The following is a 119,972-nucleotide window of genomic DNA, read 5'->3' on the forward strand; positions in this document are numbered from 1 at the left end:
TCTGTAGCCACCAGACTAAGGACAGGCGAACATCTTGGGGGAGACTCATCATCTGGGATTTGAGCAGATGGGGTAGCCCGTTCCATCTGGAGAGGATCAGGTGTTGTAGGGGCCTGGAGTGAAACTGGGCGAACTCCACCATGTGGACACCATTGATCCCAAGGCCTGCATTGACAAGTGAATCGACACACTGCGATTATGAATTAGTCTGTGCTGTAGTGCTGAAATCTTGTCCACCATTCGGAAAATTCTCTGAACTCTAGAGTCCAGGAGGCTTCCCAAATGTCCCATTCTTTGAGAGGGTGTCAGGGAAGTCTTTTTCCAGTTGATCAGCCAACCGTGCATTTGTAGAAAGGCAATGGTTACCTGCAGCTGGCTGTGAAGAGTCTCTGGGAAGCTTGCCAACAGAGATCGTCTAAGTACGGGAGCAGTCTGATCTTTTGACAACGAAGAGATCTTGGTAAAAGGGGGGGGTGGGGGGGGCGAGGCCCGCCCTGTCAGGCTGCAGGCTTGTCCTCAGACTTGGCAGGTGGACATCTAGTAGCCCAGGCTTGTAAGCCTTGGCTGATGTCTTGCCATGGAAAGGACTGACCCGTGGCTTTGCCTGAGGACGACAGGACTGAAAGGATTACATCTGCAGCTTTGTATTATATGCAGAGGGCAGGAACGCCATCTTAAGTCACCAAAGTAGTCACAATTTTATCCAATTCTGGACCAAATAGGATGTCTCCTGCATAAGGCAGTTTTGATTCAGAATTTGCTTTCCAGGAATGTAGCCAAAGAATACGGCGGGCCACTACTGAAGTGGCAGATATCTTGGAGGCCAGGAGAGCCGTATCCATAGCTGCTTCACCTAAGTAGGAGGCTGCATCTCTAATGTGAGATATGTAGGACAGCTGTTCCCTCAAAGCATTAGGGGGAAAAGTCTCTTCTATGTCCTCTGCCCAACTCTCAATGGCTTTTGCCACCCAGGCTGTAGCCCTCGCAGGACAAGTAATAGCTCCTGTAAGAGTATATAAGATTTAGTACAAGCTTCTATACGTCCATCTGTGGTCGGCTACAAGGAGGTTGCAGTATGAAGGGGCAAGGTGGCATTTTTAATCAGACGTGTAACATGAGAACCCACCATTGAGGGAACTTCCCATTTAGTACAATCAGTAGCTGGAAGCAGGTAAAAGGAACTGAACAGTTTTGGAATTTGAAACCTCTTACCTGGCTTATTCCAAGCTTCACTCATGTGATCAGATAGCTGGTCAGAGAGGGGAAACTCTTCTAAAATCTTTTGTCGCTTAAAAAGTGCATGTTTTTTTCTTAGAAGCAGATGCATCCTCTATTTGTAGAATAGTTTTAACAGCTCTCACAAGAGCAGGTATATTTAGTTTAGAGGGTGGCTCCTCTTCTCTTGAGTCATAGTGAGAGATCTGTATCTTCTGCCTCACCAGATGATCTCAGAATCCGATAACTGTGTGGATTGGGAAGTTATAGTACATTTAGTAGATAAAGGTTTATCTTTTTGCAGCATTTGCTGAAAAACTGTAGAGGTATTAGCCAAACTCTGTACGGTGGTACATAGTACGTCTATCCATGGGGGAGGCAAAGGATTTGCCGGGGGTACCTGCTGTGGCCATCCCATAGGAGGAGCTACCACAGGGACTGCTACTTGGTCCATAAGTTTTGCCAGCATTTGTGAAGGGGCAGCCCAGGGTGGGTCCTGAGCGAGCGACACCAGGGCTGATGGACCTGGGGCTGTGTAACAATACAGAGACCACCCTGAATGAGGTCCTGTGTGGCTAAGCCAACAGAGCAAGACTTACAAGCTATCAGAGTAGGAGCAGCAGCATCAGGCTGCTTGTTCTTTCCTCTGCCAGTCAGAAGACTAGAATACACAGTATGATGCAATGAACACCTTGAAGTATGTGTAATATGGCAGTGTAATGAGCAACCGCGCTATATAGTATGCGATAGTCTTCACACTTAAATAGCAGATGTGCGGTACAATGAACCCCAAATACCTTAGTATGTCAAGGTATAGTAGAAAAAGGGACAGGTATAAACTGACAGTATAGAAAATAGAGAGTAGCGCTAGCACAAGTCACATACAAATGCAGAAAACACTAAAATCAACGTGTTTCCCGGAGATCTGCTTGCCTAAAATGGCTGCCGTGCGTCTGATGGGGCGGAGAGTGAGGGAGGAGCCGCATAGGGAAAACTAAGACCGCAGTGGAAAGGCGCCCTGAGCTGAGGGAGGGGCTGCAGGGAGAGCGCCTTAACCCCTGGCGTGGCCAGTGTCCACATCTGTGCCTCCAATCTAAGACCGTAGGCAAGACTGCACTAAGACGCGGATCCCTGCGAACGGGTTCCACTTTACCTGTTACCCGGATTCTGGGCTGCCGTCTAGGGTCCGGGGAGCCAGCTAGCTAGTCCCCCTCGGAGCCCCGCTGGGAGTACCTAGCACAGGCTGTGTATCATGGAGGGGTGATGTGGCGGCAGCACAGACGTCCGAAGAACAGTCTGGTGTTGCTCGCCAGTTTGGTAAAAAATTAAAAGTAAATGAAATCATAAAATGATAGCTTGGGCTGCTTAATGCAGCCCTCTGTTATAATGATGGTCCAGCTCCTGCCGGATACAACAAAACTGAAGTACCCTCAGGCTGTGGGCGGGGTATAGGGGGGAAGGACCAGAGCATCCTGGGATTGAAAAGCTTTGCTGTTGGTGTCTGGTCCTCCAGGTCCCACCTACACAGAATGTCTCCCTGTGGAGTCCTATGGACACTGAAGAAATTAGCAATATACAGTATAGAAAACTAGAGATGGTAAAAACTTAGCTTTGTTATCTTTCTACAAGGTCCACAGGAAACCTTGGGGTATTAGTGATGGCGAAGACATCCGGACACCACGCAGTTCAATCTTTCTCCCAGGATGCAACAGAGCCTCCCTCTATACCCTGTCCCCGGGCCGAAGGCTCCTCAGTTATGTAGGAAGCCAAAAGGAGGATGAGAGAAGGAGGTCTGGAACACACTAGAATCACATTCTCACACAGGAGACGGAAAACCGGTGATCAGAGTGAAACCCATCTGAAGCACAGGTTTGTCAGGGCGGGAGCCCTGTGGACCTCGTAGAAAGATATCAAAAAGGTAAGTTCTTACCATATCTCTAGTTTTCTACTTCAGGGTCCATAGAAGGTCCACAAGAAACCTTGGGGGATTCACAAAGCTGTACCCTCAAGGGTGGTGGGGACGCTCCTGTGCAGAAAGGAAAATCCGCCGTCCGAAGGCAGCATTCTGAGTGGCAAAGGTATCAAAAGCATAATACCTCAAAAAGGTCTGGACAGAAGACTATGTGGCCGCCTTACAAAGCTGCACAGCCAGGGCACCACTGCTAGCTGCCCATGAAGGACCCACAGACCAAGTAGAATGAGCAGTAACAGAGGGCGGCACAGGCAGGCCCTCCTGAGTGTAAGCCTCGGGTAGTCATGCAAAGCCATCTAGCCAAAGTTTGTTTATTGGCTGTCCATCCCCTCTGGTGGAACCATAAAGAACAGAGTCTAATTTCCGGAGAGAACTGGTACGATCCACATAAATCTTGAGGGCGCGTACCACATCCAATGAGGCCTCCCCTGCCGAGAGGTCTGGGAAATTAAAGGCCGGCACAATAATTTCTTCAATAATATGGAAACTAGAGACCACCTTAGAAAGGAGCCTAGGACGAGTTCGAAGCACTGACCTGTCCCTGTGAAAATTTACAAAATGGGGAACAGGAGAGAGCCCCCAAATCAGAAAGCAGAAGCAATGGCCAGAAGAAAGTCTTGGCAGTAAGCCATTTGAGGCCCACTGAGCCCAGTGGTCCAAAGGGAGGGCTCTGAAGGGACCTAAGGACAACAGCCAAATCCCAAGGCGCTACAGGAGGGACAAAGGGAGGCTGTATACGCAGGACCCCCTGCAAGAAAGTGCAGATGTCAGCAAGAGGAACAATCCTTCACTGAAACCACACTGAAAGGGCCGAGATATGGACCTTCAGTGTAGCAAGGCGGAGACCAAAGGTTTAAACCCGCCTGCAGGAAAGCCAACACTCTGGATATCCTGAACACCTGGGGGGGTCAAACCTTTTGGATGACACCATTCAAAAAAGGTATGCCACACCCTGTGGTAAATCCTAGCAGAGGCAGGTTTTCTTGCTCTGAGCATTGCATTAACCACAGAGCTAGAAAAACCCTTGGACCTTAGGAGGGATGTCTCAAGAGTCACACCATCAAAGACAGACCCAGATCTGGGTAAAGGCAAGAACCCCGAGTCAACACGTCCGGCGTGTCAATGGAAAGACTCCAAAGAGCTGAGTACCATGGATGTCGGGGCCACGCTGGAGCTACCAGCAGGATCGTGACTCCCTCTTGTTTGAATTTTCGAAGATGATGAGGAAGAAGGGAGATTGGAGGAAACGGTACACAAACTGGAAGGTCCACCTTCGGCGTCTCTTGTTCTGGACCTGCTCTGTGGCAGCTTGTGATTTAGCCGAGAGTCCATGAGGTCCACGTCTGGAAGGGCCCACCTGTCCACTAAGAGCTGAAACACTTCTTGGTGGAGACCACTCCCGGGATGCATGTCATGACGGCTGAGGAAGTCAACTTCCCAATTAAACACTCCCGAATGAACACCGCCGATATGGCTGGCAGATGGCCTTCCGCCCATGTCAGAATGCGTGACACCTCTGTCATTGCCGCCTGACAGAGTTCCTCCTTGACGGTTTAGATAAGCCACTGTTGCAGCAGTGTCTGACTGTACTTGCACAGGTTTTCCATGAAGCAACAGCCTGGCTTGCTGTAGTGCCCTGAAAACTGCCCGCAGTTCCAATATATTGATTGGAAGCGCAGATTCTTCTGCAGTCCACCTTCCCTGTAAAGTATGTGGACCCGTCACTGCACCCCAACCCAGAAGACTGGCATCAGAGGACCCAGTCCGAGATCCAAAAGGGACGGTCCTTTAGGTGGACCGTCTGTAGCCACCAAGTCAACAGGCGCACTTCCAAAGAAAGCACCATCAATTGAGTCCGTATATGATGGGGGTAATCCGTCCTACTTGGGGAGGATCGATTTCTGCAGAGGCTGGGAATGAAACTGGGCATACTCTGCCATGTCGAACACTGACACCTCAGATCCCAGCAACTGCATCGCTGAGTGGATTGACACTCAGCGACTGTGAAGGCATCTGCATACTTGCATCTGCATAGTGGAGATCTTTTCGGCTGTCAGAAAAATCCCATGCTGTTGTGAATCCAACAGTGCTCCCAGATGGAGCATCCTTTGAGATGGAATCAGTGAGGACTTCTTCCAGTTGACCAACCACCCGTGTACCTGAAGCACAAGTTTCTTTAGCTGCAGGTGCTGGTGAAGGACCTCTGGAGACCCTGCTAGCAGTAAGAGGTCGTCCAGGTATAGTAACAGGCGGATCCCCTGCAGCCGCAGATAGGCTGCCATTACCATCATGACCTTTGTAAACACCCGAGGTGCATTTGCAAGGCCAAATGGTAGAGCCTGAAACTGTAAATGCTGTTGTGACACAACAAACCTGAGAAAATGTTGGTGAGTTGAAGTAATTGGAATATGCAGGTATGCATGCTGGATATTCAGAGACACCATAAACCCCCCAGGTTCCATAGCCAGTATAACTGAGCGTAGGGTTTCCAACCTGAACCTGGGTAACCTGAGAAATTTGTTCAGATTGAGAATAGGACAGTAAGAATAGTTTGCTTCTGGACTAGAAAAAGGCTGGACTACCCAGTTCCTCTTTGGGACATCAGAATCTGTACAATGACTCCTGCCTGCAGCATGGATTGTACCATCTGTTGAATAGCCAAAGCCTTGTCCGCGTTTTTCGAAAACCCTGTGCAAAAGAATTGATGGGGAGGCTTTCTGCGGAAGGAGAGGGCGTACCTCAGAGAGACCACTTCCCTCACCCAGGAATCTGTGGTAGTCTGACACTAGTGCTGGGCAAAATGAAGAAGTCGGCCTCCCAACATGGGGTCCCCTAGGAGGAAGCCTGTCCCGTCAAGCAGAGGGCTGGAAATCCGGTTTGGCAGCCGGACGTCCGATACTCCAAGACTGGTTTTTAGGCCTGATGATTTCTTGGCAGTGGATGGCCTGGGAAAGGACTGAGTTCTAGCCATACTTGGGGCCTGATAGTTCCCAAAAGAACGGAGTCCGAGCCCCTGATGAAGCTGTAGCTGAAGGTATTCACGATCTTGTCCAAATCAGGGCCAAACAAGACTTTACTGACATAAGGCAAACATTCCAACCCCTTCTTGGATTCCGAATCAGCTCTCCAAGAATGGAGCCACAGACAGCGGCGAGCCGCAATGGCCGGAGAAACCCTGGCATTTAGTATGCCAATATCCAAAGTTGCCTCATTTATATAGGTAGCAGAATCTGAGTTTTCCCCCAGATTCAGCTGGTCCCTGGTAGCATTAGAGGCTAAAGATATTTCAAGGCTGTTAGCCCAACTTTCTATGGCCCGAGCTACCCAGCAAGTGGCCATAAATTATCTGCACGCATCCCCCGAAAGGGAATAAACAGATTTAAGTCATATTCCTATCTGTAACATCCTTCAGAGACGACATGGAAGCTATAGGAAGCGTTGCGCTTCTTACCAAGCGTGACATGGTAATCCACCACCTGTGGAGTCTCCCATTTGGAAAAATAATTCTCAGCAAAAAGGGTAAGCAGAGACTAGACTCTTCTGCGGTTGATACAGCTTTCCAGGCGTTTTCCAAGCGATTCACCAAATGGTCAGACAATGGGAATGTAGCCTCAGTCACCTTTTCTTCCATGAAATATGCATGTCTAGATTTAGGCGCAGGAGGCTCATCCTCCTCAATGATCAGGGCTGCTTTTACACTTGTATTACCCCTGGAATATATACTTTAGACTTGACCACTGCCTCCAGAGGAGGTGGCTCAGAGTCACTCATCCAGAAGCAGTCCATCAGATGACACATTATCCCATACAGTAGATTGCGACGATAGCAAGACCCTCTTAGCTAGTCTGCTGATACGTCAGAATGATGCACCTATCTCAGTCGCACCCTGCAATATAGCAGGAACTGTTAACCCAATGAAGGGGCAACACCGGTGAAGATGCAGATGGTTGCAGCAGGTTTTGCACTGGCAAAAGGTGCTGTTGTTGAAAACTGAACTGTGGACACAGGAGGGCCTGCAAACGCCCCGCAATGGTTGTTAGTGCTTTTGCAAAGCACTCCCATGGCGGCTCCTGCTGAGCGGCAGAAGCCTTAGAAGGACCCTGGGCAGTGTAACACCGGAAACATAACTCCTCAGAGGCTATGTCCCCTGCCCCTAACACTGCTGTACATTTTTTACAGAGCAGTGTAATAGGGTCTAAATTAGTCATATCACTCTCACTGCCAGACATAGTCAAGAGAATCGCTTAATAACTGAGACTGCGGACTTACACCACACCCGCACAACACCAGTGCTATGGCTCAGAATAGGTACAGGAATAGCAAAAAAAAAAAAAAATTGTTTTTTTTTTTAGCAAAGACGACTGACAGCGCTAGCATAAAGTCACAAACAAATGCAGAAAGCGACAATACCTGCTCTTAACGGCACTTCCTTAAGTCAACTACAGAGACTTCGCGTCTAGGAGGACAAAAATGCTACATACACTGACCACCAATCAGAGGTATGTAGGGGGATCTGTACTCCGCAGTGCCTGTCGAGATCAGTGACACAGCCAGAAGAATGACCGAAGAACTCATGGGGAACTGGAAGCTGTAACAGTTCAAGCCAGACCGCAGTGGAAAGGCGCACTGAGCAGCAGGAAGGAGCCGGCTGATAAACAGGGAAGGCTACCTCCCCTGGCCAGCGTTTAACCCCTGGTACGCTGGAGCGTTCAGCTGAACTCGTCCCAAGTGGCTTAGTGTGGACGCAGGACTCAGTGCCTGGCCACACTGTCATCCCCAGGGTGTCCCCCCAACCGTGGTGGAAAAAAAAGACAGCGCTTGGCACGCACTACCGCGGCACGTGTTGCTTACCTGCACCGATTAGTGTCCGTCCGCAGTCTAGGGATTCTCCGGGCTCCCTGCTAGCCAAGACCCCTGAGGCCCGCTGAGAGGCACGGATCAGTACCGGCGTCTCAGCACCAGTGGGGTGATGCGGCAGTGTGAACTTCCACTAGACTGTTCACACTTATAAAAAAAAAAAATTCTAATTTTCAGGGGCTGTTAGCAACAGCCCCACTGCGATACAGGTGACCCGACTCCAGCCGGGCACCAAACGAAACTGAGGAACCTCCGGCCCGGGGGCGGGGTATAGAGGGAAGCCCAGTTACATCCTGGGAGAAAAATTTTACTGCGTGGTGCCAAGATGCCTTCGCCATCACCTATACCCCAAGGTTTCCTGTGGACCTTCTATGAGCCCTGAAGTAGAAATGAGCAATATACAGTATAGTAGTAAAGAGTCTTCCATCTGTAAGAAAGGCTGGTCAGGAGCAGGGGTTGGAGTTAAAAGTTTCTTAACCAGATCTCTACCTCCTTGTCCCAAATGCCCTTCCAGCAATGTGCAGAATATGTAGAGAAATTGACAGCATTCAGGAACATGAACAAATCACAACCTATCACAGCGCATAAAACTCTGAAACATCGACCTATAAGGGTGTGAGCTGTATATTTGTTAAAGTCCGTGATTGCTCTCATAATATAAAATCAAACTTGGTTACGCAGCAGCACTCAGATCATAACTTTAAATAATGTAACAACTGATTTCCAATGTTTGTGTCTTTGTATTATGACTTTCATCAGGGACAAAGTATAAAGGCCCCCACAAACGGAGCGATATAGCGGCCGATCCAATGGTTTTGAACGATATCGCTGCTATATCGTTCCGTGTGGAGGCATATCGTCCGCTGTGCTCTCCAGTGGGGTCCTCCTGATCTTTCTGCATGTTCAATTGATCTGGGGGATAGACGAACGTTCCCATGCAGCGCTATGCGGGTGGGGGTGCTAGCATATCGGGCAGTTGGCCACCGGATCTTTCCATGTTGGGACCACCCGATGTCGGCCTTCGGATCTGCCGTCACATCACAAGGTGCATATTGCACAGTGTATGGGTCCCCTTAAATGTACAGATCACCCTTAAACACACCACATTAACACCATGTGCATAGCCAGACAGTCCCTCTCCAGGGAGGATCACAGCCTGACGACATCACTGAGATACATAGTAAACAAAAAAGCCATGGGTAAGCTATAACTAATTCAGCAATGCTGTCAAGGACATAGTTAGGTCATAAAATTATATGGTTGAGTTAACTTAATTTTTATTGTCCCTGTGTGCCTGGGCAGTACAGCCATTATTTAAATTTTATTGTTTTATGTTCTGCAAAATAATTGGACAGCACGTACAGGAGTAACTGTTAATTCCTTACAATCCCCGCACAATATATTGCGTCACTAGAACGAGAATTGCAGAGTCTGTACGCTCTAAATAGACGTGTCCTCATAAATTGTTGCTGCAGTCACGCCAAACAGCCCCTTTCGGCGTACCAGGTCCCATGCTACTGCTTGCGGCGACCGTCTTTTTTGCCCAAATATGCATCTTAATCGCGATGATGCAATGTGAATAAGACACCAGGAGGCTGCAATGATTCATTTGATACGCGATACTTGCACAGTAATATCTGTGCGACTGGAGTTGGATTTTGTTTACGAATCTGACTCAAATTTCCACACCAAGTCCCATTGTGCTTCATCCATAGACTCATTCACACAGATATAAGGGTCACATATCAAATTAGTTAGTGCAGTCTCTTGGTGCATCTTTGCTGTATCGCATTGCAACCAAGACGCATTGTTGGACAAGCAAAGACGCTTGGCGCAGTCGCATGGGACTCACTCTCGCCGTACAGCGTATTGAGGCTAGATGTATGAGGACACACTTTTAGTGTGTTCTGGGATCTTGGGTTCATCTTGGGTAAACTTGCTCAGCCACGGAAAACATGTCAATTTTGGTCCTGCACAATACTAATACACAAAGATTACCCCCTGTGCACCACAATTTCCTAAATTCAACTCAATGCCTGTCACATGACAAAATTAACTAACCACAGCTACTTACACAGCAAGTATAACGGTGCGCATTGTATGCCTAAATTGATTGCATTGGATATAGTTTAAGCCCAATCAGCTTCGATACACTGCACATATTACAGAGCCATATTATTCTAGACATACACATGCTGTGACTGTGGAGCAGTCAAATTTCTTGTTCTCTGGAAGTGCGAGACAGGAGAATGTGCGACAGAGCCGACATGAGGGTAACGTTCAGCTCTTAAGGTGCCCATAAATCTGCGACTGATTGCCGCGATGCAGGGATGCGATCAGAAATTTCCGATCACCCACCACGATGTTCTGCGATCCGTCGCTGGATCACGGACATTTGACATGTTAAATGTCCCCGATTTGACGATTGCGATAATTTTTTGATCGCAATCGTCAAATCGGTGAAATCCAACTTGATGGATTTCTGCGATCCTGCGATGACGGATTGCGGCAATGCATCGCAGATGTATAGGGCCCATTAGAGCTGGCTCATTACATGGACCAAGAGTGTCTCTAGAACAGAAGTACACAATGCTATTGTTTTTTGCAATAAGAGTACGTTTTATGGAACAGTGGCCTGGTGTTCCATTATTAAGATTACAATGCATGTAAAAGGAAGCAAAACTGCAAAACTGTTTTAAGAAGCAATAACATCCCCTTGTCCAGGCAAAGAACTTTGCCATGTACAATATACAAAACGAAGTAGAATGACTGCTCCTTTAATAAGAAAAAGAAACTTTAATAGTGAGGAACACAAGCAACTTCCTTTTCTGTACATTTACTACAAGTTTAGGTGTCACAGCCCAAAAACGCAACATACATGAGGGTAGTGAAAATTCATCTGCTTGATCTTTACAATTTCTATACGGAGAAAGTCAAGACTATTGAAAACGAAAACATATTTGAGAAATAGTGAAATACCAACCATATGTTTTCTCAGTCCTCATGTTTGAATAAATACATCATTTCACAAAATAAGTTGTCCAGCATCTGCCAATTGCTTATTTATTGCTCACAATAATTTGAATCTTTACAATTGGTATCAGACCTCACATGAAACCAAGTCAGACATTTTATATAAAACCTAGAAAAGACTTTTAAACTTTTATCTAATACTTTTAAAGGTAATTGGCTGTTTGACCTTAATGAGATGGTGCAGCCAATTTATTATATAAAATAACATTATGTTATGAATAAAATAGGAAGCTTATTTACTGCTTTTAAGCAGACATTTGCACAAGACTTGCCGCCACCATCACTTACATTTAAATACAAAAAGGTCAGTATGTTTTCCATATCCTGTCTCAGTAACCAAAGCCAGATAACACCTGTACTTCAGCTGCAACAAAATCACTATCTACAGCAACAGAAGTCAACCTCAAAATGTACAATTTTAGTATTAGTGTATATAATATTTATATATTGAAAAAATGTTGCAGGATCCCATAGGAATTCAATAAATTATCTTCTGCTTTTCAATTTAAGAAAACAGTCATCTGGTTCACAAAAACCATTAACATTTCAAAATGGAAAAAAGAAAAAAAAAAAAAAAAAGGTGTCCTCTATAAACAAGATTGCAATGTAAGCCATTGTATTCCAACATTTGTCTACTGTAAAGCTTGTAATGCCTATTTAGCACAAGCCCAAATGACATGTTCTTTCACCAGAAAATGTGATACTGATAAGGGTCAGGCAGGGGGAGGAAGACAGGTGTAAGTCAGGACTCCCTTCCCCACTGCAATTAAAAGTACTTATTGCAGAAAGGGTTTCTCATGACAACTGAGAATTCGATGTGCCTGTTGGAATATTTAGCTGTGACATAGAGTTCATATGTTTGTTTAATGGCTTCAAAGGAGTGTGGCATGTAAGAGCTTGAGGAAAGCGATGATGGTATCTGTCTAAACGCAAGTATTTCACAGTCACCAGCTTTCCTGGGTAAGAGAATAAAATAAGTGTTAAAAGAAGGCTTTACATAATTATTACCATTGATTGATTTTAAATTATGTGGGAAACTCTTACCATCAAACCAGGAGCCATGTAGAGCCTTAAAAGCTTTGCCTGCATAGTCTGGAGATAAACATTTAACATATACGCAACCCTGCAAAAACAAGTTTTACACTTATTAAATAGGGAAAATGGTTTATCACAGAATGCAAAAATAAATAGAGATGTTACATTTACCTCACGGGAATTTTTATCTACTGCAATGTGAACAATCCCTTCATTATCACTACACTTCTCCAAAATTGCCTCTTGAATTGCCAAATGCCAGTGTTCTCCAATTTCCCTGCAACAAAAACAGTGGATAGTCAAGTGAATCCATTACTATAAAAGTGTATTGCTCTAATACCTGCTTGCAACTTTAAGTTATGCAATGCTCTCTGCCTATACGGCCATCACCAATAGGTTCTCTAAACCTTAACTGCCAAATGGACATTTAGGAATATCCAGACCAGGAACTACATCTACTATTAGTTTACAAATGCTCATTGCAAAGGGCAGCTCTGCATACGAGTAAAGGTGCCCGGCTGCACTGTTTAATGTGTGTCCCCACATTTCAGGTATACCAGTGGTTACCAAAATGGGTGCTGTGGCACCCCAGCGTGCCATAGGGAACTTGTCTTGGTTCCAATAGGTTGGCGGTTCAGGAGCAAAACAACATTTTTATGGTCAATGTAATAAAAACCAGTGCTGGTGGCTACCAAACAAAATAGGCAGACAAGCACAACCCTGTCCACTACCATATAACTAAACCTAAAGTAGTACAATTTCATCATTTTTGCTAAATTTCTCAATAAGAAACTTTTGACCTGGGGGGTGGCCCTGAAAAAAAAACAACACACAAAAACCTGGCTAGGGATTCAATAAAGTTTGGGAACCACTGGTGTAAACAATGTACAGCACAGCCCATGCAGGAATAGTACTCTATGTTAATATATATCCAATATACCACAGGTTCTCAAACTCAGTCCTCAGGACCCAAACAGTACATGTTTTCCAGGTCTCCTCACAGAATCACAAGTGAAATAATTAGCTCCACCTGTGGATCTTTTAAATTGAGTAAGTAATGACTACACCTGTGCACCTGCTGGGTGACCTGGGAAACGTGACCTGTGTGGGGATCTGAGAACAGAGTTTGAGAAACACTGCAATTTACCATCGGTCTTATACGTGCTGGGACAGGAAAGTACTGTAGAGGACTTTGGGACCCTTAAACTTATGCTTTTATATTTAGGCTATACTTTTGTTTCAGTCAGACATAGCTCTTTCTTGCAATAAGGCATAGAAACGTCTGTGGCATTTTTATTACTTTGTTTCCTTTTAGCCATCATCCCAATTATAAAAATTACGCTATACAGATATGTGCTATAATGTGGATGCATGCAGAATTGTGAATATAAGCTAGAGTTAAAAAAATGGCACCCTAGGCTTCTTTTCCTCCTTCAGAGCTCCCATTTTTAAAAAGGCAACATTAGCAATACAGTGGGAGGGGGGCAAGGGAAAGGAGCTCCCCGCCTCACACAACTGAACAAATATTAAGGTGCGTACACAAGGGACGATTTTTTGAACGATTTGTCGTCAACAACAAATCGTTAAGTATTTGCCCCAATACGGTGAACGAAAACTACAAATGTGCGCTCCCGTTTGCAGTTTTCGTTCATCGCCCGAACTAGCCGTACAACCTGACTATTTTGTCAGGTTGTACATGTTCGGGGATGAGGAGGGGGCCTGGCACTGAATGAAATCGCTCTCGATTTCGTTCAGTGGTTGTACTGTGTGTTCGTTCAGGGCGCACCTCGTCCCCTGTGTACGCAGCATTACACTTCGTATAAATATTATAAAAAAAAACAAAAACAAAAAAACAGACTGCTACTTCAGGAGCAGTACATAATGATATAAAACAAGATCAAGCCAGACCATATAGTATCGGCATAGAAACTAAAAATCACAGCACCAATGCTATTGAGGTAACATGAGGATACTATTATCAGTTTTAGAGAGCACAATACTAATTCTCACTATACTAGAAACCTGTTGGGATGTATTTTTCCTTGTTTTATTTTTAGCACATTTTAATAATTTACAATAAAACGTATAGTCAAGCACAACACAGATTTGCCGATCCTGCCTTGCCTTTGCAAGCTCTGAAGTTACACATTTAGCCCAACCTACCCACATGCACTATTGCTTTAAGGATTAATCTTCTCTTCATTATAACTTATTATAATTTTACTGTAACTCAGAGGCTTCTAAACTCTGGGCCCGATTCATTACAGATCGCTATTGTGATCGCAGCTGTGATTATGCACGCAGTTCTGCTGCGAAAATATGCTAATGTCTGCAACTGTTCAGCCAGCATAGAGACGCCCACTACCACTTTCTCACATCCATAAGACCTCCCAATCCTGCATATACTGTACATTGATAACATCACAATTACAGCAGGTCTGACCTGTCTCAGAAATTGCAACTCTCGTTGCACGCAGTGAGTACTCAAGCTGTGTATGCCATCGCAGTGGCTAATGTATGCACCAACATGTAATGGCGTTCAAACGGACAGTCACACTTGCGTTTTTCTTCAAACACTCCACCAGTCACCACCCCCAAACACTGAGGTCCCTGCGATGGCTTTGCATCTGCGTACGTGATTGCAGTGCGATTGCAATACTGGTCTGCGCACGCGCACTGCAATCAGTATGCACCATTGGCCGATCTGCTTACACTGTTGCGATCCATAAGGAATCAGGCCCTCTGTTCAAGGCACCCTTAAGCTGGCCACACACTAGACCAACTTCCATCCAACCAGCCAACTTGTTGATTGGTTGGAATGACAATCTGGTAACATATGGGAGTAACTGATGATCAGCAATTTGCTCCTAAATGCCAGAAAACAGATGAAAATGGAAGTTCAGGCAAGTTTGTTAAATGTTTGATCTAAACAATTTGTTAAAACAGTTTTTGTCCATTTTCCGGCATTTGGGAGCAAATTCAAGATTGTCATTTGCTGTCATACCTTACCAGATTTTCATTCCAACCAATCAACTAGTTGGCAGGTTGGACAGATAATCTATAGATGTGTGGCCAGCTTAAAGCTGGCCACACATCTAAAGATTATCTGTCCAACCAGCCAACTAGTAGATTGGTTGGAATGAAAATCTGGTAAGGAATACAATCAGCAACTTGCTCCCAGACGCTGAAAAATGGACCAAAACTGTTGTATGAACAATAGTTTAGATCAAACATTTAACAAACTTGTCTGACCGACCATTTTCATCTGTTTTCTGGCATTTAGGAGTAAATTGCTGATCATTTACTCCCATTCCTTACCAGATTTTCATTCCAACCAATCAACAAGTTGGCTGGTTGGATGTAAGTTGTTCAAGTGTGTGGCCAGCTTTACAGTCCAGGTTTAAAGAGGATATCCATTCTTAACCACAGGTGACTTAATTAGTATCTCAGTCAATTTGATTTAACAACCTGTGCTCAACCATATGATGTCTAAAACCTGAACTGTTGGGGAGCCTTGAAGACCACATATGGGAACCTCTTCTGTAACTTCTCTCTTTTACTAAAAGTCCCCCATTGTTTCTATCTGCTCTACTCTTCAAGTTACAGGTATACACATTGTGACTCTACTGCAGCATGACACCAGATATTAAAGGAGCAAAAAAAAATTGTAATTCTCTGAAATCCCTGATGTCAAAAACAAATGATTTGCCTCGACAGTCTCAATCCTCAAAGTCAGACATAACAGGCTTGGGAAAGGGGCTGTTTATCGGAGGCTAAAAATTCAGGTGCTATCCCCTCAATAACTAGGGCATCTTTTTCCATTAATATCCTAAACACTGTAACCAGATATACTTTTTGGAGGTTGAGCACTTTTACAGGAGAATATTGGAATATATTACAACTATAAGTAATACATGCATCCCATAGATCATTTCACACAGCAAGTGTAAGACACCGTATATACATGGCTGGTAAAGAGCTACCAAGTATGCGCACTTTAGGCAGCCAGGTTTTAAAACTATACGTAAGTGGCTATTTTATACAGCGCTATGTGTTTTTTTCCCCTGCTAGAATACCACAAGTTTACCCATAGCTCAATCACTATTTCCTGAGGCTCTACTAAAATGAAGCAGGAGGTTAGGTGCAAATGTCACAGGAATACACATTTAACAGATACTGCAGAATAAAATAACTAAAACAAAGTCTTAGAAAATGTTCAACTATGCTCCTAGATGCCTTTTTATGCAGCTTTCTGTACACATTTTTTTACTTCAATAGAATTCTTACATTTAATTAGTTTTGAATTTTTAAATCTTAATTTACTTACATAACTGGATCAAACATATTCCGGATCTTTAAACACGGAGTCAGGCTATTTGGCGGAGAATTTCTCTTATCTAAATGGAAAGCTGCAACACAAAAAAAAGAAAACGGTACGCACTTTAGGAAAACGGTTATAGTAACCAAACAGTTTGCAATGTAAACCTATAAAAGAAAAAAATAAAGTATGTGGATAGATATCAAGTGTAAAACTTAACAAAATCCAAACAGGGTGGAAAACGCATTTTCTTGCAAGTATCGAATCTAGTGTCTCATTTTACAATACATGTACTACCTGAACCAGTGGCGAGAGCACAGTTCTTACATAGGCATTTATAAAAAAAAAAAAAAAAAAAAAAAAAGTAACTAAATTTTACGCAAAATAAACTAAAAGGGAAGTAAATAAACCATATAGGTACATCCCAAGAAAATATAAAGGGAAATAACATATCTATATATCACTGAACAAAATCAAGTTGGGGCGATGCTAGTGTCTCACTTTTTTGGCTGTGTGAATAACAAGACGACTGACAATTGGTGTTACTAAGCCCCATTTTATTTGCAGCATCCTTGATCTGCATCCCACTGACCCGTAATGAATGGCAAGTTAAAAACTTCCTGCTGCTTCACCTATTTGTCATGTTTAAGAACTATGGGCCTGATTCAGTATGGACTGCAATTGTGATCACATCTGCGTAATCGCAAGCAATGCAGCTGCGAAAATATGCTAATGTCTGCCACCGCTCAGCAAGCATAGAGACGCCCACTACTGCTTTCTCACATCCGTAATACCTCGCAGTCCTGCGTATACATCGCTATCAAAACACATTGGCCAGTCACGCACAATTACAGCATGTCTGACCAGCCGCGAAAATTGCAAGCCTCATCGCACGTAGTGAGTACTCAAGCTGCGTAGGCAATCGCAGTGGCTAATTTATGCACACCTATGCAACGGTGTTCAAACGGACAGGCACGCTTGTGTTTCGGCAACCACTCCCGTCACCACACCCAACCGGTCATGGCCTGCCACTCACTCTGCGATGGAATTCTTTCTGCATGCATAATCGCAGCGCTAACTTTAACATACAAATATACAGTTACTTAGAAAAGTATTTGTTAAGTTGGAGTGTGGAAACAGTTATCTTGTGTTCTCTGCCATTTTAAACACAGCTGACTGCAGTGTATATTAATAGGCTTAAATAGGAGTATTTAGTATTTTGTTATTTAATCAAATAGAAAAAAGGTTTAAATATTTACTAAAAAATACACGCCTGTAAATAAATGTAATTGCTGGCAAGAAACACCCAATGTAATGTTAAATGAGAATCTTAATCTGGAATGGTCGGAGCATGGCAATGGAATTACTGACAATGAACAAAAATACTAAGACCATACCTTGTCCTTGCCACACTTTAGAAGGGATGGCTGACAGTTTTTCACATGTGGAAGGCTGAATCCATTTCCACACAATCAAGTCTGCACCATTAATTTTCTGTGATTCAATCCGTACACGAGATTCATTTGCAGCCAAAAACTCAACTGCTCGTTCCCAGACTTTCTTCATTCTTTTTCTTGAGAAGAGGCAGGAAGAAAAAAAAAAAACCCAGTGATGCAGACACAATCTCTGAAGATGTCAGCATTTTTAACTTTTGCAAACATTTTTTTCTATGTATAAAGTTTTTTGTTTTTTTTATTGCAGCTAACCTTGTGCCTTGCAAAATATACAGCCCCACCTGTGGATGCTACTTATGAAATTTGAACGATGTGTCATGAACAGCTATTGAAGTGATGGGCAATGTGATACATTTCAGGGACAATATTGGACTGCCCTCTAAAAACAGTTGGCAGCGCAGATAATGTACTGGTCAGAATTACTGCCTCACAGCACTGAGGCCTTGGGTTAAATTTCCACACCAGCCCTAAACCCATGTGTGCAAGGTTTCCTCTGAGTATACCCGTTCACTCCCAACACTCCAAAAATCTACTTGTAGTTTAATTGACTACTCAAGAAAAATAAAACACCACAATTCCTAGATTGTAAACTACTGTGAATTGCCAAATATGCTCTGTAAAGTGCTGCAGAATAAATGCACTTTATGACATGTAATAACTCATACATTATCCTTCATGTCAAAAAAAAAAAGTCCATAGGGTCCACAGGGAGACATTGGTGGTGTAGGTGGGACCTGGAAGGCCGGACACCAACAGCAAAGCATTTCAATCCTAGGATGCCCCGGTCAACATAGATATGCCTGAATACCCCTAATAATGCTATTTGGGGTACTTTAGTTTCAATAGCTTGTTAGCATCTCTGCAAAAGTGGTGAAGAATGGCATAAAGCAGTATTTTTTTGGTGAATTGATACTCTGCGATTGTGAAGCAGTCTGCATAGTCTGTGCTGTAGTGTTGAAATCTTGTCCACCATTAGGAAGATTTTCTAAACTCGAGTCCAGGAGGCTTCCCAAATGTCCCATTCTTTGACAGGGTATCAGGGAAGACTTTCCAGTTGATCAGCCAACCGTGCATTTGTAGAAAGGCAATGGTTACTTGCAGATGGCTGTGAAGAGTCTCTGGGGAGCTTTCCAACAGCAAGAGATCGTCTAAGTATGGGAGCATTCTGATCCCTTGATGACGAAGAGAGGCCGCCATAACGTTGGTAAAGACCCAAAGGGCCGTTGAGAGGACAAACGGCAGAGCCTGGAATTGGTAATGTTGCTGTAGTGTAGCAAACCAGAGATATTGCTGATGAGAAGGCACTATAGGTACATGTATGCAAGCATCCTGAATGTCTAGGGATACCATAAAAACTCCAGGCTCCATAGCTAGGATAATAGAATGAAGGATTTCCATACGACACCTGGGCACCCTGAAACTTGTTCAGCGACTTGAGTTTGAGGATGGGCTTCAGAACCAAGAAAAGGGTAGAATAATAGCCCTTGCCCCATTATGAGGAGGGGACCCGAATTATTACTCCTGAATGCAGTAAGGACTGAATGGCTTTTTGGAGCAGGAGGGCTTTGGTCGAGTCCGATGGAGGGCCTGTGCAAAAGAACTGTTGATGGTGGGGGCCTGCCCTGTCAGTCTTACCCTCAGACTTGCAGGTGGACGTCTAGTAGCCTAGGCATGTTTGGCCCTAGGCTTTGTCTTCAGGGTGAAAGGACCAAAAGGATGACGTCCGCGGCTTTGAGTTGTATGCAGAGGGCAGGAACGCAGTCTTATTAGCCGCCAAAGTAGTCACAATTTTATCCAATTCTGGACCAATAGGATATCTCCTGCATAATGCAGAGACTCCAGAGCCCGTTTTGATTCCAAATCTGCTTTCCAGGAAAGTAGCCAAAGAACACGGCGGGCCACTACCGAAGTGGCAGATATCCTGGAGACCAGTATCCATAGCTGCTGCTTCACCCAAGTAGGAGGCTGCATCTCTAATGTGAGATATATAGGACAGCTGTTCCCTCAAAGTATCAGGGGGGAAAGTATTCTAGGGCCTCTGCCCAGCTCTCAATGGCTTTTGCCTGCCAGGCCGTAGCAGGATGATTAATAGCTCCTGTAAGGGTATATAAGATTTAGGACAAGCTTATATACATCTATCTATGGTCTCCTTCAAGTAGGTTGCAGTATGAATGGGCAAGGTGGCATTTTTAACCAGACATGTAACTTGAGAATCCACCATTGGGGGAACTTCCCATTTAGTACAAATCAGTAGCTGGAAGCAGGTAAAAGGAACTGAACAGTATTGGAATTTGAAACCTTTTACCGGGCATATTCCAAGCTTCACTCATGTGATCAGATAGCTGGTCAGAGTGAGAAAACTCTGCTAAAACAACCTTTTGTCACTTAAAAAGTGCATGCATTTTCTTAGGAGCGAGTGCATCCTCTTCTATTTGTAGAATAGTTTTAACAGCTCTCACAAGAGCAGGTATATTTAGTTTAGAGGGTGGCTCCTCTTCTCCTGAGACGGAGTCTGAGTGAGAGAGATCTGCGTATTCTATCTCCCCAGGTGATCTCTCAGAATCAGATAACTGTGTGGATTGGGAAGATATCACAGTATGTTTATGTAGGCTTAGTAGGTAACTATCTTTTTGTAGCATTTGCTGAAAAACCGTAGAGGTATTAGCCAAACTCTGTACTGAGGTAGACAGTACGTCTAATCATGGGGGAGACAGGATTTGCAGGGCGTACCTGCTGTGGCCATCCCATAGAAGGGGTTACCAAGGGGACTGCTACTTGGTCCACAAGTTTTGCCAGCATTTGTGAAAAGGCAGCCCAGGGTGGGTCCTGAGGGAGAGACACCGGGGCTGTGTAACAATACAGAGACCATCCTAAATGAGGTCCTCTGTGGCTAACTCAGCAGACCAGGACTTACAAGCTATCAGAGTAGAAGGAGGAGCATCAGGCTGCTTGTTATGCTTTCCTCTGCCAGACAGTCACAAGAATAATAGAATACACAGTATGATCAAGTGCAATGAACACATTGCAGTATGTGTAATATGACACAATGTAGTGTGATAGTCCTCACACTTAAATAGCAGATGTGAGGTATAATGAACCCCCAATACCTTAGTACATCAGGGTGTAGTAAAAAAAAAAAAAAAAAAAGGGACAGGTATAACCTGACAGTATAGAAAATAGAGATTAGCGCTAGCACAAGTCACATACAAACGCAGAAAATAAAACATTACATGTCTGCATGGGCACTAAAATCAACTACACAGACCACAGTGGCTGGTAGGATACAGCGCTGTATAACCTGGCCCATTGGGAGAGGTATACAGGGAGACTGGAACCAGCGTTTCCCAGAGACCTGCTTGCCTAAAATGGCTGCCGCGTGTCTGAGGGGACGGAGGGTGAGGGAGGAGCAGCTCAGGGAACACCAAGAACGCAGTGGAAAGGTGCCTTAAGCTGGGGGCGGGCCTGCAGGGAGAGCGCTAACCAGCAGGTCCCCTGGCCTTTATAATATGCTTTTGCGCCAGTATAGTTATGCCCCAGTGGTCTAGTGGAGTAGTGGGCGAGCCATTGTCCACATCAGCGCCTCCCGGTCTGTCTCCTGAGACCGGAGGCAAGACTGCACTAAGACACGGGTCCCCGCGAACGGTGTTCCACCTAATTTGTCCCCTGGATTCCGGGCTGCAGTCTGGGGTCCGAAGAGCTTGCTAGCTAGTCCTCCTCGGAGTCATGCCGGGGGTACCTAGCACAGGCTTGGTGTCACGGCGCCGCGGAGGGGTGATGAGGCGGCAGCACAGACATCCGGATGACAGTCTGGTGTTGCTCGCCAGTTTGGTAAGAAATAAAAAGTAAATGAAGTGGTGGTCCAGCTCCTGCCAGACACCAATGAAACTGAAGTGCCCTCAAGCTGTGGGCGGGGTAGGACCCTGGGAAGCATCCTGGGATTGAAAAGCTTTGCTGTTGGTGTCCGGTCCTCCAGGTCCCACCTACACCCACAATGTCTCCCTGTGGAGCCCTATGGACTCTGACATATATTTAATTAGAAAAAAACTACTCTTCTGTAACATATCAGTAGCATTAAACAAATGCTATAAGCTACACAAAATTACAAAGTAGGAATGATTGTGGGGTGCAGATGAAGGCTTGGAGGGCCCACATGATCTATTTACTATGCAATATACAGAATTTGTGTGAGGAGCATTTAATGCTTGGTACTGAAAGACATTTAGGAGAGGAAGTTGTGGAATGTACAGAGCAGTACACATGAAAACAATGAGCTACAAGAAATATTTTTGTTCTTATGTAACAGAAAAGTGCAACAACTGAAACATACCGGTCACTAGCAGCTATTAATGAATCTCTCACGTGTGGGATTGGTGTAACTGGTTCTAGCTCTTTGTTTTCTTGACAAGCTTCATTGTGACTTTTTAATATATCTAAAAGTAAAGCAAACAGTCAAATACTAAACACATGCAAACAGTTTCACCAGTCTATAAAAAACCCGCAAACACATACAAGTTCATAATGCGGACATTAACTCTATAAAAGAGCCTAGTGTTCCAGCTAAGCTAATTTAGCAGGGCCATTTTTTAAGTGTAGAAATGCACCTTGCCCTATTTCAATCTCTGGAGTGACACACATACTGGGAGACAGAAACTGGGAAACCACTGCAGACCAGCAGCCACACAGATCGGGACTTGGACAGCTGACCAACCCCAAGTCAGTCCCCCAGGAGATTAACAGTGCACACACTACCCACACAACTGAGGAAGGAGGACCCAAGGGTTTCCTCTCCACGCTGTTTGGCCACCCCACACAAGCCTGGGGACACTCAGACGGTCACACAGGCTCCTTTCTCCACCCTCACCTATACAGCGCATGGGCATGCGAAGTAAGGATGAGCCGAAAGGAGCTCTCAAAAAGGCGGGAGCAGGGCAGCAACCACAGCAAGAGGAATAAAGAAGCCCCCCTAGAGGTAGCTTGGAGTCCTGCGAACACAGGAACAAACCTCAACTCCTGCAGAAACTCCTGTTAGGTACACAAATCTCTTGTCATAGCATTTAGAACAGCGATGGAAGCATGATTTAGTGATAACTGCATGTATGACGTCAGCAATAGCTGCAAAATATGAGGATGGCAATTGTACATGTATCACCAATGTAGCGAGTATTTGACAATTTACACCACCAGTTTAAAGATGTGATGGTTAGGACTGTGTACCTGTACTAGTGCTACACTCATACTGCACCTGCAGTATACAAACATGCAACTTGCTCCCCCTGCTGAAGCTCCACACATTTGGATGCTCTACACTAAGCCCTATGCTGGCCTTTTACTATTACAGCCCTGTTGCCGGACAATCTTGGTTATCTTATTGATGTATCCAGCAGATCATCATATCAATAACATGATACAGAATGTTCTGGTCCATGGGTATAAATATGAGGCATTGTTGGAGGCTAAGGAGAAAGCAATATCTGTACCTAGGGAACAATTGCTTAGGAAGAAAAAAATATGAGATATGGTAAGAACTTACCCTTGTTATCTCTATTTCTACGAAGTCCATAGGGTTCCACAGGATACCTTGGGGTATAGGTGTGACGTCAGTCGCAGGGCACCAAAGAGTTAAGCTTTCAGCCTCCCAGGATGCACTAGGTCCCCCTCCTATACCCCGCCCCCGGGCCAAGGCACCTCAGTTAGTTACCAAGCCATAGGCCGGAGGAGGAGAAGGAAGAGAGAGAACAAAGATCTGGACACATACAAGAATCACATTCTCACCAGAGGGAGACGGAAAACCGGTGACCAGAGCAAAGCCCATCTGCAGCACAGGTGCGACAGGGCGGGAGTCCTGTGGAACCCTATGGACTTCGTAGAAATAGAGATAACAAGGGTAAGTTCTTACCATATCTCATATTTTCTACTTCAGGGTCCATAGGGTATCCACAGGATACCTTGGGGATGTCCCAAAGCAGTATCCTTTAAGGGTGGGGACGCTCCTGTGCAGAAAGGAGAATCCGCCACCCGAAGGAAGCATCCTGAGAGGCGAAGGTGTCAAACCTGTAATACCTCACGAAGGTATGGACAGAAGACCACGTAGCAGCCTTGCAGATCTGAACTGCCGAGGCACCACGTCGAGCTGCCCACGAAGGACCCACAGACCTAGTGGAATGAGCCTTCAGAGAAGGAGGGACCGGTAGGCCTTCATGAAGATAAGCTTCAAAAATAGCCATACGGATCCAGGCTGCCAAAGTTTGCTTTGAAGCAGGCCAACCCTTTTTACGGAAGCCAAAGAGGACAAACAAAGCGTCCGACTTCCTAAACGAAGAAGTGCGGTCAACATAAGTCCTTAAGGCCCGCACAACATCCAAAGAGGCCTCACCCACGGAAAGACCCGGTGAGTTAAAGGCCGGAACAACTATTTCCTCGTTAATATGAAACTGGGAAACAACTTTGGGAAGAAACTCGGGCCGAGTGCGGAGCACTGCCCTGTTCCCATAAAAAACCAAGAAAGGGGGTCTACAAGAAAGAGCCCCTAACTCAGAAACACGTCTGGCCGAAGCAATGGCCAGAAGGAAAACAGTCTTAGCTGTTAGCCATTTAAGATCCACTGAGCCCAGTGGTTCAAACGGCGGTCCTTGGAGAGCCCTCAGGACCACAGCCAAATCCCAAGGCGCCACAGGTGGAACAAAGGGCGGCTGAATGCGGAGAACACCCTGCATAAAGGTGCGCACATCCGGGATTGTAGCAATCCTACGGTGAAACCAGACAGATAGGGCCGAAACCTGTACCTTCAAAGAAGCAAGGCGAAGCCCATGATCTAGTCCCGCTTGCAGGAAGGCGAGAATCCGAGACAGACGAAACTCCCGCGGTGCATAACCTCTCGGTCGACACCACTGGAAGAACGTATGCCACACGCGATGGTATATCCTCGCGGAAGACGGTCTCCGAGCTCGCAACATGGTACGCACCACAGAGCTGGAAAACCCCCGGGACCTCAGCATGGCCGTCTCAACAGCCACGCCGTCAAAGACAGCCGAGTCAGGTCCGGGTGAAGGCAAGGACCCTGAGACAGAAGGTCCGGTCGTAGCGGCAACCGCAGAGGAATGTCCACGGACAGACCCTGAAGGTCTGAGAACCAGTGCCGTCTGGGCCACGCGGGAGCCATCAACAGGAGCGTCCCTCCTTCCTGTTTGAATTTCCGGATTACCCGTGGAAGAAGGGAGACCGGAGGGAACAGGTATGCGAACCGGAACGTCCACCGGACGGACAGAGCATCCACCAGAGACGCCCCTTCGTCTCTTGTGCGAGACCCGTACACCGGCAACTTGTTGTTGTGCCGGGACGCCATGAGGTCGATTTCTGGAAGACCCCACCTGTCCACCAGTAGTTGAAAAACGTCCGGGTGCAGGGACCATTCCCCCGGATGAACGTCCTGGCGACTTAGAAAGTCCGCCTCTCAATTGAGCACTCCCGGGATGAAGACCGCTGATATGGCCGGAAGATTGCGCTCCGCCCAAACCAGGATCCGAGAGACCTCTACGAGAGCCGCCCGACTGCGAGTTCCTCCTTGCCTGTTTATGTAGGCCACGGTGGTAGCGTTGTCCGACTGGACCTGCACCGGGCGACCCTGGAGAAACCGCTGTGCCTGCTGGAGAGCATTGAAGACCGCACGGAGTTCCAAGATATTTATTGGAAGCTCCGCTTCTGTCGGCGTCCACCTGCCCTGGAACAAGTGTGGACCCGAAACTGCTCCCCAGCCCCGAAGACTGGCGTCCGTTGTCAACAGGACCCAATTTGGAACCCAGAACGGACGTCCCTTGTTGAGGTGGGTCGTCTGTAACCACCACGTAAGGGACAGGCGAACCTCCTGGGTGAGCACAATCGTCTGGGACTTCAGAGACTGAGTCAGCCCGTTCCACTTGGACAGGATCAGGTGCTGCAGAGGTCTGGAGTGAAACTGGGCGTATTCCACCATGTCGAACACAGACACCATGGAGCCCAGTAACCTCATCGCCGAGTGTAAGGACACCCGGCGGCTGTGCAGACAACTGCGCACCCTTGACTGTAAAGCAGAGATCTTGTCCTCCGTCACGAAGATCCTTTGCTGTCCCGAGTCCAATAAGGCTCCAAGATGCAGAATCCTCCGAGACGGGATTAGAGTGGACTTCTGCCAGTTGATTAGCCAGCCGTGCCGTTGCAGCAGTGCAATGGTCAGGTCCAAGTGGCGTAACAGGAGCTCTGGAGATCCTGCCACCAATAACAGGTCGTCCAAATACGGCAACATGCGGACTCCCTGCAGCCGCAGAGAAGCCGCCATGACCGTCATCACCTTGGTGAAAACACGTGGTGCTGTTGCCAGGCCAAAAGGTAACGCCCGAAACTGGAAGTGGTCGCTGCTGATTGCGAACCTGAGGAACTGTTGATGGCGCCAAAGAATAGGGACATGCAGGTAAGCGTCCTGTATGTCCAATGACACCAAGTAGTCCCCAGGTTCCAGCGCCAGAATGATGGACCGTAGGGTCTCCATCCGAAACTTCGGGACCCGCAAAGACTTGTTGAGTGCTTTGAGGTTGAGAATCGGACGATATGACCCATTGGGTTTCTGTACCAAAAATAGATTTGAATAGAAACCCTGGCCCCTCTGGGAGAATGGAACCGCCACTATAACTCCAGCCTGGAGCATAGTGTGCAATACCTTCCGCAGCTCCGTAGCCTTGTTCCGGTCTGATGGGAGACCCGTGGTGAAGAAGCGAGCCGGGGGTCTGTGCCGGAAGGAGAGTGCGTATCCGTGAGAAACCACCTCCAGAACCCAAGTGTCTGTCGTAGTGGTCGACCAACACTGGGCGAACTGTAGCAGGCGGCCTCCCACCCTGGGATCCCCCAAAGGGAGGCCCGGACCGTCAGGCCGCAGGCTTGTCATCTGGCTTGGGGGCCGGACGTCTGGTACTCCATGCCTGCTTCCGGGGCTTGACCGATTTCTTAGGGCCAGCCTGTCGAGGAAACGACTGTGGTTTGGGCCTGCCCTGGGCCCTAGATGACCGAAAGGACGATGGTCCCGAACCAGAAGGAGCAGCGGCCGACGGGAGACAGGCAGATTTGGCTGCCGCCAGCGTGGCCACAATCTTATCCAGATCCGGACCGAAGAGAACTTCTCCGGTAAACGGCAACGCTTCCAGACCTTTCTTGGAATCTGCGTCCGCCTTCCAGGATCGCAGCCACAAGGTGCGACGAGCAGCTACCGCTGCTGAAGAAATTCTAGACACCAGAGTACTAATGTCTAGAGCCGCCTCGTTGATGTAGGTGGCCGAATCACGGAGATTGCCAATCAACTCCGCCTGATCGGCCGGACAGTCGGATTCAAAAGAAGCCTCTAATGAATCCGCCCAGCGCTCCATCGCTCTGGCAACCCAGCAAATGGCCATAGCCGGCCGTGCTGCCCCCCCTGCAAGGGAATAAGCGGACTTCAGGCAGATTTCTACCTTGCGGTCCGTAGCATCCTTAAGGGAGGACATGGATGGCATCGGCAATGTGGCACTACGGACAAGACGGGTCACGTGAGAATCCACCTGTGGAGGGGATTCCCACTTCGCAAAATAATTATCCGCGAACGGATAAGCCACCGCCAGGCGTCTCTGCGGCTGGTATCTTTTGCCAGGTTGTTTCCACGCCTCCTCTAAATGGTCCACCAACTGACCCGAAAGAGGAAAGACTGTGGCATCGCCCTTCACATCTTTGAAAAAGGCATACTTAGATTTAGCCGCTGGGGGAACTTCGTCCTCAATCACCAAGGCTGTGCGGACCGCCCGAATAAGTCCAGGAATATATACTTTGGACTTAGCATCAGCGTCCTTAGTATGGAGAGGTTCCTGATCGTAAGGATCTAGAATCTCCCCATCATCAGACGTCCCTTCGTCATCCTCATAAGGAGCGGACAGAGACGCCACCGGCCGTTTATGAGGCCGCATCACAGACTCCCCTTGCAACACATCCGACAAGTGCTGTACAGAACTCGTCAGGGAGTTAACCCACGCTGGCTCCTGAGAACCCGGGAGCGGGGAAATAGGGAGACTGTGGGGTACCACCAATTGTCGTGGGAACCCCTGCATGGGTGACGACACCACAGACTGCTGGGACAAACCCATCGGAGTAAACGCGGGCTGCGGAGCTAACTGGCCCACTAAAGCTGTTAACGCCTGAGCGAAACAAGCCCAGGGCGGCTCCTGTACCGGTGCTGTAACCGTAATAGGCCGCGCCATGGACAAACACTGCCGGCAAAGGCCCTCCGCGCTACCCTCCCCCTCCGCTAACGGTACTTTGCACGTGGTACACTGTAGCCGGAGGGGAAAATCACTTTCAGACATGATGGCACCACGTATGTGACCTCTCTCACCAATTAAGTATTAAATAGGCGAGAGACCACCCTGCAGCACCGCACCGCAAGGGCTTTAGCAGAAAGAACAGGGACAGTAATAAAGCTGACAGTTTAGATGAAAAAAAGATTACAGGCAGCAGCGCTAGCACAGTCACATACAATGCAGAGAAATAACAATTCCTGCACTAACAGCGCTGATCACTCAACTACACAGACACAGGGCCTGGTAGGACACAGCGCTGCATACACAGACCTGACCACAGCGGAGGAGAGGTATGCGGGGGGACCCAGACCACGATGCTTCCGTCCAGCGCTTCCAGCAGCGTTCACCATGCGTTCTGGAGAAGATGGCCGCCGAGGAGCAGAGAGGAGGCTGGCCTGGGGGAGGAGCGCTGCCACAGGACCAGTCGGCAGCATGCAGAGAGGGCTGTGTGCAGCGGGGGAGGCGCCGGCTGTGAGACAGGGAAGGCGCGCTCCCCTGGCATGCATTTAACCCCTGGGACGCCGCAGCGCTACCGCTCTGCTGCGGTCCGCTGTCCCAGGGGGTAGTGGAAGCGCAGGTTGGTCGCCTGGCTCCACGCTGCAGCCAGTCCCCAGGGAGCCCCCTGCCTGGGGACTTAGGACCATGTGATCAGCGGGGACCCACCGCGGGACCCCGCTGCTTACCTCTGTCCCCCTTGAATCCGGCCATGGTCCGGAGCATCTGGGGTCACCGCTAGCTGTGACCCCAGACGCCCACCAGCATCCCCGGATCAGTACCGGCGTTCTGGTACCGGCGGGGTGTAGGGAAGACAGCATGGACGTCAGGACTGACTGTCCATGCTGTACATCCAGTTGTGCAGCCACAGCTGCATGAAGAATAAGCTTCAGGGGCTCTTCTAGCCCCCACTCCAACAGGTGCACCCGACTCCGGCCGGGCACCAAACTAAACTGAGGTGCCTTGGCCCGGGGGCGGGGTATAGGAGGGGGACCTAGTGCATCCTGGGAGGCTGAAAGCTTAACTCTTTGGTGCCCTGCGACTGACGTCACACCTATACCCCAAGGTATCCTGTGGATACCCTATGGACCCTGAAGTAGAAAATATCTGATACTAAACAGAGTATATACCTAGGATGAATAATTTTAATCTGCTGAGTACCACAATAAATAGGATCGCCAAGAATCTTTGGCCTATTGTTCAGTCTGATTCAGCTTTGAATCTTAAAGATATGCGTATCATGCCCTGTTATACCAGGGGGCACAGTATCAGAGATCAAGTAATAAGGACTGACATTACAGAATTGTGCCTGGGACATAACACCGGATCTGGATTTCTTTCTTTGAGACCCGGTTGCTATAGGTGTCTGCATTGCCTGACATGCAGGTATATGCAAACGGGCAATGAGTTCAGGCATCCACATAGTGGTAAGAATTTTTCTATCAGACATAGATTAACTTGCCAAACTAGGTTTATGATCTATCTTATAACTTGTCCGTGTGGACTCAGTTATGTTGGTAAGACTGAGCGCACTATACGTGATAGGATGGCTCTGCATCGGTCAGCCATTAAAGCAGCGCTTACGAGTGGGCATAGTGACCAAACGGTTGCAAGGCACTTTTTAGACACGGGTCATGGTCTGGCCACCCTTAGATTTAGCTTGATTGATCATATTCCTGAGTTGGTCCACAGGGGGGACAGAGCTGGTAAACTTCTGCGCTGCGAAGCGCAATGGATAGACTTAGGACTTTATCCCAACGAGGATTAAATGAAAACATGGGTCTTCATTGTTTTCTTTGAAAGTACATTGAGATGTGTAAATTACTGCATGATATGTCCGCTAATTATGTGTCTTTTAACCATAGAGAAATATTTTTGACATATGTACTAGAATGTACCTCTGTACTTAGCGCTATAATGCCCTGTTTAATTTATTGCATTTTTTTGTTATTTTTCATGTTCGTAAGGTATTTACAGTTTGGTTGCCATGACTGCAGGCACTGGTGAGTGACGTCATGATGATGCAACTTCCTGGTTTCCCGGCGAGCTGGCGTTACACGAGGTGTCGGTGGAGGGTACGAGATAATAGAGTCTCGAAACGTTGACATACTTTATCCCGCTGTGTGACTGAGTTTACTTACAGAGTGCCGCCCATTTGGAGGGAGGGGGGTATGATATATATGGGTATAATATATTATATATATATGGGTATAATATATTACATATATATATATACACATATACATATATACACACATACCGGAGGTGTGTGGTCTGGAATCCGGAGGTGGGCAGGATACATAATTTATTGAAGCACATCTAAGGTATTTAAGGTCTCTGTTAATGTATGTATGTTATCTGTGTGTTCCTGAAGACGGGGTCTCCGTATCCCGGAACGTTGAAATAAACACGTTGTTTCACCTCATTGTGAGGTCTCCTGAGTGCCGCTGTACCATCGTGGATTGTATAGAGGGGAGTGATCTCCACCTTATTGAGGGCACCTGGAGCAAGGTATTTGCCCAGTTTTGGGCCTAAGGAGTGCCGGGACAGTTCTGTGTATACACATTTTTTTTGTACATTTTTTTTTCCTGACATTTGCCCCAACTACACACACAGTACCAGTCAAAAGTTTGGACACACCTTCTCCTTCAATGGTTTTTGTTTATTTAAATTATTTCCAACATAGTAGATTAATACTGAAGACATCAAAACTATGAAAGAACACATATGGAATTATGTTGTGAACAAAAAAGTGTTAAACAAATCAAAAATTTTTTAATATATGCACATTCTTGGCATTCTCTCAATCAGCTTCATGAGGTAGTCTCCTGGAATGGTTTTGAATTAACAGGTGTGCCTTGTCAAGAGTCAATCTGTGGTATTACTTGTACACAGTGGACACCACTATTTGACTACTGTTGTAATCCATATCACGGCACCAACCACTCAACTCAGTAAAGAGAAACGAAAATCCATCATTACTTTAAGACATGAAGGTCAGTCGATATGGAGAATTTCAAGAACTTTGAATGTATTCCTCAAGTGCAATTGCAAAAACCACCAAACGCTATGATGAAACTGGCTCTTATGAGGACCGCCCCAGGAAAGGAAGACCAAGAGTTACTTCTGCTGCAGAGGATAAGTTCATTAGAGTTACCTGCCTCAGAAACCGCTACTTAACAGCACCTCAGATTATAGAACATAAAAGGTCTTCACACAGTTCAAGTAGTAGACAAATCTCAACTTCAACTGTTCAGAGTAGACTGAGTGAATCAGGCCTTCATGGTCATATTGCTACAAAGAAGCCGCTACTGAGGATGAACAAGAAGAGGAAAAGAATTGTTTGGGCCAAGAAACACAAGGAATGGACATTAGACCCGTGGAAATCTGTACTTTGGTCTGATGAGTTCAAATTTGAGATTTTTGGTTCCAACCGCCGTGTCTTTGTGAGACGCAGAGGTGGTGAGCGGATGGTTTCTGCATGTGTGGTTTCCACTGTGAAGCATGGAGGAGGTGTGATGGTGTGGGGGTGCTTTGCTGGTGACACTGATGGTGATTTATTCAAAATTCAAGGCACACTTAACCAGCATGGCTACCACAGCATCCTGCAGTGCAGTGCCATCCCATCTGGTTTGCGCTTACTGGGACCATCATTTGTTTTTCAACAAGACAATGACCCCAAACATCCTCCAGGCTATGTAAAGGCTACTTGACCAAGAAGGAAAGTGATGGAGTGCTGCATCAGATGACCTGGCCTCCACAATCACCCATCCTAAACCCAATTGAGCTGGTTTGGGATGAGTTGGACCGCAGAGTGAAGGAAAAGCAGCCAACAAGTGCTCAGCACCTCTGGGAACTCCTTCAAGACTGTTGGAAAACCATTCCAGGAGACTACCTCATGAAGCTGATTGAGAGAATGCCAAGTGTCTGCAAAGCTGTCAAAGCAAAAGGGGGCTACTTTGAGGAAACTAAAATATAAAACATGTAAAACATATTTTGGTTTAACACTTTTTTGTTTACAACGTAATTCCATATGTGTTCTTTCATAGTTTTGGTGCATTCAGTATTTAATCTACTATGTTGAAAATAATTTAAACAAAAAAAAATTGAATGAGAAGGTGTGTCCAAACTTTTGACTGGTACTGAACATATATTTTTTTAGTGACCTGCTATTAAGACTAAAGTAATTGGTGGGTATCTGTACAGCTTTTTGGAGATATATTATATGTCAGTGACAATACAAAGAACCCCAATGACTGTTCATTTATGTATTATGAACCATAGCTGTGCTAGCATTGCAGTGGACACAATTTAGTATGCTGCTGCCGACTGTATGCTCTAAAGGGAAAACACACCCTCTATAATTAGCCTATACATTTCTTAAAACTTACCTATAATTTTTACCACCAAGTCATACATCTGTTTAGTTTCCTCCTCTTCCTTTTTCCAACGATACCGCATATATCTAAGAACTCCGAAAACCACAGCAATACCTAAATACAGAAAACAAAACAAAGTTTTTCATGCTTGTGTACACCTCCCCATAAATCTCTATGCTGGTTATACTTAAATATATGACAATGCAAATACAATTACCTAGAAGCAAAAGTGACAGTCTGTGGGCTACAGTAATAACCGCACGTCGGATGCGACATAAAAAGGACATTTGTGGCCGTGTGGATTCCAAGTACTTCACACTGGTTATATATAAATCATTATCATCATCCAAGTCTCCAGTACACCTATTTTAAAAACAAATAAAAAGATAGCACTGTGAACAATGTATGCAAGAATGTACACACACATACATCCTATTTAGAGCAGTCTGTAGCTTGATCTAAGAATCAGAATGACACCACATTTAGTAGGGAATCTAATTAGGAGATGGGAGCTAGGTTCTGCGCAAAAAGATCCGTTAAATCAGAAAAAAAAAAAAATTGCCAATAGAGGGATTATGGCACTGTACAATGTGAAAACCACGAGAAAATGGATAAATGTTTTATTGCTGTGTTATTATTGCAACATAAAAGTAATCGTTCATTACTATTTAGTCTTGTAATTTGTCTGCCCATTATAGCTGTGGTGGTGTTTCCACCTACTCTGCCAGCTGAAGCCACCCTGCATGTGACACATACAGGTTTATAGCCTACAAAAACTGCATCTTCAAATAGAAGAATGTAGGCACTAAGTGCATTTTACCTTCTAAAAACAGAGCGCTCACCCTGGCTCCACTGCATGATGTTAGAAGCAATGAATTTATTTTTTTATTTTTTTTTAGGAGGCTAATGATTCCTCTTCCGCCTCACCTTTCTGCACAGGTAAGTCACATGTGACCACTGATCTGTCAGAGACCAGAGCAATTGTCTACGTACCAGTGATGATTTTGGCATAAAAATGCAATAATGCTGGTCAGTTTGACAAAATCCACTGTACAAATCAGTGGAATTTGTATCAACTAAGCACAAGCATTGCATACTCCATATTAACACTGACTCATCAACAAGCACTCTATAAACCAGTTATCACTCACTATTCTGCTTCTTTAATTAAATATCTTTGGCATTAGGTGCTGAGCAGTGACTGATAATATATATAGGACTTTGCTGGATTACCAGTGTGCTGCACAAATAGCATTTAATGCTGCAATACCGCCTAAAGTTTTGAATAGCGCTTTAAATTGACTTCAGAATGGAGAGAGCTTTACAAACTACACCCCTAAATTGCATACTGCAAGTTACCACTTGTTTTCGAACCCTAGCTAGGAGTTGTACCATCAATGATGGTGTCCTGTTGAATAGAACACAAGTTTGCATTACAAAATATCAAAACACCCACATCTAGGAAATGGACAGAAACAGGCTTCTAAAACAAACTAAACAAATTGTTATCCAGAAAGGTTGTTAGATTTTGGTTTTCCAGTTTCCCACTAGAAATGAATACAGGTTGAGTCTCCCATATCCAAATATTCCGAAATACGGAATATTCCGAAATACGGAATATTTTCAGCATGACCGAGATAATGAAACCTTTGATTTTTGATGGTTTAATGTACATAAACTTTGTCTAATGCACAAATTATTAAAAAGATTGTATAAAATAACCTTCAGGCTGTGTGTATAAGGTGTATATGAAACATAAATGAATTTCATGTATGTACACAAACTTTTTTTGATGCACAAAATTATAAAAAATATTGTCTAAAATGACCTGCAGGCTGTGTGTATAAGGTGTATATAACACATAAATGCATTCTGTGTGTATATTTGGGTCCCATTTCCAAGATATTTCATTATAATATGCAATTATTCCAAAATACGGAATATTCCGATATCCAAAATACCCCTGGTCCCAAGCATTTTGGATATGGGAGACTCAACCTGTATCAATAAAACTACCAACGGCATTATGAAATAATCTTTTTGGAGATAAAAGTTATTAGTCAATAGCTCATATGTAAGACTCTAGACTGCTGCCAATAATGGAAGACTCCAAAATATGACTTGTAAAAAAAAACAAAAAAAAAAACAATTTTTCAAATATTCAGATATTTAGCAAAAACAAAACGGCTACTCGATGAGCTGTAATCACAGATCTACAAGAGAGAAGATTACCATTGATACAAGTTTTATTGAAAGTCCAGAATGCCAAACATACTTTAGCGCAGAGGTTCCCAAACGCAGTCCTCAAGGAACGCCAACAGTACAGGTTTAAGAAATATCCATGGTTGAGCACAGGTGGTTAACACAAATTGACTGAGGTACTAATTAAGTCACCAGTGGTCAAGAATGGATGGCCTTCAAACCTGGACTGTTAGGGTGCCTTGAGGACAGAGTTTGGAGTGTGGTACATTAGATAGATAGTGTCACCATGTCAGGCTAAAGGTCACAAAAACTCAGGCTCCATTGTTTGGGTTAACCTTTATTTTGAGAGCTTTGTGCCTCGCACAAATAAAGCAGTTAACTTTGGTTTTAACAAAGCTATGTATTCATAGTATTATCATGCCTCATCCAAGCTGGCAGATTGGGACATATAACACCCCAAAAGATTTAAGTTATTGCTGCTGGAAAACCCAACACTACCACACATTTACAATTCCATTAATTACTCAATTTATCAAGGGCTGTCATCACAACTGCTGCTTCAGAGCAGTCAACCAAAGCAATTTCTTGTCAACTGCCCTCCATGTTGAAAAGTTCCATTTATTTTTCTGCCGTGCGCTCATCTAGATGGATCTGGAGTGGATTGGGAGCTGCTATCGCTGATGAGGTCACCACTTTCCTAGGTTACATATATAGAAATTCAAGACAGCTAGCGCTCTCCTATGAGTTTGTGTATGTTATATTGATAAACCCTAATAATAATAATGACAACAGACATAATGGTATACTAATTATGACTGAAATGGTAAGTGTGTCATAAATACGATATGCAGTCTAGAGTTGAATACAAATTCAGTAAGAATTTATTCAGTTAATTGTTGAGAAGGTTTATTATACCAATTGGCTCATAGATGTCTAGACAAACAGACTAACAAGGAAACATCGGGGGGTGAGGGAGGGGATGAAAGAGAGGAATGAAATTCGTTAAAAACTAAAGCCATCTGAAAATATAAAGTTGAAAGTTAAAACTAAAAATTAAATATATAAAGGTAAAAATGCATTCAATAAAAAAGTCAATTTGAGGATAGTAAATCGGAATATCCAGGTAAGAAAGGATCTTGTATCACAATAAACGATGTGAAAGTTTCCTTATGTCCAGTGAGTATTAGATACGCAGTATTTTCCTCAAAGTACACGTTACAGTATGGATACTTAAGTACTGGCTGTCAGATCTGCAGTAGCTGACAGTCTCACCCAGCGGTGAATGGGTGGTGTGGTAAGCATCAGGATATTGCTCACTCGTCTGCTGCACAGCAGTGTGTGTGTAGCATTCCCTCTGGTTGTGATTTGTGGGGGAATAATGGTGGTGTTTGGGGTAGTCGGGTGGACAGTACACATCTCAGGTGTACCGCTCTCAGTGCGCCGTCCCCCCTGGATCTCCCGGCTTCCACCGTTCCTCCGTAGAGCACAACTTTCTCCTTACCTCCACCTTGCCTGTCACTGATATCCGCCGCTAGGCAGTCCGCTCCACGTTCTCCCTCACTCTCTCTCTGGGGTGACTCCTGTGCTCCTCAATGTCCGATGTTTAAGTTTTGGATCATTAATATTTGTTATCCATCACCTACACCATAGGTTTTCAAACTCGGGCCTCAGGAAGACCAAAGAGTGCATGTTTTCCAAGTTTCCTCACAGAATCAAGAGTCAAATAATTAGCTCCACCTGTGGACCTGTTAAAATGTGTCACTGAGTAACCATGCGTCACCTACTAGGTGACATGAAAAATGTGAACAGTTTGGGTCCCTGAGGACTGAGTTTGAGAACCACTGTCCTACAAAACTGAAAACAGTCAAGCACTTTAACCCCTTACCTGGCAATATCGCATGCGATTCGACTGGAGCTAGCAGTGTTTCAGCTGACAAGGTCGCATCACATGCAACCATGCCGCTCCTCTGTGTCCCCCCCCCAGCTTTAGAAAAGGAGATCCATTCTGCACAAATGCAGAACGAATCTCCTCTTACTCCCCAACCCCCCGAAAGTGATGTGGTGGCCATGCGCTGGGGATCACAGTGCAAGGCAGCACCATTTTGCAGATCTCTGCAAGTACAGATATAAGCTGCAGCAGGAGGAGACTTACTAGTCCCATTGACACGCTCCGCATGTGAGGGAGGGGGGTATATGCCCATTGGGGTGGGTAACCCCCAGTGGGAGAATCTAGTATAAGTGGTTTGGGGGGGGGGAAAAAAAAAAAAAAAGAAAGGGGGGGGGGGGGCAGGGTTCTAGGTTGTGGGGTAAAAATAATGAAAAAAAAATAAACCAGTCAGGGTAGAAGGAGGATTTTTACAGGTGGTTGCTTATAAAACAGGGATTTTTTTTCTTTTTGCTATTAGTTTGGGATGGGGGGGTAGGTCATTTATGACCACTGCGGTGTCTATTGCCAATGGGAGGCGTGGGAGTTTATTTTGCAGTCCTATGGACACGAGGGAATGGGGAGGGGGAGCAAAACAGATAATATACATATATATATATATATATATATATATATATATATATATATATATATTATTTTATTACACACTGCAATTTCTGCATGTTTTGTGGGAAATAGTCAAGAGGTTAAAGAGAGATTCAATAAAGCAGATTTTCTAACAGCTTCATGTCCATAAATTTCCACATCACTGAATGGGATGCTGGCGGTCAGAATCCCGACGCCCAATAGTAAGTACTCCTAACCCAACCCCTCCCACAGCCTAAACCTAACCTACCGCCCAAGTGCCTAAATCTGACATCCTCCTCGCACCCTAAACTCAACCTCCTCCGTCCCCCCCAGCCTAAACATAACCCACCCTCCTAGTGCCTAACCCTCCCCCCAACTCCAGTACTCACCTTCAGAATCCCGGCGGTTGCCAATCATTAACCATATCTTGAAGCTTTCACTAATACAGTCAACACGATCTTCATTTATGGACTAATGTGGGCCACACAACTACGGACAGATTCGTGGATATAGAGGATTGGCAATTTATCAGGGAACTAGTAAAATACAGCATGTTAAAAATTCCAGACTCGCAGAGTGACAATTTTCAGTTCGGAAGCGGGATTGTCCAACATGTTGGATTTCACTAATGTCCTGTCCCAAGCATCGGCAGAACGGAGAATTACCCCGATAGTTGCCTGATGTATGGACCCCATTAGTCAAGCCAAACCAGAAAATGAACTTGCCTTCCCATCCAGAAATTGTGCCCATTGCAGTGTTATGAACACTGCTACAAAGTTTACATTACCAACCACACAGCTCTCTGCTAGTGTTCACGCTAGGAGAAAGGGGCGTGGCCAATGAATAAGGGTCGTGTCTTTATGACACGTCCCCTTTCCATCACTCTTGGAGGCGTGCCTGGCACTTACGATCATGCCAGGTAGCCCCCACTGCTGTCACTGAATGGATGCCGGACACATGCGGTGACTGCTGCGCCGCCGTTTTCTCCACCTGCAGGATACTGCGGCCCGCGGGAGGGGACAGAACCCGCAGGCTGTTTCAGCGGGGCCCCGCTGAAACAGCCTAGCGGGAACGCTATGCTACACAATCCATCCATTTTGCTCTCCATTTACAACTTACCGACAAAACGTGCATCCCTTAAGAAATTTAGGGGGGCGATTCACTTATTTTATCGGGCACCTTAACTATTGGGAAAACAACGGAGCTATTAAATTGTTGCTCCATTCAGGTGCCGTGCCGTGGTTTTAGCTGCACAGTGGTTGAACCTGTTTAAAGTACTTTGGGCATGCAAAGTGCCAACTTCTCTCATTTCTGCGAGCAGAAATTTGTCTATCCGTGCCTATGGGTGCCTGAACGGAGCAACAATTGAATTGCTCAATGGGGCGCCCATTAGTTAAGGTGCCTGATAAAAGAATTTAATCACCCCCTTAGATTGTTAAACGTTCCCAAGCAGAGCCCTCTTCAACAATTACTTTTATGGCCTGTTTTTAAAAATGTTACTTACTGGTCACAGGGAGGAAGGGTGCGAGATAATGTGTTAACATGTCTATTTTATTCTCTATAAAGGTAACACTACTGCAGAAATATTTCACTGGAAACAAAGTATAAGGTTTCATAGGAGACCTACTAAATTTATGTAGTGTAGAAAGTAGTGTGGTACGTGTGTATTAAAACACTTGGAGTCTATGTTTCATCATCAGCTTAGAAGGTTCTCAGTAACTCAGCAATAGGATTCACTTTTTTGTTTCTGACTCATACACTCACTTGATTCCAACATCTTTTCCAGACTGTAAAATCCACATTAACGAGTTGTTCAACTCATGAACATATTCTTGACCTAAACCCTGTTAAAAAAAAAAAAAAAAAGTTAGAGAGCTATATAGTATGAAGACAAGTCATACCAGGGAGAGGGATAAAAATCCATAAAAATGAAATGCTATGTACAGAATGTGATCTTTGAAACAAAAAGTACAGGTACTAAAGTTTCTAAATAAGGAGTGCTTCTGGAGCACAATTCTCAATGTCTACTAACTACAACCATTCTAAAATCACTAACCCTAACACTATCAAGACTATGCAGATCACTTCATTGCTATTCTAACCACTTCCAATTAAAGTAACATTGTATCTGGCACAAATCAGGTTGCAAAGCAATGGGCAGAAATACTTTTATACATTTTTGGCTGCTTTTGCTTTTAGTCCACAAATGCTGCACAGCTTTGTTGTTAACAAAAGAAAGAAAATAGCCTATGGCGCTATGGAAACCAATATGTAGTACTAATGAGGTTTAAATTACAAATACAAAATAGAGGGAGAGATGCACCTAGCTGCACTGGGATTCTGGCACAGGGAATGTAAGCGTCAGCATCCAGACTGCCGCGATGCAGAACGCATACAGGCCCCCGTTGCAGGTAATGAAGGACGGAACTAGGGATCGTTCCGTCGTTCATTACACCATTCTAATGTGCACCCGAGGTACGATATGTCTTACATTTTACTGTAACAGTGTGTACCTGACATTACAGTTACACCACCTGCAGTGCAACACGGTTTTGCCCAGGTATAAAGTTACTTATTTTTTTTTGCTTTGCTCCCAACTCAGTATCAGCCCAAAAGGGGGAAATTCAATTCCTAGTATGGCGATGTAGCTCCCAGGATGAGTGCCTTGCCCACATCGCACCCTACACTTCACTCGGGAGATGCAGTTTACCGTAACTAGTGCCAAGGGCTTAGTCACATTAAATTGTATTTTCCAACTTAAGTGCTGGTTGCAATGCTGTAAACTAGTGCCTCAGGGCAGTAATTGCATGCGGTAGTCAGATTTGTGCTTGCACCTTAGGAGGGTGCGAGCAAAAATCCTCTAGTTGTGGATTTATAGCGCAACCAAGTTAATAGCTCCAGGCACTCATGCTGGGAGCTACATTGCCATCCTGGGATTCGAACTGCCCCCTAAATGTCTTGCCCCTTTTAAGTGAAATTCAAATTAGACTTCTGGAAATGGTTATCACTGAAATGGTCATTTATGGGGCGGGTTGATACAGTCAAAATTAATACCATACCCAAGATACTTCATTTTCTTCAAGCCCTCCCTATATGCATTCTCAACTTTCTTTTCAAAAATATCCAAGTCGCTGTTGGGAGATTTGTCTGGGGTTGGTGAAGGCTCAGACTTGGACACGAGCTCCTCATTTAGAGTACAGCAAATGGGGGTCTTCAACTTCCTTGCTTCATTAGTTTCTATTCATTCCATGTAGTACGAGTAGTCTGGCAAGACATCTCCACAGCGGGTCCTCATCTAGGAACAATGTTCTCCCCTTCTACTCACATACTCCCATGGCTGGTCAAAATCTCTAAGTTCTCATGTACCATTTTTTGAGCCAACATTTAAATGCTGGAGCAGATTTAGATATCTCTATTCGCTCCCAGGACATAGTTAATCCTCTATTATCTTATTTTCCACCGGACCTCTTGTCTAACAATTGACATAAGTAGTTTTCAGATTATGGCCCGTATTCAATTAGAGGCGAAAAGTCGGAAAAGTTTCGCCTGTCCGACTTTCTGCCTCCTTCAGAGGCAAAATATGTAAGCGCGCATCCCAACTTTTCTTCATATTCAATTTCTAAACAGGTGAAAACAGAAAGCGGTGAATGCAGAACAGGCGGAAAGTTCTGTCAGAAGTGGGGAAATCAGTCTGTATCCCCAAATAAGATGCACTAACACAGGAAATCAATGTAGATGTGTACTAATAGCCCTAATAAGAGTGTTTGGGGTACTTAAATAGTTTAAATTGCTTCTTATTAGCGTCTTTGCAAAAGTGGTGAAAAATGGCATAAAATATGAGATATGGTAAGGACTTACCTTTGTTATCTCTATTTCTACGAAGTCCATAGGGTTCCACAGGATACCTCGGGGGTATAGGTGATGACGTCAGGCATCGGGCACCATAGAGTTAAGTTTTCAGTCTCCCAGGATGCACTAGGGTCCCCCTCCTATACCCCACCCCCGAGCCAAGGCACCTCAGTTAGTTACCAAGCCACAGGCCGGAGGAGGAGAAGGAAGAGAGAGAACAAAGATCTGGAGACACACAAGAATCACATTCTCACCAGAGGGAGACGGAAAAACCGGTGACCAGAGTAAAGCCAATCTGCAGCACAGGTGCGACAGGGCGGGAGTCCTGTGGAACCCTATGGACTTCGTAGAAATAGAGATAACAAAGGTAAATTCTTACCATATCTCACATTTTCTACTTCAGGGTCCATAGGGTATCCACAGGATACCTTGGGGATGTCCCAAAGTAGTATCCTTTAAGGGTGGGGACGCTCCTGTGCTGAAAGGAGAATCCGCCGCCCGAAGGAAGCATCCTGAGAGGCGAAGGTGTCAAACCTGTAATATCTCACAAAGGTATGGACAGAGGACCATGTAGCAGCCTTGCAGATCTGGACTGCAAAGGTACCACGTCGAGCTGCCCACGAAGGACCCACAGACCTAGTGGAATGAGCCTTCACAGAAGGAGGAACCGGCAGACCTTCATGAAGATAAGCTTCAGAAAAAGCCATACGGATCCAGGCTGCCAAAGTCTGCTTTGAAGCAGGCCAACCCTTTTTACGGAAGCCATAGAGGACAAACAAGGCGTCCGACTTCCTAAACGAAGAAGTGCGGTCAACATAAGTCCTTAAGGCCCGCACAACATCCAAAGTGGCCTCACCCACTGAAAGGCCAGGTGAGTTAAAGGCCGGAACAACTATTTCCTCGTTAACATGAAACTGGGAAACAACTTTGGGAAGAAATTCAGGACGAGTGCGTAGCACTACCCTGTTCCCATGAAAAATCAAGAAAGGGGATCTACAAGAAAGAGCCCCTAAATCAGAAACACGTCTGGCCGAAGCTATGACCAGAAGGAAAAACAGTCTTAGCTGTTAGCCATTTAAGATCCACTGAGCCCAGTGGTTCAAACGGCGGTCCCTGCAGAGCCCTCAGGACCACAGCCAAATCCCAAGGCTGGCTGTGGCTGAATGCGCAGAACACCTTGCATAAAGGTGCGCACATCCGGGATTGTGGCAATCCTACGATGAAACCAGACAGACAGGGCCGAAACTTGCACCTTCAAAGAAGCAAGGCGAAGCCCATGGTCTAATCCCGCTTGCAGGAAGGCGAGAACCCGAGACAGACGAAACTCCCTCGGTGCATAACCTCTCGGCTGACACCACTGCAAGAACGTATGCCACACGCGATGGTATATTCTCGCGGAAGACTGTTTCCGAGCTCTGAGCATGATACGCACTACAGAGCTGGAAAACCCCCTGGACCTTAACATGGTCGTCTCAACAGCCACGCCGTCAAAGACAGCAGAGTCAGGTCCGGGTGAAGACAAGGACCCTGTAACAGAAGGTCCGGACGTAGCGGCAACCGCAGAGGACTGTCCACGGACAGACCCTGAAGGTCTGAGAACCAGTGCCGTCTGGGCCATGCGGGAGCTATCAACAGGAGCGTCCCTCCTTCCTGTTTGAATTTCCGGATTACCCGTGGAAGTGGGGAAACCGGCGGAAAGAGATAAGCAAACCGGAACGTCCACCGGACTGACAGAGCATCCACCAGAGACGCCTTTTCGTCTCTTGTGCGAGACCCGTACACCGGCAACTTGATGTTGTGCCGGGACGCCATGAGGTCGATCTCTGGAAGACCCCACCTGTCCACCAGCAGTTGAAAAACGTCCGGGTGCAGGGACCATTCTCCCGATGAACGTCCTGACGACTGAGAAAGTCCGCCTCCCAGTTTAGCACTCCCGGGATGAAGACCGCTGATATGGCCGGAAGATTGCGCTCCGCCCATACCAGGATCCGAGACACCTCTACGAGAGCCGCCCGACTTCGGGTTTCTCCTTGCCGGTTTATGTAGGCCATGGTGGTAGCGTTGTCCGACTGGACCTGCACTGGGTGACCTTGGAGAACTCGACGCGCCTGCTGGAGAGCGTTGAACACCGCTCGGAGTTCCAAGATGTTTAGGGGAAGCTCTGCTTCTGCCGGAGTCCACCTGCCTTGGAACAAGTGTGGACCCGAAACTGCTCCCCAGCCCCGAAGACTGGCGTCCATCGTCAACAGGACCCAATTCGCCACCCAGAACGGACGACCCTTGTTGAGATGGGTCGTCTGCAACCACCAGGTCAGGGACAGGCGAACCTCCGGAGTGAGCACTATCGTCTGGGATTTTAGAGACTGAGGCAGTCCATTCCACTTGGACAGGATCAGGTGCTGCAGAGGTCTGGAATGAAACTGGGCATATTCCACCATGTCGAATACCGACACCATGGAGCCCAGTAACCTCATCGCCGAGTGTAGAGACACCCGGCGGCTCTGCAGACAACTGCGCACCCTCGACTGTAAGGCAGAGATCTTTTCCCCCCGTCACAAAGATCCTTTGCTGTCCCGAGTCCAATAAGGCTCCGAGGTGCAGAATCCGCTGAGACGGGACCAGGGTGGACTTCTGCCAGTTTATTAACCAGCCGTGCCGTTGCAGTAGCGCAATGGTCAGGTCCAAGTGGCGCAGAAGGAACTCCGGAGATGCTGCCACTAATAGAAGGTCGTCCAAGTACGGCAACATGCGGACCCCCTGCAGCCGCAGGGAAGCCGCCATGACAGCCATCACCTTGGTGAAAACACGTGGTGCTGTCGCCAGGCCAAAAGGTAACCCCCGGAACTGAAAGTGGTCGCTGCGGATTGCAAACCTGAGGAACCGCTGATGGCGCAAAAGAATAGGGACATGCAGGTAAGCGTCCTGTATGTCCAATGACACCATGTAGTCCCCAGGTTCCAGCGCCAGAATGATGGACCGTAGGGTCTCCATCCGAAACTTCGGCACCCGCAAAGATTTGTTGAGAGCTTTGAGGTTGAGAATCGGAGGAAACGACCCACCAAAAAGAGATTGGAATAGAAACCCTGGCCCTTCTGGGAGAATGGAACAGGCACTATAACTCCAGCCTGGAGCATAGTGTGCAAAACTTTCCGCAGCTCCGTGGCTTTGTTCCGGTCTGATGGTAGACCCGTGGTGAAGAATCGAGCCGGAGGTCTGTGCCGGAAGGAGAGGGCATACCCGTGTGAGACCACCTCGAGAACCCAAGTGTCTGTCGTGGTGACCGACCAACACCGGGCGAACTGCAGCAGGCGGCCTCCCACTTTGGGATCCCCCAAAGGGAGGCCCGGACCGTCAGGCCGCAGGCTTGTCATCTGGCTTAGGGGCCGGACATCTGGTACTCCAGGCCTGCTTCCGGGGCTTGGCCGATTTCTTGGGGCCAGCCTGTCGGGGAAAGGATTATGTCTTAGGCCTACCCTGGGCCCTATAAGACCGAAAGGACGGAGTACCTGAACGAGAAGGAATAGCAGCCGACAGGAGACATGCCGATTTAGCTGCCGCCAGCGTGGCTAGAATTTTGTCCAGGTCTGGACCGAAGAGAACTTCTCCGTTAAAAGGCAACGCCTCCAAACCTTTTTTGGAATCAGCGTCCGCCTTCCAGGATCGCAACCACAAGGTGTGACGAGCAGCCACAGCTGCCGAAGAAATTCGAGACGCCAGGGTACTAACATCCAAGGCCGCTTCGTTGATATAAGTGGCCGAATCCCGGAGATTGCCGATCAACTCCGTCTGCTCAGCCGAACAGTCGGAATCGAAGGACGCCTCCAACGTATCAGCCCAGCGCTCCATAGCTCGGGCAACCCAGCAAATGGCCATAGCCGGCCGCGCAGCCCCCCCCCCCCCGCAAGGGAATAGACGGACTTCAGGCAGATCTCCACCTTGCGGTCCATAGCATCCTTAAGGGAGGACATGGATGGCATGGGTAATGTGGCACTACGGACAAGGCGTGTCACATGAGAATCCACCTGAGGAGGGGATTCCCACTTTGCAAAATAATTGACCGCAAACGGATACGCCACTGTTAAACGCCTTTGAGGCTGATATAGTTTGCCTGGCTGTTTCCACGCTTCCTCTAGGTGGTCAACTAATTGCCCCGAAAGAGGAAACACTGTGGTATCTCCTTTAACATCTTTGAAAAAGGCGTATTTGGACTTTGATACCGGAGGCTCCTCATCCTCAATATCTAAAGCAGTACGGACTGCACGAATAAGGCCAGGTATATACACCTTACAATTAGCGTCCGACTCTTTAGGGCGGGAAGTTTCCTGGTCAGAAAGATCCAGAATCTCCCCACGTCCCGTCCAGTCGTCATCCTCATAAGGAGCAGACAGACGCCACCGGCCGCTTGTGAGGACGCATCACAGACTCCCCTTGTAACACTTCTGACAACTGCTGTACAGAGCTTGTTAACGAATTAACCCACGCAGGCTCATGAGAGACCTGAGGGGGGGGAAATAGGGAGACTGTGGGGGTACCATCAATTGTCTTGGGAAACCCTGCATGGGTGACGACACCACTGACTGCTGGGACAAACCCATCTGAGTGAGGGCAGGCTGCGGAGCTAACTGGCCCACGAGGGTTGTAAGCGCTTTGGCAAAACAAGCCCAGGGCGGCTCCTGTACCAGAGCTGTGACCGTAATCGGTCGCGTCAACGAATAACACTGTCGACATAGTCCTTCCGCACTGCCGTCCCCCTCCGCTATAGGTACCTTGCATGTAGTACATAACAGCTGGAGAGGAAAATCACTTTCAGACATAATGGTAAGTATGTGACACCTCTCACTGATACTCGTTAGTATAGTGGGAGAACCACCCTGCAAGCACCGCAAGGGCTTTAGCAGAAAGAACAGGGACAGTAAAATGCTGACAGAAAATGAAAGTACAGGCAGCAGACGCTAGCATAGGTCACATACAATGCAAAGAAATCAATTCCTGCACTATCAGCGCTGATTCTCAACTACACAGACTCAGAGCCTGGTGGGACACAGCGCTGTATACACAGACCTTATCCAACGGAGGAGAGGTATGCAGGGGGACCCAGACCACGATGCCACCGTTCTTCAGCGTCCAGCAGCGCTCACCATGCTTCTTGCAAAGATGGCCACCGAGGCGCAGAGAGGAGGCCGGCCTGGGGAGGAGCGCTGACACAGGACCAGTCAGCGTGTGCAGAGAGGGCTGTGTGCAGCGGGGGAGGCGCCGGCTGTGAGACAGGGAAGGCGCTCTCCCCTGGCATGCATTTAACCCCTGGGACGCCGCAGCGCTACCGCACTGCCGCGGTCCTGCTGTCCCAGGGGGGTAGTGGAAGCGAAGGTTAGAACCTGGCTCCATGCTGCAGCCAGTCCCCAGGGAGCCCCCTGCCTGGGGACTCTGGACTATGTGTTTCAGCGGGGACCCACCGCGGGACCCCGCTGCTTACCTTTGTCCCCCTTGATTCCGGCCATGGTCCTAAACATCTGGGGTCACCGCTAGCTGTGACCCCAGATGTCTAACAGCATCCCCGGATCAGTACCGGCGTTCTGGTACCGGCGGGGGTGTAGGGAAGACAGCATGGACGTCAGGACTGACTGTCCATGCTGTACTTCCAGATGTGCAGCATCAGCTGCTTGAAGAAAACTTCAGGGGCTCTTCTTAGCCCCCTCTCCTACAGGTGCATCCGACTCCGGCCGGGCACCAAACTAAACTGGGGTGCCTTGGCTCGGGGGCGGGGTATAGGAGGGGGACCCTAGTGCATCCTGGGAGGCTGAAAGCTTAACTCTATGGTGCCCGATGACTGACGTCACACCTATACCCAAGGTATCCTGTGGATACCCTATGGACCCTGAAGTAGAAAGCAGTATTTTGGGGTGAAAATAAGTAGTCCAGTCAAATTTGTGGTACTCGAAAATGGGTGCTAGCATATTTTTAGGTCTGTAAAGTGAACTTTTTAAAAAAGTGAAAAACTACCCTCATACATGCACCTGCAATCCCCAAAACACTTAGCCCCTCCTTACAGGACCGGAAGAAGTCTATTTTGCTAGTTTTCATAGTTGTCCCCCCACTTATTTGCCCTCAAACCAAAGTACTTTTTTGGGGTGTTCTGAGGAAATTTTTTTTTGCAGATTTGTCCTTTGGGGGGCTGTCCCAAGTAGTTTCCCCACGTTGGCACACCAAAATAACAATTTTGCACTTTTTTTCACTTGCTATTCATAGGAGATACTTTCTGCCTATCACAATGCATTGACTTTCCGCTTAGACGAAATCGTCCTGGAATTGAAAATGGAGATGCTTTGAAAACTGGCAGAAAGTCCGAATCCACGGAAATTTTTCGCCTCTAATTGAATCCGGCCCTATGTACAAAGGACTAACTGGTGGATTCAAGAGAGATGAAATATTTCATAGATATTCAAATGTTCTTTTAAGCTTCTGGCTCACTCATGTTGGTTGTATTTCCAATTCGGCCATTACGTTCTCTCAATCCCCAAGCACTGTGTGCCGCATAAGGCTCATCACTTGAATCTTTTTTCTAGCCAAAGAAGCTCCCCAACATCTGATCTCTCATCTTTAATGTACATAGGCATCACCCCCTCTTCCTGCCTTTGCATGAAATAGGTAATTGAACATTGATAAGGGCCAATGGTGTGAAAATTTCAAATTAGCCATGCTAGCTTTTGTTACATACATGCTATAATGACAAAATCCTCTTCAGATGGAATTATTGCCCAAACCACTTCAAAAGAGAGGACTCCCTGTTCTCTCTGCTCTTTGTTGAGTTTATTTACACTACAGCAAGGTGGCAGTCAAGGGTGAGTATATCTTTACTTTTAAATGGATGGGTTGCATTAAAGGCCCCTACACACGGAATGATATTGCTAACGAACCGACGCATCAGAACAATAAATCAGCAATACTGTTCAGGGTGTATGCACTATATCATGCATTGCGAGCTGCCGTGGAGTAGTCAGCCGCATCTCCTGATCTTTTGTACATGCAAAAAGATCAGGCGATGCGGCAGACTATCCCATTCAACGGTCGGGCACCAGATCGCCCCGTGTGTAGGGACCGCCCAATATGTCGGCCATGAGATCGGGGGTCGCATCGTACCGTGTGTACCCACCTTAAGCCATTTTTATTTTATTAGCCAGTTACAAAACAAAAAAATCCCATAAAGATAAACACATTGGGTTCATTTTTGATGGTAATGGCACTTTACATGAGGAGTATTTTATATTCTCTTTCATTAAGGTCTCTTTTCTGCAGTTAGAATGACAACTGACTGACCTGTAAATACTCCACTGCCTCCTGGACAGAAATTCGACCGTAATCGGCATCACCACATATATAGTCTCCTAATAGAATGAACAAAAAAAATTATATGAACAAAAAAAATATATATATTTCTCAAACTTGCTTCATATAATTCATACTAGATATTGATGCAATCGTATTCATTTGTGATTGTATAGGCTATGAAATAGGACTACAATTCCCACTTTAACTTCTTTACTGCAAATGCTTCTGTCACACCTATGCAGAGTTTATTTTCACACTTCTCTGGCTTTTCTGAAAATACTCCTTTTCCTTATAATTGATACGACAAAGGAAAGCTACCCAAAATGAGCTAAAAAAGATGAAAAAAAATTAAATTGCAAGAAAGTGAATGAAAGCAAATGTGTTTTTTTTTCCCCTAAGTCACCCACAAATACATAGGGCTATTCAATTCAGCACGCTGTTTGGTCGTACAGTGGCCAGTTAAGTCTTGAGAACCGGCATTCTCCGACTTAACATGGGTGTTTAGTCACAAGAACCTGCATTCTCCTAATAAAAAAAAGTGTCCGCCGCGTGGCTGTTAGCGCCGTGCTAAGCTGGAAAACTGCTGCACGGCCAGCACTTGTCCTTTTTTTTTTACCCAACCCTGATAATTTATAGAAATATCCTTGTTAGTTCATATGCTGGGCATACACTATACATTATCTGTCAGTTATCTGGCTGGTTGGAATGAAAATCTGATAATGTATGGGAGCAAACAATCAACTATTTGCTCACAAACACTGGAAAAGACAAAAATGGTCGTTCAGACAAACTGATTAAATCAAATGAATTTAACCACTTTGAACAATTTTTTTTTTTTTCCATTTTCCAGTGTTTAAGACCATATGCTCGATTGTCATTTGCTCCCATACATTACCAAGTTTTCATTACAACCAGCCAGATTAGACAGATATCTGACAGATAATTGTATAGTGTATGCCCAGCATAAGTGATACTAATGCCAAACACAGATTTGTATACCTGCACCAAGAAACATTTTATCATCATAATAAGGGGGAGATGTATTAAACTCTGGAAAGTGATATATTGGGGAGTAATAAACTAACAGCCACTCAGCTCCTAACGGTCGTGTTACAGGCTGTATTTGAAAAATGACAGTTAGGAGCTGATTGGTCTGTAGTTTTTCACTCTCCAATTTATCACTTTCCAGATCTTAGTACATCCTGTCCTAAAAGTTCACAAGGAAAAATATGAGATATGGTAAAAACTTACCTTTGTTTTCTCTATTTCTAGTCCATAGGGTTCCACAGGATACCTTGGGGTATAGGTGATGACGTCAGGCATCAGGCACCATAGAGTTAAGTTTTCAGCCTCCCAGGATGCACTAGGGTCCCCCTCCTATACCCCGCCCCCGAGCCAAGGCATCTTAGTTACGTACCAAGCCATAGGAGGAGAAGGAAGAGAGAGAAAAAAAAAAAGATGTGGACACACACAAGAATCACATTCTCACCAGAGGGAGACGGAAAAACCGGTGACCAGAGTAAAGCCCATCTACAGAACAGGTGCGACAGGGCGGGAGTCCTGTGGAACCCAATGGACTTCGTAGAAATAGAGATAACAAAGGTAAGTTCTTACCATATCTCATTTTCTACATCAGGGTCCATAGGGTATCCACAGGATACCTTGGGGATGTCCCAAAGCAGTATCCTTCAAGGGTGGGGACGCTCATGTGCTGAAAGGAGAATCCGCCGCCCGAAGGAAGCATCCTGAGTGGCAAAAGGTGTCAAACGCATAATACCTCACAAAGGTATGGACAGAGGACCACGTGGCAGCCTTGCAGATCAGGACTGCAGAGGCTCCACGTCGAGCTGCCCATGAAGGACCCCACAGACCTAGTGGAATGAGCCCTCACATTGGAAGGAACCGGAAGGCCTTCATGAAAATAAGCTTCTGAAATGGCCATACGAATCCAACCTGCTAGAGTCTGCTTTGAAGCAGGCCAATCCTTTTTACGGTAGCCATAGAGGACAAACAAGGCGTCCGATTTCCTAAACGAAGAAGTGCGGTCAACATAAATCCTTAAGGCCCGCACAACATCCAAAGTGGCCTCACCCACTGAAAGGTCAGGTGAGTTAAAAGCCAGCACAACGATTTCCTCGTTGAAATGAAAACGAGAAACAACTTTGGGAAGAAATTCAGGATGAGTGCGCAGCACTGCCCTGTTACCATGAAAAATCAGGAAAGGGGGTCTACAGGATAGAGCCCCTAAGTCAGAAACGAGTCTGGCCGAAGCGATGACCAGAAGGAAAATTGTTTTAGCTGTCAGCCATTTAAGGTCAACTGAGCCCAGTGGTTCAAACGGCGGTCCCTGGAGAGCCCTCAGGACCACAGCTAAATCCCAAGGCGCCACTGGTGGAACAAATGGCAGCTGAATTCTAAGAACACCTTGCATAAAAGGAGCGCACATCAGGGATGGTAGCAATCCTACGATGGAACCGGGCAGACACCTGCACCTTCAAAGAAGCAAGGCGAAGCACATGGTCTAGTCCAGTCTGTAGGAAGGCCAACACTCTAGACAGACGGAACTCCCGAGGTGCATAACCTCTCGGCTGACACCACTGGAAAAATGTATGCCACACACGATGGTATATTCTTGCAGAAGATGGTTTCCGAGCTCTTAGCATAGTTCGTACTACAGAGCTGGAAAACCCCCTGGACCTTAACATGGCCGTCTCAACAGCCACGCCGTCAAAGACAGGGTCAGGTCCGGGTGAAGACAAGGACCTTGTGACAGTAGGTCCGGTCGTAGCGGCAACCACAGAGGAATGTCCACGGACAAACCTTGAAGGTCTGAGAACCAGTGCCGCCTGGGCCACGCGGGAGCTATCAACAGGAGCGTCCCTCCTTCCTGTTTGAATTTCCGGATTACCCGTGGAAGGGAAAACCGTACACTGGCAACTTGTTGTTGTGCCGTGACGCCATAAGGTCGATCTCTGGAAGACCCCACCTGTCCACCAGAAGTTGAAAGACGTCCTGGTGCAGAGACCACTCCCCCGGATGAACATCCTGGTGACTGAGAAAGTCCGCCTCCCAGTTGAGGACTCCCGGGATGAATACTGCTGATATGGCCGGGAGATTGCGCTCTGCCCAGACCAGGATGCGGGACACCTCTACGAGTGCCGCCCGACTTCAGGATCCTCCTTGCTGATTTATGTAGGCCACGATGGTGGCGTTGTCCGACTGGACCTGCACTGGGTTACCTTGGAGAACCCGATGTGCCTGCTGGAGAGCATTGAAAACAGTGCAGAGATCCAAGATGTTTATTGGAAGCTCCTTTTCTGCCTGAGTCCATCTGCCCTGGAACAAGTGTGGACCAGTGACCGCTCCCCAGCCCCGAAGGCTGGCGTCCGTTGTCAATAGGACCCAGTTCGCCACCCAAAACAGACGACCCTTGTTGAGATGGGTCGTCTGCAACCACCAGGCAAGGGACAGGCGAACCTCCGGAGTGAGCACCATCGTCTGGGATTTTAGACTCTGAGGCAGTCCATTCCATTTGGACAGGATCAATTGCTGCAGAGGTCTGGAGTGAAACTGGGCATACTCCACCATGTCGAATACTGACACCATGGAGCCCAGTAACCTCATCGCCGAGTGTAGAGATACACGGTGACTCTGCAGACAACTGCGCACCCTCAACTGCAAGGCAGAGATCTTTTCCCCCCGTCACAAAGATCCTCTGCTGACTGGAGTCCAATAAGGCTCCGAGGTGCAGAATCCTCTGAGACGGGATCAGAGTGGACTTTTGCCAGTTTATCAACCAGCCGTGCCGTTGCAGTACTGCAATCGTCAGTTCCAAGTGGCGTAGAAGGAGCTCTGGAGACCCTGCTACCAACAAAAGGTCGTCTAGGTACGGCAACATGCGGACACCCTGCAGCCGCAGGAACGCCACCATGACCGCCATAACCTTGGTGAACACACGTGGTGCTGTCGCCAGGCCAAAAGGTAACGCCCGGAACTGAAAGTGATCGTTGTGGATTGCAAACCTGAGGAACTGTTAGTGACGCAAAAGAATAGGGACATGCAGGTAAGCGTCCTGTATGTCCAACGACACCATGTAATCCCCAGGTACCAGGTCCAGAATGATGGACCGTAGGGTCTCCATCCGAAACCGCGGCACCCGCAAGGACTTGTTGAGGGGCCTTGAGGTTGAGAATCGGACGGTACGACCCATTGGGTTTCTGCACCAAAAATAGATTGAAATAGAAACCCTGGCCCCTCTGGGAGAATGGAACAGGCACTATAACTCCAGACTTCCGCAGTTCCATGGCTTTGTTCTGGTCTAAGGGAAGACCCATGGTGAAGAATTGGGATGGGGGCCTGTGCCGAAAGGAGAGGGCATACCCGTGAGAAACAACCTCGTGAACCCAAGTGTGTCGTAGTTGCCGACCAATACTGGGTGAACTGCAGCAGGCGGCCTCCCACTCTGGGATCCCCCAAAGGGAGGCCCGGACCGTTTCCTGGGCTTGGCCGAATTCTTGGGGCCAGCCTGTCGGGGAAAGGACTGTGCTTTAGGCCTACCCTTCGCCCTATAAGGCCGAAAGGACGACGTACCCGAACTGGAAGGGACCGCAGCAGACGGGAGACATGCAGACTTGGCTGCCGCCAGTGTGGCCACAATTTTGTCCACATCTGTACCCAAGAGGACTTCTCCATTAAAGGGCAAAGCTTTCAAACCCTTTTTGGAATCAGCGTCCGCCTTCCAAGATCTCAACCATAAGGTGCGACGAGCAGCACCCGCTGCCGAAGAAATCCGAGATGTAAGGGTACTAACATCCAAGGCCACCTTCATTGATGTAAGTGGCCGAATCCCGGAGATTGCCTATCAACTCGGCCTGTTCAGCCGAACAGTCTGAATCCAAAGACGCCTCCAAACTATCAGCCCAGCGCTCCATAGCTCTGGCTACCCAACATACAGCCATAGCCGGTCTGGAGCTGTGACAGTAATTGGTCGAGCCAATAAAAAACACTGCCGACATAGCCCCTCCACGTTACCCTCCCCCTCCGCTATTGGTACCTTGCACGTAGTACACAGAAGCTGGAAAGGAAAGTCACTCTCAGACTTGATGGTAGGTGTGTGACCCCTCTCACTGATACTCGTTAGTATAGTGGGAGAACCGCCCTGCATTCACCGCACCGTAAGGGCTTTAGCAGAAGAAAAGCAGGGACAGTGAAATGGCTGACAGTAGAAAGTGAAAGTACAGGCAGCAGATGCTAGCAGAAGTCACATACAATGCAAAGAAATCAATCCCTGCACTATCAGCGCTGATCCTCAACTACGCAGACACAGAGCCTGGAAGGACACAGCGCTGCATACACAGACCTGTTCCAACGGAGGAGAGGTATGCCGGGGGACCCAGACCACAATGCCACCGATCAGCAGCGTTCACCATGCTTCTACAAAGATGGCCGCCGAGGAGCAGAGAGGAGGCCGGCCTGGGGAAGGAGCGCTGCCACAGGGCCAATCGGCAGGTGCAGAGAGGGCTGTGTGCAGCGGGGCAGGCGCCGGCTGTGTGCAGCGGGGGAGGCGCCGGCTGTGTACAAGGAAGGCGCGCTCCCCTGGCATGCAATTAAACCCTGGGACGCTGCAACGCTACCGCTCAGCCGCGGTCCGCTGTCCCAGGGGAGTAGTGGAAGCGCAGGTTGGTTACCTGGCTCCACGCTGTAGCCAGTCCCCAGGGAGCTCCCTGCCTGGGGACTCTGGACCATGTGGTCAGCGGGGACCCACCGCGGGACCCCGCTGCCCCCTTGAATCCGGCCATGGTCCAAAACATCTGGGGTCACCGCTAACTGTGACCCCAGATGCTTACCAGCATCCCCGTATCAGTACCAGCGTTCTGGTACCTGCGGGGGTGTAGGGAAGACAGCATGGACGTCAATAGTGACTGTTCATGCTGTACTTCCAGATGGGCAGCCACAGCTACCTTGAAGAAAACTTCAGGGGCTATCCTTATCCCCCTCTAAACAGGTGCTCCGACTCCGAGCCGGGCACCAACAAAACTGTAGTTTGCCTTGGCTCGGGGGCGGGGTATAGGAGGGGGACCCTAGTGCATCCTGGGAGGCTGAAAACTTAACTCTATGGTGCCCGATGCCTGACGTCATCACCTATATCCCAAGGTATCCTGTGGATACCCTATGGACCCTGATGTAGAAAGCTTAATATAGGGCAAGCCTTTCGAAGTTTCAACAATAGCACAATACAAAATGCACAAAGACTGCTGAGCTCCAGATTTAAATGTAGCAGCCATTACAGCTAATGACTACACATCCCCTCTAACAAGGTTTGTCTACCCAATACCCACAACCCCTTGCCCAGACACAATCCCATCCTCCATACTTGAATCTGTCGAAGTCTGTATATTTCTGTGGTTAACCAATGCCTACATCAAATAAGTTCTTTAGCAATATGTTGGAGTGAGTAGGAATTTATAGCTTATGTGGGGCACACGGCACTTCATGAACAGACGAAAATGTTATCCCCACCCCCAAACAATTAGACCCATTTCCCCCTCTACCACCACTTGTTCACATTTGTTGCCACCTTAGTTTTCTGAGCCATACTCGCTCTTCTTGTGTCAACTCTGCCAGTTGACCACTGTACTGGAAAACAGAGCAGAACTAAGATCAGTGTGATACCTACACACACACACACACACACCTTGCACTACAGAAATCATTATGAAAACTAGGGATAGAGAGGGGGCGGGGAGATCTCCACCATGCTGGCTTTAATAAATTCAGAGGATAACTCATTATAAAAAAAAGGAGGTTCCCCATGTTCAAATGAGGTGGCCTCCTTTGTGGAATTGTCTGGTAGTCACTATCACCAACGCAGTACAGAACCACTAGTAAAGTTGGGAGGCACCTACATTTGAAAGACAGGAGACTCCTCTGACTAAAACAATGTGCACAGTTATTTCCTGCTGATATACAGATAACTACATATAGAAACTAGCTTTAGGAGGTTTTGGAAAAGTGTATTTAAAGAACCAAACTATTTCTTGGTGATGGTTTATAAAAGAAAAATATGCTTTTAGTTTAGGTAGATTATTTTTCCTCTCATAGCAAAAACAATCTAATGCTATTTTGTGTAAATTTAAAGTAAAAAATAAAATAAGCAACATACAAAATTGGACTGCCTGCCCTGACCATGTGGTATATTCATATGTATTAACATGACATCTAGCCCAACCAAAACTATACATACGAGATTTTTAACCTAATTTTCTCAATAAGTATGTAGCATCTTCAATGAAAAGATGAAGGTTTCAATGCAGATAAACATCCTCATGAACAAATCTTTTCATCCAAAGACAAATTTGTAATGATCATAGGAACTATATACCAAAAAAGTGACAATTCATTTGAAGGAGCCATTAATAGCAGTTTACAGCGAGCTTCCAGAAGCTGCTAAGAATGTCTCTGGTCATAAGGCCGTAAGTATCACACAGACAAAAAGCGTGCTGCAGAGAAACATCACAAGGTACTGGCAGCTTCTTTTTAAGTTTGATATACTGCATTATGCACTTTTTGTTCTGCTGGTAGAACTTAACCATTTGCTATAATTCTGAATTGGTAACATGTAGCAAATCATATCACTACTATTGGTATAGTTAATTCATGTCTGTATAACATGATATAAATACATACACATTGTCATATCCCAAAGGGTTACATGAGTCATCAGTTTACATATATTTTGCTGTATTGGGCTTAATATGTAGCATCAGGTATTTTGTACGAGGATCAAACAGACATGAAAATTATGTGGGTCCAGCCACCAATCACTTTAAGCTGGGGCCCTTCCTCACTGTCAGGGTCACATCAGAATGCAAGTTTTTTGTGTAAAACAATCGGAGAGAAATAAGTATGCAAGTTGAGTCTCCCATATCCAAATATTCCTAATTACGGAATATTCCGAAATATGGAATTTTTTTTAGCATGACAGATAGTGAAACCTGTGCTTTTTGATGGATCAATGTACACAAACTTTGTTTAAGGCACAAAAATATGAGATATGGTAAGAACTTACCCTTGTTATCTCTATTTCTACGAAGTCCATAGGGTTCCACAGGATACCTTGGGGTATAGGTGTGACGTCAGTCATTGGGCACCAAAGAGTTAAGCTTTCAGCCTCCCAGGATGCACTAGGTCCCCCTCCTATACCCCGCCCCCGAGACAAGGCATCTCAGTTAGTTACCAAGCCATAGGCCGGAGGAGGAGAAGGAAGAGAGAGAACAAAGATCTGGAGACATACAAGAATCACATTCTCACCAGAGGGAGACGGAAAACCGGTGACCAGAGCAAAGCCCATCTGCAGCACAGGTGCGACAGGGCGGGAGTCCTGTGGAACCCTATGGACTTCGTAGAAATAGAGATAACAAGGGTAAGTTCTTACCATATCTCATATTTTCTACTTCAGGGTCCATAGGGTATCCACAGGATACCTTGGGGATGTCCCAAAGCAGTATCCTTTAAGGGTGGGGACGATCCCGTGCTGAAAGGAGAATCCGCTGCCCGAAGGAAGCATCCTGAGAGGCGAAGGTGTCAAACCTGTAATACCTCACGAAGGTATGGACAGAGGACCACGTAGCAGCCTTGCAGATCTGGACTGCAGAGGCACCACGTCGAGCTGCCCACGAAGGACCCACAGACCTAGTGGAATGAGCCTTCACAGAAGGAGGAACCAGCAGGCCTTCATGAAGATAAGCTTCAGACACATCCAAAGAGGCCTCACCCACGGAAAGACCCGGTGAGTTAAAGGCCGGAACAACGATTTCCTCGTTAACATGAAACTGGGAAACAACTTTGGGAAGAAACTCGGGCCGAGTGCGGAGCACTGCCCTGTTCCCATGAAAAACCAAGAAAGGGTTTCTTACAAGAAAGAGCCCCTAACTCAGAAACACGTCTGGCCAAAGCAATAGCCAGAAGGAAAACAGTCTTAGCTGTTAGCCATTTAAGATCCACTGAGCCCAGTGGTTCAAACGGCGGTCCTTGGAGAGCCCTCAGGACCACAGCCAAATCCCAAGGCGCCACAGGTGGAACAAAGGGCGGCTGAATGCGGACAACACCTTGCATAAAGGTGCGCACATCCGGGATTGTAGCAATCCTACGGTGAAACCAAACAGACAGGGCTGAAACCTGTACCTTCAAAGAAGCAAGGCAAAGCCCATGATCTAGTCCCGCTTGTAGGAAGGCGAGAATCCGAGACAGACGAAACTCCCTCGGTGCATAACCTCTCGGTCGACACCACTGGAAGAACGTATGCCACACGCGATGGTATATCCTCGCGGAAGACTGTTTCCGAGCTCGCAACATGGTACGCACCACAGAGCTGGAAAACCCCCGGGACCTCAGCATGGCCGTCTCAACAGCCACGCCGTCAAAGACAGCCGAGTCAGGTCCGGGTGAAGACAAGGATCCTGAGACAGAAGGACCGGTCGTAGCGGCAACCGCAGTGGACTGTCCACGGACAGACCCTGAAGGTCTGAGAACCAGTGCCGTCTGGGCCACGCGGGAGCTATCAACAGGAGCGTCCCTCCTTCCTGTTTGAATTTCCGGATTACCCGTGGAAGAAGGGAGACCGGAGGGAACAGGTATGCGAACTGGAACGTCCACCGGACGGACAGAGCATCCACCAGAGACGCCCCTTCGTCTCTTGTGCGAGACCCGTACACCGGCAACTTGATGTTGTGCCGGGACGCCATGAGGTCGATCTCTGGAAGACCCCACCTGTCCACCAGCAGTTGAAAAACGTCCGGGTGCAGGGACCATTCCCCCGGATGAACGTCCTGGCGACTTAGAAAGTCCGCCTCCCAATTTAGCACTCCCGGGATGAAGACTGCTGATATGGCCGGAAGATTGCGCTCCGCCCAAACCAGGATCCGAGACACCTCTACGAGAGCCGCCCGACTGCGGGTTCCTCCTTGCTTGTTTATGTAGGCCACGGTGGTAGCGTTGTCCGACTGGACCTGTACCGGGTGACCCTGGAGAAACCGATGTGCCTGCTGGAGAGCATTGAAGACCGCACGGATATTTATGGGAAGCTCCGCTTCTGTCGGCATCCACCTGCCCTGGAACAAGTGTGGACCCAAAACCGCTCCCCAGCCCCGAAGACTGGCGTCCGTTGTCAACAGGACCCAATTTGGAACCCAGAACGGACGTCCCTTGTTGAGGTGGGTCGTCTGTAACCACCAAGCAAGGGACAGGCGAACCTCCGGGGTGAGCACAATCATCTGGGACTTCAGAGACTGAGGCAGCCCGTTCCACTTGGACAGGATCAGGTGCTGCAGAGGTCTGAAGTGAAACTGGGCGTATTCCACCATGTCGAACACCGACACCATGGAGCCCAGTAACCTCATTGCCGAGTGTAGGGACACCCGGCGGCTCTGCAGACAACTGCGCAACCTTGACTGTAAAGCAGAGATCTTGTCCTCAGGTCGTCCAAGTACGGCAACATGCGGACACCCTGCAGCCGCAGAGAAGCCGCCATGACAGCCATCACCTTGGTGAAAACACGTGGTGCTGTCGCCAGGCCAAAAGGTAACGCCCGAAACTGGAAGTGGTCGCTGCGGATTGCAAACCTGAGGAACTGTTGATGGCGCAAAAGAATAGGGACATGCATGTAAGCGTCCTGTATGTCCAATGACACCATGTAGTCCCCAGGTTCCAGCGCCAGAATGATGGACTGTAGGGTCTCCATCCGAAACTTCGGTACCCGCAAAGACCTGTTGAGTGCTTTGAGGTTGAGAATCGGACGATACGACCCATTGGGTTTCTGTACCAAAAAAAGATTTGAATAGAAACCCTGGCCCCTCTGGGAGAATGGAACAGGCACTATAACTTCAGCCTGGAGCATAGTGTGCAATACCTTCCGCAGCTCCGTAGCCTTGTTCCGGTCTGATGGTAGACCCGTGGTGAAGAATCGAGCCGGGGGTCTGTGCCGGAAGGAGAGGGCGTACCCGTGGGAGACAACCTCCAGAACCCAAGTGTCTGTCGTAGTGGTTGACCAACACTGGGCGAACTGCAGCAGGCGGCCTCCCACCCTGGGATCCCCCAAAGGGAGGCCCGGACCGTCAGGCCGCAGGCTTGTCATCTGGCTTGGGGGCCGGACGTCTGGTACTCCATGCCTGCTTCCGGGGCTTGACCGATTTCTTAGGGCCAGCCTGTCGAGGAAACGACTGTGGTTTGGGCCTGCCCTGGGCCCTAGATGACCGAAAGGACGATGGTCCAGAACCAGAAGGAGCAGCGGCCGATGGGAGACAAGCCGATTTGGCTGCCGCCAGCGTGGCCACAATCTTATCCAGATACGGACCGAAGAGAACTTCTCCGGTAAACGGCAACGCCTCCAGACCCTTTTTGGAATCTGCGTCCGCCTTCCAGGATCGCAGCCACAAGGTGCGACGAGCAGCTACCGCTGCTGAAGAAATCCTAGACACCAGAGTACTAATGTCTAGGGCTGCCTCGTTGATGTAGGTGGCCGAATCACGGAGATTGCCAATCAACTCCGCCTGTTCGGCCGGACAGTCGGAATCAAAAGAAGCCTCTAATGAATCCGCCCAGTGCTCCATTGCCCTGGCAACCCAGCAAATGGCCATAGCCGGCCGTGCTGCCCCCCCCCCCCCCCCCGCAAGGGAATAAGCGGACTTCAGGCAGATCTCCACCTTGCGGTCCGTAGCATCCTTAAGGGAGGACATGGATGGCATCGGCAATGTGGCACTACGGACAAGACGGGTCACGTGAGAATCGACCTGTGGAGGGGATTCCCACTTTGCAAAATAATTATCCGCGAACGGATAAGCCACCGCCAGGCGTCTCTGCGGCTGGTATCTTTTGCCAGGCTGTTTCCACGCCTCCTCTAAATGGTCCACCAACTGACCCGAAAGAGGAAAGACTGTGGCATCGCCCTTCACATCTTTGAAAAAGGCATACTTAGATTTAGCCGCTGGGGGAACTTCGTCCTCAATCACCAAGGCTGTGCGGACCGCCCGAATAAGTCCAGGAATATATACTTTGGACTTAGCATCAGCGTCCTTAGCATGGAGAGGTTCCTGATCGTAAGGATCCAGAATCTCCCCATCATCAGACGTCCCCTCGTCATCCTCATAAGGAGCCGACAGACGCCACCGGCCGTTTATGCGGCCGCATCACAGACTCCCCTTGCAACACATCCGACAAGTGCTGTACAGAACTCGTCAGGGAGTTAACCCACGCTGGCTCCTGAGAAACCGGGAGCGGGGAAATAGCGAGACTGTGGGGTACCACCAATTGTCGTGGGAAACCCTGCATGGGTGACGACACCACTGACTGCTGGGACAAACCCATCGGTGTAAAGGCGGGCTGCGGAGCTAACTGGCCCACTAAGGCTGTAAGCGCTTGAGCGAAACAAGCCCAGGGCGGCTCCTGTACCGGTGCAGTAACCGTAAGAGGCCGCGCCATAGACAAACACTGCCGGCAGAGGCCCTCCGCGCTACCTTCCCCCTCTGCTAACGGTACTTTACACGGAGTACACTGTAGCCGGAGGGGAAAATCACTTTCAGACATGATGGCACCACGTATGTGACCCCTCTCACCAATTATATATTTAAGAGGCGAGAGACCACCCTGCAGCACCACACCGCAAGGGCTTAGCAGAAAAAACAGGGACAGTATAAAGCTGACAGTTTAGAAAAAAAGTTACAGGCAGCAGCGCTAGCACAGTCACATACAATGCAGAGAAATAATTCCTGCACTAACAGCGCTGATCACTCAACTACACAGACACAGGGCCTGGTAGGACACAGCGCTGCATACACAGAGCTGACCACAGCGGAGGAGAGGTATGCGGGGGGACCCAGACTACGATGCTTCCAATGCAGGCTTCCAGCAGCGTTCACCATGCTTCAGAAAAGATGGCCACCGAGGAGCAGAGAGAAGGCTGGCCTGGGGGAGGAGCGCTGACACAGGGCCAGTCAGCACAGTGCAGAGAGGGCTGTGTGCAGCGGGGGAGGCGCCGGCTGTGAGACAGGGAAGGCGCGCTCCCCTGGCATGCATTTAACCCCTGGAACACCGCAGCGCTACCGCTCTGCTGCGGTCCGCTGTCCCAGGGGGTAGTGGAAGCGCAGGTTGGTCGCCTGGCTCCACGCAGCAGCCAGTCCCCAGGGAGCCCCCTGCCTGGGGACTTAGGACCATGTGATCAGCGGGGACCCACCGCGGGACCCCGCTGCTTACCTCTGTCCCCCTTGAATCCGGCAATGGTCCGGAACATCTGGGGTCACCGCTAGCTGTGACCCCAGATGTCCACCAGCATCCCCGGATCAGTACTGGCGTTCTGGTACCGGCGGGGTGTAGGAAAGACAGCATGGACGTCAGGACTGACTGTCCATGCTGTTCATCCAGATGTGCAGCCACAGCTGCATGAAGAAAAAGCTTCAGGGGCTCTTCTAAGCCCCCCTCTAGCAGGTGCCTCCGACTCCGGCCGGGCACCAAACGAAACTGAGATGCCTTGGCTCGGGGGCGGGGTATAGGAGGGGGACCTAGTGCATCCTGGGAGGCTGAAAGCTTAACTCTTTGGTGCCCGATGACTGACGTCACACCTATACCCCAAGGTATCCTGTGGATACCCTATGGACCCTGAAGTAGAAATTAAAAATAAAGTATAAAATTACCTATAGGCTACCTATAATTTTGTTTACATACAAAATTATTGAAAATATTGTATAAAATTACCTTCATGCTGTTTGTATAAGGTGTATATAACACAAATGCATGCTGTGTTTAGATTTGGGCCCTATTCCTAATGCTGGGCATACACAGCCAGATAAAATGTCTGTCAGACCGACAGACATTTTATCTAGCCGGCTGCCAGCCGCAGATGTCGCCAGCACACACTGAGAGAAATCTCACAGTGTATAGCCCGACATCCGCGCTCCGTCCCCGGGGGAGGAGATATTTCCCTGTTCCTTCCGTAGGAAGGAACACAGGAAATGTCTGTCTGTCGGCCGCGCTGGGCATACACTGCCCGATGCGGCCGACAGTTACCGGGTAAATATCGCATCGGACGGGCATGCTGGACAATCCTGCATGCCCGACCGAGCAATATTTAACCCTCGGTCGCCCGCACACACGCTACAATTATCGGGGCGATCCGCCGATATCAGGCGGATCGCCCCGACAATTGTAGCGTGTATGGCCAGCATAAGACATTTCAATATGGTATACAAATATTCCAAAATACGGAATATTCCGATATCCAAAATACCCCTGGTCCCAAGCATTTTGGATATGGGAGACTCAACCTGTAATACTTCTATATTGTACTAGATTTAAAAAAAAAATAAAAGCAAAAAAAAGCATTTGATTATCCCAGTACTCAATTTGCACTAATCAATCTGTGAAAAACATCTACTGTTCTCCCATTCGCATCCACTAAATGGTCAATAGGGATAATATCAAATCTTCAATAAGAATCTCTTTGTGGGTGTGTTTTCACCTTCTTATAGGGGTGTGGGTTAAGCCACCGCCTGCGCTAGAGTGAAAAAAGAAAAAAAAAAAAAAGTACGGGATCCCGATGGTCAGAATACCAGATTTTTTTTGGTAAGTGTTATAACCATTACCCTAACCCTATCCACTAACCCATCCCTCCCGCAGTCTTATGCTGCATACACACATAAAAAGTACTTTCTGCAAGAAGCAGAGGAATATGTCTTTGTAGGGGCACGCTTATGACAGATAATTGTTTATATATGGATGATGATGGCATGATTAGTGTGAATAAAATTTAACATTTAATATACACCTCTAAAAGGAAGAAAAAGAAGAAAGAAAGCATCCTTTTTGGTGCACTCTGAACCAACTAATTCTAAAACATATACTTTTATTGGTATGTAGTAAAATCATCCTTATTACATATGTACACAAATATGTTGTATTTGTCCATGGTTTAGGTTGATATTCAGTACAAGTATCATTTTTCTGTTATTTTTCTTTATTGCACTGAAGACACTGTCATTATTCAGTACATGTAACACTGTCATTGTGTAATTGCCATTATTGTTTGGATTTTTTTCTTTTTCATACATATTTTCTGTTTTGGGATATCACTGTTTCTCACAGTGCAAACTGCTGATATTATATGGCAATTTAATATATACATAGCGTTCCCGCTAGGCTGTTTTAGTGGGGAGCGGCGCCCTGCCCTCCTTCTGGAGGGCAAAAAGCACCCTGCCCTCCAGGAGGAGGGCAAAAAGCACCCTGCCCTAACAGCCTGCGGGAGCCGTTCTCACCCGCGGGACGCAGTGTCCCGCGGGTGGAGAAACATGCGGCGACCCGGTCACCGCCGGAGAATAGACGCCGGGCGCATGCGCCCGGCGTCTATTCTCCCTTTCTGCAGTGCTTGGGGGCTGCCCGGCATGTCCGTAAGCGCCGGGCACGCCCCCAAGTATGACGAAAAGGGGACGCGTCTTATAGACACGCCCCCTTTTCGTAACCTCGCCCCCTTTTCAGATGCGCGCGCGTGCCTTCACCGCGCGCACAACATTGCCCTCTCTAGCTCCGGCACCCTGCCTGCCGCCGGAGCTAGAGGGAACACTATATACATTTATCACTACTCCAAGGTGTACTATTTTTTACCTAGCATATCTGCTAAAACCAATACGAGTTAACATACTTGGGATAAAAGTCCTCCCAAACACAATCCTCTTAGTTATATGGGGACACAGACTATCACTATCAGCAATGTCTATATATGTGGACTGATATTTAATTACAATATATATCCCTCACTCATCTACAGGGGACACAGATTTCAAAGCTGCTGGATTATCCAAATAAATCATCTTAGTTATCACTTGGTTTCTTACAATATACAATTGTTTCTGACCGACTATCATTTATGTATATGTCGATCACAACAGAGATCTAATTAAAAACTACTATAGTTCGCCAGATATGTACTGTATGAAGTAATCATATGTGCCTCCCTGTAGATTGAATTAGGGTTAATTAGAATATTCATTACCCTTAACAGGAGTGGATTACTCATTGAATTTTTATCAATAATAAATAATACTCATTTACACTTCAAAAGGACGTTTATATTGTTCTTTTTTTGTCCTTAGTAGATTTCTATGTTATATCTACACATCACTCTGTGAGGAGAACTTCCTTTTAAAGGTGTATATTAAACGTTAAATTTTATTCACACTAATCATGCCATCATCATCCATATATAAACAATTATCTGTCATAAGCGTGCCCCTACAAAGGCATATTTGTCCTTTTCCTCTGCTTCTTGCAGAAAGTACTTTTATATATGTTTAGCACAAACCTTTAGGGAGCACCACCAACTTAGAGTCATCCAAAAAAATTTTTATTGTGATGAACCATGATGTTGGTATCAATTATGTAATAGCAATTTTCCATTCATTTCAATTGTATTACTAGTGCGTACTTACAACTTTGTCATATATAGATGCATACACGGTCAGATCTGTCAGACAAACGACGAACAATAAACGACGAACGATTTGACCAACGATTTCATGAACTACGAACGATTTTTGACTATTAAAATGAAAATCGACCAAATCTGACTGCAAACACATCAGATGTCAGATGTCGTTATCCGACAAACGGGAACGCGCATCATTCATCGTTGCAGGGACACGTCAGATTTTCATTCAGATATGAACGATTTTTAAAATAGTTATTGTACAAATCTGAAGGAAAATCTGACCGCGTGTATGCACCTTAAGGCTGCGTACACACCTATAGATACATCTGTCCAATTTGTCTGGTGGGAAGGAAAATCTGGTAATGTATGGGAGCAATTAACAATAGAAATTTGATCCCAAACACTGGTGAAAAAGAAAATCTGGTCCATTTTCCAGAAAGATTGGACAGATATCTATAGGTGTGTACGCAGCCGAACCCTCCTCTTCCGCAGCCTAGTGCCTAACCCTACTTCCATCCCAAACCCTAACTCCCCCCCTCACCCATATACCTCCACAACCTGTGGGGTTTATGACAGTCAGGACGCCACTGTTGGTATTGTGACCGCCAGCATTCTGACTGTCGGAATGCTTACTACATCCCCATTCCTTTACCCTCTATTACAAGAAGCAAGACACATCCAAAAGCAAACCAAACAAACACTTGATATCGGCATTAACAATAATATACTGCAAATCTGTGTGTGCAGCAAATGAAACAAAGGAGTTTGTCATGATTTGACCAGAGCATTGAAACATCCAAAAGTAATTAGACAAGAAAAAAAAAAATGATATACTTATATAGCCATATCTAAATACTACATGTGAATTCTTTCCATTAAACCTTGTTGAGACACAATGGACTATGTGATGGTGTGTGTGCGCCAACCAAACTATACAGCACATATCCGTTACCTCTTAGTTCAGGCCTGTCATTAAGATTCGGCTGTGACCCAGTAATGAAAAATAGAAGCCATTCACCTCCCCAAGCTGCTTTTACTTGCGATTGGACAAGTAGTACATTTAAGGGGCAATTTAATTGAGAAGCGCGTCCCCTGCTGGGCGGCCATGCGAATAGGCCAGAGGTTCCCAACCACGGTCCTCAAGGCACACTAACAGTCCAGGTTTTAAGGATAGCCATAGTTGAGCTCAGGTGTCTTAATTAGTACCTCAGTTATTTGATTTAACCATCTGTGATTAAGCATGGATATTTCTAAAACCAGGACTGTTAGTGTGCCTTGAGGACCGAGGTTGGGAAACACTGGAATAGGCTGACGGAGCAATTCAATGGTTTCTCTGTTCGGGCGCACAGCGGCTAAACCTGTCTAAAGAGGAGGTTAAGGCACCCTAACATGGGACTTTAGACATTTCTTCTGGCACCTCAGCAGGCTGCGAGAAGTCCACCCCGCCGCTTTAGGTGTCCGAACGGAGCAACAATTGAATTGCACATTCGGGCGCCTATTCGCACAGATGCTCAGCAGGAGGTGCGCACCACAATTTAATTGCCCCCTTTGTCTTTTATATACACTTCACGTGCAGGGTTCGCAAAATACGCGCTACAGCACTATAGGCAGTTGGGGACCCAATTTTAAAAACTAAGCGGCTCCTCTAAGATGCACTGGCGCTGTGTGACTGCTAGCGCCACAGCAGCCAATCGCATATGAAATAAGTGTTTCCTCATGCTTTCCATATAACAAACTGTACCAAAGTACAAAAGAATAGGATTACTGGCCATTTTGAGACAACTATAACATGTAAAGAATAGTTACCTGCTCTCTTTGCCAATTTATCATGCAGCTTATGCAGCGTATTCATCAAGAGATTTTTCTCTGTTGTCTAAAATAGATAAAGACATTGAAACAGATTCTATCACAATAAAGTGTTTACTGAAGGAAAAAAAAGGGGATAAAGAATTGTTAGGAGGTTGGTTTTGGCTGTAACACCATAGAAGACCCTTGCCCTAAAATGAGTCAATGCTGATTAGCGTTTTCTACAGTCCACGAGCCCCCAACAGTTCAAGTTGTGATTCCTCACAAGACACACATTTTGTTACTCTACAATGAAGCATCCATTTGTATGATGTACTATCCGTAAAGCCTATAAGTGGCTAAATATTTAATATTTATAAGGCCACACAGAGCACCACAGTATCCAGTTGTTTAGCCCCAATCATGTTTTCAAAGTAGACCGATCCAATTATTAACATTACAATTGGGTACAGTTATAAAACAAGACTAGTTATTAACAGACCGAGCAAGTGGGCTCTGCTTGCAAATTTACAATCTACCGGAAAAGCCTATAAGTGACAAATGGCAACCTGCCTGTACAGGTAGATTAAAATTCAACAAACTTAACTGCTTCAATATTCTAATACCCATTTAGAAACTCCATTAATCAGGGTCATTGTGGTAAGTTTATTTAACAAACTGAATACTTAAAAATTTAACTTTTAAGCCCCTCAATGTAAAAATTTTAAAGTCACCTTGGGCCTTATCTGGGGTAGGTAGCATTTTTGTGTACATTTATAAATTAAGAGCATAAAATTGCAGCCTAATGTGCATTTTGTGAAGCTACTCAGAACCCAATGTAATAATGTAGCCTAAAGCACACAGTGATGCAGAATAGTTCAGATATGCAAGTCATAAGCAAATCAATAAACAAACATCACCGCACCATCACCTAAACCCTGGGCTGGCTACCGCTAATGCTAGAGTAGCCACATGTAAATACAGCAGTCAGCACCAAGCCAAGCCACTCGGGGCTGTGTTCCAGAAAAACAAGTTTTTTTTACATTTTTCAATATAATACTACTGCTATACAAAAAATACTGAGCACACACCATCATATATGGACAATAATTGGATCCTATAAGGAGGACTGCTCAGTATTTTTTCACTTTGGGGAATTCTATCAATTATACAGCTGATCATAGGGTGAACTGGAATGCCGTCAGGATCCAGACGGTCACAATACAAACAGCGGCATCTTGATGGTCACAATCCTGAGATTGACGGTTGTAGGGTTAATTATACTCAAAAAGAATAGTGTTTTGGCACACTCATCTAAAAATATTAAAATATAACAATTATAATTTATTAAAATTACATCAACATGGTGAAATATTAATATAAAATGACAATTCTGTGTCCGGGAACTCTGTATTCACGTCAAAATCTATACTTTCTGGAAGGGATAACCTTTCGTGTTGTATCCTCTTCCTTTCTTTTTATTAGCACTGCTTGATTCTAGGACTAGGCACTAGGGGGAGAGTTAGAGTTATACCCCTTTTACACAGACTCAAATATCCCGGGGTTGATGCACATGAACGCGCATCAACCCGGGATTTGTCGGTGTAAACTGATCAACCAGGGTCCAGTGACTCTGGGACCCGACCCGGCTGGCTTGCAGTGTTGAGCACAGGTAATTCCCGTGTCACGCTGCAGTGTAAACAGCGCAACATCGGTCACGATAACTCGAGTCGCGCCGCATGCCACCCGATTGGCCGGCTTCAGTGGCACTTGGAAATGACTTCTCCAAGCTTCCACTGCCTGGCCAACAGCACACCCCAACCGCCCTCCGGACCACTTCGGAGTAAGGTAACGGGGTCACGGAGGGAGGGTAAGAAGCGATTCTCACCTGTGCCGGAGAGCCGGGTCAGCTCCGGTGTGAGTGGTGCCGACCCGGGCATAGCTGCTGCAGTGTAAAATGGGGTCTGTCCCGTGTCTGAAACGGGTTCCTAATCCCGGGTCAGACCTGGGACTTTGGTATAAAAGGAGTATTAGACTTCTGTAGGGGAGATCGGGGTTAGAATAATTACAAAAATCTTTTGGGATTTTGACTATCAGGATGCCGTTGTCAGTATTTTGACAGTCAGCACTGTGACCGGCGAGATCCCACTCCCAACCCAGTGAACCCACTGACTATACCATAAGGACTATTATAAACTTATGCAGTTAATGGTGTTTTTAATATATAGAAGTTTAATAACTATAATACACTACACTATAATGTAGTATATTTTCTTTGAACCACAGGTTCAGCTTGGCTACCGCTATAAAAACTAAGAATTATGGTAGACTTACCTTTGTTAGCGCTTTCTTCGAGGTCCATAGGGATACCATGGGGGAAAATGTGGTTGGAGTGATCCAGGCACCAAACATTTAAGCTTTCAGCTCCCTGGATGCCTCAGGTTCTCCTCCACATATACCCCGCCTTTGGGCAAAGGCAGTTTTGTAAACAAGCCCAAGGCAGGAAAAGGAAAGAGGGGAAGGAAGAGCAATCATACAGCAGAAACACTCACACAAGATGAGGGAAAACGTGACCGAAATAAAAATTTCCCAATGCAGCCAGGTGCGTCAGGGTGGGTGCCCTGTGAACTCCATGGACCTCAAAGAAAGGAAAAAAAAAAAAAAGTTAAAGATAAGTCAACGATAACTTTTCTTCTTCAGGGTCCATAGGGATCCACAGAGTCACCATGGGGATGTCCTAAACCAGTTCCCCTAAGGGAGGCAAAAGTGTAAAAGGTGTAGAACTGTAGAACCTAAGAAATGTGTGGTCAGAAGACAACGTGGCTGCCTTGCACAATTGTTCAGCAGAGGCACCACAACGAAATGCCAACAATGGTCCCACAGACCGGTAGAACGTGCCGTTGCCGTGTTTGGGACAGGAAGATCAGCCTGTGTGTAAACCCGAGAGTGTCATACATAATCATCTAGCCAGGAGTTTGTTTATTAGCTGGTCAGCATCGTTTGTGAAAACTATATAACACAAAAAGTGTCTGGATTTTCTAAAAGTTTGTATGATCCACATAGATACGGAGAGCACAAACCACATCCAGGGAGGTTTCACCTACAGAAAGGTCTGAAGACTGAAAAGCTGGAACCACAATCTCTTCATTGACATGAAAAACGAGACACTACCTTAGGAAGGTAACCCGCCAGTGTACGAAGGACAGCTCTATCCTGGTGAAAAACTAAAAAGGGGGAGCGACAAAAGAGCGCTGCCAAATCAGAGACTCTGCGTGCAGAAGAGACAGTGAGGAGAAAACTGTGTCTTCGCTGTCAACCACTTCAAATCTAGAGGTCTAGAAGTCTAGAAGTCAAGTCCAGAGGTTCAAATGAGGGAGCTTGCAGCCCCTTGAGAACTAAAGACAAATCCCACGGTGCCACCGGTGGGACAAAAAGGTGGCTGAACTCGGAGAACAACCTGAAAAAAAATTCTAACATCCGGCAGAGAAGCAAAGTTTCGCTGGCACCAAGCTGACAGCGCAGATATCTGTACTCTGAGTGGCCAGGCGGAGACAGAGGTCTAACCCTGCCTGGAGAAAAAAAGTATCTGGGAAACCCTAAAAACCTTAGGGTCATACTTTGTGGGAACACCATTGACCAAGAGAATGCCAAACTCTAATAGATGTGTGCAGAGGAAGGCTTTCGTGCCCCAAGCATCGTTTGAATTAGAGCGTGAGACTGAAGAGCCACGCCGTCAAAGACAGATGAGGTAAGTCTGGATGCAGGTAGGGACCCTGTGCTAACAGATTCGGCCATAGAGGAAGAGGAAACGGAGTGAGTCTCTGGATAGATTCTGTATGTCGGCGAACCAATGTCACCTGGGCCAAGCAGGAGTTACTAGTATTACTGTGCCTTCTTCCTGCTTGAATTTCCTGAGAACCCTTGGGAGGGAGGAGATCAGAGTAAAAAGATACTCCAGCTTGAAGTCCCACCTCAATGCCAGCACGTCCACGAAGGAGGCTGTGGGGTCTCTGGCCCTGGACCCACACTTTGGGACCTTGTGGCTGTGACGTGAGGCCATGAGGTCTACGTCTGGTAGGCCCCATTGTTTGCCAGGAGTTTTAAAAACCCTGGGGGGAGAGCCCACTCTCCAGCACGTATGTCCTGACGACTTAGGAAGTCCGCTTCCCAGTTGAGGACTCCCGTGATGAATATTGCAGAGATAGCCGGAAGATGACGTTCTGCAAAGAATGTTTGTCACTTCCCTCATGGCTGCATGACTTCACGTGCCTCCCTGATGAAAGATAGATATGCTACTGTGGTTGCATTGTCAGACTGGATTTGGACCGGGTTGCCTTGGAGTAGGTCCTGTGCCAGGATGAGCGCTTTGTATACCGCGCAAAGCTCCAGGATGTTTAGGGCAGGTAACTTTCCCGATTTGTCCATCTTCCCTGAAACGTATGATGACCTGTCACCACCCCCCATCCGCAAAGACTGGCGTCCGTGGTGAGGAGCACCCAATTTGGAATCCAGAATGGTCAGCCCTTGTACAGATGAGCCTTTTGTAGCCACGAAAGAGAGACCAACCTCCAGAGTGAGAAGGATCCTCTGGGACCCTATTAGATACTGCCCGTTCCACTGGGAGAGAATAAATTGTTGCAGGTGCCTAGAGCCGAACTGAGCATATGTCACCATGTCGAAGGTGGGCACCATTGACCCCAGGACCTGCATTGCTGATAGAATGGCTACCCTACACTTCCGTAGCAATTTGCGTACTCACAATAATAGGGCCAAAATCTTATCCTCTGGCAGAAATACTCTGTGCCTGAGAATCTAGAAGTGCCCCCAGATGTACCATCCGCTGTTTTGGATTTCTTCCAATTGATGATCCAGCCGTGCGTCTGAAGGCAGGCAGTGGTATTGTAAAAAAGCTGGAGACTGCGCCAATATCAGAAGGTCGTCAAGGTATGGTAGTATTCTGATTCCTTGATGCCTGAGGTAGGCTGTCATAACCACCATTATTTTGGTGAAGACCCTTTGATAGACCAAAGGGTAGTGCCTGAAATTGGTAATGTTGTTGTAGGACAGCAAACTGTAGAAATTGTTGGTGGGATGGCATAATAGGCACATGCAGATATGCATCTTTTATGTCCAGGCAAGCCATAAATTCCTAGGTTCCATCGCCAAAATAATTGAATGAAAGGTCTCCATACGGAACTTGGGCACACGGATAAACTTGTTGAGGGTTTTCAAATTTAGGGCTATAAGACCCATTTGGTTTCTGAACCAAAAATAGATTGGAGTAATAACCTCTTCCTTGTTGAACCACAGGAACCAGGATTATCACCCCTGCCCGCAGAAGGGAGTAAATGGCCTCCTGCAGGGCCAATGCCTTGATAGAGTCTGATGGGAGAGTTGTAGAAGAAAAAAAAAAAAAAACTTCTGGGGAGGATGTCTCCAGAAAGTGAGGGCATACCCCTGAGAGATCAATTCTCGGGCCCAGTCTGTCTGATGCCAGTAGTCCGCAAATTGAAGTTGGCCTCCCAATCAGAGATCCCCCAGGAGTAACCCGTCCCTTAAGCAGAAGGTTGGTTGTACGGCTTAGAGGCTGGACGTCTGACTGGCCAGAACCTCTTAGTTTGCCATTTGGTGGTCCTGCGAGAACTAAATGGTTTGGAGGAAGACTGTCCTTTTGCTCCTCCCTGAGGGTGAAAAGACCAAAAAGAAGACTGCCTAGCCTTTGATGTAGTGGTTGATGGCAGACCTGCAGATTTTGAGGCTGTCAGAGTAGCCACTATCTTATCCAATTCTGCTCCAAAAAGTATGTTTCCATAAAAAGGTAAGGATTCCAGAGCCTTCTTGTATCCTGTACCTGCTTTCCAGGACTTTAACCAAAAGGGCTCTACGAGCAACAACCAAAGCTGCCGATGCTTTAGAAGCCAGGAGCCAAGCATCTATTGCAGCTCCTCCCAAATAGGATGTATGTGGGAGATATGTCAGCTGTTTTCTGGTAGCACTCGGTAGAGTATATTCTAATGACCCCGTCCATTCTTCTGCAGCCTTGGTTACCCAAGCCATTGCCATAACTGGCCAACTAACAGCACCAGACAATGAAAACACTGATTTAAGACATGTTTCAAGTTTTCTTATCTGTAGGATCTTTAAGGGAAGATGCTGACGTTATAGTTAACTTAGCACTCCTGACTAAATGTGTCACATGAGCATCCACAGTAGGAGGGACTATACACTTAGTACATTCAGTAGGTAGGAAAAAATACAAAGACGCTAACATGGAACAGTTTATTCGGGATTCTCCATGCTTCTTCCATAAGTTCAGTCAGCTGCTCAGACTAATGCTGGCCATACACTAGTACGACCAGCATAAGATAAGATTCATCTTACAGTGTTCCCTTGAATTCCACGGCAGTCACGGCCACATTATTGACACACGCTGACATACGATCACACAATACGATGCATGGTGCATCCATCGTCTGACCGGCGTCATTTGTTAAGCAAAAAAAAAAAAAGAAGACTGATGCACACACGAGGAGATCAGTGATGCATGCATTTGCCTGTAAGAAAATAAGCAGAGATGCAGGAATGGTTCAGTGAGAACCATCCGTGCATCTGTGAGAAGAAAAAAAAAAAAAAAAGAGAGTTTAAAAAAAAAAAAGAACAAATACACACCTTTTTTTTTTTAAAACGTTTCTTTACAGGTGAACTACAGGTACCAGCGGGCCCTTAAAGCCCTGCATGCTGCTACTAGTGGTTCTCCAAGTACCAGCATGCAGGTATGGCTTGCTGGGACCTGCAGTACTACTTGTAAAGACAATGTTTGCTATTCTTTATTTACACTACAACACAAATCAACCCGCTACCCACCACCAAGGGGTGCTGGGGATACCCCCATGCTATCAGCCTGGGCTTGGGGTGCCCTGGAGAGGGGAACCCCTTTATTGGGGGGTCCCCAGCTCCGCAGGGATCCCCGGCCTGGGCCGCCTAGTGGTCAGGGCTGATGCTGCAGCTGGGGGGCCCGGTGAAAGTACTCCCTGGCTGTGGCATCAGTCCCCTGCTAGAAAAAGTCCGGTGCTGGTTTTGGAAAATACAGGAGAACCCTACTAATTTTTTCCCCTGTATTTCCAGCACAGAATCAGAGCCCAGTGCTAGTTGTGCAGAATACGGGGGACCCCTACATAGTTTGACCGCCGTATTTTGGCAACCAGCACTGGGTTCCTAAAAGCCCGGTGCTGGTTGCTCTTTGAGGTGGGAAAGGTGGGGGGGAATGCACACCGTTTTTTTTTTTCCCACAGGTGCACGAATGGTTCTCACTGAACCATCCCTGCATCCGTGCTTATTTTACTATAGACAGATGCATGCATCACGGATCTCCCCGTGCGTGCATCAGTCTTTTTTGTTTTTAAAAATGACACCACGATCAGCATACGAACACGACGGATAAGATGGACTGCATATCTGATCACACAATACGTTTTGACGACTGCGGGAGTGCGAATCGTACCTAAAAAAACCCACACAATTTCCACGTTTCATTATACGGCGCGTCGTAAATCGGGTAATCAGCCGGAAATCGTGTAGGTGTATGGCCAGCTTTAGGAAACTCGGCTTTTACCACCTTCTGGTGTTTGGAGCCTTAGATCTAGGAGCTGGCTCATCATTCTGTCACAAAGGAGGGACACCCACTGTAGAAGGATGGTCCTCCTCTCCTGAGGTAGACCCTGGAAAAAGAACCCGGCGCATTATCCGATTCTTCCGATGATGCGTCTGAATCTACACTCTGAGCAGACTGATGAAATTATATCGTCCACTTAGGCACTTTAGTAACTACCGGTTTGTTTGCCTGCAACATCTGTTGAAATGCAGCAGCTGACTGAGGCGTACTCTGACTTGAGTGGGCATCAACATCCATCCAGGAAGGATGCACAGGGGGAACAAACATAGCAGGCTGGAACTGCTGTCGGTATCCCATTAAGGGAGATAGTGTGGGAGCAAACAAACAGTCCACTAGCGTCATAACCTGAAACAAGGAGGACACCCAAGATGGCTCCTGTACAGGGGCTGGTAGACTGGACTGGTGAGGTGGTTCTTTATAACAAACACCACACAAACCATCCTGTATAAAGTCATTAGGGGACGAGCCCACCAAACAACTTACATGAAACCAGCACCGGGGTAGACATAATAAATAAGTGCATATGTGAATGCCTTCACAAATAATAAATGTGAAGTACAATTTGAAAAAAAACAAAATATTCTCCACACACCTGTAGCAAAGGGTTGAGGAGAAATCATAGTTAGTTATATCTGACAGTACAGAAAATAAAGGCAATAACACAGCAGAGCTAGTAAAAGTCACATACAATGGGCTAGATTCAATAAATCTTGAAGTGAATAGCGCTGGGAGGGAGCTCCCGACGCTATTCAATTCTGCGAGCTGTTAGGTCGTGGAAAGCCTGTTCTCCCGACCCTCGCGCCTTAAACAGGGTGTTTAGTCACGAGAACAAGCATTCTTCAACTAAACTTCCCGGCGCGATGGGCAGAAAACAGCATCATGCCTCTACTTTTGTCGGATTTCTGCTCGCACCCCTGGAGGGGTGTGAGAAGAAATCTTAACAGCGCGCTGAATTGAATAGCGCCGGGAGCTCCCTCCAGGCACTATTTGCTTCGCTTTCAATAGAATCAAGCTCAATGCATTTACAATATACTTGCAATGGGCCCTGATTCAACTACTCAAAAACACAAGGCTTGGCAGGATTTTGAGCACTGTATAACCTGGCCTCTGGGGAGAGGTATACAGGGAGACTAGACCCAAACCACCTGAGACCAGCAGCCTCAGCACAACGACAGCGGTCTCTGTGGGTCTCATACAGAGGAGGGTAGGAGGAGCAACCCAGACGCAGTAAAACCTCAGCTGGATCGGCGTCTAGGCTGGGGGAGGGGCTGCCAGGGAGAGCCTACCTCCCTTATGATGTATCAACCCCTGGGTGCACTGGCCTTATAACATGTTCGCCCCCACTGCCCCCGACTCCAGACTGACTTGCTCCGGTGGTCTAGTGAGGGAGTGAACACAGCAGTCTCCCCACTACAGCAGGACTCCATCCGCCGAAGGTACTGACTGCCACGTTGTTCCCCGCGAGCGGGAACCACCTTACCTGCTTCCCTGTGCTTCTGGCTGCAGTGTCGGGTCCCAGCATCACTGCTTGCCAAGTTCCGCAGGTGCCCGCCGAAGTGGATAGATGGAGCAGCAGTACAGGTATCCTTTAGGATACCTAGCGCTACTTGCTCTAAAGTAAAAATAAATCAAAACAAAAATCTTGGGACTGCATGAGCAGTCCCCCTGTTATAACGGTGCGTCTGAATCCTGCCGCCCCAAACTTAAAATTGAATGCCTGTGGCCGGGGGTGGGGTATATGTGGAGGAAGACCCGAGACATCCTGGGAGCTGGAAGCTTAACTTGGTGCCTGGATCACTCCAACCACATTTTCCCCCATTGTATCTCTGTGGATCCCTATGGACCCTGAAGAAGAAAGTACACCCCAATATAATTATGGCCTGATATGCAAACATAGTTTAGTCTTAACCAACATATACATCAATCCACATCATGATTAAAAGTAAAAGAAAAGATTACTACTGGGGGCAGTACCGGATGGAGATTACTACTGGGGGCAGTACCGGGGGGGGGGGGGGGATTACTACTGGGGGCAGTACCAGGGGGGGGGGGGGAGAATTACTACTGGCGGCAGTACCTAGGAGATTACTGCTGGGGGCAGTACCGGGGGGGGGGGGGGATTACAGCTGGGGGCAGTACCAGGGGGGGGGGGGATTACTGCTGGGGGCAGTACCTAGGAGATTACTGCTGGGGGCAGTACCGGGGGGGGGGGGGATTACAGCTGGGGGCAGTACCAGGGGGGGGGGATTACTGCTGGGGGCAGTACCAGGGGGGGGGGGATTACTGCTGGGGGCAGTACCAGGGGGGGGGGGGGGATTACTACTGGGGGCAGTACAAAGGGGGGGGGGGATTACTACTGGGGGCAGTACCGGGGGGGGAGAATTACTACTGGCGGCAGTACCGGGGGGGGGGGTGGGGGAGATTACTACTGGGGGCAGTACCGGGGGGGGGGGGGATTACTACTGGGAGCAGTACCAAGGGGGGGGGGGATTACTACTGGGGGCAGTACCAGGGGGGGGGGGGGGGGATTACTACTGGGGGCAGTACCATGGGGGGGGGGATTACTACTGGGGGCAGTACCAGGGGGGGGGGGGGGATTACTACTGGGGGCAGTACCGGGGGGGGGGGATTACTACCCGGGGGCAGGACCAGGGAGGGGGGGGGGGGATTACTACTGGGGGCAGTACCAGGGGGGGGGGGGGATTACTACTGGGGGCAGGACCAGGGGGGGGGGGGATTACTACTGGGGGCAGTACCAAGGGGGGGGGGGGGGATTACTACCCGTGGGGCAGGACCAGGTGGGATTACTACCCGTGGGGCAGGACCAGGGGGGGGGGGGGGAGATTGCTACCCGGGGGCAGGACCATGGGGGGGGATTACTACTGGGGGCAGGCCCAGGGGGGGGGGGGGTGGATTACTACTGGGGGCAGGACCATGGTTTATGGGAGATTACTACTGGGGGCAGTACCAGGGGCGGGGGGGGGGGGGGGGGGGAAGAGATTACTACTGGGGGCAGTACCTTGAGATTACTACTGGGGGCAGTACCAGGGGGGGGGGGATTACTGCTGGGGGCAGTACCAGGGGGGGGGGGGGGATTACTACTGGGGGCAGTACCAGGGGGGGGGGGAATTACTACTGGCGGCAGTACCGGGGGGGGGGGTGGGGGAGATTACTACTGGGGGCAGTACCAGGGGGGGGGGGAGAATTACTACTGGCGGCAGTACCGGGGGTGGGGGAGATTACTACTGGGGGCAGTACCGGGGGGGGGGGATTACTACTGGGGGCAGTACCAGGTGGGGGGGGGGATTACTACTGGGGGCAGTACCAGGGGGGGGGATTACTACTGGGGGCAGTACCAGGGGGGGGGGGGGATTACTACCCGGGGGCAGGACCAGGGAGGGGGGGGGGATTACTACCCGGGGGCAGGACCAGGGAGGGGGGGGGGGGGGATTACTACTGGGGGCAGGAACAGGGGGGGGGGGATTACTACTGGGGGCAGTACCAAGGGGGGGGGATTACTACTGGGGGCAGTACCAGGGGGGGGGGGGGGGATTACTACTGGGGGCAGGACCAGGGGGGGGGATTACTACTGGGGGCAGGACCAGGGGGGGGGGGGGATTACTACCCGGGGGCAGGACCAGGGAGGGGTGGTGGATTACTACCCGGGGGCAGGACCAGGGAGGGGGGGTGGATTACTACCCGGGGGCAGGACCAGGGAGGGGGGGTGGATTACTACCCGGGGGCAGGACCAGGGAGGGGGGGTGGATTACTACCCGGGGGCAGGACCAGGGAGGGGGGGTGGATTACTACCCGGGGGCAGGACCAGGGAGGGGGGGTGGATTACTACCCGGGGGCAGGACCAGGGAGGGGGGGTGGATTACTACCCGTGGGGCAGGACCAGGGGGGGAGGGGATTACTACCCGTGGGGCAGGACCAGGTGGGATTGCTACCCGGGGGCAGGACCATGGGGGGGGGGGGGATTACTACTGGGGGCAGGCCCAGGGGGGGGGGGGGGGTGGATTACTACTGGGGGCAGGACCACGGTTTATGGGAGATTACTACTGGGGGCAGTACCAGGGGCGGGGGGGGGGGGAAGAGATTACTACTGGGGGCAGTACCTTGAGATTACTACTGGGGGCAGTACCAGGGGGGGGGGGATGGATTACTACTGGGGGCAGTACCAGGGGGGGGGGATTACTACTGGGGGCAGTACCAGGGGGGGGGGATTACTACTGGGGGCAGTACCAGGGGGGGGGGGGATTACTACTGGGGGCAGTACCAGGGGGGGGGGGGGATTACTACTGGGGGCAGTACCAGGGGGGGGGGGGGGATTACTACTGGGGGCAGTACCAGGGGGGGGGGGATTACTACTGGGGGCAGTACCAGGGGGGGGGGGATTACTACTGGGGGCAGTACCAGGGGGGGGGGGGGGGATTACTACTGGGGGCAGTACCAGGGGGGGGGGGATTACTACTGGGGGCAGTACCAGGGGGGGGGGGGATTACTACTGGGGCAGTACCAGGGGGGGGGGGGATTACTACTGGGGGCAGTACCAGGGGGGGGGGGGATTACTACTGGGGGCAGTACCAGGGGGGGGGGATTACTACTGGGGGCAGTACCAGGGGGGGGGGGGGGATTACTACTGGGGGCAGTACCAGGGGGGGGGGGATTACTACTGGGGGCAGTACCAGGGGGGGGGGGGGGGATTACTACTGGGGGCAGTACCAGGGGGGGGGGGGGGGGATTACTACTGGGGGCAGTACCAGGGGGGGGGGGGATTACTACTGGGGGCAGTACCAGGGGGGGGGGGGGATTACTACTGGGGGCAGTACTACCAGTAGCCGCTGCATTTCCCACGCTAGGCTTATACTCGAGTCCATACATTTTCCCAGTTTTTTGTGGTAAAATTAGGTACCTCGGCTTATATTCAGGTCGATTTATACTCTAGTATATACTGTATACATAAAATGGTTACTTTGTCTGTTACACTAGATTTGAAAACTTTTTGACAAGTTCTTATGACAATGCTTCATTTCATGGTGGTTTGTTAACATTTCTTAATGCACATTTCTTAGGGGGACCATTAAATTGTTTTTGCGCGCCCGACTGCCCAAAACAGACAGACAATATTCAATTGGGTTTTTCCCCATGCATGTCACGCCTAAATAGACAAGTTTTAGCTGCATAAAACAGCTGCGGGTGAACACAATTGGTTTGCCTCACCTCAAGACCTTAATGGTGTTGGGGTCTAGACATTCTAAAATCGTGGCTTTTTTTCCTTTCAGCAATAGTGCACAGATTAGCTGTTCCAATTTAATTTCAGCCAAGCTTCAGCTTACTTCACTGACAAATATTAATGTATAAAGAAGAGTTCATTGTGAGATGTCCAGGTGCTTTGACTGTAAACTCTCATCACCTATCCAGTACTGTGTGATTGTTCATATGAGGTTCTTTCATGAAAATGAAAGGGGAATCACCATAAGCCAAAAAAAAAAGTAATCTCCTTGCTGCCCTTCCATGAAAGCCAAAGTTGTTCAGTCTTCTTCTGATGGAGGGGTCATTAACATTTACCATTTTGACAGATACCTGGATGTAGGGTTCTTTATACAAATATATGACCACATGATGCTCCGAGAAATGGAAATTTGTTAGGGTCCTTTGAAGAATGGCAACTGTCTTCAATGATACCCATTTGTTATTCTCTCAAAGTCGAAAGATGGACTTCATATTGTTCAGAAAGCACTTTAAAATTGCTTTCAGAAGATTATTGCAGGTGTTTCACAAAGCTGAATGCTCCAGACTAAACTGCAAAAGGTTTTGTTATATAGGTGGTTGCACTTCCTGATTATCACAATATAAAGTGCTCCTGATTAGCACCTTTTTTAGATTAACTTCTGTATCGATGTGGATGCAGTAAGAGGCCTTTTTTCCCCAAAAAACACTTGCATGATGGCTTATATTTGGTTATATAGAGAACCGTAAAACCTGTTATCGGGTAATTATTCACATGCAATTGGACTATACAGTTATTACTACGGAAAACAAAAAAACATTTGAAATAGAGTGCAAATTACTTGTAATTAAAGGGATTCAATTATTTTTTAGTACAATTTTGTTTTTTACAAAAATAAAAGAAACAAAAATAAAAACACACTTACATCACCAGGAAGATCATCAGGACTTCTTACTAAACAAAACAAAAAAAAAAGAAAAAGAAAAAAAAAAGTGACTGTAAATAAAAATATATAACATGAACAAAAGACGTATTTATGCTGTGAAGGACAATCAGGTTCAAGGTACATAAACATTGTGGGTTATGCAGACCACCACACATAAAAATGCCATATTTGGGCAATGACCTAACATGTCAACAACTACCAGCCATAGAGGTCCCACTTAGGGTATAAACAGCTGCATTTGGAAGTAGCCAAAACTGTTGCCCAATCTACTGCACAATTTCCAATATATAAACCCTTGACATAAAAAGCCAGTAGAATATGCTTATGCCAGGGAAGCTAGTGTGAAGTTTTTTCATGAATGTCTCAATCTTAAGTGCAAAGGTCTACTATATTCATCAAAATAGTCATTATCTTTAGTAGGGAATACTGAACCTTAAAGGCCCCCCATACATAGTGCGATGGCACCATGTGAGGAAACAGGGGATCAGTTGTCCGTCATATGGGGCTGTCCGCACAGACTGTGGCCAACCGACCGATATGTCGGCTCCCCCTCTCTCACCCGCATAGCAATCCATGGGATCGTATCCCCTGATCTTATGGTCCTGCAGAAAGATCAGGGGGTTAGATGTACGACCCCACAGGAGCGCGCTTGGCCCGACATCAGGGCCATACACGGTGCAATATAGCAGGCAAAACGCACTAATCAGTCAGATCGCCTGCTTTATTGCCCCGTGTAAGGGGGCCTTGAGACAGACGATGGTTATTTGCAGCAACTACTAAAATGTGTAGTCCACATAACCAGACATTTGCAAATCATATAATTTGCACTAGACAGATAACATCTGATACATGTTGTGCTGTGATGGCATTAGTGCAGACTTGCAGATGAAATAAGGCTGGTAAAGGACCAAAATGTTCATCATGGACAATGACTGCAAGAAATCACAAATGGTTGCAGGCCGATTATAATTGTTTTATGTACTTCTCAACAAGATCAAGTAATCCCTACTCCACAACATGTACATTGCAATAAGCATGGATGCATACATAGCACAAAGGGCATGTAACCAAAATGATTTAAAACATTTGGAATGCAATTGTTTTTGGGTAGCTCCCATCTAAAGCGACAGGCGCTATTCAATTGTTTGTGCCACTGAACGATTGCCACAGGTGCCTATTACTTATCAGGGTTTTCTACTCAGCCTCCTGCTTTGCAAGCAGGATTCCGCTTACAGTAGTGCTTTTGAGCACCTTAACCACATCGCGTCCAGCTTTTGGTAGCCTTAACTGTCTGTAGACGAGATTAGCCACTTTACGATGCTAATCCCCTGCATTTTGGGTGCAACATCCACGATAGTGATGGAGGCCCAAAAACAACCGAATAGCTACAGTCATTTTAGACGAGGGCTGCAGCCAACATATAACAAGTGAATTCCCTCCCACATAAAACTAGTTGTATAGCTCGAGGTCAAAATAGTAGTAATAACACTAGAACAAAGTAAAACTACTGTATCCACACATCTATAATGTCCAGATCATAGAAAAACAATAAATTTGATGTTGGTCATACCTGGCTTCATGGACAATAACAGCACTTGCATTATCAGGGGCTTTTCACATGAGAAAATAGACCCTTAAGATACGGAACAGAATCAGGCAGTGTAAACTAGAACTCATGATGTCTTGGTAATCAATATGCAGCCATAGGCATACTTAAGGTACACAAAAGCAAGTGTTTCTTGCATGCCAGCAAGCTCTGGCTCCACTGCTGTATGTCACTATGGAAACGTTAGAATGCCATACTTCAGGTTCGATAATAGATTTAAACAATATGTACACGTTTCTTTATTTTCCCCATCTCCGCTGAGAATCTCAAGGAGCACAAAAAAATAAAAAGCTAAACCCTATAAGGTCATTGCATTTCTTTATCTGAACCAATGTTTTAGACATGCAGCCATCCATTTTACATGGTTCTATGAAAAGCAGGTATTATCAAACATGGGACTAGTAAAAGTAAGGTGAAATTGAATCTCAAAAAAAAACAACAACCCTTTTAACTGTAAATATAGCATCATCAGTCTAGTATGCTAGAACTAAATATCATTGAATCCTGTAGCAGCAATGCGAGAAACAAGACCTATAGTTTTAGACCACAGGTTCTCACACTCAGTCCTCAGGACCCCAAACAGTGCATGTTTTGCAGGTCTCCTCACATAATTACTAGTGACATAATTAGCTGCACCTGTTGATCTTTTAAAACATGTCAGCGAGCAATGAATACACCTGTGCACCTTCTGCGTGACCAGGAAAAGTGAACTGTGTGGGGTCCTGAGGACCGAGTTTGAGAACCACTGTTTTAGATTATCCGAACATATCTGAACCTATCAAGTATACTGCTGCAACATTAAAGCAGTAAATGGGAGTCATGTTTTACCTAAATATGAATGTTTGCAGGTGTACACGTGTCTTGACTTTAAGCCCTATTACAGTCACAGGGCGGAATTCAATTCTTTATAGCCGCTATCGCGCCCGACGGAGCTATTCAATTCTTGCTCCTGTTGGGCACGATGAGCTGCCAGCGCTACATTTCAGCTCGCAGCCCCTGGGGGATGAGAGCTGAAATGTGCGAAAAGTGACATGTTTGGGCGCCCAAACATCACTTTTCGCGATCGCGCCCAGCACTTTGGTCAGGTTTAGCTGCTTTACGCTGCTAAACCTGACCTCTATGGGCGCGATCAGCGCGAACATCTTGGACAATTGTATAGCGGCCCGCGATCTCCTGTCACTTTAGACGGGAGATGCGGGCCGCGAATACAATTGAATTCCGCCCAAAGTACTAAAGATTCAATTTACACTGGGGGCGATTCAATTCAACGAGAACTGAATAGCGCCGGGAGCGAGCTCCTGAAGCTATTCAATTCAGTGCGCTGTGTGGTCGGAGAATGCCAGTTATCGTGCCTTAAAGGTGTAAAGGTGTGTTAACCGGCATTCCCTAAACAAAGTGCCGGGCACGCAGCTGTTAGCGCCACGCTAAGCAGAAAAACAGCTGCGCGCCCGGATGTCTCGTCAACATCTCCAGGGGGTGCGAGAAGAAATCCTTAGCGCGCCCAAACAGCGCGGTGTATTGAATAGCTGCAGGAGCTCCCTCCCACAGCTATTCAACAATGCGTTGTATTAAATTCCCCCCACTGACCATCAAAGCAATCTTCAGGAAAGCACTAGGATGCATCAGACAATGACTAAATTTGCAAGGTGCAAATAAGAGTAAACTACTTTCAGTTGTTGTGGAACTGCACATAGCAATTAATTTTAATGTAATATACTGTACAAATCTGTATATATCAAATCGGATTGAGCTTCATTGACAAAGCCCCAGCGAAACGCGCCGCGGTCAGTCTGCTGGGAGGTTCCACAGTGCACACTCTGGACCCCTGCATCACGGAAACCACGATCTAGGGGAGACATAGTGACACTTACTTCCTCTCTTTACTGCTTCCTCATTAGTGCCGGCCGCTGGGACTCCCTGCGCTGCCCGTGGTAACAGGGAGAACTTGTGTGATCAGGCATTAACAGCAGAAGCAGCTCATCTTTTTTTCACTGTGTCAGTACTGGGGACTCATTTCCTGGCCTCTGTTTACAAGACGGGAAACAGCAGATCTCAGGTATATAAGTACACAGCCCTTATCTGTATCTATCAAGAAAAAAGGAATATTTGTGCTATTTATACTCTCCCAGGTAGAACTGAGGGCCGCCGCCTACTACTGGACCATTTATTAGCTGTTCTTATCCGCGGTGTTAGCATTTTAATTAATGTGCATGTTTTCACTTCAAACTTGTATCAATGTTATTATTTCACCTGTTTCATTCACTTCAGTTTTTTTTGTGTATACATGTGTTTTTAATTTTGCTGTGATGTGCCACTTACCAAATAGGATGTTTTACTGACAATTCATTCTGCTGAGATATATATACACACACATGGTGATGTATAAATTTATAGCGTTCACTCTAGCTCCGGCGGTAGGCAGGGCGCCGGAGCTAGGGAGGGCAACTTTGTGTGTGCGCCGTAGACAGTGAGAATAGATGCCGGGCTCATGCGCCCGGCGTCTATTCTCCGGCGGTGACCGGGTCACTGCACATTTCTCCACCCGCGGGACACTGCGACCCGCGGGTGAAGACGGCACCCGCAGGCTGTGAGGGCAGGGCGCTTTTTGCCCTCCAGAAGGAGGGCAGGGTGCTTTTTGCCCTCCAGAAGGAGGGCAGGGCGCCGCACCCACTAAAATAGCCTAGCGGGAACGCTATATTTACATGCATGTTTATGATACTATTAGAATTATATGCATGTCTAGCATATGTTTGAGAGAACTATGCTCAACGGGGCTATAAACAAAAATATACGTGGTTAAGAATTTTTTGCACACATGGATTAAGAAATGTATATGCTCTTTAGGCTATTATTGAAATTGTGAGTACTTTACCATAATACAAAAAAAACAAACTCAGCTTGAATTTTTGATATTAATACATCAGATCCCTTGGGACTTGAGGACATCTGTATAGATTGCAGATTACATAAAAGTGTGTATAAGTTTTGATTATATTTTGGGAAACATCTGAAAGCCAATTTCAATCTAAATTTAATTGTACACCACATAGCCTGCTAAGAGTTTATATATTGCACCAATTTCCCAAGGGACAAGAGAAATTGTGTATAATTGGTATTTATATGAATATTTCAGTAGATCTCCTATAATGGAGAATTGTTTGTCTATACCATAATATTTCACTAATTATAAATTTATATATTGTTTATTCTGATAGGTGTGTATATAGCCAGTTTTTATTTTAATGAATACTATTAAAATCCAAGCTAATCACCCTCAGCAGTCAGGACAAGTAGGGAAAATCTGTCTATGCCCCTCTGATAGAACTTGACATGTTTGCATTGAGAACTATACGAAAGGTATGGGTGATAGACTTTGTGCCAACAGCTCACACTGTAATTTGCTAGTAGTGGCACAATGTTTCATGTAACAGAAGGCTTCATGGTGGAGTCCCCTCCCAACGTAATTACTTAACTATATGCGAGTGCGTTCGTTCTTGTTTTAAAAAAAAATACAAGAACAAAAATTGGGCTAGCCTACACCCTTGCAATGGTAAATGGAATTGTGGTGGATGTGACAATACAGCACTATGGCCTGAGACCATTCAATTTATGGGACTGGCTACATTTACATTTGACTAGATTTTGTAATATGGCATACCATGATTGGTGACAATGCATCAAGCTCAAATTAATTTATCTGTGGAACGCAAACTAAGTTTGATGTGAATTTGTAAAAGGTGGTAGTACAGGCATGTCAAACATGTGACCCAAATAAAAATTTTATGCGACCCGACAGTGTGGGCCCAAATACATACATAATGCGGCCCAGCCGGTCCCTGTGTGGCCGCCCTTCATTCCCTACCCCCCTGCTCTGATCAGCCGGCATGGCTGCCGCGATCGGAGCTCAGCTTCCCCCATAAGCCATTGCGGAGCAGTCAGTCACCACTGACTGTTCCACCTCCAACCCATCTGAAGCGTAGCCTTTCCCTCCCCTGCACACACAGCGGTATGTACACCGACAGAAATCAAGAAGAGGAGCCAGCAGCAGTCCATAAATTCTGACTGTCACAGTAGTGCGTCAGCAATTACAATCTGTCTGACTTGTGTAAAGGGGGCTTGTGGGGGGGGGGGGGGTTTGGAGCAAGACACGGCTGGGTAATGGGGAGGCTAGGAGACACCAGGAGAGTACCTACCAGTGTGAACAAGTATTCTCATTAATGAAAGGAAACAAGTCTCTTGCTAGGTCCAGTTTGACAGACTCATCTTGGTTCAGTTTTAAAAGTTATCACATCCAATAAGATTTCTCCTGAAATTGGCGACAGCAAAGATGTCAAATATCAGGAAGAAAACATTAAAAGTTAATAGGCCTGATTCAGCTTTGGGAATAGAGTGAGAATTAGCATTTAACTGTGTACCTGGACAAACCATGTTGCAATGCAAAAGGAGTAAATACATACATATTTTGTGCATGTAGTGTAAATACTGGCTGCTTTTGTATGTAGCCCACAAATCCTGCACAGCTTTATTATTACACTGCACTTTAGGTGTCAGTTTGGACACCTCCCTCCCAAATCTAAATCTCTTCACATTTTAAATCTGCCCCACCTGCAGTGCAGCATGGTTTTACCAAGATGATCAGTTAAGTGCTAAATCTCACTATTTCCAAAGCTGAATCAGGCCCAATGTTCTCTTCTCAATACTTGACATCTCTTTGGTTAAACATTATTGTTGGTTTTTCTTAATAAACCTTTCAAAATTGCATACAAGACTTTCTCTTGTGGCCCACACACTCTTGTTTCAACCTCACTTCGTGCCCAACTGAGCTATTCAATTGTTGCTCCTGTTGGGCGCATTCAGCTGCCGGCACTGGCATTTCGGCTCGACACCCCCCAGGAGGTGCGAGCTGAAATGTGCGAAGAGTGACCCGTTTGGGGTGGCCAAACTGCACTTTTTGGATCATGACCTTGGTCGGGTGTAGCAGTTTTACGCAGCTAAACCCGACCTCTTTGGGCGCAATCAGCATCAATTGAATAGCGCCCCGCTATCTCGCGTCACTTTAGACGCACGATCATGTGCACTAAAACAATTGAATACCACCCTTAAACCTTGAATATTCGGCCCAGTTGGGATTTTGAGTTTGACAGGTCTGTTGTAGCACAACGTTTGTTTTTAAACAAAACAATCCTATTTGATACTTTAACATTGTGAAGGATGATCAAGAGATAATAGCACTGAAAAGATCTTTCGCAAATAAGCCTGCACAGATTTCATTAAATAGCACAGTGAGGGGCACTTACAAAGAGCTCAAGTAGAAAAACACAGTATAATGCTTTATTGTGCAACTGCACCGGTATTTATAGTAAATCATATGGATTTCTGGCCAATCTAATATATAGAGTTGACACCAACTGATAGCAAGATTTGGGAGGACATGGGGTACTTGCAAAAGGACTTTAATCTTCCAGCATCAGACCAGGGGGTTTATTTACAATGGGTTTTATAACCCAACACTTAGCAAATACACCCTAGGGGCTATTTTTACTAAAGTGCAGGTTTTTACAAGTAGAGATGTTGCCCATAGCAACCAGATTCCACTTAACATTTATCTAGAAACTTCTAGAAGATAATAGCTAGAATCTGATTGTCTGCTACGAGCAACATCTCCACTTCTAAAAACATGCACTTTAGTAAATATACCCCTATTTCTCATCCATATACTTAACGGGCACATTCGTACATGTGCAAGAAAGCATACAAGCAAAATTTGATTAATGCAGTAAAAACTTTTAAAACACTGACAGGTAAATAAAGACATCCCTTCACACTCGATGAACTCAAATTATAACAGGTGGCAAAGCTAGCTGAACAGTATTTTAGGAGAAAACTTAAAAAAGTTAATGAAGGGGTGTTTCTAAAGTTCAAGTAGACTATACTGATATGATGTTTTTACAATTTCTGTCATGCACATTTCAGGTTTCTCCACAGGAGTGATCCTAAAGACCAGGAATTGAGCATGCACCTTGAAATACACTGGCTGACAAGCACACTTCAGCACATAAAGCATTGCAGGTCTGCACTTTTGTGGCTTGTAAATTGGTGCATTGGGCCATAAGAGCAATTAAGTAGTCCTGGAAAACCGGCTACAAAGAGCAGCCCCTGGGTTTGAAGTTAGGGAAAAAGGAATAATTAGTAAAATACATTTCATAGATGTTATTGCAGATTTAAGCAATCATCTCTCTGCATGATTATGCAATCAAATTGACAATTTTTTTTAATGTTCTTCTGTGTGTCAAAGCTCTCAGTTAAAATGTATAAAACCGATTATTGTGGTTACATTTATAATATTGTGGCATGTAATTGGAACTTATAAGGGAGGAGTGTCCAGAGTGCATTGTTTTAAGAGTAACTAATCTGAAGTACTTAAAAAAAAATTATTCTTAAATACCACACTACCAGAAAAGTTTAGCGCTATAGCGTGGTGCCTATTTAACATAAGAACATGCATCCACACAGTGTTTAGCTTCTATGGGGGCTATTCAACGTGATGTGATTTCAAGGGTAAAAGTAATCTCCGCACAACCTTGCAATTCAACTACGGACAAGTTTCACAGCAAAACTACATTTTTGCTATTGCAATCATCTAAACATGGGAAGAGGTGGGGAATTTTAAATAAAAATGTTGGGATACAGTGCAGAACCTCTGGTACACCCGACAATGGGCTCGATTCAATTGTCCGCGAATTAAATAGTGCTGGGAGGGAGCTCCCGGAGCTTTTCAATTCTGCACGCAGTTAGGTCGGGGAATGCCCGTTCTCCCACCCCTCGCGCCTTAAACAGGGTGTTTAGTCGCAAGAACAAGCATTCTCCAACTAAACTTCCCGGCACTAAGGGCAGAAAACAGCATCACGCCTGTACTTTTGACAGACATCTGCTCGCCTTCCTGGAGGGGTGCGAGAAGAAATCCTTAACAGCGCGTTGAATTTAATAGCTCCGGCAGCGCCCTCCCAGTGCTATTTAATTTGCGGTCAATTGTTTCGAGCCCAATGAATATTAAGGCTCTTGTGGCATTTAAATAGCACAATATGACCAATAATGACATGAGTTTCCAGGTGAATGTATATAAAATGCTCAAAAATGGGGTAAATCATGTGAGACAGGTATGTGGGTATTTTCAACTTGCTGGTGTGAGGTTTATTCAAACATTTTGCAATCTTGTCTTAAAAAAAAAACTGAAAAAAGACTTGATACAATTTTCTGTACTCCAAAATACTGAACAGACTGAGGTCGGCACAAGCGGTACGGGCACCTGAACGAAGCAACAATTAAATTGCTCTGTCGGGCGTCCATTAGTTAAAGTGCCCATTAAAAGAATTGAATCACCAGCTAAATTGCTAAAAAAAAAAAAAAAAAACACTTAGGGCACGCTAAAAAAATTGCATTGCCCCAGATCGCCCATCACTTTAGATACGCCAGACGGCCATTCCTTCTATGCCCAAATACACCATAAAGCAGTTAAACCAGTCGAAAGTTTTTGTTAACAGGATTTTGTCGATTTCTGCTCGCCACCTCAGTTTGCAATCAGAAATCTGGGCTCCTGAGACTTTCGCGCCTGAAAGGAGCAACAATGATTGCGCTGTCGGGCGCCCATTAGTAGCAGCCACGGTCGCAAATGGTGATTTTCTCACCATTTACAGATCAACCATTTGACACCTTTTAAGAACATCAAATGCTTTGCTTAACCCAGGGATGGGGGAACCTCAGGCCCCCGTAATCATTTGGTCTAGCCCTCTGAGCTTTTTCTGCTATCCTCATCTGGCTAGCAGGGTGCCCAAGAATGGTACCGTGCAGCCTGGAGCATCCTTAGGACGCTTCAGACGGTCACACCGCTACCCTTACAGCTCACTGAAGCATCCTCAGGATGCTCCGGGCATTGCTGTAGTCACCGGGGATTGTGGCCTCACCCCTATTTGACATCATACGGAGGGGGCATGGCCTACACCAGGTCCACAATTATTATATAGTGTTCACTCTAGCTCCAGTGGCAGGCCATGAAGGGGGGCGTGGCCATGAAAAGGGGGCATGTCTACAAGACGCATCCCCTTTTCATCATAGTTGGGGGCGTGCCAGGCACGCCCCCAACTAACTTCATGAAAATTAGTTGCAAGGTGTGGCCATATTTAAGTCACGAATTTGTGCTCCCAAACGCCTGCTGAATTGAATTTTACTTCAGTTCAGCCTCCAATTTTGAACATAATGCATATTGAAACGTCACAATAAACATTCACTGTCTTAGAGGCCGATTAAATTAATCGCGCTGTTGATAGCGCCAGGAGTGAGCTCCTGGAGCTATTCAATTCAGCGCACTGTTAGGGCAACTAAAGGAGGGTGCGAAGAGAAATCCGACTAAAGTGTCGGCCGCAAAGATGTTTTCCGGCTTAACACAGCGCTAACAGCCTCATGGTCAGCACTTTAGTCGGAGCATGCCAGTTCTCGAGACTAAACACCCTGCTGTAGTCACGAGAACCGGCATTCTCCGACTTAAGTCAGACTTAACAGCACGCTAAATGGAATAGCTCCGAGAGCTCCCACCCGGCGCTATGATCAGCAGGCTTAATTGAATCGGCCCCTTAGGGCCATATTCAATTGGCCTTAAGTTTTTTGTGGCAAATTTCCAATCAATGCAGCTATGCACAATCCTGATACTTGCTCTATCAAATTGATAAAAAATTGGCAGAAATAATGAAAAGATGCATTAAATGTATTAAAAAAAAAAAAAGGGGGGGGGGGCGATTTGGGAGAACAGCCTGTATCCTTAAAACTTAAGTTATCGGATAAAAGTATATAAGAAAAATATTTTGCACTTTTAAAGGGTTTCAAATGCTGATATTTGCAACTTAAGAACAGTAAATACTATATAATTTTAAGATTTCTTCATTAACTTAAAAGATCCAGTTAAATTTGGAAGTAAATTTTTGTGTAATATAAAATTACTTAAAAAAATAAATAAAAAAAGCTGACTCCCATCTGCAATATTAAAAACACCTAACCGATCCATATAGCATCCCCATATACCTGTCCCACATCTTTTAACCCGTTATGTACTTTGCATAATTTTATCCAAAATATGACATGTAATTATTAGCCTAATTAAGCTAAGGGGGAGTTCTCAGATGTTCTGAACCAAGTCTGAACATTTTTACCATAAACTAATGATTTTCACCAGCTTTGCACCTGCTCTGGGGATGCAATGAAAAAAAGAAATCCTTAAATCCTATTGCAGTGGTTCTCAAACTCTGTCCTCAGGACCCCACGCAGTTCACATTATACAAGTCACCTAGCAGGTGCACAGGTGTATTCATTACTCTGACACTTTAAAATATCCACAGATGGAGCCAATTCATTCACCTGTGTTTCTGTGAGGAGACCTGGAAAACATGCACTGTTTGGGGTCCTGAGGACCGAGTTTGAGAACCGGTGTCCTAATGAAATTAAAGTGGCTACAACTCTCGCGGCCAGTTGACTACGAAAAAGGTGGTGGCCAGCCGCAATTTCACGTGCCACTGGGGTAAAAAAAAAAAAAATATGAATGCAGCCACTGTACATGCCCCTTAAGCTGGGTACACATTATAGGATGTATCATACAATATATCGTTCTAACGAAGACCGGTACGATATATTGTACAATGTATAGCGTGTACGCCCAAATCAGCCGATTCAGACTGTCATTCATCACATCTTCCGATGTGCAGGTTTGCATGCCAGATGGGACGATGCAATGAACGATGCTATGCTGCTACATGCAGCATGGAACAATACATTGCGCCATTATGTGCTGGACCGTGCAATGTGTACGGCGTGCAATGTATCGTTACACTGCTGTGGCGCGTCATCCTATGGAGTGTGCACAGCTTAAGTCTCTTGTTAGAAACATTGCACTATACATGAGAAAAATCTTGTCACTGGTTCTGTTAATCAGAGCCAGATTACTGTGGCAGGTGGGGAGTTTGACTGGGGCGGTACACCTGTCAAACCATAACGCAGGTGTCCTAAGGCGAGCTCAGGGAGGACAGAAACCTCCCATGGAGCAGAAGGGCAAAGCTTGGCTCGAGACTATCTGTAGATCAGGGGTGTCAAACTCACAGCTTCCCAGCTGCTGTGGGACTACATATCCCAGCATGCCTTGTCACAGTTTTAGCATGCCCTAAAAGCAAGCCGGTGGCAGTGCATGCTGGGATGTGTAATTCCACTGCAGCTGGAAGGCCGCGAGTTTGACACCCCTGCTGTAGATTAACAAATTCTTCCCTTTACCATTAAATAGCAGTCATAATAAAGGTTGCAGTACTTCAACTGGCAAACTGTAAATTGTGTGCAAAAGAAATCTACTTTGTTGCTTATTCATGGGCTGATGTAGTTGTACAGCTCATTAGCCAATATTAAGGAATGTGTGCTGGAAAAAGAAGCATATTGCATCTCAAGAAGCGACCAGCTGTGAAAGGGTACCATGTGCCAGTTTTACGCCAGAAGAAAACATTAGTATCAAATGCTAAACAGTAGCAAATGCTAAAGTTAAGGTTCTCAATATAGCCCACGGCATCTATTCAGAGTGTGGAGAGAGCTTGGGGGCGGCCCAGCATCTCTCCTGAGAAGCCACGCTCGTTTTTGGGCCACACGCAGATATGCCCTGTTTCTTGATTAGTGCCCTGCCCGATCATGAAACTAGAATGAAGACTTAAGAGGCACATCCACTAGACGATCTACTCCCTGTCCAATCTCTAAACTATTTTCCCCTGATTTTTTTCCCTTGAAATTTTATCTTTCAGTCTGAACGATTTGCAAATTATCTTTCATAGATCAAGTGAAATTGACCTGCATGTTCAGTCGACTGACGAGAAGATCAAACGACCAGCGGGAGCGCGCATTAACGACCAAACACTGCACGATTTATAAACGATTTTTAAACGATAATGACGTCATTATCGTTCAATAGCCTGCTAAAATCGTGTATTGGAATGCCCCCCTTTAGATATAATACAGCTGCATATACAAAGTAATAACACTTCAATGATCTTCTCATTTACAAAAAGCAAAGGGAAGCTGCTTATATGACATTTACCATTTGCAAATGCAACCAAATGTATATACAGGTGGATGTGCAAGAATTATTTTGTCCACATGGACAAAAGAAAATACATTTTTCACCACCACCACCTAAACCATTTGTCAAGCTACAATACACTGGTGTTAGAACTTATAATATGTTACATGCATCCGCATGCACCTAGTTAGCTAAATTGAAACTCAATTGAACATATGTCACCTATGGTTCCTAAGTCTAGAGAAATACATAGGGGGAGATTTCATAATTCACTGCGTGTTTCAGGAAGCAGTGTCATAAATAAAACAACTTCCATACAGTGTTCTACAGCATGTTAAGCTCCTTTCAACAGTGAGCCTGTTGCATCTAAAAGATGCCTTTGGTTACTAATGAAGGAGTTCAGTTATAATAACCCGGCTTCATACTGCTATACATATTACAATTAGAAAGCCAAGCTATGTGGTAGTGTCTAGATGCCCTTCATCGAGAGGACCCTGACATCAGCTACTGTCCAACGATATTCCCTACCATCCCCGTGGACAGAGGGGGAACCCAGGCTATATAGCAGAGGATGTTACTTCCTGTTTAGCTACTGTACAGGAGGTACATTAGTGATGCAATAGATGAGTATGGGGTCTATTCAGCAATTATATTTTTACATAAAAAATGCGGACACTAACATTTCCATACTTAAGTAAATCCACTTAGCAATTATCTTCTCCATGAATTCCCATCTTGCAGAGTACTGCACTGTAGGAATCAACCATTAATCTTTATGGGGGAATTCAATTCAATGTGCTATTGATTAGCGATGGGAGGGACTCCCGAAGCTATTCAATACACCGCGCTGTTTGGGCGCGCTAAGGATTTTTTCTCCCCTGGGCACTTTGGTCAGAGAACATCGGTTACCGCGCCTTAACAGCATTGTTAAGGCGCGATGACCGCGTTAACCGGCATTCTCCGACCACACAGCGCACTGAATTGAATAGCTCCGGGAGCTTGCTCCCGGCGCTATTCAATACGCGTTGAATTGAATCGCCCCCTATGGTGCTTTAACGCATTTTGCTATTCAGCAAAGAGCGTTAAATTACTCTAAAAATATTTACTTTATATTATGCCATCTCAGAACGGAGTTATATAAAGAAAATACTTAGTTTCTCGAAAACTGCAGGTAGAGGGAAATTTTCCCATAAGTCCCTGCAGGATCTTGTAACTCCACCCCAGTCTCCGTCCCTGCTTTGCGGTGACCAAGTCCAAATACAGCCTGTCAAAACTGCCTAATTGATTGACATGTGTAGACAGGCTTTTAATTTGAGACTGTATACATTTAGATTTATATGTTTTTATATTTAAAATGTACATATAAATTTTAAATATAAATAACACAAATATAAATGTATACAGACCAATATAAAGCCTGTATACACATCATTCAATTTAGGCAGTTTTGACAGGCTCTAGAGTGACTTAGCCTCCACAGTCACCGCAAAGCAGGGATGGAGACTATTCCCAAGCGCATGACTGAGCATGTGCAGAAGGTATTGTTTTCGGAGACCAGAAAACAATGCCTTCTGTAACGTCGGAGGGACAGCGTGTTACCATAACCGCTGTTCCAGCATAAAAAAAAAAATTGCTGAATAGCAGCAATAAATTTAATAATTGAGAAAAAAATAGTGACAATGTTACCCGATATTTAGGGGGAACATCACTGTTGCTGAAGAGACGCCTATGTATGAACATTTTGTTTTACATAGCTGTCCCCTTTCTCCACACAGTATGGAAATACACTATTTGGGTAGAGATGCTTTAACATAAGAAGAGGATTAGTAATCTTCACTATTGCTTTTGTGTGTGCACAAATCCTTTTAGATACCACTGCTCTTATGATACAAGTGGAAGGTATTGGATAACTACTCCATAGCAGAGACATTGCAAAACTACTTGATGATGGAGGTCACAAAACCTTTCGGCATACTTACAGCTCTCCCCCCCGGACAGGCCTGAGCCTCTCATCCTCAGGTAGGTGAGTCCCAGCAGCAGGAAGAATAGGCAGGCCGCAGTTAGCAGGAACATAGACAGGTAATGGGCGCTGAAGCCCCCTGTGGGAGACACCTCAGCACTCCGGAACTGCTGGAGGAGCTCCTCCTCGGGCTCAGGGAGCTTCTGCGGCTTCTTCTTGGTGTAGGGATAGTGAGTGTGGTTGGACGCCGTATGATTGGAGGGGGATGGCCGGCTGGGAGTAACGCTGTTGCTGGTAAAGTAGAGCCGGGGCCCCTCAGGGCTGTAGCTTGCCCCCAGGTGGTTGTTGCGGGTGTCAGAGTCCGGAGAGTGAGGCTTCCTGGCGGCTCCTCGGTGTCTGGGGGACACCTGATCCCAGCCCGAATGCTGAGCAGGGCCCATGCCGTTGTCCCGTCCCGGTTTACTCCGTCTGCTGCGGCGGTTCTGTGGCTCGTTCTCCCCCAAATCCTCCTCATCAGAGTCCGAGTAATCCCGGCAATGAGGAAGGCGGCTGCCGTTCACGGTCCGGCTTCTGGTCGCCACCTCTTCGGCGTCATCGCGGCCCGGGGGACTGTGCGGCCTGTGCGCCCCGCACCAAACAGCCGCCTTCCGCCCGTCACCGGTGCCCGTGTAGTTCCGTTGGGCCGGATCTCGGTCCTTCTGGGGGGCGCTGCTCCTCTCTCTGCGCCCGCCATGTGCACCCAGCCCCACGTCCGCGTCCGACTCATCGGAGCTGAAGCCTAATATCGGAGAGGGTTTCCCGGCCTGGGGGTACCGGGCGCTTCGCCGATGCGTCACATCCCCGGGGGGCGGTCGGGCTGCTGAGTTCTCCGAGCGTAAATCTGCCGCCGCCAGGTTGTTGTTTGTTACCCGCGTCTTTCCGGCCCGGGGCCTCTGCTCCTCACGTAGCTTCTTTAGTTTCTTCAAGTAAACCGGGCGGGTGCTGTCCGTGACCGGACCCGGCATCACGCCACAGCGCTTCAGCTCATAAACGAGCTCCTCGTCCGTTAACTGCGTGGCCGCCATTTTGACCATTCGTCTGGACTATAATGATAATCTACCCCCCCTGCACGCACTGGCTGTGCCCCGGAAGTGACGTCATCGAACGAGACTGTGAACTAGACCCGCCGCTCACCCGGGAGCCAGTCTGGCTGCTGGCTCTGGCGCCTCTGACAGGGGGCGGCTGCTTCACACGCTCATGGAGGGGGAAGAATAGTGACCGGCCCTTACTATATAGCCGCCGTCCCCATCTACTAATGGCATAGGTTGACTGACTCTAATAAAGCCAGACTCATTCCTGCTTGCCAGTGACCACAGCCTGGTGTGTGGTAATTGGGCATAATAATAGAAACTCAATAGCTGTGCCCGTATGTTGCGGAGTTTAGTAAATGGTTAAGTAAGGCATGGATTTCTTTCCCATGTACATATATAAGCGGTTGCTGCAAGTACAATACTTACAGCGAAAATGGATCTGGGCATTGCAAATGGAACATACTCTATATTACATACCTTGCAATCAGGGAGATGTAGGGTCTGTTCAGCAAGCAAATTTGCTTAAACCATGCGGAAATGGAAAAGATAATGCTATCATCTCTGTTAGTGCCCGAATCCTACAATATAGCATTGTACCGCGTTTAATGATTTATGCTATTCAGGTAGCAGAAAAACGTTTTAAAGAAAATCCTTAGGGCTCTATTCAGCAACAGTGACGATGTTGCACAGAATGTTATTGAGCAACATCGTCACGATTTGTTATCAATTGTTAAGAGTTATTGCTGCTGTTCAGCAATCATTTTTGCAGAGACAGCAGTTGCGCTAACACGCTGTCCCTGCGATGTTACATAAGGCATTGTTATCGGTTTCCGAAAACAATCCCTTCTGCTCCTGCGCATGCTCAGTCATGTGCTCGGGAACAGTCTCTGTCCCTGCTTTGAGATAACCGCGGACGGGTAAGTACAATTACAGCCTGTCCAAATAGATTGACGTGTATACACAGGCTTTATATAAGTCACTATACATGTATATTTATGTGCTTTTATATTTAAAATGTATATATACATATTAAATATAATAGCACATAAATGTATACAGACTAATATACAGCCTGTATACACATGTCAATCAATTTCGGCAGGTTTAACAGGCTCTAATTGGACTTACCCATCAGTGGTCACCGGGAAGCAGGGTCTGAGACTGGGCAGAATTACACGATGCTGCAGGGACTTATGGGGAAATTTCCCTCTGTCCCTGCAGTTTTCAGGGAGTTTAATGTCATTTCATAGTATAACGCCATTCTGAGATGGCGTTATATAAAGTAAGGATTTTTCAAGTAATTTAACACTTTTTGCTGTGCTGAATAGCAAAAAGCGGTACTCTGTGAGTGCAGTACTCACATTAATTTCATTATTTTCTCCATTATCCCATTGCTGAATAGGGGATTTACATAAAAAATACGGAAATCATAGCTTCCGCATATTTTATGTAAAAAAAATCATTGCTGAATAGACCCCTTAAAGGCTTAAATTATATAACTCCATCTGAGAATGGTGTTATATAGGGAAAATTCTTATTTCTGACAAAAACTGTGGGAACAGATGGATCTCGTCCAATCTGACACTGCAGCCAACTGAAGCTCCACCCTTCGGTAATTATACCGCCAGTGTAATTATGCAGATTTTCAAAAAGATATATTTATATATATATATATACTGCGCAGAGATGTGGCATGCGCAGAGCAGGCAGTATTTTCGGACAACCAAAAAGAAAACCTGCGAGGACTCTGCAGGGACAACGTGTTAACACAACTACTGTCCCTATGAAGATCATTGCTAAATGGCAGTGAATAGGGTTGAGAAAAAATGGGATTTTGGTACCTACCAGTAAATCCTTTTCTCTGATTCCACAGGGGACACTGGAGGTGCTTATGCTGGGGTATAGAGGCGTGGATAACTGGAGCTGGCACTTTAAATAATTTAGAAGTGTGAAGCTCCTTCCCCTCTATGCCCCATCAGCCCTCAGTTTAGAAAATGAAGACCGAGAGGAGATGGAGAACAAGCAGAGTAAAAGGGAGAGAACACACAATAATCAAAACATACAACATACAGAACAAACCGAACAGGCAGGCAGAGACCGGAGTGGTGGGCGTCCAGTGTCCCCTGTGGAATCAGAGAACAGGATTTACCGGTAGGTACCAAAATCCCATTTTCTCTTTCATCCACTAGGGGACACTGGAGGTGCTCACGCTGGGAACGTCCCAAATTTTTCCCCACGGGCGTGTGCGCTCTGCGGCACTAGCAGAACAAGGCGGCCGAAACGGGATGCCGAAACAGTGAACGTATCAAATTTGTAAAACTTGACAAACTTGTGAACTGAAGACCAAGTGGCTGCACGGCACAATTGTGATGTGGAGGCTCGGCCGCCCATGACGCACCCAGAGAACGTGTGGAATGAGCCGAAATGGACGAAGGAGGCTGGTGGTCGGTACTAACATAAGCCTGATGAATAGTCAGCCGGATCCAAGGTGTCAAAGTCTGCTTAGACACTGGCCAACCCCTCCGAACTGCATCAGAGAGGACAAAAAGTGACTCAGACTTACGGAGGGAAGCAGTCCTGTCAACATAGATGCGGATAGCTTTAACCACATCCAAGGTAGAAGAACCACCAGAGTCCTCCACCAAAGACGGTACCACAGTAGGCTGATTAATATGAAAAGCCGACACTACCTTGTGAAGTAAGGCGGCTACCGTCCAGAGTTCCGCCCTATCAGCATGAAACACAAGGTAAGGTGGCTTATAGGACAGAGCACTCAATTCTGAAACTCTGAGCTGATGCTAGAGTCAGGAGGAGGACCATCTTCCAAGACAAGTACTTAATATCAACCTCTTCCAAAGGTTCAAACATGGACGACTGAAGAAACAGAAGCACCAAGTTCAAGTCCCAAGGGAGCTATCGGAGGTACAAAAGGAGGCTGCACACTCAAGACCCCTGAAGAAACGTCTGCACCTCAGGAATGAGGACCAATTTCCGTTGAAAGAAAATGGAAAGGACAGAAACCTGCACCTTTTAAAGTTCCAAGACGAAGGCCAGAATCCAGACCCGTCTGAAGAAAAAGCAGAAACCTGGACAACCGAAAAGTCCTAGATGGAAGATCCCGACTGGAACACCACGAGATATAAGAACGCCAGATGCGAAGATAATGCGCAGCCGAAACTGGTTTCCTGGCGCATAGCATGGTGGGAATAACCGAGTCTGGGATTCCTCTGCATCTTAGGATATCGGTTTCAAGAGCCACCCCGTTAAACACAGTTGCGCTAGGTTGGGGTGTAAGAAAGGACCCTGCTGTAGCAGATCCGGGCGCAGAGGAAGGGGCCATGGATCGTCTGCCAATAGGGACCGAAGGTCCGAGAACCAACTTCACCGAGGCCAGTTCGGACCACGAGAATGACAGAGGCTGACTTGTGTTTTATCCTTTTTAGCAGTCAAGGAAGAAGTGGAATCGGAGGAAAAAGGTAAACGAAGTCGTAGATCCACGGAACTGTCAGCGTCTACTGTCTCTGCCTGCGGATCTCGAGTTCTTGACACGTATACCGGGAGCTGATGATTCAATCGTGATGCCATGAGGTCCACCTGAGGACATCCCCATCAACGTATCAGCACGTTGAACACGTCTGGATGAAGCTTCCATTCCCCAGGATGGATATCCTGGCGGCTTAGGTAATCTGCTTCCCAGTTGTCCACACCCGGGATGAATACCGCCAACAGGATTACTGACTGGCTCTCGGCCCACCAGAGGATCTGAGTTACTTCTCGCATGGCCATGCGACTCCGAGTCCCTCCTTGGCGGTTGATGTACGCGACGGCCATCGCGTTGTCAGACTGAACTCGTACCGGACGAGTCCTTAGAAATTCTGTTGCTTCTATCAGAGCATTGTAAATCGCTCTGAGTTCCAACATATTTATTGGCCACTTTTGTTCTAGAGGAGACCATCGACCCTGAAAGTGATAAGCGAGGACTACTGCTCCCCATCCTCAAAGGCTGGCATCCGTTGTTACGATGATCCAGTTCCACACTCCGAATCTTTAGCCCGCTAAAAGATTATTGGATTGTGTCCACCAGAGAAGGGCCACTCTGGTAGCTGGGCTCAGACGGATCTATCGCTGTAGAAGCAGATCAGACCCTGACCCCTGTGATAGTAGGTCCAGCTGAAACACCCTTGAGTGGAACCGCCCAAACTATAGTGCCTCAAAAGCAGCTACCATCTTCCCCAGGAGATGCAGACAAAGAAGTATGGACACCTTCCTTGGTCTGAGGACCAGCTGAACTAACAACCGGATATCCCGGGCTTTGTCTATTGGAAGAAAGATCTTCTGTGATGCCGTATCTAAGATCATGCCCAGAGGTTCTGGGAGGGATTGAGATTTGATTTCTTGAAGTTGATTATCCAACCGTGTTGGATTAGAGTCTGATATGTCAGTAAGGCATGACTTGTTAGAAGAGATACCGATTGTGCCTTAAGTAACAGGTCGTCCAAATAAGGGATTATGTTCACTCCCGATGACTGAAGGAGAGCAATCATGACTGGCATGAGTTTGGTGAAGATGCGGGGAGCCGAGGATAACCCAAACGGCAATGCCCAAAACTGATAATGATCTTTCAATATGGTGAAACGCAGAAAGGCTTGGTGTGGTTCCCAGATGGGAACATGGAGATAGGCATCCTTGAAATCCATGGATAATAGGAACTCTCCTGGTTCCAAGCTCGCAATAACGGACTGCAGAGACCCCATTTTGAACCGATACATCTTCAGATACAGGTTCAATGACTTGAAGTTCAAGATGGGCCTGACCGATCCATCCGGTTTGGGTACTACAAATAGATTTGAGTAAAACCCCATACCTCGTTGATGTTCTGGAACCGGAACTAGTACAGATGATATTACTAGAGACTGGATAGCCTCCTGTAGAACCCTGGCCTTGTCTGCAGGTATTGGCAGACTTGTACTGAAGAACCGAGGTGGAGGGGGGACCTCGAAGTCTATTCGGTACACCAGGGAAATTAGTCTGTGGATCCACGGTTCTGGAGAGGTCTGGTTCCAAACCTGTTGAAATCCTTGCAGGCAGGCTCCCACTGTAGGTGGTCCCAGGTGGGACGGAAGACCGTCATGACACCTGTTTCTCAGCTGGTTTAGGCTCCTGTCTACGTGCAACCGTGTGTGGGCGACCTCTACTTCCTGCCGTCTCTTGCTTATGAGGGAGCACCTCTGGCTCTACCACGAAAGGAATTTGGCGCATGAAAGGAATGAAATGAAGGTCCAGTGTAAGATCTGGGAGCCGGTGCAGTTGACGGGAGAAAGGAAGACTGGGATATCCATTTGTCTAATTCCGGGCCAAACAGCATGTCGCCATTGAATGGTAAACCCTCCACCGCACGCTTGGATTCTGCATCCGCTTGCCAGGCGCGTAACCAGAGGGCTCTGAGGCCCGAAATAGCAGAAGCAGATATGCGAGCACTAATCTGACTGATATCTTTTGACCCTTCTCCCAGTTAAACTGCAGACTCACGGATGTGTTCTGCTAGTAGGCGTAACTCTGCTCTGAAACTACCAGAGTCCAAACCTGTAATCAACTGGTCAGCCCAGCAAGCCATCGCCTTGTTAACCCAAGCAGTAAGAAGGGTGGGCCTAAGTTGAGCACCCGCTGCGGTATAAATAGATCTTGGCGTTGTCTCCAATTTACGATCCGAGGGATCCTTTAGTACTGTAGCTCCCGGTACTGGGAGTGCTGTTTTCTTAGAGAGATGGGAGACAGACGCATCATGGATGATGCAAAAGGGTAGCTAGACTGAAACCGGCGTGGAATTTGGAACCATTTACCCGGTTGTTTGCAGGCCACTGAGAGCTGCTGTTGAACATGCAGTGAGAACGGAAAAACCGCCGAGCTCTTTGATTGTTCACAAAATAATTCACACTCCTGGGATGCAGGAATCACATCCGCAGGTAAATTAAGGATTTTTCTGACCGCCAAAATTAGAGATTCCACCGCAGGAGAGGTGGATTCCAACTCTAGAGGGGTCTCGTCCTATGACGCTTCCTCCAATTCACCTTCCTCTGTATCCTCCATAGCGAGAAATTCCTCGTCAGACTCTTCTTACTGGAGAACAGTCGATAAAGGATGCTTTTGTGTCGGTCCTTGTAAGGTGCGGACACAGTTATACCCATTACCTGTACCAGGGTGTCAAGAGACTTGGTTAGCCCAGCAACCCAGGGAGGCTGAGACTTACGTGCCTCAGCTAACTCTGATGTTAAATCCGTCATTACTCCTACCATGTCAGCGGCCCATGTAGGTGCAGGTGAGGCAGTATTAGCCATAAGTGGACCAATTGCTATACAAGGATCACATAACGTGGACCCAGTGGCATGCGGTTTGGTTAGTTTGTTGTTACACCTAGAACAGACAAACATCTTTTGAGACGCCTTTGTTCTGTTTGACATGGATACACACAGTCACCACACAGAGAGGGACAGAGTATAAACAGAAGTAACAAAAACAGAAGGCTGGCTTGGGACACAGAGGAGGAGATACACCCCACTCCCTTTCCACAGATCAGATTCCCTGCACTTACAACCCCAGTGTATTATGCACAGCCTCTGTACCAGAGCCTTCTGTGCTTAATTTGTAGCTGCACACTGTAACCAGCAATGGGGAGCAAGAGAATCCAGCCTCTGTAGGGGAGGGGAGAAGCAGGGAGCCGCTTATAGCACTGTGTACAAACAGCTCCCTAACACAGCGCAGTGTAGCACCTACAGCGGGACAGGAGCCACGTGTAGTGCTTGTTAGACTGCGCTATGCACACACTAGCACAGCACAGACATGCTGTGTTAGGGCTGGAAAGCAGGGCAGGAGCCGGGGGATGCTCAGCTTGATACTCGCTGCGTGTCCCCGGAGGTCTCTCTCGGCAGGTTAGCACAGTATTCTCTTTCTGTGAAGACTTACTGTGGCAGTAAGGAGCTGTCAGGAGCTCTTTTGGAATGAGCCCTGCGCACTCCTTCCTGATGTTCTAAAACACCAGGGCGCCAGGAACCCGGACCACACCTTTTAGATAGGTGGCGAAGGGTACCTATTGGTATGTAAAAGATGCTATAAAAATAAATAAATGTCTTGCTGGAACACAACATAATAATGTGGGCTGATGGGGCAAAGAGGGGGAGGGGCTTCACACTTCTAAATTATTTAAAGTGCCAGCTCCATTTATCCACGCCTCTATACCCTAGCATAAGTATCTCCAGTGTGCCCTAGTGGATGTCGAATGTTTTCCGAAAATATTCAGTCCTACTTCGACACTGATGCTGAATAGACACCGCAGTATCAGTAGATAAGTGACAAATGCGCAAGTTACAGTGTCATTTGACACTTATATAGAACATGTATTAAAGCGGTATCTGCAAACGTAACAATTTTGAAATCTGGCAGTCATTACTTAAAAAAACAATAAGCACACTTGTGGCTTATTGTTTTTTCACATGTCGGCAGGGTTACCTGCCGGTATGTGTGCTGTCAAGCGGTACCTGACAGGGAGTAGTTGCGCTGGTATTCTTGCATGCACTGTAATAGCTGAATAAGATATCACATGTTTTGCGCGATTCCGTGCACACTCAATGGGGCTGACCAGGAGGCAAAACACAGCACACCATCACCAGGTTGATATGCTATGGGACTTTCAGGGATCTCCAGAGGGAGATTTCTTTCCCCCCACTCCAGCTGCTGAGAATTTTGGCATTATTGCTTCCAGCTCTGCCCCGATAAGAGGCTAAGCAGGAAGAGCTTTACCAACCCGATAAGTGCCACTATAGTAAATACCCCCACCTCTAGTGTTGCTTTTTTGAAGAATTTATTTTGGAAAGTGTAAAGGGTTCTTTTAGTTTGTGCTACTGTATTTGGAGCGCAAGTGCACAAGGGATGCAGTTGACATCCTGGCGGTCACAATGCTTGTGCTCAGAATAGCGGCGCTGGAATCCCGACCGCCGGCTTCCTATTGGTAAGTGTTAGTGGGAGGGTAAGGTTATGGTTTATCTTGGGGGGGGGGGTTTAGGGCTAGGTTTCGGGAAAGGAGGGTTAGAGTTAGGCAACTTATCTTTGGACGTCTGGACTCTGACTGTCGGGATGCCGCTGTCGGTATTCTGACCGCCTGGATCCCATACCTAACCCGTGAACAGTTATGTATCTAGTAGAATATAGATGATTATAGCCTAAGTTTTTATGGGCATGTAATCCATGCCAGGTTATAATGGGTTGTGTATGGGATGCCGCTGGTCAGAATACCGACAGTGAAGATCCCGACAGCGGTAAGTATAGTACAACTCACCCCCACCCTAACTCTCCCTCCCCGGTACCTTAACCTAACCTCTCCGCACCCCTTAGTGCCTAACCCTCCCCCTAATACCTAACCCCCGATACTTACCTTCGGGATGCCGGCGGTCAGGATAGTGCTGTCGGGATTCTGGTGCTGGTAGACCGTTGGCATCCTGCATGCCGAGATACTGACTACATCCCGTTATAATAGGCCTACTTCTGACCAGATTGGATTTACTATTAAACAAGTTATCACTGTCTGTGTATATACATCGTTAAATCTAAAATCCCTTTACTGTTAAGAGTACTTATTTCATATGCCTCTACCAAGCCTATTTCAATATATTGTTTTTCTTTGCACCACCCACACATATTATACCTTAGTTATTGTATCATTTATTTTATTGTATAAAAGCACACATTCATTAAATACCATATAATCGAATAATAGATACACAGTAGTTTGTGGAAAATAAAATGTTTTACTTGTTCCTGAAAATAAGGTAGGCAGGTGGTTGGAAATTATGAATTGTTATGCTTTTATCAATAGCTGCAGATCTCACAATAAAAATTGTACCCCATTGGCATGCGTTGACTTGGCATGTGCTAGTAGTAGATATACTGTATGCATCTAATATTATTTTTTGTGTACCTTTTAGGAAATCATACAACTTAATGCATCAAATGAGGGGTCAATTATTTTTCTAAACCAAGTTTGAAAAGCACAATAGTTTCTAGAAGACAGCACGATAGTAATAAACTTTTTCATTTATAGCATAAGTTAAAGTTGGACAAACAGTTGAAAAAGAGGGATTGTGGTATCCCAACAACAATAGTATCCCATTAATATGAATTTATTTTGTTGCATAATTGTACTCCCTGCAACTCTAAAGGCTCATACACACTAGACCACGGGTTCTCAAACTCGGGGGCCTGATTCAAACCCTGCGTATGCATCGCAGTGCGCGAACCGGTGCTTTGATTGTGAACTGACCGCAGCGAGCACGCAGTGGCTTCATACAGTGATTGACAGGAAGTGACCATTTGAGGATGGTGACGGGGGGGTGGTCAGAGAAACGTAGGCGTGCCTGGGCGTTTAAACGCCGTTTCAGAGGCATGTATAATTAGGCCCCAGCGGCGACATACGCATCCTAAAGTCTAGTTACACACACAAACATTAGCAATGTCTGCGGTAGGGTCAGGTCAACCACAACTTGTGTGTGTGGGTCCGATGGTTCTCGATGTTTTTGCTGTCTTGCGAGAACGTAATTGAAGGGAAGTAGGCGGCATTATGTAGTGTTGGGTGTCTACTTATTGTGCTGCGGTTACATTACGCATGTTTTCGCCTCGACAGGCTGCGTGTGAACAGTGCATGTTTTCCAGGTCTCCTCACAGAATCACAAGTGAAATAATTATCTCCACCTGTGGATCTTTTAAAATGTGTCAGTGAGTAATGAATACATCTGTGCACCAGCTGGGTGACCTGGAAAACGTGACCTGTATGGGGTCCTGAGGACCGAGTTTGAGAACCACTGTTCTAGTGTTATCCCTTGAAATCCCGGGCAAGCGATTTTAGAATATACAATGAATGATATTGTTAATGATATCGTTCAGTGACGTCATCCGGCCACTTCCCAGAACTTGCAGAATCTGACGATATGGCCTGCAAGTTCAGGCTATTGAAGACATCGCAGGAGCGCGCATCGTTAACAATATTGTGCATACACACTGGACGATCTTGAACGATATCGTTATCGATCACTTTATCGTCTAGTCAGTGTGTATGCCCCTTTAGATACCAGATATAAAAATAAGCAAATTATTACCATTAATTTATTTTCATTGAAATATTTCATGGCAGTCATTCACAAATGGGTTAATTCCTTGCTTAGATGAGTAGAGACTGGAAGATATCAAATCACATGATGCGATGGCTACTAACCATCGCATCACAACTAATCAATGGTATACCCATTGATGGTTCTGCTGTGTGCATGCACTTAATCTGTCATAGCAGCTGAAATAGAACAGCAAGCCATTGTATGGGCATTGGAAAGCTGCATCCATTGGCTGACCATCATCAAATACATGCAAATCTACGGACAAACTACTTGCATCGAATCGAAAACAGAGATGGTTGCTAACTATCGGTTACCGATGTCCATGCCTAGTCTTGTGACACTTCCCAAACTATGGGAGTCATTCAGACCCGCTCGTGAGCGTCAGGACGCTCGCAAGCGGGTCGATGTTCCCCACTGCGCATGCGCACGACGGAGGGAGCTCCGTCGTGCGCATGCGCGAGACCCAGGGAGCGACGGGCTTTCCATCGCTCCGGGTCTCGCACCAAAGGGGGCGTGCTGTCGATGTTGATTGACAGCACGCCCCCTTTGGTGGGCGTGCCTGCCAGACGGAGGCGTTCCCATGGGAACGCCTACCGTCTGAAGCCGGCCCCACTGACATCACTAGTGATGTCAGTGGGAGTGATTTTGGCTCTGATAGAGCCAAAATCACTCCAGGGCTTGTGGCAGGGAGACCCTACCGCAGGGTCTCTGTCGCAAGTCCGATGGTCGCGATGGTCAAGACCATCGCGACCATCTTTTTGGCCGCTCGCATATGCTGTCACCCACAGCTATACGAGCGGCCAGGAGGCCGCTCCATTTTCATGGAGGAGGGCCCTGATTCAGAGCGAGCGCTCTGGTCAGAGCGTTCAGCTCTGAATCAGGCCCAATGTTACGAAATATAAGCAGACAATGTGGATGGGAAATATATGGCTGTAATGAAACTTTCAAAGAAAATCCACAGCGCTGTTGGGCTCTATAAAATATAATCAATAGAAAGACATACAATTATTTAAACGCGCCCCCCTCCCCTCCCCCCAAAAAAATATCCAATAAAGTATATAATGCAGGTTGTTTTCTAAATTCTGTATTTATAGGATTAGGTGGTCCTGTCACATAGGAGGCAGCATAGGCTTAAATATTTGAGCCTTGGGACTTATGCACTTCTCATCTCTTCATAAGGTTATAATGTTCACTGGAAAAAATATCCACGCATTATAAGAATATATTCACAAGATAATTATGTGGTATTTCTAAAGTTTTCGAAGGAACATATAGTTTCACTTGTAAGAAATATTTTATTTATCAACAGTTATTTCTTCTCCATCAGTTTTGAGTTATGAAGCCTAAAGGACAGGCTATCCTAATAGTAGCGGCCGTGATGCGGAGGCCACACGGCATGGTACCAGAGGGCGGCACACCTCAGCTACATGTTTCAATGCAATGGCTGAAAATACATTTATATATTTTTACATGTAGGGTAAATAATGGCTGCTTTTGCAAGTAGCCCACAAATCCTGGACAACTTTATTTTTTAATCTGCAGATTAAATTTGAGATACACCTCTCCTAAATTGAAATCTCACCACACATTTTAAAACTCCCACCTACAGTGCAGTATGGTTTTGCCAATGTGCAAAGTTACTTGCTCTTTTTTGCTTTGCTCCCAACTCAGAATCAGACCCATATAGTGATGGAATCCCTCTAAGGAAGGCTTGCTATGGGAGATATTTGGATAATTAGGTTATCCCATCTGAATAAATGGAGAACAGCTGCTAATGAATCTACTGGGAAAGGGATTGGCCAAATTATCTAGCCTCTAGGTATTCAGAGGTCACCCAGTGTGCAAGGACCCATGTGGTTGCCGCCATGGCCGCCCGCCATTGCTGCCATCCCTGGCTCTTTGGTCAGGGGATGCACCCATGGGAGATATTGTCCTCCTGCAAGCCACGGCACTCATTCCTGACAACATCACAAATGATGCTGTACCGTTGCCTGTGAGTCAGCTACAGCACTACACCAGAGACTTCTGTCAGAGCACCTGGCTGAGGCTGATCAGAGGAAAATTGGATAAAAAAAAAAACAGGTCGCTGAGTTATGTGTCCTCTGCATAGCACAGGGAGGTCACAGTTTATAAAATTGCACGTGGGGGAGACTCAGTAGAATCTGCTCTCACCCTTCTTCTACAGCTTAACAATAAGTAGGTAAGGGAGAGGTGTTCTGGGGAGATGTAATGTTATAAAATATATGATAATTATATTATTTTATAATTGTTATGTTTTGCTAGTTTTCTTTGGATCAGCCTAAAAAGCATATCTCCCAACTGTCCGATTTTGGCAGGGCACGTGCAAATGTCTATAATTGGTAGATTGCAAAAGATTATCTACTTTTAGAGTAGATCACCAAGTCCAAAAGTCTGTTCTAGTCTATCTGTATATGACATCCTGTTTAGATATAATTATAGATTTGTTCTGTTTTCAAGTCACATTTGGGGCATGGCCCTGTGTCAGCGAGGTCACGCCCCCTGATATGCCATTTTGGGGGCATGACTGCATGTCACACCCCCATCTTCGTCATGCTGGAGAGCTTGCCTAATACTCCGAGATCTGCTGAGAAGCCCCCAGCACAGTGTGGATTTTGCGTGCGTCATTCATCACCACTGTGGCTCTGCTTGGTGACACCATCCGAGGGGATGACAGCAAAATACTAGCAGAGGAGCTCTGCTATTTTGGTGTCACCCACTCGGATGGAGTGACCCGCCCTCCCTAGTGACACCACAAATACAAGGGCCCAAGATACTGACCAAAAGGGGACATGCCAGACATGGTGGTCTAGAACCAAACACAAAGTATTATCTAGAGTATTGTCCTTTGTTTCATCAGGACCGTTTTATTATTTTCATTGGAAAATTGAGATGCAAAAATTATATTGGCAATTAAAACTAAGAGTATCCTTTCATAAAGATTGCCCTGTACCTCATCAATCAAAAAATGTACAAATGTGTTCCACATTTGAACTACAGTCAACAAATGCTACTATTGATACATTCATGAAGGTTTTAGAGCAAGAAGTCGCTATGTCCCCTGACCGTCCATCATCCATGTATTCTAATATGACCGTTGAGGAAAGAAAAGCACTTTTTTAATTTAGCCAATAATACCAATTTTGACTTTCGTCCGGCAGGTATTGGCGCTATAGTGCTGCAAGACCTAAGTGTCTATAAAGTCAAAATTAACAGCTTAGTGACACCAGTATGTACTGCAAGTTATCAGGTGATCCTACACTGGTATATAAGAAAGAACTACATGGACTATTAATTAACTGTTAATTCTGGATCATCCTATTATAACGTTATTATACACCACACTAAGGGCCTCATTCTGACCCGCTAGCGACCGCTCGCAAGCAGGTCAATGTTGCCCAAGTGCACATGCACATAACGGAGGCGGCTCCGTCATGTGCATGCGCGAGACCTGAATAACGACGGCCAAGCCGTCGTTATGGGTCTCGCACCAAAGGGGGCATGCTGTTGATGGTGTTTGACAGCACGCCCCCTTTGGTGGGCGTGCCGGGGGCGTGGCTGCCCAGTCTGGGGCCGGCCCCACTGACATCACTAGTGATGTCAGTGGGAGTGATTTTGGCTCTGATAGAGCCAAAAGCACTCCAGGGCTTGCGGCAGACGAGACCCTACCACAAGGGTCTCGTCGCAAGCCCGATGGTCTTGACCAACGCGACCATCATTTTGGCCGCTCACTATAGCTGTGGGTGGTCACCCATAAGCTATGCGAGCGGCCAGGAGGCCGCTCCAAAAAGTAAGAGGGACGGCCCTGATTCAGAGCGAGCGCTGTGTCAGAGCGTCTGGCTCTGAATCAGGGCCTAAGGCCCGTATTCAGTTTTAAGCGTTAAGTCCGGATCCGCGTTAAGTTAACACCGATGACGTCATTATCGCCTATTTTAGTTTTACCCCGTATTCAATTTGAAAGTCTTTCCGCCTAGGCGGAAAGTCATTGCAGTGTAATAGGCGGTAAAGTATCGCCTATGAATGGCAGGCAGAAAAAATTGCAGAATTGGGGTTTTGGGGTGCAATGTTTCGGGAACCCCCTGCAGCCTTCAGACAGTCCCCCAAAGGTAATTGTGTCAAAAAAAACAAAAAACTTAAGGACACCCCAAAAACTGACTCTGAAAAAGGGATCAAAAAAAAAATGTTGGTGTACAAACTTAAAAACTAGCAAACTTGACTCTGGGGGTGTCCCCAAGTGTTTTCTTTTATTGCAGGTGTTTGCGCCAGGTGGATTTTTCATGATTTTTCAACTTCACTTTAGCAACTTTTAAATATGCTGACCCCCATTTCAAGTACCCCAAACTTGCTGGGAAAAGTTATTTTCTGGAAAAAACACTCCTAAATACTATTCTGCATCAGGTATAGAAAAACGCTATTTAGCAGCTATTGAGCCCATTTAAAAACACCAAATACCTTCAGCAAGCCAAATCGGGGAGTACCATAGTGAAGCCCCATGTCAGAGCATCATTTGGGGGGTGACAGGCTGATTTCCCCAAAAATTACAGTACTTTCCGCTTGTTACAGTATCGCCGTGTGCCGTTTACGCGTACTTTCAAATGGAATACGGGGTAAAGCGTGCACGCGCGCGATACTTTAATGCCTACAAAACAGGCGAAGTCGGCGTTAAGTCCGGGCCGCGTTAAGTTAACGCTGCTTGGCTCAAATTGAATATGGGCCTAAGATCTATAAGAGTTTGGTACAACCACCAGATCGTACTATCATTGCTGCAAGGGGCTCATTATTCCAGAAAATATCTATTTACCTGGACTCACTATTCCAATCATGTATTCAAGAACACCCACATTTCTTACTTGACACTACTGTTCTATTGAATAAATTAAGTAATTTTCCACCTTTTCTGGAACATTATTAGCTTATTAGTATAGATGCGCAAAGTAGAGAAGTAGAGGATTGCTCGCCACATGGGATCCCAGGCTATCATATTGATAGGGTGGTTTGGCTAGGGTTTGCTTAACCTGCTGCAAGAGTGGATCAGGGGCTGGCAGGTTATAACGTGGCGTTCTTGTACGGCGCAGTGGCTCCGGCACTTCTGCCCCACTTTCCGGTGGCTGGGTTAAGTGTAGGCTTGCACTTGGGTCAAACTCAGGCTTTCTTGTTTGAATTTTAGTTTCTAACATCGATGGAGGACTGGAAGACCATTGGTGATGATTTCAAAAGCCGGTGGAATTTCCCAAATTGCGGAGGAGCCATCTATGGGGAACACATTGGCTCCTTTTATTTCAACTATAAGGGCTTTCACCGTATCGTGCTGATGGCGGTGGTAAATGCCAACTATCAATTTATTTATGTTGATGTGGGGAAAAATGGCCATGCTTCCGATGTTAAACAAACTGAATTTTATGACAGACTCTCCACCAACCTTCTAAAATTGCCTACAACAGTGGTTGCATAGCACGGCCTGAACTATGGCCCTCATTCAGAGCCGTTCGTTAGCATCAGTACGCTCGTTGCGTTCCGATGTTGTGAAACCACGCATGCGCCGGTGTTACACTGCGCATGTGCGTACGGCAGATTGTGAGCTTTTTGTGACTCGTTCGTCAAATTGCGAACAGGAAGTGACATGTGAAATGTGATTGACAGAACAGGCCGTTTTTGGGCGTTGACAGGGGTGGAGATGGGAAAACGCAGGCGTGGCGAGGTGTTTTTGGGGCGTACATAAATTAGCTCATGCGAACGTCAAATGTGTTCGTACCAAGTCATACGTCACTGGCTGATCCTCTTTCCGTTCAAACTGCTCGCACAGCTTGGGGTGTGGATTACTCGACCACAATGGCGATGGGCTTGTTCTCCGGTCCGGGCCTCCTCGATGTTTCATCGATTTATCACGGCTTGTCAGAAAAACAATCAACTTTGAATTGCAAACCAGCTTGTAATGTGTTTTGAAAAGAGTTTTTTTGGTTAGCACAAAACCGTACGCAGGTGAAAATCTCAGCTGCTAATTTCAGGATTACACAATCAATTAGCGTACATTTTTAGGAATGTTCTTTTTTTTTATATTTTTTTTTGTTTTGTGCTATTGTAACAATAATGTCATCATGTTTGTGTGTATTTTACCATTTTGCTTTTGGCTGGGGGATTTCGTTTTTAGCTTGTGGGCCAGGATTAACTCTAAACCATTTTTCAAATAATGTCACAATACAATGGAGAACATTTGTAAATTTTTTTATTTCCTACACACATTTTTTAAGATTTCAGGTGCATTTGGCAAATACAGTTTTTGGTCATTGTTAGCCAATAATATCGGAAAGAATTATGTCAAAAATATTGCCAGTGTTGGCAAACTTAAAAAAACACATTAAAAACAATTCACAAGAAAGGAGAGGGAAGTTTTGGCCCTAAAGGAATAAGGGGCAAGCACAGAAGGAGTGTGGGAAAAGTAGCCAGTGCTGTCATCGTTTTTTTCCCCGTTTGGCTGGGGTAGGGTGGGCGCCAGACCGGGTCCGGGATGTCCTCTGGCTGGCCTGTCCAGAGGCAGATGTTGTGGCCTCTGGACTAGGCACAGGGCTAGGCACATTTGGAGGAATGGCTGTTGTTGGGCCAGAGGTGGAGGATCCTGATGTTCCGGCAGGAAGGGAGGTCGGCTCCACCATGTGCTGGCGAACGAGCTGCTCCAGGGCATTGGCTATTCTGATGTTGGCCCTGGTATTTTCAGCCAGGGCCTGACCAATGGTCACGTTGGCCGCAGCATTTTGCTGCAGGGCCTCAGCCACCCGTAGCAGACTGGCGTCCATCCTCTGCAGAATCTCCGTATGGTAATCCGATTTAAAATTGAGTGCTGTGAGGAGTACCACTGCCTGCGAGGGGGATTGCCCTGGACTGACCAGTACATCCAGCAGGGTCCTCAGCCGGATGTACTGGTTCCTCCCCTGCAGAGCCAGCAGAAATTCTGCGGCCAAGGCTCCCCTCTGGAGCAGACTCATCCGCCTGTGTCTCTGTGAGAAAAAAGAGAAAAAAATCACATTAGAATCTACATATTGTCTCAAAAACATTTCAGAGTTGGTTACATCACAACATTTACCTGGGACAACATGAGGAGCCGCAAAGTCTGGCATGTCCGTATCCATGTTGGACACGCCAAACACCTCCACAGCCTGCACACACCCCTGTGCCAGCTCTTCCAAATCAGTCAGCTCCAATGACACAGGGGTGGGACCCCCACCTGTCCCCCTTGCATGCCTAGCCCTGTCAGCCAGTTTTTGCTTCAGCCGATATTTGAAGTCTTGCCATCTGTGGGTGAAAAAGTTGGCATTATTCCTGCATTATTTGGCCCTGTATCCACTTTTTTTCGTTTTTTTTGGTTTAACTTACCTGCGTTTGACATCCCGGGCTAGACGGACAAAATCACCCACCCTATTGACAGCACTGGCTATCTCCTCCCACATTCTCCACTTCTGGCTTACACCCATATTCCTGTCTGCCTGTGGCAGGATGTCCACACACTTCTGAATCAAAACCTCCATCTCCTTTCTTGTGAATTGTGGCTGCCTTTTCTTTTTGCCAGCTTTGGCCGGAATACTGGGCCCAGCAGCCTCTTCCATGTCATCCTCAACACCTATTACATTAAATGTTTGGCAATTTAGATGTCAATCTTTCACTCTATTCTGGTTCTAAATAATCCTTGAATAGAAATGAGAGAAATACTTACCGGCCGCCTCTTGGCCATTGTTTGGCTGGTCTGTAGCCATTTTGCTTGTTAAAACTTGAACTACACCAGACCGTTTGTGTTTTTCCGTGACGTATTTATACATGCGTCCTTATTATTCGACCGCATCATTGATTGTGCGTTCCTATGATCCGTCCTTAATTTGAGCGGGAAACGAAACACTATTTATGGCTTTTGGCGACTCGAGTCGAGGTGGCAGGTGTTGTTTGTTGGAGGTTGTGTGGTTCGGAGTGTATTGTTGGAGGGAGTAGTGTTTGGAGGCGGATTTTTGGAGTGTGTTCGAGGCGTATTTTTTTACAAACTTTCCGTTCGCATTTTTTGGTGTGGTTATTTTATTTGTGGTTTATTTTTGGTGTAAGTTTTTTCCCGTCATCCTTGTTTAAATTATGGATCTACAAAATAGATGTTTTTTTTCAAAAAATAATATGTGTTTTTTTGTTGTAGGTTTTTTTTGGCTGTGCCCCAATGATGTTTTTGGACTGTGACTTATTTATCGTGTATTGGTAAGTTTTGTTTATAACTGGATTTTAAAATGTTCATGTATTGTTCTTCGCATATTTAGGACCTCAGTAAGGTTTTTTGGGGGGTTTTTGGGGATGTTAAAAATGCGAACTATTTAGCGCACTTTTGTTGGCTTCTTCCCCCTTGTAAAACTGCGAACCATTTAGCGCACTTTTGTTGGCTTCTTCCCCCTTGTAAAACTGCGAACCATTTAGCGCACTTTTGTTGGCTTCTTCCCCCTTGTAAAAATGCGAACCATTTAGCGCACTTTTGTTGGCTTCTTCCCTCTTGTAAAAATGCAAACCATTTAGCGCACTTTTGTTGGCTTCTTCCCCCTTGTAAAACTGCAAACCATTTAGCGCACTTTTGTTGGCTTCTTCCCCCTTGTAAAAATGCGAACCATTTAGCGCACTTTTGTTGGCTTCTTCCCCCTTGTAAAAATGCAAACCATTTAGCGCACTTTTGTTGGCTTCTTCCCCCTTGTAAAACTGCGAACCATTTAGCGCACTTTTGTTGGCTTCTTCCCCCTTGTAAAAATGCAAACCATTTAGCGCACTTTTGTTGGCTTCTTCCCCCTTGTAAAAATGCGAACCATTTAGCGCACTTTTGTTGGCTTCTTCCCCCTTGTAAAAATGCGAACCATTTAGCGTTCAAATTTGGGGGGGGGGGGTTTGGGCAAATTGTGGAAGTCCTCTCAATGTAGGTTTTCAATTGTTCGAAATGTGTGCTCCCCCCTATATTTTGGCCCATTTTCTAAAATCAGAAGATTACAAAATTAGCACCCAAAATTCTAAAGTAATTTTTTGATTTTGAAATGTAGGTTTTTGAAATCATGACAATACCACGGCATGTAAGCATCTTTGGATTTTAAAGGAAAGATAAGTATTTTTTTGTAAAAAAATTTTTCAACATACCTTAACTACATTACTTACCATTTCAGGTTGATGTTGGACGTATTATTTTGGCCATGCTGCCGGAAGCAGACCAACCTCAATCTCGTCCCAGGCATAGGCATCATAGGCGTGCAAGGCCCCAGATATATAGAACATGTGTCAAGCTTTTTGGAATGCCAGATGATGAGGTGTTAAGGCGCTACCGTCTTCCGCCCCAAATCATCATAGACACTCTCTCATTAATAGAGAGTGATCTTGAGCGGCAAATTGACAGTCCTACAGCAATACCACCACTTACACAATTAATGGCGGTGTTACATTTCTGTGCCTCAGGATCCTTTCAAACCACGGTGGGAATAGTTGCTGGAATCTCCCAATCCTCCTTTTCAAGGATCCTGAGGGCAGTGATGGAGGCCCTTTTCAAGCACCTCCATCATTTTATTAAAATGCCTTTGGATATGGCTTCCCTTAGTGTGGCGAAGGCCAATTTTTACCAAATAGCTGGCTTCCCACACATCATAGGGGTTGTGGATGGTACTCACATACCACTTCAGCCTCCAGCATGGCTGGAGGCCATTTTTCGGAACCGAAAACACTATCACTCACTGAATGTAATGGTGGTATGTGATGCCTCCCTCCAGATCCTGTCCCTGAATGCAAAATTACCCGGGAGTGCACATGACTCATTCGTCATCCAGCAATCAGGGATTTGGCATAAATTAAACAACCTACAAGCTGGTGATGCATGGCTTCTGGGTAAGTGGAGACCTTTTTTAGATACCAATGCAAAGCTTGATACGCAGTGATCCTGATTTTGTAACTTCTTTTTCACAGGAGACAGTGGCTACCCTTGCACGCCCTGGCTGCTCACTCCTTATTTGGCTCCCACACTGGGCCCACAAAGTGAGTATAATTCCGCACTTACAGCCACCAGGCAAGTGGTGGAGCACTGTATCGGCCTTTTAAAAGGCCGATTCAGATGCCTCCACCGCTCTGGTGGCGAGCTCATGTATTTGCCGGATATGGTTTCGAAAATTGTGGTCCTGTGTGGGATATTTCACAACATCGCCATAAGGAGTGGTGTCCCAATGCAGCCAGAGGCTGCCTTGCCTGAGGATGGCCCCCCCGAGGTTGGTCGGAGGTCAGTATGTGGGTGGGGCCATACGCGATGATGTGGTGGCCAGATTTTTTAGGTAATTATTGTCCCAAATGAAGTTAGATGGCCCAATGTAGACATGTAATAATTTAATTAAAAATTTTACATTTTTTTTAATCTTTTTGTGTTTTATTCCATAATATTTTTTGCAAAAACGATGACTACTACCTGATACTAAAAACTGACTTCATTTGGACACATTGGATTTAACTTCTGGACCAAATTTGTTGTCGACTCATTTGTGGAATCATGTTGGCATGCTACTTTGTCAAACAGTTCTTGATTGTTTTTTTTTTTTCTTTTTGGGTGTAGGCTGTTTTTTTGAGAGTGTTTTCACTGTGTGTATTGATTGTGAAAAATCACTTTGTGTTTCTTATTTGTGATTAAAATATTTTTTGTTACGTTTAAACAAACATTTCCTTTCTAAATTACATGCAAGTGTAACCTGGTTCAAAAAAGGAAAACTTGCTTAAGGGCTAATCCTGTAATGATTAAAAATTTCCAGTATTTTACCATGCATAGTGGCTAAAAACAAACACCCAAAGGTATTATGGTGAATCAGAATGTTTTCTAATCTCGGCCTAAGCAGGTTTCATTTAATATTTACCTTACCCCCCCAAAAAATAAACAACAAATGCTGCTAATTCTACAAACCTATTGGTATTGTTAGGTGTTGAATGTGCCAGCTTACATAATTCAGCTTTCTACAATCTAAGTTACATTCCTTTAAAAACTTGCTGCAATAGTCGACTTATGTAAGGTTAAACAATATAATATTTACAGAGAAGGAATGAGACTTTAAACAAAACTTGTTTTTTTAATTTTTTAAAACATGTCAAAGTTTTGGGCAAAGAAAAAAATGAGTGGCGCAGGATCCCCGCCATCTGATCGAGGACCACCAGCATGCCTATAACATGGCCCCTCAGCCTCTGCACACAAGCTGCTACCTCGGTCAGCCGCCTCTGGTCCTCTGTGGGTTAAAAAATTGAGGTGCTTAATAAAATGAAACCTTAATTTTGTTTGACAAACAACTTCAAAAGGAAATTCGACTTTACAAAAAGTGACAATTTTGACAAACATTACAATTCAAAACCAAAATTCTTGGCCAAAGTAAATTTCCAAAAATGACTCATAAAACTAAAAAATTTAAAAATGGAGAAGTACGCCCAAAAACTACATTTGTTGGTACCGTAAACAAGAGATACAAGTATGAGTGTTTGGACATGTGTGATATGTGTAAGGGGAAAACATCATAGACATTTTTAAACAAAGATATATATAACAAACATTATAAATAACTAAAATTTGAAAAATACACAGGCAAAGGATAACATCCACCAAAAAAACAAACAAAAAAAATAGTTTAAAAGGGAAACATACCATTGACAATGACGCCTGGACCTGTAGCCCCACCATCGTCCTCCTCGGAGGTAGGCCAATGCAGGTCTGATGTAGGAGGGGCTATTTCTGAAGGTGGTGAGGGGGTGTAAAAGAGAGGGGTGGTTGGAGGGGAGGGTGATGAAAAGAGAGAGGGGGGTTGAGGGGAGGGGGAATTTTGAGGGATGGGAATTATCCTAGAGGGAGGGGTGTCCGGGTCTGGCCAGGCTGGGTTGGAGGGTGAATTAGGGGTAGGTTGGGGAGAGGAGGATTGGCTGGGAGTTGGGGATAGGGGACAAGGCCAACGTCGTCGCTGGCGATGACGGCGTAGTCTGCGCTCTGCCCCTAAATGATGGATAACAATTTAAGTTTTGTTTAATTTTTTACCTTGAAAACATCCAAAAATATTATTAAAAATAAAAACAAAAAAAGGGGAAAACATGCACACGCAGATATGTAGTAAATAAACAAACAGGCCAAGAATGAAAACATGCACACGCAGATAGGGCCGCAAAAAAAAAAAAGGAAACCAAAAAAAAATAGACTTACTTTCAGCTATACGCTGTCTAAAACATGCCAGCAAGCGTGGCGTGCGGCGTTGCAGATCCGACCACCTGCGCTCCAGCTGGCCGATCTGTCAGCGTGAGCCGAAGGAGCGCAGGCGGCGGCGAACCTCCGCATAGGCGGAACGCTTCTCTCTATTGCTGATGGGGGGAGGCTGGCTGGTTATCCGCCGGTCCATAACCTCCGTAAGTACAAGAAGCTCCCGCCTGGTGAACGCAGATGCTCTCATGATGGCAATGGTGGATTTTTGAAAAAACAGTTTTAATAAAGACCAGATAATAATTTTGATTGGCTAATGTAGTTGGAAAATTAACAGGAACCATTCTATTGGTTAGTGTATGAGTCATGTGTTCGACAGGCTAAAAAATCTAATGTGAGTTATGATAGGCTTAATGCAGTGACATGCATTAGCTAATTTAAAAAAAAAAATGAAACAAGTAAAATATGCGTCAGACAAAACACGGAAAACAATAGGAAAATTGGCAAAAACATGTATTTTGGATAAAGGAAACCATTGTTTAAACCGTACGTATTCTGCGTGAAAAAACAAACACGGACAAGAGTAAAGTTTATTGAAAATGAAAAAAAAACGAATTGCAAACATGTGAAGAGCAATTAAGCTAATTGATATATTGATTGGCATGATACGATTGAAGTAGGTATGCAGAATTAACGAGCAGGTAATCGAAATCTGACAGGCCCACTTCCGGTTTGTACTTGTGCGAGCATTCCCTGCATGCAAAATTGGAGATGTACGGTCGCAATTTGGCTCGCTCGTTAGCTAGAGGAGGGGTTGGGAGACTATGGGGCGGAAGATTAGCTGCGTACGAAATTAGGAGCGAGCGCTTGAATTTACATTTTTCGGCACGTACGCCGAACGTGTGAACGGCCACTTGCGTCCGCGTCTGAATCAGGGCCTATGTGTTTATGGCAGACAAGGCATTTACTCTACATGAGCATTTGATGAAGCCATATGGACAAAGGGGACTGACCAAAGAGAAACGCATTTTCAACTATCGCCTATCCAGGACCCCCGGTGCATAGTTGAAAATGCTTTTGGAACGATGTGTAGTTGGTTCCGCATATTCCATATGGCTATAAACCTTCAGTTGGACAAAATTGATTCTGTGATCATGGCCTGTTGTGTTCTACACAATTTTGTGGGCCAATAACTCAATACAACAGGGACCAATGGGTACGACCATGGACGGCCAGGAACAACCACACGAGGGTGTCCAAATGCTCTTTGTCGA

General features: G+C 46.4%; 1 protein-coding gene across 1 annotated transcript; it reads right to left on the bottom strand.

The window, feature by feature from the left end:
• Nucleotides 1–11,077: 11,077 nt before the first annotated feature.
• Nucleotides 11,078–96,477, bottom strand: LEMD3 (LEM domain containing 3). The gene is made up of 13 exons (XM_088463148.1): nt 95,280–96,477; nt 80,579–80,607; nt 66,770–66,836; nt 48,484–48,551; nt 39,085–39,164; nt 32,824–32,969; nt 32,619–32,720; nt 22,212–22,314; nt 17,828–18,003; nt 16,440–16,521; nt 12,284–12,389; nt 12,122–12,200; nt 11,078–12,033 (listed from the first exon to the last, which is right to left on the bottom strand). The coding sequence occupies exons 1-13, from the start codon at nt 96,331–96,333 to the stop codon at nt 11,873–11,875; spliced, it is 2,253 nt and encodes a 750-aa protein (XP_088319274.1). The 5' UTR covers nt 96,334–96,477; the 3' UTR covers nt 11,078–11,872.
• Nucleotides 96,478–119,972: the final 23,495 nt, after the last annotated feature.

Source organism: Taudactylus pleione, unplaced genomic scaffold (genome assembly GCF_031769625.1).
Source record: "Taudactylus pleione unplaced genomic scaffold, aTauple2 ptg001327l, whole genome shotgun sequence".
Lineage (NCBI taxonomy): Eukaryota > Metazoa > Chordata > Amphibia > Anura > Myobatrachidae > Taudactylus > Taudactylus pleione.

Coding starts and splice junctions, on each gene's coding strand:
- LEMD3 (XM_088463148.1), bottom strand. CDS start 96,333: ATGGTCAAAATGGCGGCCACGCAGTTAACGGACGAGGAGCTCGTTTAT. Junction 32,970..39,084: donor GGAAAAGATGTTGGAATCAA/GTGAGTGTATGA, acceptor TTTTTAAAATAG/GTGTACTGGAGACTTGGATG. Junction 18,004..22,211: donor TTAATAGCTGCTAGTGACCG/GTATGTTTCAGT, acceptor CCTCTTCTCAAG/AAAAAGAATGAAGAAAGTCT.